The sequence below is a fragment of the Equus przewalskii genome, chromosome 9 (assembly GCF_037783145.1).
Source record: "Equus przewalskii isolate Varuska chromosome 9, EquPr2, whole genome shotgun sequence".
Classification (NCBI taxonomy): Eukaryota; Metazoa; Chordata; class Mammalia; order Perissodactyla; family Equidae; genus Equus; species Equus przewalskii.
Genome location: NC_091839.1, coordinates 72510102 through 72654280, shown reverse-complemented (window position 1 = coordinate 72654280; position 144179 = coordinate 72510102). Strand labels below are relative to the sequence as shown.

The 144179-nt window shown below is 39.4% G+C and overlaps 1 protein-coding gene and 1 long non-coding RNA gene across 8 annotated transcripts; both read right to left on the bottom strand.

The window, feature by feature from the left end:
- Positions 1 to 44699: 44699 nt before the first annotated feature.
- Positions 44700 to 49411, bottom strand: LOC139073649 (uncharacterized). Of its 2 annotated transcripts, none has more exons than XR_011522651.1 (3): positions 49162 to 49411; positions 48562 to 49005; positions 44700 to 45028 (listed from the first exon to the last, which is right to left on the bottom strand). It is a non-coding gene; the product is annotated as an uncharacterized lncRNA (long non-coding RNA). The 2 variants fall into 2 exon arrangements; XR_011522650.1 differs by having other exon boundaries at positions 48562 to 48749.
- A 33763-nt stretch (positions 49412 to 83174) lies between these two features.
- On the bottom strand, positions 83175 to 141358 carry TRMT11 (tRNA methyltransferase 11 homolog). 6 transcript variants are annotated; one of them, XM_070559350.1, is made up of 14 exons: positions 141215 to 141346; positions 133833 to 133898; positions 133465 to 133578; positions 131935 to 132008; positions 126706 to 126787; positions 126525 to 126617; positions 126153 to 126287; positions 125257 to 125413; positions 115891 to 115971; positions 112922 to 113086; positions 111209 to 111281; positions 110952 to 111083; positions 103809 to 103929; positions 83175 to 83728 (listed from the first exon to the last, which is right to left on the bottom strand). In XM_070559350.1, the coding sequence occupies exons 1-14, from the start codon at positions 141284 to 141286 to the stop codon at positions 83597 to 83599; spliced, it is 1497 nt and encodes a 498-aa protein (XP_070415451.1). In that variant the 5' UTR covers positions 141287 to 141346; the 3' UTR covers positions 83175 to 83596. The 6 variants fall into 6 exon arrangements, with proteins under 6 accessions (XP_070415451.1, XP_008542955.2, XP_070415452.1 ...); XM_008544733.2 differs by lacking the exon at positions 133465 to 133578 and having other exon boundaries at positions 141215 to 141350; XM_070559351.1 differs by lacking the exon at positions 103809 to 103929.
- Positions 141359 to 144179: the final 2821 nt, after the last annotated feature.

Here is a 144179-nt window from a genome sequence, read left to right as displayed (position 1 = left end):
ATCTGATCTCTTTTTGTATGAGTTTGTTTTCTGGCTTGGTTTTTCTTTTTTCAGATTCCACACATGAGAGCATACAGTACTTGTCTTTGCATGACTTATTTCACTTAGCGTAATGTCCTCCAGCTCCGTCTATGTTATTGCAAATGACACATTTCCTTCTTTTTTATGGCTGAATAATATACATACCACAATTTTTTTATCCATTCATCCATTGATTGAAAATAGACATGTTTCCATGTAATGGCTGTTATAAATAATGTTGCTATGAACATGGGGGTGTAGATATCTTTTGACATAATGTTTTCGTTTCCTTCAGATATATTCCCAGAAGTGGAATTGCTGAATCATATGGTAGTTCTATTTTTAATTTTTTGAGGCACCTCCATACTGTTTTCCATAGTGGCTGCACCAGTTCACAATCCTACCACCAGTGCCCCAGGGGGCCCTTTTTTCCACATCCTCGCCAGCACTTGCTATCTATTGTCCAAGCTGAGATTTTTAGCTTCACTTTATCACTACATCAAATCTACCTTCCTAAGACCATTATGGAGGACTTTCTTTTAAAAAAAGAATTGACAATCAATGTTTAAAAATTTATTACAAAAAGAGCTGTGATCTGAATCAATTTGCTAGAGAAACATCTAAAGAAACCCTCCAAATTGCTGTAAGCTATTAGGGCCCTAAAAGAAAAATCAAGAGCCTACAATCTATGTGGTAGTGGGGTCGGGGGAGGGGGTGAATGTGCTCTCAATGAAAACGATAGCTTCTCTAACACGTGACTCAAAAGGACTGACAGGGCAGTTGAAGAGGTAAACGGTGGCTTTGTCTCCAGGAGGGTCAGCCTGGCCTCATTCCCCTGCCCTAATTTCCTTTTAAAGGCGTGGTGTAACTGCAGCTTTATGTGTTGAGTTGAGGATTTACTTGAAATATACTTAGACATACTGCTTCTACACGAGGGAATTGATGCAAGTTCTTAAAATTCCTGCAGTTCCCTCCTCGGGGAGCAAACACTCTATAGCTAAATCCCATAATGCACCACCTTGCCAATACTGCTAAGCCCCAGATCAGTTATCTCCTCTGTGGACTGGAGTCTGTGGGGGTGGAAGTTTTAAACCTAAGAGTTATTCAGACTGTCACAGGGTCAAAATTTGCTGTAACAGCAATTCTCTTGTCCTGGATAAAATAATTCCCTTATATTTTATGCCTGTCTGTTGTCTTCAGACATGGAAGCTATTATTATGCTTTTTGTGGTAAATTTTATTTAAGTACACTCTGCTTTGTTTTTCCATAGACTTGAAGTACTTTTCATAAATGCGCTTGTCCACGTCTGCCGAAGGAAATAAATACAAATATCTATAAATATCCATGTAAATAGACTTGGCTCCAAGAAAGAACATTTCCCACTGCGTGCTAAGTAATTACAGCTAATAGATAATGATCAAAATTGTGCAGATGATGTCTTTCAAACTTATTCATGGAATGTTCTGATGGTGGCTTCCTCTCACGGAGGAAAGAAGGTTCAAATTTACCTCAGATTCAAGCATTTGTTCAGAATAATTTGTCACTGCTAATGTTTTCCCATGGAACTGGATGGCATGTGGGGAGAAAAATCCCTCTGTTCTCCTGGAGGAAAGCTTGAGAGTTGGCTGCTGTGTGGTTAGCAGGGAGGTTGTGGTAAATGTTGAAAACTATCATCTCACAATCATATGTTCGAAGCTTTAAATCATGACTCTGTCAAAAATTCATAGCTGGAAAATTGTGGACCGCTTTGGAGAATCAGAGATATACTGTACACTAACAATAAAACCAGCAAAACGTACAAGGAACCTCTGCATTTTACCCAAGGTTTCTTTGGCAGAAATGCCATTACCTTCTCCTCTCTGAAGACCTTTGAGAACACACCCCAGAGTCAGAAGACCCAGGTTCACAGCCTGGCCTGGCTACCTGCTGGCACATTATTGCACCTCTGTGAAACTCAGGTGGCCCCGCAATTTAAATATCAACTAATAGTGATAAAGGATTAAAGGGTATTACAAATATGAAAAGATTTTGTATGCAGTAAGTTTCTTTGTGTCAGCCCTCATCTTCTAAAGCTTACTGTTCTCAGAATACCTGGAATACAACATCAAATAAGAGTGCAAACTCCTTGAGACCAAAGACCCCAGTGTTGTTCTCTTCGTTTCTTCCTCTCTCCCACGTATACAAAACTAGAACAGAGCTTATCACAGATCAAATTCTCAATAGGTTTAATTAAGCCTCTAATATGTTGAACTGAAATGATTGACCTTCCAGTTATGTCAGTGTAACATCATGCCCCAAGCCAAAATAAAGTCTGGAAGATCGGGGCCTTCTCATGCTGAGCCTTGCATTAGACTACTAGACAGAGATGTCCCAAAGACACCATCTCTGTGTGCCAGTTGTCTCCATCCATGCCACTGATGAGTTCTGTGAATGTGGAAATGGCAAGGCCAAAGCTTCTCCATGGTCCCAGAACATAGGACAATGACCCAGAAGCCAAAGATTTGTTGTGTAAAAACAAACATCCTGAGTATCACAGAGTAGGAGGTAAAGATACGAAATTGGGGACCAGTCAGTGAGCAATCAACATAGTCTAAGAACAGATGGAAATAGAACTTCAGATAATGCTGCTTGAAAGAGGAACAATAGAAAGTAGGCTTAAAACTCATATTGGGTGTACTCCCTGTGCCAGGTGCCATGACAGAAATTAGTTTGAAATTTTAACAATTGGAGATGGACTAACATATTTTCAACAAAATAGCAAAATGAAAGAGTTAACATTTCATTAGTGCTTCTGCATCAGACACTGTTCCAACAATTCACTTGCATCAACTCATTTAATTCTAATCACGACACTGAGAAATAGGTATCCCCATTTTGTAAGTTAGGAAGCTGAGCCACACAGAGAATAAATAACTTATCTGAAGTTGCCACATTGTGAAGAGTGGAGAGAAAGGGGACAACGTCAGAGACAGGGAGAATCTCTCAACTTACTGTAAGGAATAGTAGAGCCAGCAGGGGCCGGGAATCCCGTGACTTTCAGCTCCCTCATTTCATAGATGAGGAAGCTGTGACCAGAAAGACTCTGTGCTTGGCCTGAGGCCACAGTGCTAATTGGTGGTAGAGTTGGAACTAGATCCCAGGCGGCCCCTGCTCTTTTACAACTCAGCATAAGTTCTGGAAACAGTGGTTCCAGACCACAGGAAAAGGCTGCCCCCACTTAAAAACCATGTTTAAAAAAAAAACAACGCTGTCAGATGCATTTTCTTTTGGGCCATCCTCCTGTATGTTCAGAGCCATCAGTTTTGTCAGCTTCTCACACGATGGTAGTGATCTCTAACCTCCAAAGCAAGTTCATCACCATCTCACGGGGGATGTTGAATGAGCGTTAACATAGTAACTGCTGGACCAAACTTGTGGTGAACAAACGGAAGGTGCTTATGACAGAAATCATTTAAAACCACAAATAGTTACTGAGGATCACTTCACTCAGGAGAGGGCAATAGGTGTTGTGGAGATTACAAAAACGTACAAGACAGATTCCTTTTCATCATCCACAGGGGGAAACAAACATGTTCACAAATGACCGCTCTATAGTCAAAACACAGGAAGTGATCCAGTGACATGGAAGAAAATAGAAAGAACTCAGATGGAGAAGATCAGGTAAGGCTATGGGGAGAAAAATTAATAAATCTGAGGTTCATCCCAAGTGAAAGAAATGAGACTGAATTATTCAATTATAGGTCCTCCTAACTGGGCTTTCCAGATTTACTATATTCTTAACCCTCAGTGATAATATGAAAAGGGTATTTATATCCTTTCTGTACTAATTTGGAAGGAGGAAAGGAAAAGGGAAAAGGAATAAATATTATTTTTAACCCAGAAACTGGGGCCAAAGCTGACATTTGTTATGTTTTTATCTTAACTGACCCCAAGTGAGTAATTTATGGAAAAAGCAGCCAAATTTATTTCAACGATATATAGTGACATTTGTTGATCAAAAAAAGAGGTCTAATTTGCTGCATGAGTAAGCAGAACATATCCTCACATTAATATTTCATTATTATCATTAAAATAGGCAGAAATAAATTAATTCCTAGGTGATCTAAACACATGCATAATACTGTGATTTTAATTCTTAAAATGTGCAGGAATCTACTGTCATGACAATTTCAAACACTGTAGGACCTCAGGATAAAAGGAAACTTTAAAGACCATCTGGTCCAATCATCCTATCAATGAGTCAATCCCTTCTACAACACCCCCACCAAGTGGTCATCCACTTTATGCTTGGCTGCCTAGTGGTCCAGAATATTCTCCCTGGGCAGCAAATTTCAGCTCTGAATTCTTCTTCTTTTTTTAAAAAAGAGCCCAAATATGTCTCCCTGTGGTTCCTACCCATTGAACCAACTCCAATCCCTTGGAGTCATCTGCTCTTTCTTCCACATGACAATTTGATGGTTCTGATGACAACTACACTCCTTGTCCTCTCTCAAACCACCCCAAAGTCTTCTCTTCTCCAAGCTTACTCTTCCCAGACTTCTCAACTTCTCCTTACATAACATGGCTGTGGTTCCCACAAGCCATCCTGAAGTTTCTCCTCTGGACAGCCTCTAGTTTATCTACGTGGCCCTCATTTGGTGGTGCGCAAGTTGAAACACAATGCTCAGAAGTGGACTGAACCCGGCAGGGAAGCGTGAGACCAGCTGTCAACCTTCTTCTTCTAGTATTGTCCTCCTACTACAACACTCTAGGATCATATCTGCTTATTAACCTCATGTTCCTTGAAGGAATCAGGCAAAATATAAGGTCACCGCATAGTATCTGAAGAACAAAGATTTTTTTTCCTAGGAAGATGAGGAAAATAAATCGTTGTTCATGGGTTTCCATAGGTGGAAACCAATTATGAAGTTCATTCCAAGTGTTTGAATCAATCTTAACATTTCAGGGGTGTTCTACTGAATTTGATAACTATCACGGGACCCTAACTAAGGTTTTATAGGATGTCTGAACCTCCTTTTTTGACCTTGGGAGGGGTGGGCCTCAGCAGTGCTGGACCAGACAAAGGCCTGCAGAATTGCAGGGCAGGGTAACAGTTCTATTGAACCACCAGGGTTAACGGGAGGCACTGAGGACTGGGAGAATGAGCCAGGCTGGGGTCTTTAAGGGATGTCCACAGCCCAAATATCACAGAGAGCAAATATGAAGACTGTTTCTGAAAGGGGAGCATAAGGTTGAATAAACAAAGCCATGAGTTCAGAACCGTGTGGAGCCTAAATCAAAGTGAAAACAGAGCAAAGGCGATTTGGAAAGGGCTATAGACTAGAGCAATTGGGTACAGTGACCTGACACAAAAATCAAGTAACAAAGTACCTAAGAAGGCCAAAAGACTGTTTAGAATCTTCAACCTAGGCATCAACAAATACTGGTGAAACAAATATTGAAATACATTTAAAAATACCAAATACATTTAAAAATACATACAAGTCAATACATTCATATTTAGGGATAGCTGATTAGTAATACAAAAAGAACATGATCTGGGGAAAGGAATACAATGTCTCATGTCTTTGAAAGTTACAGATTAACTAAATATTCCTTTAAGAATTTTTTTTCCCTGAGGAAGATTTGCCTTGAGCTAACATCTGTTGCCAACCAGCCTCTACTTTGTATGTGAGCTGCCATCACAGCATGGCCACTGATAGATGAGCAGTGTAGGTCCGTGCCCAAGAACTGAACGTGGGCTGCCAAAGTGGAGCATGCTGAGCTTAACAACTAGGACACCAGGGCTGGCTCCCTTTAAGAATATTTTTAAAGTCGCACTCAATTTCCTACTCTCAGAGCAGGTGGAAAACTCAAATGCCCACGGAGGCCCAAAAAATAGTGCAAATGTGTAAAACAGCCAGGTCTGCTACAATGGGAAAGGGTAGGGACCTTAGCAAATGGGGCAGACCATGCCCCATGTAAAGAGGTCAGCAGCCCTTACACAGTTCTGCCTAATGTTGCCAGGCAGGAAAGTGGCCCAATGTTGCAGTGTCTTTTGATTTTTCAGAAGAAGCTGGAAATCAGAATGTATGCATCTGTGTTCGTGTGTGTGCTCCTGCATGCATGTGTGCATGCATTAGAGAGAAAGAGGAAATGTCAATTTGTAAATGTTGACAAGAAATTCTAATTTATTTTTAGTACTTTGCACTGCACTGAAGATCCCAAGGCTTAGAGAGGTTAAGTTATTGCCCAATATTTAAGCTGACATCTATGTGACTCCACTCTTAAACTGGCTCACCACATGTGAACAATGGAGGAGGGAGCTGTTGGATGGCCCCAATGACGTGTACTAGGACAGTGCGGAGAGAAGTGCTTAAGGAAGACTGGTGGTAGATAGCTGTATCGTAGGTCCCTTGAGGAGAGGAACCATGTCTATTCTGTTCCCCACTGTTTTGCCAGTGCTGGCACAACACATGGCCCATAGCAGATCCTTGATAAATAGCCACTGAATGAATTAATATATGAGACTCAACACAAAAGAGAGAAAGCATTGATAGAGGAGTCAATTATCATTACATCATTAAATTATTCAGAGGGATGTTTATAATTATGTCATTTAATGCCTGGAAGTTAATCACACCTATCAGTTGAACATTCCCAAGAAAAGAAAAGACAGAGTTAGGGAGAAAAGACGAGTAACTGGCGATATTTCTGACTAAACAAGAAATATAGAAACACATGTATCCCCACTCCCTCTGAAAACCTCTCTCTATGACCGGAAAAGAATTCAAGGGCCCAAGCTCCCAAGGACAAGGTGAACTAGAGAGGATATGAGAGTAGAGAAGAGTGAGGAACAAAATCTCAGGCCCTGGAAAGTGGATGGGCAGGTGGCTTAGCCGACAGAAGGTCAAAACCTGGTGCCTATAGAGGGAGATGCAAAAACAAACAACCCCAGTTATGCCACAGAGCCCCGGAAAAGCTCAGAATGGTCACATCAGAGACCTCTGAGTGTGGGGCCCAGGGTATGACTCAAAACAGGATTGGTTGGAGATTAGTATGAGGTACAGTTAGTCACTCCAGTCCCTCTGCCACATAACTTGGTGACTTCTCCCTACTCCGGGCAGAAAACAAGAGTTTAATTTCTGAAGAAAATTAAAATTTCTATTTTAATTTCTACAGCCTTGAGGAGGAGGTGGAAACTCTGTAGTATTAGCTATCTGTTATGGCCATGACACTTTGTACCAAACAACCACAAAACCACAGTGGTCTTCAACAAGAAAGATTTATTGCTCATGAATACGGGTAGCTGGAGATCGGCTGGGAGGCTGATCTTGGCTGGATGTGCTCACGTGCTGGGAGATTGGTCGGCTGCTCTAGGCTCGCTTTGGCTAGGGTGACTAGGGTGCCTCCACTCAGCTCCACAAGCCTCTCATCTTCCACAAGATCTCAAAATGTCCTTGCGCTGATGACAGGCATGAGAGAACAAGCCAAAACGCTCAAGGCTTTAGAGTCCTAGGCTTCGAAGTGGCGTGTCAATTCTGCCACATTCTGTTGCAAAAAGTAAGTCACAAGCCAGCCAGATTCCAGGCATGGAGGAAGAGACCTCACCTCTGTAGTGAGAGGAAATGCAGAGCCACCCAGCAGAGGGTGTGAATACAGGAAGGTGTGAAGAATTGGTGCTGTTGTTGCAATCTATCCCACCTGTACTAAAGAAGAGGGTGATTACAGGAAAGGCTGCATGCACAGCCGTGAGACTTCCACATTCCCTCCACTTCCAGCTCTGAGAGCGCGCATATCCACCTCGTCCCTCCCAGACAGTGTCACTTCCTCTCCAAAGAGACTGATGGACCCAAGAGAGAAGAACTGAGATTCAGATGTTTTGGGGACCCGCTCCCATGAGAATTCTGACTCACTCCCTCATTAGCCTTCTGTGAAGGGTATTGCCAATACTTTTCAGTGCCTCCCTTATGATTATGAATGGACAGCCTAGATTCACCAGACATTTGAGGAAATATCCTAACATAAAATGCAGAAACCAAAACAAAACAATTAGAAAAACAAAGACAGAAGAGACTCAGAAGAAACAGTGCAAGGAACAGAGAAAAACTAAAAAATTAATCATCTGTTAAGTTATAAATTAAAAACTTTTATAGCAGAAATAGATATGCAATCAAAGGATTAGAAGATTAAATTTAAAAAAAAGAAGGACAAAAGATAAGAGATGGAACATCGGAGAGAAAGAAGAAAGAAGTCTAATAGATGGTTAGAGGAGATTCAATATCTGAAAGTAAAAAGCTAGGTATGAGAAGAAAGAAATGTCAGAACGACTTAGCCATAAAGTATAATATCAGATAATCTAGTTATTTGGTTAGCCACTCGGGCACACCACTTCATTTCTATTGTATTAACTAGAGGTATGGTGAATAAAGGTAGGAATTACATCAGAAAATAAAGACATTCCATTACCAAGAAGTTCCTGTGTTTATTTAAAAGGTCAGCAGCATCTGCAAAAAAAATCAGTGGTATCAAGGTTCAAGGACAAGCTTTCTTCAGTAGAGCCATCACTTCTCTTGTCTGTTCGCTGGGAGCGTTCAAGTCTGTCGCTGCTCACAGGACGCTCCTTATCTCATTTGGCGTCTGGCAGCTTTTTCAGTGCACTGTGTTTCTTGACTAGTGCTGTTAACAAATCCAAGCCACCATGAGGCACAAGTCCCCACAGTATATGCTCCCTTCCTCCCCCCAAAGATGGCACCAGAACTACTACAAAAGCTTCTTTCCGCTATTGTAATACTTGGCTCAACATGGCCCTTGGAGAGCTCCACTTTTTAAATCAATTTATTAGGAGGTGCTAGCTTTGGCTGACTGCTTACCACGTGCCAGGCACTGTTCTAAGCACCCAGCAGAACTAGCTCATTTTATCCTCAAAGCAGCTCTGTGTGTCAGGTATTATTATTATTATTATTCCATGTTACATGTAAGAAGCTCTCTTGGAAACAGACAGGTTAAGTAGAGTTGGAGAATTTTTAACCCAAGCGGTCTAGCTTTGAAGCCCACTAAACTCTCCTGCCTTGAGTATATAAAAGATTCATAGATTATATATTTATAGCCAAATAGGCTTTTACTACAGAAATTTATTCAATATTCCGGCTCAGTATTCCCTCAAAATTTCCAAAGGAGTCACCATTTGGGGGCATATGTTATGCAAATAGATTAGTGATTTCAGAGCAACAGACCAAGATATTAAGTAAATACTGCCCTGCAAAGTCTAGGGAGCTTAGTCCTGGCTTTCCAAGAGGGCATAAATTGTCTAGGACGTGACGGATTCTCTGTCCTCATGAGCACAGAGACTCAAATCTGTGTGCCAGACACTATGTTAAGTGCTTTCATCCATCGTTCCATATAATCCTCACAACAATGCTGGGAGAGAGAAATTAATTAATTCCACATGTTACAAATGAGGAAACTGAGGCTTGGAGAAGCTAAATCATTCACCCAGAATCCTACTTCTGATAAATGTCAATGTTAGGTTCAAACTCAGTTCCTCCTAACACTACAGCCTACATCGTTCTTCCATACTGCAAAAGCTAAATAAACCGTGGTGGAGAGCGCTGGTAACTTACATCATGAGTGCTTTGTAGCTCTGTGCTCCATGTTTTCCATAAATAGTTTACTCTAGCAAGATACCTCATAGAGAAGTTTTGAAAAATTCATTGCTACCCTTACTTGTAGCGATTTTTTTGAGCTGATCAATGGACGTCATATCTAAAGTGTATGAAGAGAGGGAGGTAGACCCTGGGCCAGCAAAATTAACACCTGATTCATTAAATGAACAAGTTCAATTCTGCCAAGATGGGTAAGGCGGGGGGATAAAAGACATAGCAGCTCTTGTGTTTAAGAAATTGACAATCTAATAGAAAGTTAATATAAAAACGCTATACATGTACCGTGGAGGTTCAAAGGAGGGGTGGTCACACTTCTTGGGGGCAGCAGTAGAGGCTTCAAGGAAGAGCTTTCACATAACGTGGGCCTAAAGAACATGAGAGAACGCTATTTCTTAGGCATTCCAGGTGGAGAAAAGACTACCAAATGGTACCGAGATACTGAGTCTAGATCCCCTCCTCAGGTACATCAAATATGTCTGAAACACGGAAAGCAAACCAAACTTAGGAAAAAGAGTTTGATGACCCAAGTCAATGTCTAGTAAATAGATGAAACTTTTATACGTGTGTTTGGGTTAAGAGGGACCTAATTCAAGGCTTCCTCTGCTTCTTGCATGTTTCTGCCATTGTCCATTTCTAAGAAAATGGCTTATGAACATCTCTCTGTGCTAAACTCCATCCGACTTGTTTTTATCTCAGAGTTGGCCACAGCAAGCTACAATACTATCCAAAGTTACACATCAGGTGCCAAATTTCATCCTATGTAGACATCTTTATGTAGAATGACAGCCTTTAAACATAAAGGACCCATACATAAGGGGAAGGCTGACAGAGCTTTAATTATCCACAGGGAGATTGCTATACAGCAATGGTCAGCCTCCTCAGAGGACACCCATATTTTAGGTTTACAACCTTGACACAAACATTTGCTCTTGGATGAATTTTTTAATAACGTTTTTTCTGCCTGTAAAGTAATAAATGACCATTGTGGAAGATTTGGAAAATACAAAAAGGGACAAAGAAAAATAACAACCATTCATGGACAACCACTAATTACAAGTCTATTCTTTTATCTACGCATATGTGTTTCATACACTTGAGATCATATTATTAGTATCTTTTGTATACTGCTTTAGTCACTTTTACTCCATAAATTCTTTCCCATAGTATTCATTCTCCTATTTCAAACATTTAACTTGTTGCATTATTTTTTCAATTGTAAATAATGTTCCAATAAACAACTTTGGGTCCAAATTTGCTCATTGCTGATTATTTTTTTGGGTAGAGTCCAGCAATTGAAATTATTGGTTCTATATACATGAATGTTCTTTATTCCCTTGATAAAGGTTTCCAACTTGTTTTTCCAGAAAGATATTCTTAATTTATACTCTACTGGATGCTCATGGGGCTATTCCAAAGGTTAACACAGTGCACAGTGCCTTGCATCCTCACTCATAAATTCAGGACATCTAATAGAGAATCAGGTTGACTCTTGCTGACACATGGGCACTTCATCTTCCATTCTGTGCATCATTTTTCTTCTTTCTACACCTTTTCCCTGCCAACCATCCAGTTTTCTTCTCCTACTCTATTTCTTTTGTCCAAGGAGAAAGGATCTTATAAAGTCTGCACACCAAGGTCTGAGGACCTTTCCCAGAGCTATTGCCATATTTTAAAGAAAATGGCCTGGAAAGGCCAGATTCAACCCACAGTAGTGATAATACTGTTAGTAAAAATGTAGGACTCAATAGGAAAAATATTTGGGACAAAAGATTCAAGATTTCTCAAACCACATCACATAGGCAGCCATGAGCTTTTGAGGAAAATTGGACCTGTTCTTATTGTGAAGGACAAGCCTCTATTTGGGGAGCTTTCACTTTACAAATGGTCCACGGTCACATGTTTATCTAGTGACTAATGGCCATGCTGAAAGTCTCATCAGAAATGACTCTTTAGGGCCAGGCTTCAGAGGGGTCACATGAACAAACGTAGGAAATGAGTGGCATATATTTTGACCTAGGGATCTGGATCCAGAGCTTTGTGGAAATAAAGCAAAACTCCATGTCTGTCAACTTGGCCCTTTGGGAAAGTGTATAAAAACCCTACCTACCAAAGGAAATGTTTATAAAAGAGATTTGGCAGCCTAAACAGTTATCATTCTGCTTATTAATGAATAGTGATACCAGCAATTTAGCTTTAGGAAAGAGGAAAAGAACTGTCTCCACGGTGAAGAGCTGTTGCAATATGATAAAGATATCTTCTCCTGAGCTTTGCCTTATAAACAAAGTACACTCTATAATTTTTCATTTGGTTATTTCTTAATAGTAGAAATTTCTATTACAGAGTGGATAAAGAAAATTTGTTTTCAAACTCCTTAAAGACTCAAAAGAAAATAGGAAACAAACTCAAAAAACAATCCATTAGAGCTGAATTCACTTCTTGAGTCATATATTTCAAAGCTAGCCATTTCATTAAGAAAGAAGAAAAGGAAGTAAATTCTGTCTCCCTAGGAATCAGTGCTCATATTCTAAATGGAATCACTTCATCAGCCCTTTCTCCCAAACCTGTAGATGCCAACATCATCACTGCTCCCTACTCCACTCAGACAGTCGACTTCGTCGTGACTGTGCAGCCCTGTTTGCTCAGTCTTGTTTCGTTGTCACGAGCAGGGAGTTTTTTTAAAATAAAGAATGTGCAATTTTTTCCTCCAGGAACTTTGAGGACTCTTAGAAGATAAGGAAGCATCCCTGGCTACTAGACCTTGCTAAGGACTGACAGCCACTTAGAGCGTTATCGTCTTCTGAGAGGGCCTGCTGCTGGTTTTGTGGGCACTGTCTCCACAGTAGCAGGCACTTAGTCATCCGATGTCATTTGAAGAGGTCGAAGAGGTGCTAGGGATGAACTTAACTGGGGCCTGAATCTCTTCAAGAGAGAGACTCTCAGGAAACATTTATGGTAAATCTACTGACAGCGGCAGAAGAGAAAGATAAGTCAATCATCAAATCCTCTGAGAACAAAGCTCTTTTCCAGAAAGTCTACCTGAACAGAAGAGTTGAGGAATTTCCAGGCTCTTAAGAGTTCATCGTCTGTGAGGTGGACAAAAGGCATATTATAACTCACACTTTGCATTATAAAAAAGGACACTAAGGTTCAGAGAGGTTAAATGGCATGCTCATGGTCACACAGCTAATAAGTGTTAGTGGTTTGACTAGAATCTACTTTTTCTGACTCTATTTTGCAGTGATCTTTCTACTATTCACTGCTTTCTGGTGACATATATTTTGAAGGGTTTTATTGTCATTGTTTGGTTTTTTATTTTGTTTTCCCTATCAGATGGCAGGGTTATAGTTAGCCACCCATATGCCTTTGAAGTTAATGAATGGATCTGGGGTCCTACTGAAAAATCACGGGTCGGAATGAAGGTTCAGTTGAAGGTCTGGATTACATAAACACGCGAAACTAACTATACAGTCAACATAAGAGTAAACTAGACAATATGAAGAATGTGGCTTCACCTGTCCCTTCCAGGTGAGAGGAAAAGGATGATTGTCCCCTGCTGATTATCATACAATAGGGAAGCCATTGTCAGATGACGAAGTCACGGGAAGTGACTCTCCCCATCAAAGAAGGTACAAAACATCCCTTCTAACACCATAGACAGAAAACGTTGATCCCACAGAGAAACAGACTCATCAGAGAAAAGGCAGATGGGGTTCATTGGGTTAGGAAAAGAAAGCTGCAGTATGACTCAGCCAATTCCACAGATACTAAAACTAAAATATTCTATGGTTAATAATAAGCATCAGAAGCAAGAAATCAAGATCTCACTGGAGACCAGGAGATGTAGTATTCAGAGTAGAGGATCCAGGCTGGACAAAATTTCCCCTAGATATACTGGCTAATAGTTATCTCATTTCTTTAGCAGGAACTTAAAAATCTAATGTATAATCATGACGGTTGGTGCACTTTTGGTAAAGCAACCGCCAGAATTGTTAGATTTAATAGGTGTAGTTCAGTTATTGCTAAGTAACCCCCAAAAGTCCACTTTTGTAACTATTTTGGTGTAATAATTTGAATCAAGGGTTGGGGTTGAACTCCTAGGCTGGTGGTGGATCCAAAGTTCTGCATCTTAGTGAGACTTAGTTTTTCTTTACATTGTTGCATATGCCAAACTTCTGAGGAGGTGAATAAAATTTTTTCATGTTTAGCACAAAACAACTCCCAAAAGAAAGTTAATAACAGCGAAGTGTCAGACAGTGAAATAGTGCAGGAATGTGGTGTGTGAATTTAACTCTCCCTCGTGAACACCCAAAGTCTACTCATTACAGTACGTGAGTCAACTCACTGCTTGCATGAAAATGGTTGTAAGGGCACAACAGGGACACTTGGACCAAATAAAACCTCCTTATTTTTAGAGTTAAGATACTGCTGACCCAAGTGGACAAATCTGAGAAAGCAGGACTTAAATGGTTGTCTTGAGGAGAATTCTATGCGCATGGATTTACTACATGCTATATGAGAACAGACGGGATGGTCTTAGACGTGCCACTCTTGGCAGTAGGAGTAGCGAATCCCACACCCAAGAGAAGATTAACAATTTGCATTACCCTATAATAAAGGACAAGACCACAAAAACAGAAAAAAGCTATAAACTGTGGGCTTGTGGGAAGGAAAGGGGATGAAGATCAGAAGGTTTATATTATTAACAAATGTTTCTGTGGATGACTGTAGATTCTTTCTTGCTTACCATCTATCTCTGATTCATACTCTCAGAGTTTCTCAGCTAAGAGAGAGCTAGCAAAATTATGAAGGTTTGTAATTCAGTGTCCTTTCCTCTCTCATGGCTGTCCACCTCTTCTTCATTCTAGCATCCTCGTCCCCACCCTTGGCCCCTAGGAAGATTTCCAGCAGGCTCCCATTGCCCCAAATGGAGACAGGCCACCTGAGCCTGCTTGTTCTCTGCCTTCCTAGAAAGCCCACCTCGTGGCAGAGGCCTAATGTTTAAACCAGATAATCTGAAGACTAATTTTTTTTTTTTAATAAAAGGAATAGTTGCACAATTTTTTTTCTTTTTTCTTAAAGATTGGCACCTGAACTAACACCTGTTGCCAATCGTCTTTTTTTCTTCTTCTTCTTCTCCCCAAAGCCCCCAGTACATAGTTGTATACTCTGGTTGTGAGTGCCTCTGGTTGTGCTATGTAGGATGCCACCTCAGCGTGGCCTGACAAGCGGTGCCATGTCTGTGCCCAGGATCCAAACCAGTGAAACCCTGGGCCGCAGAAGTGGAGAATGCAAACTTAGCCACTCAGCCATGGGGCCAGCCCCAAAGACTAATTTGAAGTAAGGCTTTGTAAGGGTCAGATCCAGTCAGAGAAGGAAAGAACAGATATTTCCACATAGTAATTTAATATAAGAAACTGGTTAAACAAATGTTAGGAGATGAAAAAAGAAAAGACACTAAGGTAACAGAAGCAATAAATAAGTAGAGGGCGTTATGGCACCCTCGGAGGAGTCTCGGAGGAGCGCCACAAGCTGGGACCTACACCAGACTGCTGCCAGTACCTCTTGGGGGGCAGTGGGACTGATGCTGGGAGAGCTCAAAGAAACCGGAAACTAGTGCCTCCTGCCACTCCAGGGTGAAAGGTCACTGCTGGGGTGATGCTGATGGGAACAGGAAGCAGACAGGGAGGGGCAAGTCCCTCCTCCCTCCTGCAGCCTTGAGGTCTTTCTCTGGTGCCCACAAGGAGCCAGACGGCTAAGAAGAATTGTCATTTGTAGAGTCCCAGCCCCAGCATCACAAAGTAGAATACAGAAATGACTCCGAGGCTGAGAAAATAGTAAATAACCAGCACAGGTGGTAAGTCAAGTAATGATTTAATGATTTTTTACCTCTTGGGTAACACACATTTCAACTGCTTTACCTCAAACAGCAATGTAAACATTGTCAGATTCGGGCAAGGCTAATATAGACTAGAAGAGATATGAATATATTTTGAGGGATGAAGAAAATTCTTAAACTTCAAATATCAAGTGGCTGCATTCTCTGCTTAAGCAATTGTTCTCAAGCTTCACCATCCATTGGAGTCACCTGAGAAGCTTAGAAACTACTGATGCCTGTGTCCCACCCCCAGAGATTCTGGCTTCACTGCTTTGGTGTGCAACCTGGGCATGGCCAATATTAAAATTCCCTCAGGTGATGATAACGGACAGCCACAGCTGAGAACTACAGGGAAGGTGAATAATACTGAGCACAGCTGCCCAGCAGCAGCAATCACTGAGGTGGGAGTGCGTTGGTGGTGGGGTTGGTGGGGAGAGGAAGCATTCTATCATGGCGATTCCCTGACTTCGGCGTGGATAGAAGTGACACCTGTATGAAGGATAGCGGCACAGTGGACATTTAGACCATATTATTTGAGCTCCTTAGGAATTAGGGAGCACAGTCTACGGAAGCAACACACACGAAGCAAGAAATGCTTGGAGGTGGGAGATATGGGTAGACATGCAAAATTTTAGGAGAAAAGCCAAAATTTGAGCATAAGGGAATTTAAAGTAAAATAATACAGCATAAAACTGAGTGCCAAGGCTGACTTGTTTCTACCCTATAGCTATAGAGATGTGACACCATTTAGGCCACAGGAGAGTTTGTTTTTCACAGGTTTGCTATTTATTAAGGCTGTTCACCTGTGTGCCTTCTAGAAATGTTACAGCACAGCTGACAGATAATCCTCTCTGCAGAGTAATAGAGAAAATATTTATTGAATGAATGAATTTACTGAATATCTACTATCTTCTAGGTGTTGAATGAGGCACTAGAAAAAAACAAGATAAGTAAGACGTGGTTCCTGGTAGTAGAGGCAGAAAAGACCAATGGTGTGTTGAGTAGTGTGAAAGAAATAAAGGTCATGGTACACTGTGGAAAGTCCTGCTGTGGGACCAGCACTGTTTTGGCCTCTAGGAGTAATACATGGGTCCTGCCTCCAAGGAGCTCACAGTCCAAAGTGTTGCATCAGGCAAACACCTACTATGTGCCATGACACGTGACTAAACATGGTATCTCGTGATCCAACCAGCACATAAATTGGCACCCCTGATAGAGCATGTCCATAGCACCAATGTTCTGCTTTTTCCTAGGAGTCCTCACTAGGATTCTGGATGGTTCTACATAACAGAATCTCTTTGGTGTGGGCTCTCCATTGTACCCTGTAGTCAGCTCTGAGGGCTTCACTGTGTGTGGAGCAATAGCTTTCAAACTGCTATTGGCTAAGGCTCATATAAAGAAATACACTTTCATCAGACTCAGTACATATTCCTGTGTGTGTGTGTATAAAAAACTGACACGTTTCATGAAACAATACTTATCATCATGGCATGAAATGCACTGTGATTTTTTTCTCTTCTATTTGATTCTATTTAAAAACAGTTTTCAAAGTGCTAGTCATGACCCACTATACTGATGTCATGACCCACTGCTGAATTGTAACCCAAAATTTGAAAAACGTTGGTCCAGTTCCTTACTACTCAAAGTGTGATCCTTGGACCAGCAGCCTGGGCATCACCTCAGAGCTTATTAGAAGTGAAGAATCTTTGGCCCTGCTCCAGACCAACTGAATCAGAATCTGCCCAGATCACCTGAGAATCTTTTGAAAATTCAGATTCTGCTTCAATAGGTCTGTGGTGGGCCTAAGACTCCGCATTTCAAGCTCACAGATGATGTCAATGCTGCTGATATCGGGACCATACTTCGGGTCGCAAGGATCTAGAGAGAAGACACGAAGCAGGTGGATAAAATTAAAATCACTTTTAGAGGTTCTTTTTTTTTTTTTTTTTCTTTTACTGCCAATCCTACTCTTTTTGCTGAGGAAGACTGGCCCTGAGCTAACATCCATTCCCATCTTCCTCTACTTTATATGTGGGACACCTTACCACAGCCTGGCTTTTGCCAAGCAGTGCCATATCCGCACCCCGGATCTGAACCGGCAAACCCCTGGCCGCCAAGAAGTGGAAAGCGCGAACTTAACCGCTGCACCACCAGGCCTGCCCCACTTTTAGAGGTTCTTACTCTTTAAGTTCCTTAGGGGCAGAGATATGTCTGCAGAACTCATCACCATCTTGTGTGCCTAGTAGATTGGCTGGCACATAGCACTCAGCAGGCATGGATTTTATCCATTCAGTGGATGGGGGACTGAATGAATGAATAAGTGAATTCTAGTTTTGCTATAAAATCAATACAATCTCTCATGTATATGCTAACTTGAACTCATATTCTTTAGCATCACTTCGAATGCAGATCTAAATTTCCCCATGACCAACATTTGCTTTCACCTTCACACTGAAGCTAAACTATGAGCAATAGCAGCAAGCAGTTCCCCCTGGCATCCTCTAGGCCAAGGCAGAGTGGCACAGGGCATTTAGAATACTTAAATCTGGGTTTGGATCCTCTCTTCAGACATTTAGTCAATTCGTTGGGGAGTGATTTTAAAACTCAAATTGGAAAGGAAAAAAAATGCTCTTAAAAACCCATACTATTGCTGAACCTATTTACTAAAAGACGCAAATGGGCTGGGGCGAAGGATTGTTACCCCACAGTCGCTGTGATCTGAAAAAGTAGAGGTATTGCTGCTGGTGAGGAAGGTGAACCGGGTCAGGAGCCAAGCCCACCGCCCCAGCCACTGACGCAAAGGCAGCAACTCAAAAACGCTTGTCCCCGAATTAAACCAGCCTCATGTATTGGTCCTTGATTTATAAATAGGAAGACCACGCAATTTATCATCCAAATAGAGACACCTAGACTGAAAGAGGGCCCTATTAATAAATTGGAACAGCCTGGGCAAACAGATAAATAGTAACTCTAGAAGAAGTTACAGTATTACAGCTTGCTTCAGATCCATGTGGAGGCAACGTCAAACACCAAAAGTCATCTTGTTTGTACTTTAGTAATAGCACTGAGCACATTGTATCATGGTTGTTTGTTTAGATGCCTACCCCCCCAACTGGAATGTCAGCTCCTCAAGAGCAGGAAGGAGGTTTCATCTCTGTGTATCCAGCTACCAGCCTACAGCCTGAGCAGTTCAGGCCCCAGGCTCAATAAGGGTATACTGAACTGGGTATATAGAAACACACAAGCAACCTCAGTAATAGGTTATCTATGCTGTAGCACACACAGAAAAGCAGAAGACGTGGGGACATACTGATTTAAGGAGGCTCAGTTTCTTTTCCTTACAACTGAGAAGGACATTAAATCTCTGGTTTAGTGAAAAATCACAGCAAAAGCCAGTGGCTGAAAGAAAGACAATAAAATAGAGGAAAGTAGGCAACTAAAGATCAGTAGAGGATTTGTGGTAGAAATGACAGATGAGAGAATGCCAAGAAATAGAGTCTAGACGGAGCTGCCAGCAGCCAAGCAGAAATGCTGGATTATTAATAAAGTTCACATTTTTAGACAACCAGTTATGTACCCAGGGATTGTTATTATTACTCCAACCAATGATCATCGCAACTAGCAAGGCCAAGCTATCTGTAACTTATCCCACAGCCAAAATCTCCTGGAGGAACTCTTGGCTGGCCTCTAGCCAAGCCGTGTCAGTTGAGGGAAGCTTCATATCTCCACTGTGTCAGAATGGAACTGGCTGTTTGAGGTGAAACAGCACTCAAGCAGAAAACCCTTGGAAAAAAGAAGAGACAGACAGAATTTATAGATCCAAAGCCTCAAGCAGTTGATGTAACCACAGCAATTATTTCACAGATCTAGAGATACTGAATCCAGCCATTCCTAGTAGACATCAATAAAGGGTTGCTGATGGACTTGGCAGTTTATTCAAGCTCAGTTCTGGGGTCCAGAGACGTGCATCACTGAACAAATAGCCCGGTTCTCCAATAAGCAGGTGGTGGCACCAGTTCTCTAACCAAGGAGAGATAGGAGGAAGGATTAACACTGGGAAAATAGTAGCCCCCGTAACACAGCAAATAACCTTGCAGCATATAGCCCAGTTTGAGCTTTTTATTCTGGATTTAGATCAAGGCTGGTATGTATGCCATCTTTTACACCTTCTCAGCTTAGTATTCAGGAGTTTCGAAGAGGATGAAATGGAGGGGAAAGAAACCAAGAACCATCATTCATTAACAATTTACTCATATCGCCTCATTTAAGACTCAGAGCCACACTAGAAATTAGGACACATTATCCCCAATTTATATAGAGAGATCAAAGAGGCAGAGAAGGTATTTGCCAAAGATTTCACGTACTCAGGAATTTGCTGAACTTGGTTTGTGTTGACATCAAAACTCCATTTGAAATTTCCCCACTTGTTATACAGACAGGTGATGGGGAAAGCCAATTCACTCCACTCTATCTCGGGCTGATGTGCCCTCAAACCCAGACGGTGAATTCCTCATGTGAGCCTCAGAAAGAACATGGGATTACTCTGGAAACCTGCAGCTGATTACTTCTGTCTTACTCTTAAAACACATGGTGGCCAAAGCAGTTGGAGACAAACGGGAGGTGATCTGGTCCTGGGAAAGTGAGCGACCATGTAATTAGCAAAGTTAGTATCGTGCAGTTTCCATAAATAACATGCAGCTTACTTTTGTTCTTAAGAGACATTTAATATTAACAAGTGTAGGGGGTGTCTGAGGTAGAAAGAAAGGAGATGGTCTGAGGCACATGTTAAGGGGGAAAAAAAGTTAGTCTAAGAAACTATATCTTTATTTTTGAATGCCCTTTATATCCTTAAAGAAAAAATCCGCTCAGGGTTTCCCTTGCAGCCCTCCTTGGGGATTTGATTATTTGTTGCATTGGTTATGCCAGGGGTAGAGTAAGACTTCCAGCAGACAATTTGCCTACAGAGAGGACAGCTTGTTATTATTATCCAAGACAGGGAGTCTCTTCGTGACGATTCCTCCCCATGGGGTCTGAGCTGTGGCAGAGGAGGACTGAGGTGTTAGATCATACAGACTCCACGGTCCCTCCTGGAGTTCTTGGAAAGGGCTGCAAACCATCCCTAAGCTAGCATTTAAGTCTTCTCACACTACTTTCATTCCTAACTGCCTGGGTCAAACTCATTTTCTCCTTACCTACCTTTTCTGGGAATGCATTATTCAATATTTCTCTTTCAGAATTACTATCTTTTTCCATGTTGTGGCTTTGCCATACAATTTCAAGCATAAATCCACTAAACAGAGTTGACATCTAATTCCAGGGTCTGTCCAGGGGCCTATAGACATGCAATAAATGTTAAATCATGATGACAACAACAATAGACACAAATAGCAATGTGATCACAATGAAACACTTCATTTTCCCAATTGCATGAGCTCTGCAAAGCTTCATAGACACATGCACGTGGAAGCACACAAACACACAGACACACACACATGGTTCTATAGTTTCTGTTACCATAGGCAAGGTTTCCATTCTGCCCACTTCAATGCTGTGATCACTAGGAACATTGCTTACATTAAACAAATAGGCAATGTCATGGGAGAAGAAAGAGATTAAAATAAAGGAAGCTGAAAGGAAATAGAATTACAGAGGTTAAGGATGGGAGGGCTTTTTTTCTTTTTTTGGTGTGTAAGATTGTCACTGAGCTCACATCTGTTGCTAATCCTCCTCTTTTTGCTTGAGGAAGATTGTCACTGAGCTAACATCTGTGCCCATCTTCCTCGATTTTATATGTGGGACACCACCACAGCATGGCTTGATGAGCAGTGTGTAAGTCTGCACCTGGGATCCGAACCTGTGAACCCCAGGCCACCAAAGCAGAGCACACGAGCTTAACCACTACGCCACCAGCCAGCCCTTGGAGATGATTTTTAAAAGCAATTATTTTTGGAAATAATTTTATTCTGACACAGTTCTTTAAGCTTACATATTTCATTGAGCATTCTGATTCTCTCCTTCCACTTTTGCCCAATCAGAGGGATGAAAAGGAGACCAGATTTCTCAGTCTTAAGGTGTCACTTGGAAGGGTATGGAGCCCAGACAGAATCAGCCCCAACAGCAGTGCACAAGTGATATATGACTGAAGAACAACCTTACGAGAGAGAAAATTTCATAAAATGCCAAAAAAATAATAAGGATTCAACGCTAAGGGGAACGTGGGTTGGATGAGGTGAGTACAACTGCTCAGGCTGATGGCGTGATTGCTGATTATGAGGCTCAGATCTTTAACATGATAAGCTGGTCACACTGTCAGGCTTGGTCCACAGATCCTGTGGAATTCTCCCCCGGCTGGAATTCTCTGATTCTCTTCCTCAGTCTCCAAGACCAGTCCAGATTTAGGCTAAAAGTTTCACTAGTCTTCTAGCCTCACTCACAGAAGCCTCCTTCAGATCACACTTGGTAGCAGCCCAGAGTTACTCTAGTACTCCAATTCTGCAATTTTCTGATTTATTCCCCTGGGCTGGAGTACCAGTCTGTGCATATGCTTAATAACCCAAGTCCTTTATGACTGGGTCCTCACCCGTCTTTCCTCTTCTAACTTTCCTCTCTAGCTGTTCCACCCCTACTTAGACACACTACCCATTTCCCCATGACACACACAAGCACACATACACACACACACACACACTGGTGGCTTGGTGAAGGATCCAAGTCCCTGCTCTCTGGACTCATGCTTCCTTCATCATTTAATGTGATCACCAAATGATCCCAAATAACACTATCCCTTATTGCCTCACCGTAGGAGAAAATGTATTAGCATTATCTCTTATTGCCTATCATATGAGATCATGTTCTGCCAAACTGAGCTTCCTTCACTCCAGGAGAAAGCTGCAGATTCAGATGCTAGCCATTCCCACTTGGCCCGAGTCTGCTGCAGTGAATTGGATAAGAGGACAAATATGAGGCCATCTACTTCCTTGTCCAACAACAGCAGAGAGCTAATTTGACCACACCCTCCATTCCCACCTTGAGAGCAATTGCTCTCGAAATGGCTCTGCTCACCCATAATCTGAATCTATGATAAAAATCATATTTTATTTTGACATAGAAATATTTTGATATTCCACTTATCTCATTAAAGTTTCACCAAAAATCAAGATACTTTCCTAGGCACAAACAGGATCACAACTTGGAGATTCTAGTGATGGGGATGGAACCTAGGTTAATTCTCCCTAAGGGAATATCTCAGCTGAATCACCGCTTTCCAGACTGGTCCTGAGACTCACAGATCAGGAAACCAGCCTTTTCACAATAGTCAAAGCTGCTTCGGTGATGAACCTGCTTTAAATGAAAGTCCCAGGAAACTGGCATCTAAATCAGATTTTGACTTTAGTGCATTGAAAAATTGTAACTTTACAGTAGAGAAAACTGTTAATATCAGCAGGAATGGGAGAAATTAGCATTATGTGCCTCCTGACATGAGGCACTGAGAAGAACATAACACAATTATTCCTGCCCAAAGTGTATAACTTCAATCCAATCATGAGGAAACATCAGACAAACTTAAATTGAAAGACTGTCTACAAAACAGCCAGGGGCTGGCCACGTGGCGTAGCAGTTAAGTTCACACGTTCCGCTTCGATCGCCCAAGGTTTACCGGTTTGGATCCTGGGCACGGACCTATGCACTGCTTATCAAGCCACGCTGTGGCAGGCATCCCACATATAAAGTAGAGGAAGATGGGCATGATGTTAGCTCAGGGCCAGTCTTCCTCAGCAAAAAGAGGAGGATTGGTGGCAGACATTAGCTCAGGGCTAATCTTCCTCAAAAAAAACCCAAACAAACAAACAAAAAATACAAAACAGTTGACCTGTAGTTTCAAAAAAAAATGTCAAAACAAAAAAAGACAAAGACAGAAGTTATTCCAGACTAAAAGACTAAAGAGACGTGACAACTAAATGCAACCGTGATCCTAGATTGGTCCCTGAATAGCTCCTCCCCAAATATTTTTATTGGGACAATCAGTGAAATATAAATAAAATCTATAGATTAGGTATTAGCATTGAATCAGTGTTAATTTCCTGAAGGTAATAATCATAATGTGGTATGTAAAAGAATTTACTTATTCTTTAAAAATGTACACCAAAGTATTTAGGAGTAAAGGGCCATTGTGTCTGCAACTTGTTCCAAAACTGGTTCATAAAGTAATAATAGAGTGAGAAAATGATTAAAACAAATATAAAAAGTGTTAATAATTGGAAGAGACAGGGTGAAAGGATATGAAAGTTCTTTGTGCTTTGATTGTAACTTTTTTGAGAGTCTAAAATTATTTCAAAATAAAAAATTATCAAAAAATACGTAATCCTCTATAGTGGAAGAGAGTCCATTTCTAGATATTCAAATGCCTGGATTGGGGTGCCGGCCCAGTGGCACAGCGGTTAAGTTCGCACCTTCCGCTTCTCGGCAGCTCTGGGTTCGCCAGTTCGGATCCCAGGTACGGACATGGCACCACTTGACAAGCCATGCTGTGGTAGGCGTCCCACATATAAAATAGATGAGGATGGGCACGGATGTTAGCTCAGGGCCAGTCTTCCTCAGCAAAAGGAGAAGGATTGGCAGTAGTTAGCTCAGGGTTAATCTTCCTCAAAAAAAAAAAAATGCTTGGATGGTCCACCCACATCCCCGCCCATTAACAAGGCACCTGAGAAGCTGATTCAATTCAATTCAACAAGAGCCAATTGTGTGACTAAGATTCCCTCAGTTCCACTGTTGGTAAAACTCGGTGTCATTCCTCTTTCTACATTTAACTTTGTTTCTTCCCATCCTCCTCCTCTCTTCTCTGTTACACTCTTGCTTTCTCAGGTGTCATGTCCAATGAACTGTAAATTACCTTTGGAGACAGGGCACACTGTAGTGGTGAAGAGCGAGTTGTCAGGGTGCAATTCCTGGCTCTTTTGTTGAGGAGCAAAGTGACCCAAGGCAACTATTTTTTTCATTTCTAAAATGAAGGTGTTAACAGTACTTTCCTCAAGAGGTTGCTATGATGATTCAAAAAAATAAAAATGTAAGGTGCCTGCCACATGGTAAGTACTCAATAAATGTCACCTATTTGTCTTATTAGGTCAAATATACTGAGAACCTTCAATAAATAAGGAAATTTAACTCTAATAAATGAATAAGTTGGCACTATCCATAATGTGTTCACATCATTAGGACACCAGGGGCTAGAATTCAAAGGAAATGTAAATTCAAGAAAGTGTAGGGCCGTGACTGGATTGAGAACTGTCCCAAATCCAAAATAATAGAAAACATGAGCATAAATAAGCAACTTAATTCCACATTAGGGCTATGACAAATCTAAAACAAAGTAGAAATTACAGGCAACAGCTTAAGGAAAAATGAAACCAAAAAACAGTACTTTGCCTCCCAGTGGGAGATTTTTAAAAGATAGGGAAGAATATTTGATTATGAGACAAAAACATGTGTAACTTTCTCATTTCCTGCTCACGAGATGCTCTGGCTGCCGTTATTTAAGCTGTGCGGAGGACATATAATGAGAAACTAAGCAGATAGAAACGTTCAGCAGGACGATTCTTTATGGCTCCTTGGCACCCCATGCCAGACATTAATAAGGTTTACGAGAAGCCAGTGAGCGCTATAAATTGCTCTCCTTCCAATCTGAATCATGCTGCAGACTTCATTTGTTTTCTGCGTGCTGATCTGACCGTAAGAGATAAATCTGATAAAGTTCTCTAACTTGGAAACAGATTTGTTTTCTGTCCGGGGAATCTATCTCTACGAGGAAAAGGTTATTGGGCCTGGAGCCATGGGCAATAACACGTGTACCTGAACCGCCCCTTTGATATTCGGAGTGTGGTCACACAGGATACTTTGCTTATTCAGCCTTTTTAAATGGTCCTGAAGGAATGTTTTTGTGCAACCCGCTCAGCCGCAAACTCGCCTGCAGTGGAGTGATTTAGGACTGAAATGTCATTAAGTGAGCCATATTTTACCAGCAGAGGGCTGGATGGCCGTCACTTTAGATCCTCTGTCACCGAAAACCCCACTACTTATTTACATTTTTAATATTTAGGGGGTAAATAGTTCCAAGACACATATTCCAGTTCATACCTTGTCACGGTATCCTGCAAGCAGGTCAAAGCAAAGGGAATCAGCTTTACTTTGATTTTCAAGTATTTCAGACCGTTTTACAGTCTGACCCTGGTGATAGTCTTCATTAAATAGCAGTGTGTTATATCACAGTTGCATGTAGGCAAAGTCATAACTGATGACTCTCGAGCAGGAAATTTTTCATTTTGTGAGAAAAGAGACACCAGACACTTCTTATACAGCGCTATATTCTCATTCTTTCCTGTAAGCCTGGAATCCCAAAAATTATATTTCAGATTAACCAGAAATCCAGGAGACATTCTCCATCCAAAATGGTCAGGTTCTTTTAATAAGTATCTGTGATACTCTTTCCTTTTAATGCAAGGATCTCAAAATATGCCCAGAAAAGCTAAAGAAATGGTTAAGTTAAAACTGCAATAAATTTTATGTAATATAATAGTTACATTGCCACAACAGAATCTGAATTTTTTTTTAAAGATTTTATTTTTTTCCTTTTTCTCCCCAAAGCCCCCCAGTACATAGTTGTATATTCTTCGTTGTGGGTCCTTCTAGTTGTGGCATGTGGGACGCTGCCTCAGCGTGGTTTGATGAGCAGTGCCATGTCCGCGCCCAGGATTCGAACCAACGAAACACTGGGCCGCCTGCAGTGGAGCGCACGAACTTAACCACTCGGCCACGGGGCCAGCCCCCAGAATCTGAATTTTAACACAAAAGTAAAAACTGTAGCAATTACTGATGTATACACTAATACTATTAATAATAATTAAAAATAAGCCATAGCTGACATTTATTGAATCTTTACGGCAGCACTGGGCTAAGCACCTAACATGGATGACCTCTTGGAATCCTCGCTTCTACCCTAAGTGATAAGTACAATTATGACCCCCACACTCTACAGATAAAGAGAGTGGAGCTTTTGAGGGGGAGGCGAGGGGGAAATATTCCACCCAAGGTCTCAGTGCTGTTAAGATGCAGAGCCCAGGTCTTGCTCCAGAGCTGTCTCAGCCACTTTGCTGTACCACCCCTTTCTTCTAACTCTAGCCTATTTCTCCAGCAGGAAAACTCTTTCCAAAACTGTGAGGCTAGGTGATGCCATAAAGCTAGCAATTTCTTAGAACACTCATCTGGAGTTCTAGTGAAGAAAAACACTAGGATATAAAAATAAAGACGTCACCTGGACTGGGATTGGATGCAGGGAAGTTCCGACATCCCAATGATGGCGTTAGCCTAGTCGTCGGAAATTTAACAAATATGTATTAAGCACCTACCATGTGTCTGGCACTGTTCCGGACACTTGAATTTATGGGGGCAACACACCTTTGATTCTCTGTGGTCACTCAATGTTTTTTATCAGAAACCGGGCTTTGGGTTCTGTACTAGGAGTGAGGCGTTTCAAGTTAAATAAGACACAACCACTGGCTTCCAAAGCCTCACAATCCAGCACAAACCTGGCGGGTGAGAATCAGGCTGCTTTGTTCTTTACCACCTTTGTGCTTCCTCTCCTTTCCCCCGAAAAACCAGAGTTAACAATCCACATCCAAAATAGCACAGCAAAGCTTTGAGATACAGCCTGTTGGTTGTCCCAATTATCCTTTAAAAGAAGCAACATGCCAAGGACCATGTTCAATCCACAGAATCAGAACAGGTGAGAGCTGAAAGGAACCTTAAAGATTGCCCTCAAGAACCCACAGGTGAAGAAACCGAGGCCTCGGCCTCACAAGAAACTACTGGCAGATCCCATGTCATCTGGATCCAGAGACTCTGTTCTTCCCCAGTGCATGTGCTGAGCTACCTCCTGTGTGATCGACCCATGTCCCCTCTGCCTGCCAGAAGAAAATGAAAAGTTTTATTGTTCATAATTTTGGATAAATTGCAATATTGTGGATTCATATAAATTCGCTCACAAATTATACTCAACAAACCCCAGTGAGCAATTGAAAGGCATGATACCACCCCCACTCTTGCTGGGAGGGCAAGGTGATGATGGAGGCAGGAGGAGAATGGGGGAAGCTCATAAATTATGAGGAGCAAAGGAGTGATTTCATCAAAGTGCCAAGCTCAGTCCATGGAATGTTTCAATTGTGTAAAATTTATAGTTTTCTGAGGGGGATGATTTACGGGCCCTAATTTTCCACAATAAAAAGCTCAGTGGGGATTCTGTGAATGAAATATCTTTTGAAAAATAAATAAAAAATGTAATTCAAAATGAGGGTCAATGGTGCCACGTCTGGAGAATAACTCCTTCTCGGATCAGCTCCAAAAATGAGTCACGGGAGAAAGATCCCATAAAACATGTGTTATTTTAAAAGGCGTAGGAAGTCGTATAATAAACAAGCAATATGCAGAAAAGTGTATCTGATCCAGTTTGTTCAACTGATAGGATTATATCTCTATCATTAGATTTCAATGAAAAAAGAACAACTGGATAGAAATCTAAGGATTTTAATGAAAGCTAAAGTGTCCAAAGAATAGGGGAAGAAGAGAAAAGATGATGGAAAAAGAGAAATCTTATTAAAAATAACTAAGAAAATGTGCCTCAGGGAAAAGCAAAATGTAAATATGAACTTCCATCCCACAAATTTGATCAATACGGAACCAGAGCCTAGATTTCTTGAGATGATTCTCAGTCTCTTTCTTCAGTGCGGGCTTCCACAGGCAGTACATTAGGATCCTTTCCTCTCTCCACAGATGCAGCCAAATGCTAGTCCTGTGAGCAAGGGCTGGGCCCACTGAGTCAGTTTGACCGCAATTCCACCTGCATGTTAGTCTATTCTTCACAGCTGTGGCTCCACCTCAGCTTCCTACTAGCAGCTGAATCCCCGCTAGGCTATATCCCTGTCCTTCCAGTCTGAGGTCCTGACAGACTACCTGGATCTTTCCAACTTTTTTCTCCAAGAGACTCAATGAACCCCAATCCTAACACACCCAGGTCTTTGCCGCTCACTCCTGGAGAGATGACCTTGCATCTCAGTTCCACCAAGAGTCAGGTTTGAGTTGATCCCACCACTTTGGCCAGTGACTATTCATAGCAAGTTATCTCCCTCAATACACACTCCTTGTCAATTCGTTCCTGGACTCCATCTCCACCAGCCAGAACTTCTGTGTAGCCAAGGGCATCTCGCTATGGGTGGTGATGATTTAGTAGTTAGAACAAGATCAGAATCAGATTCCTGAATTCTATTTCAGGTGCTGTTATTGATTTGCTAAATGAATTTGATAAAGTCTTAAATATTCTCACATTTCCTGCTTTTTTGCCTTTTGTGGTGGACAGACTCTAAGGTGGTCCTCTCGTGATCCCCAACTCTTCTTGTTCAAACCCTTGTATAATTCTATCCCCTTGAGAGTGGCCAGGATGTGTGACTCCCTTCTAACTAATAAAATATGGCAAAGGTGATAGGATGTCACTGTCACAATCATGTTACACTACGTATGACTCCATCTTACTAACAGATTCACTCTAGAGACTCTCAGTTTCTGGCTTTTAAAAAAGTATGTGTAATTTTGGAAGAGGGCCATGGGAGAGAACCATGTAGCATGGAACTGACGGCAGCCTCTGGGAAATGAGAGTGGCCTCCATCTGACAGACAACAAGAAGCTGGAGCCCTCAGTCTTCCAGCCATAAGGAAATGACTTCTGCCAACAACCTGAGTGAGCTTAGAACCACACGCATTACCACTCAAGCCTCCAGATGAGAACTGAACCCAGACTCACACCTCAATTGCAACTTTGCAGAGGACCCAGTTAAGACATGCCTAACTCCTGACCAACAGAAATTGTAAGATACTACTTATGTGCTGTTTTAAGCCACAGTGTTTGTGGTAACTTGTTAAGCAGAAATAGATAACCAATGCAACTTTAATTCAGATAAGTACAAAAAAATTGATCACAATATGCATGGCAGTAGATGCTATAGAAGACTTATTTTTAATCCCTAAGACAAGGCCCCCAACACGAAGGAGTCTACAACCTGGATGGAAAGATTAAACAAAGCTAAATGATACTGTATGATAAGTGAGAGTTAGCACAGGGCAGTTCACGATCAATTGCCAGACAAATGAGGCATGCATAAGTGCTCCAGATGCGCTTTGAGAAGAGAGGTCGCTGGGTCTCAGAGTTTATGACGGGAATAGAGCCAGTCCCACAGTTCTTGCAGGATGAGTAGGGTTTGCTTTGGCAGAGATAAGGAGATAAGATAAGGACACGATTGTGACTCGGAGCACACCTCCTTCAGAAAAGGTTAACATCCACTGATCTCTGTAGAATGAAAATGCAACTTTGTATGGGATCAACAATCTTATGACTCAACAATTATATGAGCTTGGCAAGTTATTTTATCTTCTGAACCTCAATACCCTGAACTGTAATACAGGAATGGTAATAGTATCTTCCACATTAGGCTGTTTTAAAAGTCAAATGAGAAAAAGAATTAAAGTGCTTAGCACATGTAGCACCTAATAAATGTTTGCTGTTATTATTACCAATAGGACTCTTAATACTTGCTAGAAAAAGAGAGTACAGTTCAGTAAGAGAGCCCCCTTTTTACCAGATCCTTTCCCCAGCTCAGAGGCAAGCTAAGAGGCTCAGCCTCTCTCAATTCTGGACCATTCCAAAGAAGTGTTGCCTTTTGCTCCTGCTTCCTGGCTTGTATTCTGTCACTTTGATGACAATGGAGATTCCCTGTACTAAACCATGAGTGACTTGAGAACCAAGCCCTGTCTGTTTCATCTCATTAACTCCCACCAGGTCCAAAACAAAGCTTTGTGTGTAGTAAATGCTCCTGAAGTGATTTTGCTTTGTGCTTTTGCTTTTTAATGATGATTAGACCAGGATCTCTAGAGGATGCAGGGGCCGAGAGGGCAGCAGAGGAGACATTTCTCAAAATTCTAGCCTGTATCGTGTGTCCTTTGAAATGTTTTGCTTAAAGTCCCAGAATTTAATGCCACTCTGTCCAGCTTCAGGGGAATTTTCCTGGTTCATGTAGTATAGATAGTATAATCCTTTATTTTTTTAATGTATCTTTTGCCTAACGCTTACACATTCTTCTCTTCTTTTCTTTTAGGATTCTTCTTGAGAAATGTTCCTTGCTTGCAAGTTTCTATACAATAGCCAATTGCTATGATTAGTAATGACAACAATAACCTGAGGAGGTCCCATCGATTTGTACATTTGCAAGCTGCTGTGCTCCATGGAGATAGCATGCAACAACTCTATCATACTAAAAAGTTAAATTTAGAATGCATTACGTCTATTGGATATTTATAAATATGAGGCATATGCATCTCTTCTGGTTGGATTCTGATGGAATTTACAGTCTTTCTGTTGTTTAGTGTTGACACTGGAACATAAGTCCCCAGGAGTTTACTGGAATATTCACATATGGTCAAATATTACACATACATTTGGCATCTTGGTATATTTTAGAAGTAGTGTGTCTTCACACAGACAGTTAGCATCTGGCTTGAATGTTGAAAAGCATGGAGCAAAACAGAGATGCCAATAGGAAATCAAAAGAAAAGGGGAGCATGGAGAATAGCCCTTCTCCCAAATAAAAGAGAAATGGAAACACTACAGCTCCATCAGAGGATCATCTGTCCAAGTCTGAAAATTCAGTGTGCCTTCAGGGTACTTTTACTCAAAATTAATCCAGAATGTTGTTTCCTTCAAATAGACAAAAAAGACCTGAACAACAGAGGTGATTTATTTTAAGAATTGAAGACTCTAGGAGGAGGAGGTGGTGCAAAAGACTTGAGTTCCATCTCTATAACTTACCAGCTGTGAGTCCCTGGACAAATCATGTAACTTCTCTTACGTTGGTTTCCTCATCTATAAAATGGGAACAGACACACCTGGTGCTTTACTGCATCAAGCAGTCGTGTAAGTAAGTAGGGAATATATTATAATCAATTTCAAAATCACTAGTATTAACTGTAGTAAACAGTTTTTGTCTGCCAAAGAGCATACCTTCTTCTGGGAACTGTCACCTCAGCTCCCCAGTCTCACTCGCCCAGGCCAGACTTCATCAATAGTGCGGGAGCCACCATGTTAGTATAGCTTGAGTCCAGCCTGGCCGCGGATGGTTGGGACAATGTTCCTGAGGCTTAGCCACACTCCTGCCCTCGAAGTGTGTGAAGTAACCCCACATCCATATAGCAAATTCTATATAGGAAATTTTTTTGCTCAAGCTTGTTAAAGTTGGGTTTCTGTCTTCCACAACAAGAAGGATTTCTAAAGCCATCTGAGAGACAATAATAAGTTAAGGGAACAGAGAAACAGGGAAGAAAACATTATCAAAGGAAGGAAAAGTAATAAATAAAAAATGAGACCTAAGATATCCAGTTACAGCTGTTGAAATCTCAGTATTGTAGTTACTAGTCAACGAGCAAATCACAATCTTAATCCTAATCTATAAAATGGAATTGGTTTGAAATGCTCATAAGACGTGGGGTACAAATGTGATCCTGTCTCTTATTTTACCAAATTTAATTAAAACTCTCTCAAGAATCTTATACTGGCTTGATCCTTCACTTCTTCCCCTGCATCATCTGAGAACCCCAAGAGGCTTAAATAAACCAAATAAGAGAGTCATCTAACTTCCAATCCAAAGCATGCAAATGTGCCATAGGTTGGCATAGCCCCTGGAAAGAGGGAAAAACTTCCAGCAGCACTATTTCCTTAGCACCACACTCCAGCCAGGCTGCACAGGGCTGCCAGGCACATGCTCAGCCAGTCCCTTCTCAAGTCCCTACTGCCTCCCAGGCTCCATGCCCAGTCTGGTGCAGACGCCCATTTCTTCCAGACCCGCAAACACATCTTTCCAATCCCAAAGATCACCTCAGAAGTCTGATTGCTTTCCTTTTCAACCTCTAGGATTAAAAGAAAAAAGGCTTATTACACTTCTTTCCTTGATTCTGGAACTATCCATGTACCACCCTCTCTCATCCTACCTCTTTCCCCGAGTAGCTACCTGGTCTGTCTTCGTTGAAATGCCTCCAATTTAAGCCTTAAGCCTAATTCTCCTCCCCATCCCCTTCTAGGGCAGGAACTGGAAACTCCTCTCATAGCTCAGTCCTTGACGCTTCTTCCTCTTGCAAGATACTGCACATAAACCCAGCTCTGTTGACTTCAATAAATTCTAATTGCCATCATTATCAGGCAAGTACGGGATCCAACTTGCCATCCATGAAGTTGATCAGAATTATTTGGAATATCTCAGCATTGTCTCAATTAGCAATAGACAGAAAGCCAATTATCTGTAGTCAATTGGTTCTCATATCGATTCACATGCATGTAGACAAATTTCGAGTAAAGAATAAAATGCATTTTCATTCCAGCAGAGGACATGTAGAATAAGACTTCCAGGCAGGGAATTGTGCTGAACAGATGTTGTGATTGGACAGAGAGAATGTACGAGTGAAAGCTATTAGATGTAGTATTAACACTACACCGAAGAGTACGGCTTTACTGAAATCTAGGGAAATTTTCCCTCCTGAATTCAAAATATGACACATTTGAAGCAGTACATACAAATGCAATATATTCCTGAAGGGCAACCAAGTGACAGGAGCTAACTATGAATAATTTAAAGATGCCACCAAGTTACTAACAATAAGAAGTAACTCCCAAGAGAGGGAGGGTGAGAAGCTACTCCTTGGTAGATCTCATGGTAAGCGAGCAGCTGCCTAATTTATTTATCTGCCAAGTGCATCTGGCACATAGCTGGTACTCAATACATATTTGTGGAATTAATGAATGTCAAATGCCTACACTTTCTAAATTAATTAGTAGTTTAAATCCATAATTTCTTACCCATTCCTTTTGCTAAAAATCCCCTTTTGGGAAATTTCTTAGGCTACTGACACATGAAACAGCAAAAAGGGTGTAGGCATCCAAAACCATAACATAGCATAGGCCATGTGACAAATAGGGAAACTGATCCTTAAGTGATCACTAAAGAGAGGGACTGGCACATAGGTGTTAATATTCCTTATTGGCTTCTATTAACTGTACTGCTCTCCAACTTGTCATGGCTCTTGCCCCCTCAGCCTTGTTTCTCAGCTCTCTAATAAAAAGAATAAAGAAAGGCAGTGATAGCAACCACGTCAGGGGAAAGACAGAGAATTGCTCCTGAGGAGAGAAGCAGGTGGGGGCAGGTTGTGCAGTAGCTGTAGCCCACATGGAGGGATATGGGGCACACTTTTAAAAAGCTGAAACCTCTATGGAACCCGAAGTAACCATCATTTATTTCTTTGCATCACGATAATTCCTCTGAAGCATACCTGTAATTAAAACGCAAAACATTAGGAGGCATATGCACGATTTACACTGAATAAGTCTTCATAATTTAAACAGCACCTGAAACAAAGAGAAGACAAGTTGTAATGCAGGTGGGGAAGTTAGGGGCAGGCTGGAGTGAAGGAGGCGTTACAGCGAGAGCCTGCTGCAGCGCTGTAGGAACACCTGTCCGAGGGCTGTGCTGCACCTGACTGAGGAGAGGAGGGCAGCAGCAAAGCAGAGGTGGAGGGGGCAGAGATGGGAAGGGAGTGGATACCATCTACAACAAGTAATTCCCACAAATTACAGCTGAGAGAGCAGGGGAGGGCGCTCCTCTCGGGTGGCCTGCTGAGTCGAGAGGTGTGACCCGTCCAGAAAAACAGTGGGGAAACTACAGACTAGACCACACGCCCTTCCATTTAGCGTTCTGGAAGAAATTTTGAATAATCCTTCAGGTCATTAAAATCCAGGGAAAATTTCAGGGAAATTATCCTACCCAGCACTTTGTAAAACCACTTACCATAAGAATAAACAAAGAGAGTTTGGAGATGTTTCTTTAAAACAGTAAGAGGCCTTTTTAAGTGCTTTTCTCCACTTCCCCTCCTTATGGCCCACACCTCCCAGCCGTTGCTCCAAGAACACACACATATTGAAATGTAAAGGGAAGAGAGAGTTCAGAAGTAAAGAGCTTAAATGAATTTTAGCCTTCATAAGTCAACTAAATCTCTAGACGCAAAAGAAATAAAGACGAGATGAAGAAATTTTGGTTCAACTTCAGATTTTTTTTTACTTCCATTGATTAAAAATTTTGAGAACACCCAGGATATATATTCTTTTTAAAGAAAGATTCCTGAATCATGATTCAGAAGCCATTAAATATAAAGGAAAGTTTCACACTCAATATGCATGCAATAAAATAAAACTTACGTCATATTTCTCAGACAAGCACCATAATATACTATTGCCCTACCGAAAGGAAAGCCAAAATCATGTAAAATGTTTCTTTTATTCATCAGCTTGACACACTGAAATGTATTCTCTGGAAGTTTGCTTTCCCTTGAGTATTATTTAAAATAATTAGCATTTATTACTACATGGTCTTCTTGACATAGAATGCAGGTCCTGTGACATAAGCATTATTGATTGCTGCTTGTTAATAGCTAGTGGGACACCATCAGTCCTGACAAACAGAGAGGCTGAGGCAGAGAGATTCTCTCCGCAAGAGGGCAAGTCCTTCTCCACTCTAGGTAGTCCATCAGAACCCTGAAGTTAATAACTTTTTCCCCAACGATACTATCAGAACATTCCTCTATTTCATAGCCATTACCATCAAATCACACATTTGGGGGAAAATAGAAACCCATCCATTTCTGTATCTAGTCATCTTTGGTTTTGATACATTAACATCAAATAAAAGTTACGACTTTTGAGAGGAAGAAAAGTCTGCAAGTTGGAATAGTCTGATGAAACAAATAACATTCCCTGTAATTACAAATGATTCCAGCCATTGACTGTGGTTATAAACCCCAAGCTTATATCTGCAGCAGTGACTCACAGCCTTGAGTTCTGTTCTTCAAATTTTAGCCTTTCACAGCTCCGACATAACAAACCTCTTCTTAAGGAAATTCTCCAAGGAAGTTGGATCAACTTAAATCAATTGCAGATTAATAGATAACACAAAATGGCAAGAGACAGATTCCAGATGCAACCTAAAAATTATTTATAGGAGAAATATGATTGTGAAGTCATCATTCATTGAACAGTCACTGATCTACTGCACGCACAAGACCATTCTTGGCCTGATGGAGAAATACAAACATGAACAAAACCCATTCTGATTTACAGAGGTTTGAAGACAAGGCCACAAACAGCAATAATGCCTTTGCTCTCACTATCATCATGCTATTTAAAGTACTTGATTCTCACGAGAAAGAGACTGAAATCTAATTTATCCGGGCTTTTGAAATTAGACATAGCATGACCCCATGATATGAACAATCTGCTAGGACTGAGACGATCTGGAATCTAACCTCAGGCTGCTGCTGACGGAGAGTTGGAGCTAAGCTGATTTAGGGTGTAAGAAACATCACAAAGGGATCCACAGAAAGATATTCCATTGTGCAAATCCAGAAAATACAGTATTCTGGAATTACCCAGAACTGATCAGGCCCCAGAGGAGACTGAAACAAGACTTAAAATAGACTGAACGGTCACAACTTTACCAATTTGCACTGATAAATTAGGTTAATTGCCAATGAACCTGGAATTCTATGGGCCTGCTGGCCCAAAAGAAAAACTACACCAAAATCCTCTACTCTGCAGTCAAGAGTTAATTTCCACGAGAACCGGAATTCTGCTGCTGGTTAGACACAGCAAACACTGCTCCCTCTGCTGGCTCACCATTTTGTGCAGAAAAACTTTGGCCTGGCAATCAAGGTCACGCAATGTCTGATGTCTGCTTGACTCCAGTTTTATCTCTTCTTTCTCCCATGCCTGCCCATAATCCCCAAGAAATCAAGCTCTGCCACACCAAATCTGCCATTCTTTCCTCAACAATGCATGCTTTCTCATGCCTCCATGCCTTAACAAATGGCCAATCCCACTTCTCTCCTCATACTGCAAGATGGATTGTCACTTCCCACGTGAAGAATTTTCTGATTCCTTCCTCTCCTCCACTAAAACCTGGGCTGGAAGAGTTCCTGGCTCCCATCTGTTCATATCTCTGTTACAACAGGTATTCCACTCAAAAATAATTATTTTTTACATGTTTGGTTTCTCTCCCCCTTCCCCACCTCAAATAGACCAGGAAGCCCACAGGAACAAGGACAGAGACTACATTTCTCAACTCTGAGTAGATAGACCTAGCACTTGGCAGACTCGAAAATGCTTGCTGACTGAATAAAGTGAGTCCACACTGAAGGCCAAGTTGGTATCAGAAGGTTATATGGGAAACAAAGAAAAGAAGCAAGGGAATTAAATATTCCTAATGAACAACGTCATCCAGCAATTCCAGCATTATGCAGTCAACTTCATTCTAGAGAATTATCTCTCACAAGGACCCAGGTGGCCACAGCGTCCTCTCCCTTGGATTATGCTTAAAACCTAGACAGCTTCCTACAAGTAATTCAACTCTTCCCAGTCTTCAGTAGGCAACATAAGTGAGGAGACTATTTTCCAGGTCTCTACTCCTCAGTGAAGACTTGACGCTTAAATGATCACATAGGAGGGCCAGTCTCATCCATCACGTGTAAATTATTACCAGTATCCATTTCTAAACATTACCAGTATTTGACATTCCAAGCGTGTTGTCCCTAAATTCTACAGGTGAATGCTCTAAGCTTAGAGTCAACCCTAAGTACCTAGAAAAGTGTGATCTTGAAGAAATAACTTAACCTTTCTGTGTTTTATGAGTTTACCTTTATGTCAAGAAGAAATAATGAGAGTTTTAGAAGCATCTTATTATAAACATGACGACACTGAGGCCACAAAAGTAGTTACTAGAATCTAGATCTGATTCTCAACCCAAGCTTCTTTTACTCTTTCAAAAAGCACACCTCCGCCTGCCTTACAAAATCATTGTAAGGGTAACATAAGACAGAATGTGTTGGTGGAGCAGACACAAGTGAGAGTTCTTTGAAAAGCCTCTATATCATATACTAGTTATTAATTAAGTAGAAAATAGACCGCAGTTAATGTGACCTGCAGTTCTAGAACATTCAGCTCACATACAGTACTTAAAAGCTACAAAAGGGAACCATTGTCTTGTTTCTACATTCAAATCCAGGCCAGCCTAGATGAGATCCCTGGCATTCTCCATGCCCACCAGCCAGGGAATAACCTTGCCTCTGACATACCTATTGTGTCCCAAGGTTCGGGCAGAGAGCCCCTGGAAGACACAACAGACCAGAGGTTTTCTCTTTCTCTATGGCAAAATCACGAGTATCGAATCCAGGTAACCAGGGAAGTAATGTTAAAGCTCCTTGAGACTATGTCAATACTGACACATAAATTTGGCAGTATATTTATATAGAGATATATTTCCATAAAATATTGCAACAATTTTAAATGAGAAAATGTCCCTTCTAAATGAACAATCCCCCTCCATGAGAGTGGACATATGCTCTTCTTTGACACAGTTTCTACTTCCACACAGGATTTAAGGACACTATCACGCTTAAAAGGACACATGAGATTTTGTTACTTTGAGAAGCGCGAACAAAATTAAATGATTATGCATAGGAATACCACCCGCCTGCCCCCCTGCCCCCAGCACATTTCACCAAAAAAAAAGAGCAGTCAGAGCCAAGCCCGATAAGACAGCTCTATTAGTTTGGTTAGTGATGTCCCACGTACACAATCACTTTTTCCATTCCACCACTTGGCTTGACAACCATGAATCAAGGACCAACTGCTCAAGAACAGACCACCCTGACAGTCAGCTCGAGAACATAGTTCCAGAAAGCATTCGGTCCTCTTGCTGCTCACCTCATACTTTGGAAAAACTCTAGAGCTGAGTGAAGCATTCTGGATAAGTCTCCCACCTTAGAAAATTGGTAATTATTCATTACTAGTATTTAGAAATATAGTTTATTTTGCATATTGACTTTATGTCCTATGAACTGGTTAACATTATTTTAGGAGATATATATGTGATATATATGTCTTGCAGGCCTCAAGCTATTCAAGTGCCTGATTAAATGTACTCTACCACTAATATGTGTTAATTCTATAATTTAACTCTTGAAGAGACTTAATCTTATTTTCTGTTCTAAGTTCTTGAGCAAGTGCCAGCACCCAACTGATCTAGTATTAGGGAAAATATATGTGCACAAGGGTACCAAATGAAAGAGTTTTGGCCAGTGTACTGGGAACTGAAGAGGCATCGCTCCTGGTTTGTCTGGAATCCTATTATACTCATAAGAAGAAAGTAGTCACAAGTCCCTTCTACTGGTCTCATCCTACATGCCTATAATGGAATTATCTTCATAGTCAACTTATCTTAACAGTCCAAATACATAGCATATAGAGAGTGTGCAATGAGGAAAGCTATCTTGTAGCACAGAAATCAAGAGGAGCCAATAGTGTTTACTTTTGCCTCACAGGTGTCTGAAGTTCAAACTAAGCCATATGATGGAGTTAACACGTTGGGAGAAAGTCCTAATTTGTTATATGTTTTTATCTTACCCACATAACTTGGATTTATAACTGACTAAATGTGAAGATAACTTTTAAACTCTTAAAATTGTACTTGGACTTCTAAGGAAATAATTTAATACCTTCCTAGGAAAATATCTCCCTCTTTCCACCTCCATTAAATAAGCAATGTGGAAACTATTTCATAAGTAAGAAACAGTTCATGGGGCAGGTTAAAATATAAGATTCTTTTTCACACAAACTCCAGCACATAAGAGATTTGAGTGAGGGATCCAAAGTACATTGAGATAAAATTAGAAGTCTTCATCAGTTTCTAGAACTGCGTCATTTGGCTCCACCAAGACTGGCAAAGCTCACATACTCTCTGAGTCACAAATTAACAATGTGCCATTTTTACTTATTTGTGAGAATTCCAATATCCAATTGATCAGCTAGCAAATAAATCTTTGGGAGCAGAACCACCGGATTGGTCAAAGTTCCTGAAATTTCTAGAAATCATGAAGACAAATGCAGGAGTTCACAGTTGCTATGGACTCCAAAAACCCTGACAAAAATAAAGAAATAAACAAACATATGGAGCAACCACTAAGAAGAGCAAAAGGCCCCAGAATGTATTCAGTGTTCTCTAGTTCCTCCTAACAAAGTTAGAAAGCCAGGTGTGACACTTGAATTACAATTAAAACTAAATCTACACAGAGAACTCAATGACTATGAGCAAATAATTAGGATTAATCATACTAAATAATGTTTTTATAAGACTAAATCTGAATCATCTGAATAACTACCTTAACTGGCCATTTCATATTTCTTCGACAGCTTCTTAAATTTTGAAATCATATGACCATTTATAACTTCAATGTTTCTTAGGACTCATAAATGTAGGTGACGAGTTTTTTTCACTCCTCTCTTCTGGGTAATTTAAACACATGGGATATGTATTAACAAGTTAAGAAGCCAGAATTTGGGCAAACTGAAATGACCTGAAGAAATAGAATGAATTTCCATAAGGTCATTTTAAGACCAGGAAATATTGAAGGAAAGCAATCAGTGTGTCATCAAGATGCACAGCTTTCTTTAGCCAGAGAGACAACTGTTTGACTTTCACCATTTCAACACAAAAGAAGGTAGGCTTCTATGTAAACAATCAAGATGCCACACGGGATCACCATGCCCTTCATGGTTGAGGATCCACACAGTGCCAGGCAGATGGGGCCTGACCCAGTACACCCAAGAGACATTGCCCCAAATGTCTTTCCTCAGTATGAGAAAGCACATCTGTTTCAAAAATAAAAAGCTTTGAAGAAAGGCTGGATTCAGAAGTTGTTTCCCATTTAACAAACTAATACCCACACCCCACTCGTTCGGATTAATTCTCTCCCAAAGTGACTATTTTAGTTACAGAAATCCCATAGATGAACGTCAGGAGGAACCAGTCTTGTGTACTAGAGCAAGTAATGAAATAAGGATATCTTAGTGTGTTAAATTTTAGTATTACATAGAATATCAACATTTCAAGAGAGAAACTGACTACACAAGATGAAGTACATTCGTATACATCCACATACATAAATACTGCTACCAATGGCAATGCAAAACAACTAATTGCTTTCAGAGAAGGCTTTATACTCGTTCAACAGTAAATGTGTTTATTTGTGTATGTATTCCTATACTTCCCTTAAAATTTTTGGGAGGTGACAGGTTTTCAAATGGAATAGAAATCTAATCAGATCAGGATGAAAGCTTTGCTGAACTTTCACAGCATAGCCTGTTTAGTAAATTCTAGTTTGTCTAAATCATAATTCTTTCAAAAATTTAACCATCTGTCTACTGACCACATACTATGTGCTAGGCACTGGGGATACAGGATCAGAAACAGTCTTGCCCCAAAGAAGCTTCCCCTGAAGTGAGAAAGGATTGTCATGAGTATTGTAGAAACTGTAACAGAGCAAGCCATAGGTTTGCCCTGATGTAGAGAGACCAAGGAAAATGGTTATTTAGGCTCCCTGAGGGGATGGGGTTGGTGAAAAGAGTTCAACAAGGAGAAAGATGTTTGAGCATCTTGAAGGACTGGCTAGAATTTGACAAGTAGACATGACCAAGGGGAGGGAGGGCATATGGCCAGGGAGAGCAGACAGCATGTGCACATTCACAAAGGCGTGGAATAGCACAGCATGTTCAAGAATGAGCAGTTGAACTGTCGTTGGATTTAAACATAGAACATTTGTGTTAATATATTCTGTAATTTCCTTATAAATACACTATGCATTAAAACCACATTGCTGCTCTTCCTCATCTTTTAACACTGGGGAAAAAAATCCCATGAATTTTCTTTGGAAATTTTACAAGATCATCCAAAACACATTCTAGTGGAAAATTACAAACTCAATTACAGTAGACATAAATTCATAAATAACTTACAGTTGAACTTAAATGAAGAGGAAACCCCCTACAATTTATATCTTTTCCATCACCCTTGGATTTCAGGTAAAGCATTGCATTCTGTACTTCACTCAGAGGCACCTGGTGGTAGAAGTTATTCCTGGAGCACAGAGCAGAGGTTAAGAGCTTTGGACCTGCACAGACCTGGGTTTGAATCTTGCCTTTGTGTCTCACTAACTATTGACCATGGGTCATTTTCTCAGCTTCTCGATCCTCAGTTTCCTTGTGTATAAAACAGGCATTATACCAGCACATGCCTCAGCTGGTTAGTCTGATAATTAAAGGAAATTATATGTAAAGAGCTTTTCAGAGAGTCTGGCATATACTAAGAGCTTAATAAATAATTTTAAAATAAGAACAAACATGACAATAGAATATTGGTCTGTAAATGCAAGCAAAATTTGGATTTTATGCAATTATCCAAATAGTCAAGAACTAATTTTCATTCCTCAAAAATAACTAGCTATTTTATATATAAAAATAGTGGGTTTCAGATGAAAATGGTATGGGGTTTGATTTTTCCAGCAGAGTAGGTCAATTGTCTTTTTTCCTGTAAGTGTATAGAATTGACCTAAACTTCTATTGTCACTAAACTCCCTAAATCTCTTAGATTTTGGTTGCCCCATTTTACTCCCTTGTTAAAAGTTGCTCATATTGTTTATTATAAATAGATGAGTAAAAGAAAAATACCTACACACCAAGGAAGAGGATATTGGGATATTTGAGAAGCCTAAAACTCATGAACAGCATGGCACACTTAAAATAGGGAGCTAGCAGGAGCCCAAAGGAGCAGCTTCCATGGACGTCTTGGCAGATTAGCACTGTCAACTGACTGACTCAACAGTTGACGGACTAGCACAGTGCTTATCTCCCTAGTGCATATTATAATCACCTGGGCATCCTTTGCCTCTCCCTAGTATCTTCTGGTTGAATTGGTCTAGGTAGTGAACTTGGCATCTGTATTTTTAAAATTCCCCACGTGTTTCACATGTGTATCCTGGATTGAAAACCAGTGGTTTGGCATAATGCCCACTTATAAGTTGGAAAACAAGAGAAAAGAAAACACTTGGTAGCTACGGGGATGCTTAATTCTGATTTTTGTTTCCATTAATAATTTTGTAAGGGGAAAATAATCTCTGTCATAAAATGTCTTTTGTTTCATTTAATTCAGTTTAACTGTAATGTTTACTGAGTGCTTGCTATGTACACTGTACATTGTGCTAATAACTGTCAGGAATATTTTTTTGAAAGTCAGTGACACAGTTCTTGGCAGAGGGAATAATCTGATTAGGGAGACAGTATTTACATGCAAAAACATAATTAGCGATAACTATAATATAATAACATGAACAATTGAATAGTCTGATTCTAAAGCTCTCAAGAAAGTCAGGAAAAATGGCCAAAGTGGCCAAATCTCTGAGGTTGCTTCGAAGAAGCTGGGGGAAACTGAGACAGGTCTTAAAGTGGGAAGATTTGTAAAAGCAGAGAGGAAAGGGGAAGGAATTTCAGCATTTCCCTTTGGGGATGTACACTGGGAAGAATCCAGTTTACAAGTCATCTTTCTAGCTGGGCCTATTGATCAGTATCTAGTTCAAAAGTGTGCCCAGCCTGCTCCGGCCTCCCACGAGGCTCTCCTTTCTTCATACTTCGGTGCCTGTGTAGGACGTGAACAAACACACACCATGAAAAAATGACAGCCAAAGCCTCTTTCTGCAGAGGAAAAGTTTCTAAGCTCAGCTTATAGGGAAAAACAACACCAAAAACAATGGAACAACCTTGTAGAAATCAGGCATTTTTAAAACTCTTGAATTTATTTCATTTTCACTCGTTGGCCAAGTGGGCTGCCTCGCATTTTATTTTGTCGGCTAATGTTCTTTAGTTTACCATTTGTCTTCATTCTACAGTCTTGTCCCTGAATGTGGTCATGTCCTCCCTTTAAAATGTTGGCAGCATTTACTTTAAAGTAAGTTTTAATATTGGTTGAGGATTTTTCTTCTTTAATCTGCAATTTGTGGTTGGGAAACGATCTGCTTTTTATTTCAGGTTGTTTAATGTTTTCCAATATAATATCCCTTCTTGCACTCCAGTGGGTTCATTTACAAAACATTTAATGTCATTTGTGTCTTTGAAGAACAGTGTATTCAGTTAGAACAAAAGTGAGTTCCTGCATAGAGCCTGTGATGGTTTGTAATTGGTAAACTGCTAACTTGACTAGGTTTGTGAACTAATAAAGAGTAGGGAACTTTTGGATGTTTACTCTTTTCCTTTTTTTCATTAATTTTTTGATTCAACAAAGACTCATTGAAACACTATCTCTGTGTCAGGCACCATGCTAGGCACAAGTAAGGCTCAGCTCTTGCCTCCAAATAACTTACAGTTCTTTGGGGGGTGAGGAGGAGACAGACAAAGAGAGAGCTACAACACCACGTGAATAATGCCGTGACGAAGGTAAGCACAGGGAGCTATGGGGAGTCTGGAGGCAGGGTTAGCCCATCCCTAAGTGGTGCCTCAACTATAGTAAAATCAAAGGGTTTTAGTTGCACCAAAGAGAGAGAAAAGGTGGGCTGGCGCAGAGGAATCATTTTGTACAAAGGCCTAAAGTCACAAGATATCATGACGCTTTGAGTGTGGAAAAAGCGATTCAAGATAAGACTGAAAAAATGAACCAGAACCAGGGATGGAGGATGTAGAGTGTGGAGCAAAAAAGCAAGAACTTAACTCCATAGACAATGTGGAATCCTTGAAGTATTTAAAGTAAGAAGATGCATGATGTGGCTTGACTTGGCTGGTATTGGCAAACAGACTGAGGACAGGGGGAACAGATGAAGCAGACGCAGTAATCTGAGTGAAAAATTATGAGATTATGAAGCACAGTAGTAGAAACCCATTATGTAGAAAAAGGGATGAATTTGAGAGGCAGTAGGAGGTAGAATTAACAAAATACACAGAATGTTTTGATGCAGATAGATATGGGAACGGAGAAAAGGCAGTCAAGAATGACGTCTAGGTTTCTAGCTTGAGCAACTGCATGGATGTGACGCCACTAACTAAATGGACCTCTTTTACACTCATTGTGGCTTAAGTAAATTTTGCCAAGAACTAAGCTAAACAAATGTGTTAAAGTAATAATGGAAGCTTAAGTAATTCATTCATGATTCAGTGAATAAAGTGGGCAAAATTTCATTTGTGGTTATATTTGGATGATATGTGAATTGAATAGTTCTTCATTTGAATTGATTACTTTTAAATAAATCAGCACAGGAATAAGAGGCTAGAAAAAGGTGCTCTTTTGATGTGAGTAATCTAAGGACATTTTCCTCCAACTTTTAAAACCATAGACCTCTGATACGACTTCTCATCCATTTGTTTAACCTCTGCAGCTAGAAAAGAGACAACAGGCAGTCATCACCTTGAACACAGCCGGGATGTCAACAGATTGAAAAACTCCATTGTGTCCAGGATGGGCCTATGGTAGCTCACTGATGCTGTGGACCTTCAAAGAAAACATAGAAGACATTAAGGCGCATTCAGGTGGCAGGGAATAGCCTTCTCATATTAAATATGTTATGCTCCCTCACATAGCAAACATTGTGATACGTTTAGAAGGTAAAGGAATTTGAAATGGCAAGAGACCAAAGGAAAATGGTAAAAGGGACGAGCTTTCGCATGAAATAAGAATGGGTAACTATCCATTTCATGAATAACTAATGAGCCTACAGCACTTCCTGGCATATGTTAACTGGTACCTATGTCAGGAACCAAGTCAGATTCCTGCCCTAGTGGAATGTGCAGACTAGTGAAAAAGACAGATATTTAACCAATGATGAAAGTTTGCTAAAAATTCAGAAAAGGGAGGTACAGGGTACATGGAAGTAAACAGCAGAGGGCTTCCCTTAAGGGACCAAATCTAGTGCAAAGGGTCATAGAAATCTCCCAGAGCAAAAGATGTTTATGCTTAGACTTAGGTGAACTGGGGTCGGGGAAAAGGGAGAGAGCTCCAGAAGAAGGAAGAGTTAGAAACTACTGTTGGTAAGCTCAATAATGGTGCCTCAGTCACCTCAGAGAGAGAAACAATGGTGGGATATTGGTTTGCCAAGGACTGAAAGTATATCAGAAAAGGGAAGCTCTCCAAATAAGCTGAGGCTTCCAAAAAGAATGCTCTGTAAAAATCATGGTTAAAAACAAGAAACAGTTAGAGGAAAAGTGAGGTCAATGGATTAGGGTGAATCTTTGCCCTTGCTTCTCTGTTATCTGTTGAAAACAGTGATCTTTGAAACAAAAACTAGAGAATAATTTAAATAAGAGGATATGAAATTCCAAAATTGTAAAAAATAAAATGAAATAAGAGTATCCTGGCTCATTTCCAGAACACTGAAAAACCTGATTGAAAGTAGATCAAAACTGATAATAGTTAAAGAATTTTAAAGAATGGAGACCTACCTAAAGACTAATTTTCAAAATAAAAAGCTAATTTTAAAAAGAGAACATGATAATAATTTGGGTCGAGATTCTACAGGGTGGCAACCAAGTCTTCAAAGAAAACGCATAGTGACTGGTTAATTGATATTACATTATTACATGTATATTATACTACAAATTTGATATTACAATGCACAAAATTGAAATTACAATAAAATACACCAAAATATATTGATAATATATTACATCACAACAGTATTGTCTATTGTATTATCCAGGGTTCAGAGAAACAGAAACAGCAGGGTATATATATCAACGTCACCCCTAAGTAGGGCTGCAATTATACAGAGGTCCACTTTTGGTGGTACTGGCATAACACACAGAACCATCTATAAACTACACTCAAGATTTTTCTTCCTCATTCGGTTGGTTGTAGGAAACTCCTCTAGGGATCATAGGCATGAATTGAGGGTGAGGAGGCAATGCAACAGGAATCAGTTTTGAAAGAGTCTGAACCACCTACTAGAGTAGTTTATAGACCCTTCTAGACCTCCCCAAGCTCAGTCTCTTGTCCACCTACAAAAACAGAAACCAGTTGAAGAGGCACAGTGTCTATCTGGAATCAAGGAACTGCAATTCAGGGAGCACTGATTCAGGTACAAACCCAAACAGTGTTCTGATTACAGGAGAGGGGCTCAGGGTTTTTATGAAAAAAAAAAGGAGAGAGATGAGGTAAGTTGTATTAAGAAGAGTTCATTGGGCTAGATGAGGTAAGACTGGTTTGTACTTCATTGATTGGCTTGAGATTTGATCATCAGGCAAAAGGCTAGACTTGTACTTCATTGATTTGTTAGCGATTCGGTCCTCAGCAAAGTCCAGTTTCATCAGTTCTTACAAACAGGATATTCTTGTCCTTACTGACTTCTTGGAACATTGGCAGTTTGGTCCAGTTTGGAAGATAAAGAAAACAAAATGTGCAAGGCAATTCCTCTGAAATGGCTGCTCTGCTCTATTTTAATATGGCTCCACTCAGGTCATCTTCCATACTCATGAATCATTTCCACTTGACGACAAATTGTGCTGTACATACCTAACCTTGTGGCTAGGTGGTCAGACAACATCCAATTCATGATGGGAAGTTCAAGCCACACAGTCACTTAGTGACCCATGGTTAGGCATTCAGTCTCTACATGGTGCAGTAGCAAGCCAGAAGCTGTTTTCAAAAGAATAATTACTTGTAGAGGAAAGCATAGATTTGCTCCAAAAGCCTAGAAATCTACTTTGCAGAAACTCTGTACAGCATCCCTATTTGCTATGCACACACTGTCACTGGATCTGATGGATCACAAGACCCAGGTGGTGGAGCAGCAGGCACTGAAGCCAGGGTTGCTGCAGAGCTTTCTCTTGCTCTGGTTCACATTCCAAACTGGCAGCGTTATGGAGTAACTCCGCACATGGTTAGGAGCATCATACTCAGATGTGGTATACGTGACCTCAAAAATTTTTTTAAAACCGCATACCTCTTTGTATTGCATTGTACCTCTTCTTTCCTGGTAGATGGTGCAAGGTGCAGCAACTTCTCTTTCACCTTACTCCAGACCACTGAACCCCCAGAAATTTCATTGAGGTGGTGGGCCCTGAATTTTTGTGGGATTTATGTCCCACTCTCTTGTTTACGTATTTATTACTAAGGCATCTGATTTGCTACTTTCTGCTTGTCAGATCCAATCGTCTCAATGCTCTGTAGTGAACCGGTGTGAAGTTTTGTGCCACGTCATGACAATTTCTCTGTGCACCATATTATGGCAGACAGCAGAACTGATGCGGCCCTGACTCAAGAGTGTGACGGTCTGCTGCTGGCTCTGCCAGACATAAGCGAACTGTTTCTGGTGGGCCTCGCCACTGGTTTGCAGGAAAAGGTACTGTGCAGGTCAATAGCTACATTCCAAGTTCCAGGACCCGTGTATATTTGCTCCGGTAAAGATACCATACCAGCAACTGCCACTGGAGTTACCACCTGATTTAGCTTGTGGTTCACAGTCCTTCTCCAAGATCCAGTCTATGTCTGCACAGACCAAACAGGGGAGTTAAACGAGCACAGGGTAGGTATCATTCTGCACCTTTCAAGCCTGTGACAGGGGCACTAATCTCTGCAATTTCCCCCAGGGATATGACATTGCTTCCAGTTTACTATATTTGTAGGGATGGGATGTTCCAGGGGCTTCTACTTCACCCCTCCTACCATAATGGCCCTTATTCCATGAGTCAGAGCGTCGCTGTGGGGATTCTGACTATTGCCAATTATACATTCCAGTTATACATATACGGGAACCGAGGAAATAACCACAAGATGGGCCAGTTGACAAACTGGGCTCACTGTGAGTTAAATCTGGGCTCAGACTTCATCTGTCTCCTGACCACTGAAAACTCTCATTGTAACTGGTAGACTACAGTGGGTAGTTTAGGTTATAAGAATTAACCTAGTTAAGAGCCAGTATCTAGTAATTCCTGAACGATCTGGGTATTTTCTTCTCCACAGCACACAGTCTATCAAATGGCAGCAGGTTCTTTTGACAAAAGACTTGCAGGAAGATTTCTCGTACTTACTTGAAACCGTAATGAAGAGTCCTTGCTCAAGAGGCTCTGAGTCTGTGAATTGGCTTAGGCCAGAAAACCTGGTGAGTGGTCCTTCTCTCCATCGTGGCAACTTAAATCAGGGTTTGGCCACCGGAACTAGAGTTTTTCGATGTTGCAGATCAAGCAATACTCCAGCAGACTGCCCGGCTGTTTCATTCCTAGGGACACCATGATCAATTAGCCACCACCAAAAATCTCTGAGAAACCCCATACCGCGGAGAGGAAAAACAAGGAGCTGACCTCTCTTGTCCTGAGATTTTCATGGTAGAAAGGATTTTCTCTGGAGAAATTTATAGCATCGGCCTACCTCATGCAGGCTTGAGGTTCTGATTTATTCTACCTTTACGGTCCAGGGCCTCCCCAGTTGAGAACTTAACAAGCAACTACACCTTTCCAAGGTCATAGTTTGCTCATCTGAAAGATGTAAATAACAGGATTTACCTCCCTCAAAGGGTTTTTCTGAATATTAAATGTGACAAAGCATAAAAGCAAATTGTATAACACAGAGCATGTGGAACATTCTTGCTAAATACTAGCTGTGACTATTATTTCATGAGAGAAGACTATTACCCATCAGTTCCACAGGCAAAAGTGCACCTCGGCCACCACACGCTGTCCAGAGCAGTAGGACAAGAGTTCACAAACTTCAAAACGTCCCAGGGTCAGTTTTTGCCATTTGACTTTTCCGAAGCAGCTGTTCTCCATCAAGCTGACTGAAGCTGTGTACCTTCAGGGCTACGTGCATACCCTCGGCGCTGGCTGAGTTTGTCCTCAAAGCAGCTTGACTCTCTAACCTTAAGTAAACTCAGCGATCCGGGGCCTAGGACAAATGCACAGTAAGGACAATGTTACGACAGAGGAGCTGCTTGATTTATTGTGCCTGGTGAAATAGGAACCTCCTCACATCATGGGAATTAGTGATGGAATTTTAAAAAGAATAACAAAATGGAGTCAGGAACGGAAGAAAAAAATGCCCGGGTCCAACTCAAAAAAAACCGTTCAAATAAAAAATGCAAACCAGATGCAGTTAGAGATGACTGATAATTAAGGATGATAAATGACTAATGTTTTCTATTGAATTATCCAGTGCACACTATTGTTTCTTCATGAGGGAACGATTTATGAATGGCTGTTGGGCTATCTCTTTGCCTAAATTTGATTTTACAGGCAATTCTCCCAGTTCCAAAGTGCCTTCTCCATCACTGAGTCCTGTCCTTCCCTCGGGAAGGTGACTATCTTACCTTTCAGAGACCTCTTCTATGAGAATAAGAAAGGACGGGATGGATTATGGATAAATATTCTCTCCAATGATTTTAACATTTGTGCAACAAAGCCACACTAAGCAAGCTACAAATGCTCTTTCCTCAGTGGGGATGATGCATTAGCACAGAGCTACCCATATTCCCAAACGAGTCTATCTTGTGACTAAGTGTGTGTACATCTCAGGCACATATAGTGGGTGAGGTCCATGGTCGGTGATTAAAACTTTCTTAAATCCCAGAACAATCTCTCACTCATGCTATTATTTATCATGACTGCAGCCTGTTTTCTGAGCTCCTAAAGAGTTTTAGTCTATACCACATAACATAGCATTAATGGTATGCTGCCTTTTACGAGTGGACATTGTTTAATCTGTGTTAGTATTATCTCACCAACTAGGACTTGATCCGCTGCCCTCATTCACTTAATACCACACAAGCATAAAGAGTATCCTCAACAAATACTCAATAGTTAGTTGACAAAGGATGTTTGCTCCATCGTTAGGATTATGCTAATATAATCCTAGCTTCAACCCAGACTTTGTATATGTTACTTCAGGATTTTTTAGACATGAGGTGATCATGTTAACCACATAAGAAGGAGAGTTTTTGTTTTTTTGGTTTTTTTTACATTTTTGTTAGTCATGTTGTGGGTACACCACTTCCCCCTCTGTGCCCTCCCCCCACCCCCCCTTTTCCCTGGTAACCACCGATCAGATCTCCTTATCAATATACTAATTTCCACCTATGAGTGGAGTCATATAGAGTTCGTCTTTCTCTGACTGGCTTATTTCGCTTAACATAATACCCTCGAGGTCCATCCACGTTGTTGTGAATGGGCCAATTTTGTCTTTTTTTATGGCTGAGTAGTATTCCATTGTGTATATATACCACATCTTCTTTATCCAATCATCAGTTTCTGGGCATGTAGGCTGGTTCCACGTCTTGGCTATTGTAAATAATGCTGCGATGAACATAGGGGTGCAACAGACTCTTGAGATTTCTGATATCAGGTTCTTAGGATAGATACCCAGTAATGGGATGGCTGGGTCATAGGGTATTTCTATTTTTAACTTTTTGAGAAGTCTAAGAAGGAGAGTTTTAATGAAGAACAGGCTAATAGTCAAATGATCAGCCTCTTTTTATCCCTAGAGAACCCTACTGAAAGCTTAACACTAGCTTTTCCCAGCCAAAGTTGCTGTGTATCAATTATTGTCGTTTGAAATTATCGACTGAGTTGTTAGGTCTTCACTCTAACACAGGGAAGAAAACAATGTCTACCTTATATATGTCGAAGGAAAAACAGGCGCAATCTGGGAAGAAAGGAAATGTCTTCTGAGGAGAAACTTGATTCCTCTCAGCCACTCCTCTAGGGCCAGTAAGAGGACTTTGGTTTAATTCACCTTATTATTACCTGAGGACATTGCATGGGGAGGATTTAAGAGACTTTTCATGTGGATTCTTATTCAGGTCATTTACTTATCTTGGACAATAAAACTTTCTTTACATTTGCTGCCTTGCTTATCAAAGAGGAGAAATTCTGCTTTCCAGATAGAGGTTTCCAGCAAACTTTGACAGAAGCAGATGAAAGACACTACATAAGAAAGGAAAGCGATCTGTCGGAGCCTCTTATCTCATTTTGGATGTCCACATGTCTTGTTTGATTTCCTAACCACACTCCTCAAGGCCCAGATGTTGCACATCTGGAACAGAGTAGGTTGGACACTGTGGTGATGACAATGTTAAAGAAAAGTCACTCTTCAGTTCCACCTCAGACAGCCAAATTGCTCCATTGGTTTTAAATCTAAAAATTGGCCCCAGCTGCTCCAACTTCTTTTGGCTCCTGATTTAGGACACTAAATAAAGACAAATAATTAATCAGCCTATTGGAAAGAAAGTAAGCAAATGTCGTGTGATTTAGAGACTGAGGTTACCATAGTTTGGGTCACCAGAAAGTTATTGCGTATCTTCTTTCAGACTTTTCTCTAGAAGCGTTGGGTCAAATAGCACAACTGGGCCAAATCCCTTAACACTATCTGCAAAGCTTGGGTCTGGCTGTGGATCTACACCCTTGTGGTGCCAAGGCTGGAGAAAACGTTACACAGATTCACTTTAGATATTTGCAAAACATTCTGCTGACTAATAGTCTGATTTCTGTGGAAGTGACAGGAATGGAGGGAAGTTTCTCCCTCAATATTCTTAAAGCTGATTAAATAGTTGACTTCTCACAAGTGGAAATGATTAACTGACAAAATTAAATCCATTTTGATTCAGATATAATCAGCCAACTGGTGATTATCAAAACTACTAATAGTTGAAGTAGGATTAGAAGAAACACATAGAGGGCAATTAATCACTCCTCATTTATATGGTATCTATATTACAAAAGCAAAAATTCTGTGATATAAATGTATAGGTTCTAATTATCAGTACTTTCTTAGGCAACTGCTAATTATTTGGGCTTAAAGACAAAGGGGTGTAAGGATGTTGTTTTGAAGTTTTGTAGAGTGATAACTTCTAGGTCTTCTCTTTTATTTGTGAGTTATAGAAACCAAACTCATCCCAGCTCAAACTAAGGTGCTACATGGTTTACACAACTGGGGAAGTCAAGGCACACACTGGCACTGCTTATTCCAAGGGTTCTATCAATGTCATCCAAAGTCTGTCTTTTTCCTTTTGGCTCTGTGGTCTCTTTGCTTGGCTTCATTTTCAAGCAGATACATCCAGTGGTGGCACTATATTGGCACAGCTATTGGAATTGCAGGCATATGTAACCCTTAGAGCTAGGGAGACCTGACGGAAGGGCTTTCCTGTCTCATGGCTATCTCTGCTTGGGCAGGTGTAGGGCACATACCCAGCCCTAGAGGAAAAGGAAAGCTCAAGCCAGAACTACATGAACTGAAATTGGGAGATAGATGGTTCTCATAAGGAAATGTGGATTCTGCTACCAGAGGAGAAAGTAGATATCTACTACATATGTCTTCTTGTCCTCAGTTTCTCCCCTCCTCCTACGCCCTACCCCATGAATTTTGGTAGCACACTAAGCAGGCAGAAAAAGGGGATGAGTGAGATCCAATTGCCAAGGATATTGTGGCAGAAGCAGTTAATGCTCTGCAATCATCCACGTGCTCATATCCATGTCTCAGGCTCCTCTGCAGTTATCTGGGGCCCGGTGATGAGACATAGTAGACTCTGAACCTGATTCTGGCCCAATAGACTCTGAACCACAGTGATACATGTCACTTCTAAGCCAAAACGATCACAGACCATGTGCCTTCTCCATCTTCCTCCTCCTTTGCAACAGAGACTTTGAGACTCTGTGGTCCAGGTGGGATGGTTACCAGATGGAGGAGGACTCCCCAACCCAAACTGGACTCCATGTGAGCAGGAAACAAACTTCACTACATTAAGTTACTGAGACGTGTGGATTTGCCTGTTGCAGTAGCTAGAGATAATTACCTAACTAATACATTACTATTTCCCAGCAGCCCCTGTGGAAAGAGGAGAAGTGGTGGTTAAATAAAGCCTTACTTACGGACCTCAGAGAGTCATTTACTCTCTGACTTCTTTAACATGGAAATTTGAAAGTTTCCTTTAATAAGAGAGTGAAAAGCAGCTGTTTTGAGGTGTCCTGCATGTCTCCATGATTGATTTGTTGACCATAAGTGTTGTTTTTTTTTTTTCACAAAGCTTTTAATTGGCATTTAGGACTTAACTTTGAAAACTTAATTCCCTCAGTAGGACATTGTTTACATTGAAATGAATTTTTGAGTTTTTATTGAGAAGCTTTCTAAAATGCATTATTCCTATCAGCCCAAAATTTTTGATGATGGAACATCACTGTGAATATTGATTATTTTTATATGCTTCAATAAATGAAGAAACAGATTAAACAAGTACTGATCTTTGGACTTTTCTGGTGGCCAGTCTTGAAAATGATTCTTTAATTACTTGCCCTTTGTATTTGCTTTTATCCATAAAATCTGGTTCAGGTGGGGTAATAGAATAAACAGGATAAAACAGGATAAATCCTATTTATCTAATTTTCATTGAAATATGAAATGGAGAAGTTGTCATTTTGGATACATCTTCTCTATGATTGAAGAAAAGAGCGTGTAAAAATAATTAATTTTAGGCTAGCCCCAATGACCTAGTGGTTAAATTTCCACACGCTCTGCTTTGGCAGCCCGGGTTTGGTTCCTGGATGCAGGACACAAGACTTGTCTGTCAGTGGCTATGCTGTGGTGGCAGCTCACATAAAAAAAAAAAAACCCAGGAAGATTGGCAACAGATATTAGCTCAGAGTGAATCTTCCTCAGAAAAAAAAAAAAGGAGGAGCTTCATTAAAGAAAAAAGTTAATTTTTAAGAAAAAAAAATCAATGAAAGACATTTTACACTAACAGTAGAAAAACAGACATGGCCTCAGGGGCCTAATAGCAAAAAACACAGTTAAGTGATAACCCCTTGGTCCTAAAGTCTTTCCTCTCCATTGTAATGGCCTTCCTGATAATTATTTTTAGGTATAGGTAGTATTCAAAATATTTTAGCTTATGTATCTCTGTCCACACCCCAAAAACTCAACTTTGATGAGAGAAATCTAGCTATCATTTATTCATTCAAGAAATAGTGTGCTTCTATAGTAAGCAATGAAATCCAAGCCCTGTGTTTAAGGAGTTTGCAGCCCAGTGGAGCACGTGACGGCGAGCAATTATGCTGTGATAAGTACTAAGTTCTACATGAGCCTCAGGCACAGGGGCACACGCGGCAGGAGCTGCATGTAGATAAGGCTTCTGGGAGGAAGAGGTGCTTCAGCTTTGTCCTCAAGGCTAACAGCCTGGGTAAAAATGCAAAGTGAGGGCACTCTGGGCCTAAAGCACAGGCCCAGAGGTAAAGAGAGCAAGGAGGATTGCTGGTTTAGTTCCTTAATGTAATCAGCCATGGAATATTCAAGAATCTATTTGAAGTCATGGGCATCTTTTCAAAAGATGTGATTTAACAACCAGGTAAGTCGTGCCTTATCTGTCAGAAGGCCAGTTCACAGGGTGCTGTATGAATCCTTGGTTGAAGAACTCTCGTTGCCCACAAATTCATCCCAGGAAGCTGAGGTATGGCATTTCACATTGTTACCCCTGCAAGAGCTGTCAGGGAGCCCAAGAGAGCCAGCCAGAGGCAGGTGGTGACCCACAGCTCAGGCTGATTGGCTCAGCAGGTTACCCTGCAACTAATAAGAACAAAACAGGGCCTCAACGCTGTAGGGTTCAGTGGGCTTCCTGCTGATCCCCAAGTGCAGAGTGAACCCTTAGCCCAGCTGTGTCCAAACCTAAGTGTGGCACAGATCTGTCACCCTCATCAAAACACCACTCAGACTAAGACTGTATTTTCTCAAGGATAAGTCAGCAATCCATGTTGACATGAAGGATGGCATATTTCGATATGAAGGATATGTACTTTACTCATCTCTCCATTGCAAACATCATTGCTTAGGGACACTGCCGGGAATTTTGTTATATCTTTCACCTTTCATTTAATCACATTATTCCTCTATCATCTGAATCAAGTCACCAGATACAGGTTTGTTTTTTTAAGTTTGATTATTCACATAAAGCTTCCCCTGTTCTTAAAGGATTTTAGGTAGTCTACAAAGATATATAAAACACAGAAGGATAGCATAAATTAAGAGGAGATGATAAGAGAGTCATGCCATTTAAAAAAAAATGTGGGTTACAATGGAGTTACATCCTATTATGTCAATTTATTTAAATAGAGATCTACATATACATAGAAAAAGACTGCAAAAATATTCTCGGTTTGTTGTTTTTTCTTTTCCACATTTTCCAAATATTCTAAGATAAACGTGAATTATTTTACAATGATAAAGTCTTTTTTTATAAAGTAGATAAGAAAGGAATAGGATACACACACACACAAAAGGCAAAAGCACGTGTCTCATAAAATTAAATGCACTTTTGATGGACAAGTCACATATGGGCCCCAAGTTGTCTAACAGCTACTCTGAGAAAGGAAACTTGATTAGCTACACATTTCACATTGTTTAAAATTAAAAGAAACCATTTGTTCAAGAGAAACACTTATATTCCTGATATCCATATCCGAGAAAACATCTCCCAGAGACCTCTATAAGACATTGAAAAAGAATATAACACACTCATAAGAAATATAAAAGTATCTTGGTTCATTATCTAACCAGCCAACCTTTTGAGGCTCACTGACTGTAAATGCGGTTATAAAACAGGAACCATTTTATATTCATGTCACATGAATTGCTTGAGTCCTAGGCAAGTAACTATTTCCAAAGTGGTTTTATATTGTGACTTTGCGATTCACGTACCACCTTTGAAAATGGATAACAAGAACGGGTCACTCATAACGTCCCATTAGAGGACTTCATTTATTAACTAAAGAAATAAAGGAACTTGTCCTGACATTTAAAAATGGAAAGTGGTACGATCAATACGTATTTGGCGTGCTGAGTCCAGTGATTCAGACTGTATTATACGAGAGAGTAGTTTGATGATCTCTCGTGGTCGTCTTCATGAGGAGAGTAGAGACTCGGGGAGAGCGCTCTTTCTCCTGGGTTAAGGGTGGGCGAAGCTCTCTCTGAGGTGGTACCCAGCTGGGGTTCATGGCATTTTTGCTATGATACAAAATTGCATTTTCAACTATGTTCAGAACCCAGCCATCAATGGCTATAAGGGAAAAGCCTTCCAAAGGGGCACAGAGCCAGAAAGTTACTCCTAGAAAGCCGGGTCAGGGGACCACTAACACTCCTCTTCTAGGATCATTCAGGATCAGAGCCCCAAATGCTCAATCATTACAGTCAACTTTTATAAGGATTGAGGAAGACAGATAATTTGTTCTCTCAATTCTGTATAAATTCTAAGTCACATATAAAGTGTATAAAATTCGGATTATTTCCACCTACTCAAAGGATACTATTTTACAGATGAGCTCTTGGCACCAGGTTTACATTTAAAATTCAATGTTTCAGCTCAACAAGCATTTATTGAAGACCTGCGAAACTCAAGAGATTCCATTAGGTGCTGTGAAGTACTCAAAGACAAGAACACAAGTACGTGACTTTCAAAAACAACTGTGTTTTCACTTCAAAACATAAGTGCTGAAAGTAATTATCAGGCTTCGTTACTAGGTTCAACGTTGCAGCTTCTATAGTCATATGAGGATCCAACTCAGAGGCATGCACCGCATGACCTGATGCTGAAGAACAGCATTAGTTCATCTTCAGAGATCCCCAGAAATAGAAAATCCCCATCAAAGTTTCAAGCAAAGCAGATCCCACCAAACTGGAAGGAAGAATGAAATAAATATTTTTATCAGCTGGGATCCCAGCAGATGCTATTAGATACATCACAGTGGTTCTTAAAGCGGTTCCTGAACTTGCTCTGGAGTAGGTGCGGTTGAGTCAAAGAAAGACACTGAGAAGGGCTCAGGTCACACAACTGGATAGCATTGAGCTGGGATTGGAAGTTAGACTGTCAAAATTTGGTACCTGCCCCAGCAGCATCAGCATAACCCGAGAACTTGTAAGCAGTGCAGATCTCAGGTCCTATCCAAGACCTACTGAGGCAGAAACTGCAGCCCAGGACCCAGCAATCTGTGTTGAAACAAACCCTCCAAATGATTCTGCTACATGCTGAAGTTTGAGAACCGCTGATACCCAATGACATAGAGAAAACTTCAGCTGAGTCTTGATTTTTCCAGCTGTGGCCATTCTGTTCTGAACCTGTTCTGATGCTACGTCTTAACACTAAAGATAGTGTGACTTCTAATCCCGCACTCTTCCCAAGTCTTGGAAGAGTTCACTGTAGCTTTTGAGAAAAAACAATTCTCCCTCACTGATCAGTATGCCAGCTTTTATTCTTAGAACCAGGCCTGCGTTGAATTATCTGCAAAGATCTTTAATATCCCACCAACACATGGGAAAATAAACCACTGACAATGTGTCAATGCGTTTTTTTGTTTTTGCTTTTCTCTTCTGTGATTGAGTTACTGAAAACAATTCATAGCTTTTGCAATCCTGAGCTCTGAGACTTGCAGGAGATCTACTAAAAATGTCATAAACTCAAAGCAATTTGGAAAAGGAAAATAAGAATTCAAGCTATCACATGAATGCCAATCCTCTGTTTGGCTTACGATTAAAACGTGACGTCTACTTTTCATGATTTTTACAGCTAATTAGGAAGATTTATCGACATCTGAAAGAAGACCCCCAGAGGAAACAGGGCTGCTTGTAGTGATTAATGATAACCAGTTTCCACTGAGAGTGGAAAACTACTACACTCCAAACACTCACGTATGGTGATGAGAATGACTATTGCTTCTGCAGGCAAAGAACTGATCAGGGTTGAGGTCATAATAAGGCCATCAGTGACACCCACTTGCCCACTTCTTCCATACATCCTTCACTGACTCAAGTCCCATCACCTCCACAAAGTTTCCTTCACTGGGGTTTTATTTCCTGCTCCTACAACCAGAATGACTGTGCCCTGTGAGGCACAGCATAGGGCTGAATGAGCCCAGTGGCTGGAAGCCAGACCAGCCTGGCTCTTCCACTTAGTAGGTGTGTGGTGTTGGGCAAGCTCTTAATCTCTCTAAGCCTCTGCTTCCCCATCTGTACAAATGTGGTCAATAATACTACCCACATCACAGAACTGTTTTAAGGATTAAATGTGATAGATATAAGAAGCTTAAAACATTGTTTAAGTAAATGCTGAATAAATGGTGCTGTTATATTGTCATTATTGCTCAAGTTTGGCTTATGTGTGTTGGTGTCACCAAGTAGAATGTAAGCTCCTGGAAGACAGGCACTTGGTCTCTGACTTCCATAGGAAGGGAGGAGGAAGGGAGAAGGGAACGAAGGAGAGAAAACCACTCAAACTCTCCCACCAATTGGCTAATTCCTGGAATTCTACCTTCAGGGTTTCATTCCTTTATTTTATGTTTCTCATCTCGTGAATCCATCTGGTGTGGCAAACATCTCTCTCTTAGGATGAATGCAAGATCTCAAAGTCACTTTTTATTCACATTTTGGAGAAAGAGAACACATGAAAGTACCAGACACATGAGAGAGGGCAAAAAGAGAGAAAACCAGAGAAGGGAGGTCTGTGCAGCAAGGCCAGCCTTGCACACTTCCAGAGTTCTCTGGACTCCAACCACCAGCAACAACTGGAAATCCTACAGAAACCAGCATGTCCTTTGATTCTGAGAAGAGAATCTCAGAAAGAAAGGGCAAGTCCCTTCATTCTCTGGCAGGAAGCACACCTCAGTCACTGTCTTCTTATTTTAGCTTCCATCCAGAGAACTCAGAAAAGGAAAGGGAGCCCATGGCTACTACTTAATGCACCATCGGTATGTTTGGTTTTCTTTTGATTCATGTGATTCCGCTTTTGTAGAACTCTCTAATGACCCCAAAGTCTCCCGGAGGGACCAGTTGGAAAGTAGCCATATCTTAATTCCTCTGTTGGACTCTTCAGAAATAAAGGTAATTTCAAGAGGACATTTCAGACAGATCCTTTTTTGTTTCAGTGAACCTGGGAAGAAGCCTGCTTCATCTACAGAAACCAAAAATATCATTGTAGTCAATCTCTCCCCTCATGTCCACAATCACAGCCTTCCAAAACAAAAGGAAAACTGTTCCCTGGAAGTCTCCAATAACCAGAGAAGACGATGCCCATGAATGCTGGCAGGTCCTCGATGACAAGTTCCGGAAACAGGGACACCCTGCTGGCAGCAGCAGATGGAGAGTTCCCAGCAGGAAGCTGTGAACAAAGAGGAGTTAGAATAACACCCAGCTTCACAGCTTGATGGCGGTCTCCAACCTCAGGGCTCGGACAATGATCCAAAGCAACGAAACCAGCAAGAACTCAACCCAAGCATAATTCAATGTTGGAGTTTTGTTTTATTTGAGAAGTTTGCTTCATTAAGAAAACGAAAATGAGGTAGAAACCAGAGAAACCCAAATGATTCTTGCTTTGGGGATGTTTTCAGAATTCTCACAGAAACAGAAAGGTAAAGCAAGGCACAGTCAATACAAGTGGCATTTTCATGGTGGCTCACAGCTTTGTCTCTTTGGTGTCAGAGACAACATATTGGCTCAAAAGAAATTCCCTGTCTCTAATCACAAACTACCAAGCCATTGGTCTACTGCTGCCTTAGCATGGTGCCTCACGTTTATAGCCTAGTCCCCCTGGGTGCTTGGTCAAGCACAGTCTTACAGGTAGTCAGGGCGAAGCAAGGGAAGGGAGGAAGGTGGCTCATGAGCATCTTCTGTGACTTGGCATTGGTAGGGGCTCACAGAAATCCTTCACTCTTTCAGTCATCGTGGAACTAGAATGATTGGATTTCACCAGCTTCCGGGTACACACCTTGATACCTTAATTTACAATGACTCCAAGTTCTCCTTCCCCAAATATGCAGACTCTTGTCTTTTCCTAGAATCCTCTCCTTATGTGTACAAGAATCCCCAGATACGCTGACTCATCTCCTAAATTAGTCCTGGCCCTTCCCATAGGTCAGGAACCCAGATAGTCCTCCACCCTGGACGACTCCACAACTGCTGGTCTGGAGATTGTTTCCTACAGAAGCCAATGCCAGACTGCTGTCATGGCCGTCATAGCTATAATGCACTTGAACTTAGTAGACCTGGAATATTGTCACTCAAAAAGTAGGAAGAAATAATCTTCTGGGATTCACTTAGTAGAAATGGAAAAAAAAAAAAAAGAGGGAATAAAGAAAGTCTTCCAGCCAAAGTTCTAACAGATTTTTTTTGTGGGACTTGACAAGGTGATTTAAAAATTTATAGAGAAAAGCAAAGAGTTAAAAATAGTCAAGATGCTTTTGAATAATTTAAGAAAGCAAAGAGAAGAAAAGACAGGATGACTTGCTTTCCCAGATATTAAATATCAAATCACATTCTAAAGTTACAGTGATTAGGACAGTGTGTTTTTGGCTCAAACATATACAATTATAACAATGGAATAGAAAAGAAAGCCCTAAAACAGATCCATGTATTCATGAATACTTGATTTATGCCAAAGACGGCACTGCAGAGCAGCAGGAAATGGAAGATGCTTTGAATAAATACAGCTAGGAAAAGTAGGTATCCTAAAGGAATAAAAATAAAATTTGACCTCCCTAACTCACACCATACACTAAAATCACTTCCAAGTGGATCATAGGTCTAAATGTGAAAAGCAAGATAACAGAAATTCTAGAAGATAATATAGGAGACTAACTTCACAACCTGAGTCAGCAATATAGTGTTCCTTAAACAGGACACATAAAGTTCTCACCATAAAGAAAAAAATTGTGTAAATTACAACAAAAGTGAAAGCTTCTGTTCATCAGACTGTAACATTAAACAACTAAAAAGCCACAAATTTAAGAAAGGTTCATATGTAAAATATTTTTTAAGAACTCTAATGAAACAATAAGAAAAAAAGATGGACAACCCCCAAAAAAAATGAGACAGAGAATTAAAAAGACACGTCACAAAAGAAGAAATCCAAATGATCTATCAACATATGAGGAGGTGCTCATCTATTAGGAATCAGAAAAATAAAAATTACAAACAATAAGTGATGGTTATACAATTCTTTGAACACACTAAAAACCATTGAATTGTGCATTCTAAATGAGGGAAGTATATGGTATGTGAATTATATATCAATAGAATTTATTAACTTTTTTTAAATTAGTGCACATCTATCAAAATGACTTAAACTTAAAAAGATTGATTTTATTGGTGATAATGTGGAGCAATTAAAATTCTTAATCACTCCTGATGGGAATGTAAATTGGTACAACCACTTTGGAAAATAATCTGGCATAATCTGTTAAAGTTGAAAATGTGCACGCCTTATGATCTGGTAAGTAAACTCCAAGGTATAAACCCAACCAAAGGCATGTATATTTTCACCAGGAGACAGGTGAAAGAACGTTCACAGAAGCATTAGTCTTGAACACCAAAACCGTAAATAACCCAAATGTCCATCATCACTAGAACGGATAAATACTGTACAGTGAGTATATTCACACAGCAAAGAACATGAACAAACCTCATGTAGATGCAACAATATAGACGAATCCTACAAAACTATCGAGCAAAAGAAGCTACTAAACTGTGATGTGCAAAGATGCGCTCAGGTGGTACACCATAAGGTAAGCAATGAAGTGGTTACCTGAAAGTCAGGATATTGTTGGATGTCGTTCCATTTAGCGGGTACCAAGGCAACTGTGTTGGGGAAGCAGCAGACGGATGGCTCCCTGTTTGGGCAATATTCTATTTCTTGATTTAAATGATGGTTGCATGAGTGTTTACTTTGTGATAATTTATTGAGCTATATACTTATGTTTTATGCCTTTTACTGTATATGATATATCTTCACAAAACAGCAATTGTTTTTTCATTTTAAAAATAAAGTTGTGCAGGTTGTTGATCAGGCCCCCAAACATTCTAGCTATGGAGCAATGCACCCTTGTTTTCACCGTGGGTGGTGGAGCCAATGTCTGGCTCTCTGGGTGGAGGGCACTTCACCAAGCTCGGTGGCACCATACACCTTGCCCTCTGCTCTGCTCTCAGGGTAGTTCTAAAAATTCACCTAGGGCTTCCAGTGTCTCAGCAAGAGAATGGAGTATCCTGACTGAGGATTATACTCAATCCACAAAGCGTCATGCAATAGCAGCCTGAACTTGTGATCCTCTCACAGCAAGGCCAGGAGGATGAGTTCTGGCCCCAGAGCATCCCTGCCTCACCCTGGCCCAGGGGCAGAGGCTCGCCGTGGTCCTGGCCCGCAAAGCGCCTTTCTTCCGGAGGACTTCCTTGCTCTGCTGCTTTCACAATCTGGCCTTGATTGTGGCTCCCTGGAGCCATCAAACAGGGAAGTGGTCTGAATCCTAGCCCACTTCCCTAAGGAGTCTCGGCTTCCATGTAAAGGTGAATGACTGCAGGCACAGGGGATCTCCCCAACTCTGCCCAACAGCATCTGAACTCCACCTGTCCATAGTTGGAGCATCTCTCTCAGCATCTATCCCTTTATACCCATTATAAGTTCATAAAATAGGCCCTTTATACCTATAATAAGTTCATAAAATAGGTGCTGTTATCCTCATTGTACAGCTAAGGAACAATTTCAGAGAAACAGTGCAATTTGCCCATGACTGCATAGCTAAACAATAAGAATAATATAATGTCGATTATTACGTATCATCTATTGAGAACTTACTATGTGTCAGGCACTGTTCTAAGCACACTACATGTGTTAATTTCATAATCCTCACAACAACTCTCATAGAGTGCTCATAGGTACTTTTTTTTTTATTTCCATTTCACAGTTAAGAACATTGAGGCACAGAGAGGACTAAGTAATTTGCTCAAGGTGTTATAATTAGTGAATGGAGGCATCAGAAATTGAACCAACCTGGCCTAACCACAGTTTAGCCAGCAGTTGCCCAGAATTAAAGGGCAAGTTATTTGGTGTTCACATCTGGAATCTTCATATGTACCAAGAAAAGGTCACTATCAGTGGGTGAAGCACAAGGGGAGCATCCTTTATGTCACCTCACGGCAGGGCTCCACGTGGGCACCTCTCAGCTCTGCTCCTGCCTTCCCTCCATCTCATGGGAGCTGTGTAGCTTCTCCAGGCCCGGGCTCAGTGGATACCATGACAGAACAAGATGACTTGACCAATTATCTTCTCTCTTTTACACTAGTCTAGCTAACAGATTCCTTTTATATCAAGTGGTCTTATTGAGCTGTTTATTTAAAATTGTAAAAAGAAGCTTCAGATTCAGTTATTAGTTCTTTAGAGCTCTTTTCATAGGCAAATTATTCACAGTTTCATGAGTGGAATATTGTCAGTGATTTCTAGTTTTGAGAACTTCCTTTCCTTTCCTCTTGCTTTCTCCTTTTGCATCATCTTTGTCCCCTAGTGTAAGTAGAGACTGCCCATCTCTGCTGAGGAGGGTCTCAGCATGACTCTGGATGCTCCTAGACTCAAGGCAGGGGCCTAACCAGCCTGGGGATCAGCCTTCACTTCTAGAGTAAAAGCAGGTTCTGTTCTCCTATCAAGTAATTGCAGCTAATGATCCTCTTGAACTGTCCTTGCTCTTCACCAACAGTACTAAACAAATGTAAAACAAGGCCGTTAAACAAATGACTAAGAGATGCAACAGAAACCATTGGGCCTCCTAACTCAGGTGATTTTCTGGCCTGCAGAAACCATGTTTCTGGCCTGGTGTTTGCTCTCAAAATTGAATTTGCACTTTATGGTTTATTGAGTATTATTATCTTGTCAGAAATTGCCACAGTTTATGAAATACACAGTTTCAAAAGATTGTCTCTAATGTTTAATTGTGAGTTTTATTGTATCTTGGAGGCAAATTAATTTTTTCTTATGAGACAGCCTTTTCAGCTTCAGAATGCAGATCAATCGGGAAATGCCATCTAATGCTTCCTGCAGCGATTTCCCCTACACAACCTCAATCCAGGAGCCCAGGGCTTTTGGATACTCTGGCTACAATATATTAAAGGTGTTCTAACTCCCATTTTGAGAAGAGAAAGTACTAACCCTTCTAGAATTGTTCACCTGTTCTAAAAAGGGGTCCACAGAGCTCTGGTGTAATCTAGGGTGTCAGTTGGCACCGAGGCAAAATTTTCAGAGATGCCCTGGGCTGCCCCCAGACACACCAGAGGTCAAGGCTCCCACACTGCTGCATGGTCACTTTCTCCTCCCACCGCAGGCCCACTTTTGCTCAGGAGTCAGCACCAACATTCAGACCTCATCACTACCTTCTCCCTCCGCTCCCTCCATGCTCGCAAGCCTCCACGTCTCCCAAAGTATCCTCTCCAGAGGTTGCCAACATCTATCTCTTTGTAATCCACTGGGTGAAGGAGACCAGCAGTGGCATCATCAAGAACGTCATCTCAAATAATGTTGTAAGAAACAGCCATGTCTCTGGGATGGGCTCCCTTTCCCGTTGGTCCCTCCTCCACCCAACTCCACAGGTTCTGATCCAACATCACCTCCCTCACTCCTGCTCCTAGATCTCTGACCTCAATTCCACTCTGATGAAACATTCAAGTCCCACACCCAGAAGGCTCAAAACCTACCAGCTTTCTGCCATGGGCTATAAAAGTTTTTGCTCACTGATTGTTTATTTTTCTTTGCCTCAGAGTGATTCCCAACTTCACTAAGAATGGAACTTCTGCCTAGCCACATTTGCCACTCAAGGCATGGTCCACGGACCAGCAGCATCCAGTTCCACCTGGAAGCATGATGGAAATACAGAATCTCTGGCCTCATCCCACACCCATCTGCATTTTCACAAGATCTCCAGGGGATTCATCTGCACATTAAGATTTGAGAAGCTCTGGTCTAGAAAACAGAAATGTCTACTATAAAACAAGTTTAATTTATTCTTTTTTTTAATACCCAACTGCAGGACATTTATACAAAATCAAACAGAACTGTGACAGAAGTATTTTTTTAATTTAAGCTCCATTGAATTTGGTTAATTAAAAATAAAAGCTACTAAGACTTTCCCAAATTCTCAGGCAAATTTAGTATTTCTCTACAATTTCTCCATGGTATAACAAGGTTTAGTCTAGATGTCTAAACCTTGACATATCTTCCCATATTAATTTACACACAAAGTCCAGAGTCTCTAATTTATTTTTAACTAGAAATAGCCTTTTCCTTTTTTCATGTTAGAAAAGCAAAACATGTTTTAATAGAAAAATAAGAAAATAAGCATAGTTGGAATGAAAATAAAACAAATCAACAAAATAAAATAAACTACCAGAGATATCCACTGTAAGACACTGGAATACTTCCATGTACATGTAACATTAATATAAATAACAAATTATAAAATGCAGTCAGATGGCACATATGCCTTTTTCATTTATCCAGTATAAACATATGTCCAATAAATATTAATCTACAATATTTTTTAATGGCTAAAGAGCACTGACTATTTATTTAGGATATTAAATCAACCAATGTTTCACCAGGATCCATTTGTATTTTTTCCAAAGGCATTTTAAATATAGGAGCTATGTGTTAGTTATCCTCAAAGCTCGATTCAATTGATTCTTTATATGGCAGTATTATTTATTTGATTAATCTGTATCACCTTCAGGCCTTTGTGTTCACTAATAAAATAAAGAAATACATTTGTGGGGAAGGTGTGTGAATTTTTATGTAGCTCTATGAATAGATAAAACTAAAATCTGTCAACCAAGTAATATCTTTGATGGCCATTAAGTGGACTGGCCTGTACTGACATTATTGTTTTCCATATGATAGATTGATAAATTACACATGTGTTCTTTCTTCTCCTGGGGCTCATTTTTTAACTCACTAAGGAGGTACCAAGAGCACCTGAACACCAAAGTCATAAGTTTAAAAATTAAGAACCCACTGAGGTGAAGGTTGAAATTGCCACAAAAGTATCGACTACCCATATCCTGGTGATTATTAATCAATACTAGTCTTTTCACAGATATACACACATATAATAAATTACAGCAAGGTAAGGGGGCAAAATTATAAATAACATTGAGCAACCTTAAAATCGTGTATACCTGGCTACAGAACACAACCCAACCAATGAAACAAAATGGAAAGTTGTAGTGTTCGTAAATGTCTTCCCTCCTCATTAAAAACAAAATTGGTTGTCCACAACAGGCACCATATTTAGATTCCTTCGCTCAGCTGGGGTTCTTTGGTTAGAATCAACAGAAAGGAATTCTGGCTCCCTTAGACAAACAAAAATGCACTGTATTGTAAGAACATGGAATAGGAACAAAGAAAAAGCTGAACAGCCAGGCCTTGGGCAGGATGGCAATCCAGAAGCTCTGGGATCTAGGCTGCAATGGTTCTTTCAGCTGTTAGGATAAAATGAATGAGCTTTGTTCTCACAATCAGAGAGTGTCCAGTTGGCCTCACTGTGGTCACACGCCAACTCTTGGCCATTGGAGGAGAGAGGACCTTGAGTGACAGCCCCACTAACCCTCAGGCCTCTGACAAGGAAGGTGATACAAAACGAAGGGGAAATAGGTGCCTGGACAGGCAAAACCAAAAGCTGTCCACAACAGCCACTATCTTCTAACAGTCTTGCGGCCTACACACTGGCTACTGGGGGCAAAGAAGGACACCAACATATTCATATGTCAGCTTGAACTGGCTACAGGCATCACTGGCTAAAAGAATTGACTGATCCTTAGTTCATTCTGAGAACTGTGAAGCATATAGAAAAAAAAAGAAGCCTGTGATTTACTGATACACAATAAATGGTTCCAGAGAAAGCAGGCCATTTTAGTTTAAATAAACAAATGATTAACCTTGATAACAAAAGTTTAAGAACTATGTTAATGACTTCGGTCATCTTTCTTCTCTGCTAACAGACAATAGTTGTAACATATGTGGTATTAATGGAAACTTGTTTTGAGTTTGGAGCAGTGCTGACCAAATTTTAATGTCCATATAAATCACTTGGGGATCTTAGTAAGATGCAGATTCTGATTTGGCAGGTCTGGCATGGGGCCTGCGATTCAGCATTTCTAACAAGCCTGGGTAATGCTGATGGATAGCAAAGGACCAGGCGACTGAGCCTGCCCCTACCTTGTAGATCACCCGTGGCCAGTGATTCTCCTCTCACATCATACGGTTCCTCATTCAGCCACTGCACTTCTCACCAGCACTTCCAGCATCAAGAGGCTACTTACCTTTTGGCAGCTCCTAGAGAGATTGGAGGGGAAGGAGATTGAAACTGCCCACTAAAATGAGTCTTGTGGATTTCATTTATACAAGTACAATGGACAGAATGTTTGTGTTCCCTTAAAACTCATGTGTTGAAATCCTAGCCCCCAGTGGGATGGTATCAGGAGGTGGGGCCTTTGAGAGGTACTCAGGTCCTGAGAGTGGAACCTCAGGAATGGGATTACTGATCTTATAAAAGAGGCCCCAGAGAGCTTCTTCAGCTCTTCCATGGTATGAGGACATAGTGAGAAGACAACCAACCACCTCTGAGGCAGGAAGTGCTCTCTCACCAGGCAGTAATCTGCCAGGGCCTTGATCCTGGACTGCCCAGCCTCCAGAACCATGAGAGATACAATTCCGTTGTGTATAAGCCAGCCAATCTATGATATTCTGCTATGCGAGCCTAAACGGACTAAGAAATCAAGGGATCCCATTTCCCTGAGCACAGGAACTACACAAACAATGCATTTGTCCACTGAGCTGAAAGCAGACAACAACTTGTCTATATTACATTCTCAAAATGCTGCTTGACTCTGAAATCTAATATACTGACTTAGCCCCAGCCCTTAAAATGGGACATTGTCTCTCATCAGAGTTGGGGGATTCATTTCTCTATCAAAAGAAAAAAAGGAAACTTTGAAATGAATCTATTGTGTGCCTGCTGGACAAAGCCCAGGCCTTGTCCTCACCTCTGGCAGTGACTGGCCACATCCTGTGAGCAGGGCCAACCCAGACTCTCTGGGTGCTATGAGGTTCTTTATCTGCACCTTGTCACAGATGCACTGAGTGACAGGGCAGCCCCTGAATGGCCTATTCTCTCTGTAGAAACAGCAGAGTCAACAGTGTTCTTGTAAAGCACTTGGCCTTACTTGCCTGAAGCAGAGGTGGGGGCACCTCGCATACCCTCTCTGGCATTTTGCTTCCCTTGGTGGACAGCTGGAGCTGGAGAGCCAGTGATAAGATAAAAGAAAAACAGACACAGCAGCAGATGTCAGGTTCTGAGGCAAAGCATTATTTTTAGAGCCTGTAGGTAACAGAGTAGCTAACCTTTAGGAGAAAACAATTCCTCAATTCTTAAATTTGAGTTCTTGACCTAAGCTTCTGAATTTAAGAAGTGTAATAAAAACCCTGCAACCAGGTCTAGGTTGGTCTATGACATGAAGAAAGGAAGAAGAAAACAGAACCTGCTCATGAAGAGCAAAAGTTGAAAAGCCCTTGAAACAGATGCATAGGGTCTATATAATCTCTCTCTGGTTCTGGATGGTCCTTGTCCATTCATTCTCCCTAGAATGCTGGTGAGTGGAAGGCTCGTGAAAACATCATGGTCAGCAGTAGGAGGCGAGAGCTAATAGCTATTGGTAGTAGAGTGTAATGGTCAGAAGTACAGATCTCGGGGCTGGCCCCGTGGCTGAGTGGTTAAGTTCACGCGCTCCGCTGCAGGCGGCCCAGTGTTTCGTTGGTTCGAATCCTGGACGCAGACATGGCACTGCTCATCAAACCACGCTGAGGCAGCGTCCCACATGCCACAACTAGAAGGACCCACAATGAAGAACATACAACTATGTACTGGGGGGCTTTGGGGAGAAAAAGGAAAAAAATAAAATCTTTAAAAAAAAAAAAGTAGTACAGACCTCATCAGTCAGATGTAGGTTCAAATCCCACCTCTAATGTTACTCATCATTAAACCATTCACTTTGCTTAATCTCTGTGAATTTCAGGTTCCACATCTGTAAAATGTATATAATTCCTAGGGCATAGAATGGTTATGAAGATTACATATTACATAAAAAGTACTTATCACAATGTCAGCCTATTAAATATTTAGAATATGCTGGTAATTATTATCATCAGTATTGTAGCTCATGAATCCCTGACTCCCAGCTTCTGCCTTCCATCCACTAACTGCTTTTCCTACTGTTCATGTTTTTGTTCTGTTTATAAGAGCTGTCATGGATACTCATTTTAGCCACATGGCGCCTGGTCCAAAATATATTGAGAGTAAGGAGTACCCTGAATAGAGAGAGAAGCTCTTGGCTCACACCACCTCTGGGATCTTTCTGGGTCAAAAATCTTAGAAGTGAACAGAAACTTAGAAATCTAGTAACTAACCCAGTTTATGGTAGAGCTGTTTGTTATCTGGCCCACCTTTGGCCATCAACAGGGAGACAGAGTGATGCTGACAGAGAGCAGAGGTGCAAGGAGCCAAAATATCCAGAGGAGTACAGGGGAATTACCTCAAGACCCAAGGCAGATTCCTTGGCCTGTCTGAGATGCAGTAACAAAACCCAGCCAGCTTAGTCATCTGCTTGCCCTATCCTTTTGAAACCCCACTCGGGAGATAGAGCTGCCCAGCTAAGCCTCTCAAGCCTTACTTGCCCTTCAGCAAAGATGCTCTGGTAGAAAGGCTTTGAAGACAACCAAGGCAATAAGGAGTTGGTCTATTAGGCTGCTAGGTCTTGACCAAGGTTCCTCGAGTTCCATTGCTGTCGAAATCTAAAACCATCTCACATGCAGATTGTGGCTTTCACAGACGGAAGGCAATAGTGTAAATGATACATTTTCTGGGTTTTTTTTGAAGACTAATTGCTGCCTGGGCAGAAACATTTTAACTATTTTAATAATTACCTTAATTAACCAAGCCTGGTTCATTGGTTATTATGCCTTCTCCTAGAGTCACAGGGTGCAGAGTTCTGATTTGTCATGCAACACAGACCAAAAGCTACCAATCGCTTCCCATCAGTGGGGGACTCCCAACTTCTCCAGAGTTCCCTTAACAGAGCAACTAATAGAATCAGTGTCTCCCCAGACATCCTAATATAATTCACCAAAACACACTCTTTGAAAAGTATCTGATTTTCCCCTAATCCATGAAAGGTAAGTAACTTCAAACTAAGACATAAGACTTCAATTCCCCGTACAGAAAGTCAAGACGACCATAGGCATCATCAGGCTGTTACCTGTGGAGTAACCTTCACTTCTGGCCACAGAGGAATAGAGAGGAAAGTGGCAGAGAGGAGGCCGCAACGGCTTGCCAACCGTGGACACAGTGCCAGGCATCCTGCGGCTTTACTCAGGCTGCTTTGTCAAAGAACAATAATGCTCAAAACAAGTTTATCATTTATCGTCTCTGCAAATTAATAATTGTCTCTTAAAAAAGAAAGAAGCCTACAAAGGGCATAAGCTTAGGGTTCCTTTGATAAAACTGCACCAGCGTTCACTAACTGGAAGACAATGGCCTTCCATATTACTTCAGGGTTTTGTATTTGGCACCACACAAGACTCGGCGGGCAGACCCAGAGCTCCTATCTGCACTAGACACAGCCTTTCCGGGGCCAGGTGCAGGCACAGACAAGTGAAAGCCTGCCTTATCTCCGCTCCTTGCTTCCTATCTTCTCTGGATAAACAAGGGCTCCAGCCTGGGCTATCAGGCCAGTTCCCCTTCACACATGCACATTTAACTGCACGTGGAGTCTGCATTCCTTCCCCAAGTACAATTTCCTCTGAAGTCACTGACAAGCTTTGCCTCAAGGAGGATGGTGACATCAGTCCTGAAGTAAAAGCCCTAAAGCAGTCTGTATTTTCTCCCAACTCACACATTTTTCAAAGTGGCCTTGACCGTCTCTTTCCTTGATTGGAAACCATTCCATGAGCCGGAAAGGAATCAAGCAGCCCAGGAAATAAGCCTCAGCTGACCCCAAAGGTGGCAGATCAGCAGCTACAAAAGGAGTTGCATTCGTTGTCTAGTTACTCATGTAAGAGAGGCCATAGCTTCTCCTGGGTGATGGGAGAACTGAAGACAGAAACTGAAAACTGACAGGAAATAAATCCACCTCGTCTCCTTCCCTATAGGACCCAATAGCCTCTCCACATCTCTTCACCAGAAGCTTCAAAATAAAGTAAAAGTTTTCTCGGGCAGCATCCTGGACCATTCCACTCCTAACCATGACAAACGTGCGTGATGGGTTTAGCTTTAGGCTCCGGGTTTTCTCTTCTCTTACGGAACAATTTTTAAAAATGTTTTCATACACATCATCTCAATGGATTCTCATTCCAAGGAAGATAATTAAGGAAACATTATTATTACTTTTATGTTAATGGTGAGAAATAGACACAGATGAAGTCAGCGCTGTCCTGATAGGACTGGGACGGATCCTCTAATTCCTGATCCTTTGGTCTTGCCGTTGTTCCACATGGGGTTGCAATTATAGCTTCAGATTTGGACTATCCTATGTGGTTTGACATGGAGCTAAGAGTCTGTGAGAGTGGTTGTCCCCAGGGCAGAGAGCTGGGCATCTGAGGGACTCCCTGGGAGGGGCAGAGAGAGAGAGGAAAATTTTTGACTGGTAATACCCTTTTGAACTGCTTTCAATTTCAAACCATGTAAATTTATTGCCTATTGCCAAAATTTAAAATTTATAAAAAGGACTTCAGAGCTTTATGGAACACTGAGGAAGCATGAAAAAGATGGCTGTAGAACTTTATAGGAGGAAACAGGAACATTTAAAGAAAATGGTTAAGGCATGAAAAGAAATAATATACACTAAAGGAGAAAAATTTTCAATTCTTTTAAGACTGAATATATCCCCCCCACTTTACCTCCCTACCATCCCCAGCCTCACTAGTACCTCACCCAGAGAACAGTCTATTAAAATTGGTATAATCTTGTTTTTTGTTTGACATTTTTGCTTTCTTTTCTTAAGTACCAGAGTTTGGAACTCAGTAAATAGGATTTTTTAATAATTTAACCAAACACTACATAAAACTTGGTCCAAGGTGGTTGGTATATATAAGGCATGTAGCAGACAGTGAAGGAGAAGCAAGCAGGGAATGACAGAGGGAGGGGCCAGGAGGAAAGAAGGACGACAAACAAGTCCTCCCTCCCATCCCCATTATCGATGCATTCTTGAAAGGTCATCCGAATATGGTGACTCAAAAAAAGTGGGATGCTCTTGGCAGACTACTTCAAGGAGATGGGAAAGAGAAGTTCTAGGGGTTCTGAACCATTTTCCTTCAGGGAACACTCTGTGTCTTAGAAGACAGTACAATGGGCCCCAAGACAAAGTTCTGAAATAAGCAGCAGCCTTTGACTGAGGACAAACCATTATTTACGACAGATTCCTTGAGGTTGATGAGTAAAATATCTTTATGCATATTGCTAGGATTTCAAAATCATGACACTTCAGCAGCTCGTTCGTCTTGGAGTAGAGAAGCAGCTCCCGGAGACGGGGTTTGGGTTTGTCCTTACAAATAAGGACAAACCCGAGCTGGCAACCCACCATCTTTATTTTCGTCAGCTTGCCCTTCTGCAGGCCTGCACAGTCAGAACTGTGTGAAGAGCGAAATCAATAAAAATCATCTCCCTCATCGCAGGAGGCCAACTCGAGGCCGTTTCTTGGCTCTGGAGCAAGTATCTGTCAGTCAGGGTCAGGGAGGTTTCTGCAGCACTTATCTGGGAAATCTCATACACAGTGTAATTGGGAACCTAAAAAGGCTTTAAGATGAAGAAATTGAGGCTCCGAGGTGATAACACTTTGCTTCAGGCAGCCTTAAAGTATGTGGCTTGCCCAACTCAGAGGTCATTAACTGGAACCCAGAACCAAGAGGGAAACAGTCCCTGGAGCAGTGAGTGGCAAAGCCACAAAACCCATCGCTACAGGACCCTTTCTCAAGGAAGTCAAGCACCTCAGCCACAGGGCACCATTTTGTAAGAAGCTAAAACTTCCTGAAGAGCATTGACATCGTATTAAGGGAAGAATATCATAGGGAGGGAGCTTCTCCCAGGATGAAGTCCAGACTCTGTAGCAAGGCAGATAAATCCTTTCCGATCAGGCCCTCATTTCCTCTCCCGCTTCATTTCTTCTCTTTATCCAACATGTTTAGTTCAGCTCCAGGCAGACTAACTGCTTGAATTGTTATCCAAATGTGCTTTTCCAGATGCTGATGCCTCTGCCTAGAATCCTCCTCCTGCCCTCACCACCTAATGTCATCTGGCAACTTCCGCTCCTTCTTCCGGAGTCTACTTAAATGGCATCCTGTCTCAGAAGTCTTTCTTGACCCAATCCTCTCTCACCCCTAAGTTTTAAAATGTAGCTTTTATGATTATTCAGGTCTGGTGAAACCAACAGAGCAGAAGACAATTGCCTTTGAAAAGACAGTTTGTTCCTTGATGCTCCCCAAAGAGGGGTATGCCTTGCCATGCAGGGTCACACATGGTTGGTGAGGAGGCAGAGGGGAGCCTGGGTAAAATGTGGGCAAGAGTCTTCATTGGGGTTCCCACAGGAAGGAATGGGAGAGGCAGGGTAAGCAGGCTTGGGATTGGCTAGTTTGAATAGTTTCAGTGAGCTCTAGGGTGTAAGGTCTGTCCCTAGTTGCCTGGTACCTGGCCCTGGAGTGATTAGGACAGGGGAACAGTGGCCCAGAGGGTAACAGGGAGAAAGGCAGTGGTGGAGAATGTGAGCTTTGGACTGCTTAGCTTGCATGTGAAAGACACACTTGCGGGCAAGCCCCTTACTACCTTCAGGAATTGGCTGACCCTGGGAGGAGCAGTCTCTCCAGGGTCACCAAGCTGTCAAGTCTCAAAATATCAGAAAGGCAGGGTTAATATACCCTACCACAGTTAGAAGTGGTTAAGTGCTCCTCTTACGCTCACCCTGGGCTTACTTTCTGGAAAGATGGACCACTATATTAACAGACTACTTACCTTTTTGTTTACCACCATCGCTAGCCCTGGGACTATAAGCTCATTGAAGACAGGGGCTGTGTCTTTCTCATTGTTGAGGATGCCAACGAAGTACACAGAGGTCAACTTGACAGGCTTCAAGGTCTAGCCCTGGGTTCTGACACACGAGGTGGCATCACCTGCTGCAGGACTGAGTCTTCTGGACCACTTCACAGCTAGTAGAAACGTGTCATGTCTTCCCCCAGACGCTTTACTAACTACACAGCACCACTCTTGTTCTTTTTTCCTTAGGAATCCACTTAGCATCCTGAAAGTTCCTCTCTTTGGGTTCAGAAAGGAGGCAAAAACAAAGTTCTATTGTTTTCAGGTTCTTGATCTGTTTCTCCAAAACTACGAAAGAAAACAAGCTCACAAAAGCAAAATCAAAACAAATTTTTATTCGTTTATTTTGCTCCAAAAGATAAGATTGTTTGTAGAATTAAATGTCAAAGGACCTTATGACATTTCTTGGCAGAATTTCTGTGTGAAGCTTTCAACCAGTCAGTTTAACCCAAATTAGTAGGAGCTTCAGAAAAGGCTTTTGGCTGGTCCACAGCTGGGAAGAGATTTTGTCATAAACTCTGCCAAATGCATAGGGATACATAAAAAGGGGGTAGGGGAAATTGGGATTTTTTGGTCCAACATTTTTTAATAAATGAAAAAACAGGAGCCGGCCCGGTGGTATAGTGGTTGGGTTTGCGTGCTCCGCTTCAGTGGCCTGGGGTTCACGGGTTCGGAGGCCCAGTATGGACTTACACATCGCTCATCAAGCCGTGCTGTAGCGGCATCCCACATACAAAGTAGAGGAAGATTGGCACAGATGTTAGCTCAGGGCCAATCTTCCTCAAGCAAAAAAGAGGAAGATTGGCAAAAGATGTTAGCTCAGGGCCAATCTTCCTCACCAAAAAATAAATAGATAAAAAATTAAAAAATAAATGAAAAAACAAATGAAGCCCCCAGTTTAGTTAAAATTTTCCCCATATTCTGGCCTACTTTGTAATTTTTATACTGCTGCCTAAAAGCTATTATGTAGTTACTTAAATAAGAGAAAGGGAGGGGAAGTATTTTTAATTTTAAAGGATGAGTTCAGAGTGGTGGCCTGTGTGTTTCTTTAGCAGGTTTTTCTTAGAGGCAACTAACAAAAACTTGTCAGTTTCTTTACGTCCTAACTCTATGATGTAGCACTAACTTATACAACAAATGGAGTACATCCACCCATCCAGTTCAGGCAGAAGCACAGCACCCCAAAGCCAGTGTCGTCCTCCGCAACTTCAAGGAGTGCAATGGAATAATTTCATCTTATTAGTAATTCAGTATAAATTTCTTGTAATAAACTTGGAATTCCCATTGCGTTGTGTCAATTTGCTTTGCTAAACACATATGGAAAAATACGACATGACGAATCTTTGAGCTGTACAGTGTATCTTAACTCAGTGGTTATTTGTCCCACTCAGGGACCTTCTGCTCCTCACATATGCAATCTTTGTCCAGCTTTGGTTTTGCATACTCAACAGTCTGCTGTGCAGTTCTCCATGCCTGTGCCATAGGCTCCTCATGTTCAGGATGTCCAAACCTAAACACATCCTCTTTCCACCATTTTCTATTCCCATTTGTGTCATGCTGTCCACCCAGTCACTCAATCGGAACCCTGGACATCATCCCTTACTCCTCGTTCTGTATCCAATTAATTACCAGGACCTGCTCATTCAATCTTCTAAATATTCTCCAATCAACCCTACCACCACTGCTTTAGTTGTGATCCTTACATCTCTAACCTGGATGACTGCATCAACCTTCTGACAAGATTCCAGCTTCCAGTCTCTCTCCCTCCATTCCAAACCACTATCACCAGAGTAACAGTCAGACCCAGTCTGATAATATCACCTTCCCACTGAAAATCCTAAGGTAGCTCCCTTCCTCCCTCAGGGCGGGGGGAGGGGGTAGAAAGCTGTCCGGCCTGCCACACTCTCTAGCCTTACTTTATTGATCCCCAGTTTACACTTCACACTTCAGTGATTCTGAACTGCATGCAGTTCCCTACACATCACGCTCTTTCTATGCCTTTGCATCAACCAATCACCAGCAGGCAAGCCTTAGAACGTGTGTAACAAGAAAAGTAGAGCAGCATAACTTCTAAAGGGAACAGCAGTTACCACCAAAATAAAACAGAAAGTGTGGTTTTATTTTAACATTTTTGGGGATCTAGAGGAAAATGTAAACAGAAGAAGAAAATTAAAGACAATAAATCAGCTGGAATATTGATTTTCCTGCTCCAACCTCAATAATAAAGCATACCACCTAGGGGAGTCCTTTTGGACCGGATTGTCATAGCTCCCTCTTTGCTGCTGGTTTTGGAAAATCTTCCCAGCCTGAGACTCACGATATTCATCACCAATTGTCTCTGAGTTGAAACCCAACCATCAAAAGACTTAGGTGTGTGACAAAGGACAAAACAGTATACTATTCAGAGCTAACTTTGAAGCAATGACCTGAGCCTTTCTGAGAAGGCTTGGTAAAGGACTGCCAGAGAAAACATGGAGTAAATGTAGAGAAAATTTCCAAAGCTCAAAAATTCCAGTTGCCTGTGGATGGTAGGGAGCATGGAAAGTCTATCAAATACCTTGACTATCAGCCCACGGTTGAGTGGCTTTTGCAATAAAGGTTATAATATCATTGTTATACCATTGTTATACCAAATGGTCCAGAAAGCCAAACACGTGGCACAGATTAGTTTCATGGGCCAAAGTGGTGTGGCTGGAGTCAACTGATCGGATTGGAACAGCAACACTGTAACCTGAGAAAGTGTCAACAGCAGTGACGCACAACCAATAGCTCTGAGAGTGGGTGCAAAGATCTGAAGTAATCAATCTGCCAGAAGCAGGCGGGACAACACTCCATGCAATGTGGTCTCCTTCACCACAAGGCAACCAGGTCAATTTTTGGCAGAAATCACAAGTCTAGCATCAAATGGCGGCTCTGCATCAGAAATATGGTGCTTTACTTTGTGTCCTACCTATAATGGTGGATGTGCGGCCATGTCTGGGACAATGATGGATCAAGGCAACAATGATGGCAATCTGGGTGGTGCCAGCCCAACCAACAGCTTTACTCTATCTAGGTGGTCTCATCTGAGAAAGACCCACACAGTTCAGTCAGCAGTCACAACCTGCTTCCACTGTTTGCAGCCCCTAAGGAAGGGTGTCTTTAATCTGCCAGTCTGTAGTTTTCCAAGTGACAGACCAAACCATAGGTCATAGCAACAGCATAAGACTCAGTAAAAATATAACAAGGCTCAGCAAGGAGGGTACTGGCTGGAACTATGAGAATGGCTTTGAGTGCTGCCCATTGACCAGGCCAACCACATCCATTTTCGGTTCTGCATATCTGGCGCTGAGATGGAGCGGCCATAGCAGCCCACTGAACACCGCTGGGCTTCAGTTTAGCCAATCCATCAATGAAAGAGGCAGCAGGTATTTAGAGGAATCTCCTAAATGGCAACCTAAATGTATTTTTAAACCCCCTAAATGTAGCCTTTATGAATCAAGAATGCTATTGAGTCACTGCCTTTGTTTCAGGTAGTGGAATGGGGGGTAAAGTTTTCCCCAAATGGATAGCTACCACTTTTTCATGGCACTACTGGGGCTAAGCCAGCTGCATTCTTGAATACACCAATTCCATCTGACACGTGAGGCTTGTTGGGCCCTTCTCATCTTGGAGGTCACAAGTCTGTTTGATCCACTCCACAATAGAAGTAGCAGGTTGGATAGCTCAGGTGTTCAGTTTTGACAAGATCCCAGCAGTTTGCTAATAACTGCTTTTCAGAAGGGGTAGGGGACAAGGATGGTGGAGATACTCTATCTTTCAAAGGTGCTAACACATCCCCAAAAAAGACAGTCTAGGATGCAGAGGGTCCACGTCTCCTTAGAACAATACACAGAAATGCAAGACATTTATGGAGAATTATCTCCCAACAGATATAAAGTATAGAAAAATGAAACAATGTAGGAAAAAAAAGTTTTATTGTTTGTGCTGGAAACACTCAGACTTCTGATGAGATACTCGAGTCCATGATTATAAACAATAAACAAATACAAAGGAGCTTTTCCAGATTTCCAAAGCTCACCAATACCACTCTGACCATCTTGATCCACTTCACAAACCTACAACACATTAGATAAAATACTTGGGCAAGCCATCAAAGTCCAACTCAAGTACCATTTACATTTTCAATTTTAATTTTCTCAACCTTTTTTTTTTTTTTTAATTTGACTAACTTCACACATAAGCCCAGCTAATCTTCACTGCTGGATGTTAGACAAACAGAGTTCTTCTGATAAGCCCTCAGGAGAGAGTCAGGAAGCCTTGATTAAAGGAGAGATTTTAAAGTCACAGAGGTCAAAGCAGATTCCTTTTTAGACAGTTCAGTTTGGCATCACTGCAGTATGATTATCCTAGAAAGAACATTCAAATTCCAGAACAAAATATACTAAGCACATCCTACTATCCCATGAAATAGGGCTAGCAGTTACACAAAGTGAAGCTGGCTTATGCTAACATTCATCTATTAAGCCCCATTTTGTTCCAGGACCCAGGCTTCTTAAGAGATTGCCATGACAATTTAGCCTCCAACCCCCTAGGAGCCTGTCTACAACAGCTTAGGAAGGAAGGGATAAGAGCCAAATTCCAGGTTGGCCTCAAGTTATGTCTAAATGTCAATTTGCTTATCCCGAACAATGAAAATTCTGAGCATCCTGAGGCAGACCTCTGTTAAGAGAATAGGGTCAAGTTCTCTAGTAAGCTTTTCACCCCAAAGGATAGACAGGAATGTGCTGTCTCTATGACTCTATGGCTAGATAGAATCACAGATATGTTTATCATTCCATTACAACTCTTTACACTCTAGACCTTATGTTCTCCAACCACTCTGTTTTAGAGAAGATCTCAATGTTTTCATAAAGTACAAACACCATCAGTCTAGTGTTATTGTGGCCATGTGTATGTTCTGGATTGAGGCACTTTTTTTTTGTTTGGATTACAAACCACATTACTTGATAAATATCTGACAAAAATGGGAGTGAGTTGGAAATGAAAGTAGACTTCGCTTAATCTATGAATACAATCCTTCTAAGAAAAAAAATTCTTACAAGTGTTTAGTTTTCTAAATAACTTCATAACGGAACAAAACCATACTCTTCCAAAGGGAGCCAAGGTCCTTATTCTGGTAAAATTTATTCCCTTTTGGTCAAACAGGAAAATCAACAAAGTTTTTTTAAAGATTGGACCTGAGTTAATATCTGTTGCCAATCTTTTTCTTTTCTTCTTCTTCTCCCCAAAGCCCCCCAGTAGACAGTTGTATATCCTAGTTGTGAGTGTCTCTGGTCGTGCTATGTGGGATGTCACCTCAGCACAGCCTGATGAGTGGTGCCATGTCTGCGCCCAAGATCGGAACTAGCGAAACCCTGGGCAGCCGAAGCGGAGGGCACAAACTTAACCACTCAGCCACGGAGCCGGCCTCAACAATAAATTCTTCAATTTTCTCAGCAACGCTCACCTCCATTTCCACCCCTACGCTCCATTAATGAATTTATTTATTTATGCTCTGCTTTATCTACACAGGATTTTTTTTTTCTGTTAGAACCATTAACATCAGCTTAGTTGCACTGTGCTTTTTCAAGGGAGATTTATTAAAATATACAAAGAAGATCATTTCCCCAAAAGACGTCACCTTCAATTTTCGACACATAAACATTATGTTTTATTCCATATCTCTTTGGATTAGCAACACTTGACAATACTTTGAGAACAGTATGTCAGCAGTTCTTCTACCCCAAAACAACTAAGGCCTTTGAGTCAAGAGCCAGATTTGCTTATACTGGCATCTAGATAACATGATCTTAACATCTACTTGCCTGATGATAAAAAAATCAAATCTCTACTTCTTTAATTCTAAGAGTAATAAAAGATATTACCTCAAAAGCTGTTTCTATGTCTCAAACTTTTTAAAAGCATATTTTTCTTCCAATAATATAAACACATTCACTACAATAGATCCAATATATTAACTCTTACTCTACTTTTCCTTACCAAACTTGAAATAAGGTTCTTTTCAGTTGTTGTAATCACCACTCTTCTTAAATATATAGGGAATCTCAAATTTTAAGTGAGTTTCCTCCACAAGGAAACAGTGGTAACACAGACCTACCTCCCAGAGTTTAAACGGTTTGAAAATGTTCTATTACTCAATCTTTGTATTTAAAGAATTAGTCATAAGGAAGTTAGTGGTGAGCTGGCCCAAACCTGGGTCACCCTGGGCAGGAAGTGGCTGAGAAATTTGTAGCAGATTTTAAGCTTTTTTAAATCTGCTGGCCACTTTGGCTAAACACACCAAAGACCACCTACTCCACGATTCCCTCCCAGCTATCGCAGCAAAACATGCCCACCCGGACGGATAGGTAGGAGGGTACTTCTGATGAAACACCAGGAAGGTAACCGTCTGGATTTTATGGGTATTTAATATATGCCAGAAACAAAATTATAGATTTCGTCATATTATAAACATTTAATAGGCCAGCCCACAGACCACCTAGGGTTCACTCACAGATTATACTGTAAATTCATACTCCAGGACTATCCAAAAGGCATGCATTTTGCTGGGTGATATTCCTGCTGATAAGCGCAGGAGGAATACATATAAAACTGAAGCACTCCTGGAAATGATCTGCTGTAACTTGGAAGAAAGGAATAAGATCCTGATGCCAGAAAATAAAGTCTCTCTTTGTAGAATAAGAGGACTTGAAACCTCCATTCTAAAATCAAAATTGTTTGAAAGTTGGGCAGGGGACATGAACAGACATTTCTCCAAAGAAGATATATGGATGGCCAATAGGCACATGAAAAGATGCTCATCATCACTAATCATTAGGGAAATGCAAATCAAAACTATACTAAGATATCCCCTTACACCTGTTAGAAAGGCAAAAATAACCAAAACAAAAAGTGACAAATGTTGGAGAGAAAAAGGAACCCTCATACACTGTTGGTGGGAATGCAAACCAGTGCAGCCACTATGGAAAACAGTATGGAGATTTCTCAAAAAATTAAAAATAGAAATACCATACGACCCAGCCATCCTACTACTGAGTATCTATCCAAAGAACTTGAAATCAGCAATTCCAAAAGTCCCATGCACCCCTATGTTCATTGCAGCATTATTTACAATAGCCAAGACGTGGAAGCAACCTAAGTGCCCATCAACCGATGATTGGATAAAGATATGGTATATATATCCAATGGAATACTACTCAGCCATAAAAAAGGATAAAATCGTCCCATTCACAACAACACGGATGGACCTTGAGGGTACTATGTTAAGCGAAATAAGCCAGATAGAGAACGACAAACTCTGTATGACTCCACTCATGGGTGGAAGTTAAACATATAGACAAAGAGAACTGATTGGTGGTTACCAGGAGAAAGGCGGGGTGGAAGGAGGGCAGAAAGGGTGAAGTGGTGCACCTACAACATGACTAACAATAATGTACAACTGAAATTTCACAAGGTTGTAAACTATCATAATCTTAATAAAAAGTTTAAAAAAAAATTGGTTGAAAGTGACCAGGTTTCTTTTTCACTTCTGAGTATCAACTTTATAATAACTACATGACTTCATTCTGAGCCAAGAGACATTTCAAGAATGGGAGACTGAACTTACTGATACATATGAAAATAAGCCTCACAATAATGAAGAAGAATTAATGACCAGAAGACCTCAATTAGTGGTAATAAGAAATAATCTGAAATATCTGTTTAAATGTTGGATAATTTTTAAGGACAAAGTGACTAAAATTAATGTTGCAATGTTTCCAGAACTATTTGGACTAATTTTGGTGACAACCAAAAAATGGGGCAAGGCTAAAATCTCATATTCCAAATTTAGTCAGCTACAAAGTTTCAAACTCACCCCCCATATAAGCTCAAAATATTTTAAATAAGATGGTTTATAACAGAAATATTGAAAATAAATCACCCTTGAAGACTTTTAGATTTTCCCCAGTGTACCACAAATCACATTCAGAAACCCAAATAAAACAATCACTAAAATGTCTGAGATCCACTGCTGAAACTCAGAGCTGCAGGACAGGAGAGAACTAAGTGGACGGCCTGCTCTCTCTCTCTGCTTGGGCAGCACTGTTTTTTTGGAGGTCGTAGGCCATGCACGTTCAAACTGTCAGTCCATAAAAGCCAGCAGTAACATTACAATAATAATAACATAAATAAAAATAAGCTCTGGTTAAAGGGAGAGGATTCATTTACTGCCACCCTGCTGAGGTACATTTGACCACTGAAAGCAAGAAAGCTATTAGCATCCTGAATTAATGGGTATAGTGGTTTTCAAACAAGATATTTTCATGATGGACACAATGTGGACTCAGCAAAGTTTCTCCTTCAAGAAAAATACAGCTTCTATTTCAAAGAGCTCTGATTAGGCTTAATACCATTAGCGAACCATCAAGGATTTGTGTTGTTGTTACTGCTGTTAACTATCAGTTACTTTCTAACCCAAAAATTGTGGGTAGTTAACTGGACCGACAGTCAAGGTTTAGGAATGCAGGAGCCAATCCAAGGTACAGACGAGCTTCAGATGTGGGCAGGCCTCAAGAAGCTTGGAATCTTTCAAGGTTGTCAGGTCTTAGCCTTTCTCATCATTACCATTATCACTGTTATTACTTTCTTGTCCGGATTTTATAAATAAAAATTCATTTCCTTCATCACATCCCCCCTGGAAAGCACTGAACACCACACAATTTTAGGAATCCTCAGTAAGCTTTATTAAATCAATTACAATCAAAAACCAAATTAAATCTATCCAGTGAATAAATTCTCAATCACTACTGACTGCCTATAAGATGCCCAGCAGATACCTGTTTAAAAAGTCATTATTAGTTCCCTTTGTAAATTAGTTACCAAAAATATAACTGTTTTCAATTGCCATAATACTTAAAAGTACAAATATAAATTAAATAAGGTTCAAAAGACCACATACAACAAAATAGTGTATAAAAAAAGCTAATGTTACAAGAATTATTCAATTTACTTTGTAGCATTTATTTTGTTACATAAAATCACTTAAAACAGTACATGTTTTCCGGATCATACTTAAAAGTTCACATCCAGATGTCTTTTCTATCAAATCTTTATTCTTTCTCCATTGTCAAAATCTTAATTTTCACTCCTGGCTAGATTTTTCTTCCTTGGCAATTCTTTTGGTCACCCCACTGAAATATTTCTCCCGGAAGGAGTTATGGCCTTGGTATAGCAGAGAGTGATCGTTTGGCAGATGTGAAGACTGGTCCCGGTTCTGGTTGGTTGGAAAATACAGAAAATAACGACATTTGAGTTATTTCTTCAGCTAGCTTGCAACCAAAGTGGTCATTTACTTGAAGCAAAATCTCACTCTGGTGCATGTGTGTTTTTCTTTTTCACCTGAATTAGAAATGTACCACCACTTTATGTCTGTATCATGCTTGGGTATCCACCTACTTCATCTCCTTTGATCCTTTCTGCACAGAGAGGACAATACTTTTACTGGGAAAACAGAGAGTCAGAGATGACAAAGAGAATCATCCCAGGCAAGACAAGCGGAGACAAGCACAGGCACCTTCTGACTCCCAGTTCAGCACGAACCACAATCATCTGTGACTATAAGAACTATCAAACAAGGGAAGCTTCTACTCCAAGGTGTGTAACAACAAATTATTGCATTTGTATGATGTCATACAGATAAATAAAACTGTTTAGGTGTATACCTCCCTTCAGTTAATGAAATAAATGATTCCTGGCAACTTTAAGTAAAAGTAACCACAATAGATGAAGATATGGGCTAAACAAGTGATTTCCACATGTTTAGATTCCAGTGCCAGGTAAGGACTAGAGCTCAGACTGACATATGCACACTGGAAATATCCATCTCAGTTAGAATGTCCTATTTCAGCTTAGACAACTGAGGGATAAGAAGACTAACAGAAAACACCACAATATCAGCTTCTCACCCAATTTCACTAGCCATCTCAAACCGTGGAAAAAAATCTAATTAGAAATAAATCTCGGGGCCAGCCCCGTGGCCGAGTGGTTAAGTTGGTGTGCTCTGCTTTGGTGGCCCAAGGTTTTGCTGATTCGGATCCTGGGTGCAGACATGGCACCACTCATCAGGCCACGCTGAGGCGGGGTCACACATGCCACAACTAGAAGGACCCACAACTAAAATATACAACTATGTACTGGGGGAACTTGGGGAGAAAAAGCAGGGAAAAAAAAAAGACTGGCAACAGTTGTTAGCTCAGGTGCCAATCTGTGAAAAAAAAGAAGGAAATATCATTTCCCATGTACTTCTGCAAATTCATATTCAATTGCACGCAGATTAATGTGATTTTGAGAATAGGTATAGAAACACAATTAGAAAATATGAAACCTAATTTTTAATCCTGGTTTCAGTATCAAAATGATATCTACAAATACATCTGGAATATAACAATCCTCAAGATATTTTTATATTTTTTCCTTATTTCTGTACGAGATGACTATCTTCATCCTTTCTCTCGTATCTAACATTAATAAAAGCCCAGGTTTAGCCAAAATAAAATTATATTGGGTGATTTGTTTATTCAGAAACGATTTTGTCACAGAATCTTAAAAAAAAAATTACACAAAAAATAAATTATTAAACATATCCAGATTTCCTGATTCATCAAAAAAAAAGGTGGCTACTTAAGTTTTATGGCACTAACTATGTTACAGCTCCAAATTCCTGCAAGCACATGAAAACATGCCAATGGTTACTAACTTCAGGCCATGGAATCCCCGAAAGATAAAAGATAAATTTTATCTAGTCAACCTGTAGGTATACAATTAAAGAATACCAAATGAAAGATAATATTTACTAGGTATTTATTATGGGCCCAAAACTACACTAAATGCCTTATATGCTCTATCTAATATAAACTCAGCTCTAAGAGAAAAGTACACTATTATCCCCATTCACAGATGAGTTAAGAGCTCAGACCCAAGATAATACTGCTAAGTGACAGAGCCAGGAATTGAACACACGTCTATCGACCCCAGAGACTATAACCTACAAGAGAATGAGGTTTCCTCCAAAAGAGCTAACTTTTTCCCCAACTCAAGAAGCAGAACCTCTGAATAAACAGGTGATGGACGAAGGCTTTGATAGCTGCACTGCCTACCCAGAAAGGAAGAGACTGGATCAGCAGTACTACTAGCTTAGTTCTAGGAACTAAGAGGATTATTTCAACAACACAAAATTTTCATACCGGGAGGAGACTGAAGGAGCCACGGGGATGCCTGAGGGATTTTATAACCCTAGGAGCACAGTCGACCTGAGGAAGTCTCCAGTCTGGTCCACAGCTCAGGACTGTACCTGAGACAGCAGCAACACAGAGCAATGTTCCAGCATTTAACCTTAGCTTGTGCATTTCAACTATCAAAAGTCTGACTGAAGAGTCATACAAAAGGAAGGGACATGCCACCATCTACTCCTCCAAGGGCCCTAAATTCTGCCCTTATATCAAATAAGATCACTAGAAAACATCTCCACTTTCTGAACTATACTAGCTTCATCCTCACAGAAATGCCTTGTCTTGGCTATACTGTAAAGCTTGTCCAGATGCTGACGTCTCTCCTGCCACTTTACTTCTCCTCACAGCTCTTTGCATCATTCTCCACCCAGTCATCAAAATCAGCAATCTTGGTCAAAGACCGCTCCCTTTTCATCTCACATTTAGTCAGTCCTAAAATCTTAGATTCTGCATCCTAAATATCTCAAATCCATTTTTCCTCTTCACCTGTAACTCCGGTACTATAACTTATACCTTCCTTATCTCGCCTTGTTTTTTTCTACATGGCCAGTTGCCCTGCCTTCAATGGCTCCCTCTCCAGTCTGTTCTCCATAATGAGACCCAACTCAACTTATTCAAATGCAAACCTAATATGCCAACGTTCCTGGCTAAAGTCCAAATGGGTTCAAACTTCCCCCAATTCTGAGGCTTTTCTCTTCGTGTGTGGGAGTTGGATTCAGTTTGCTGAATGTCCTCTCACTTTCCTCTCTTGTACAAGAGGGATCAGAACACTGTCAGGCAACAAGGTCCTTTCCAGCTCTGCCCTCTGTCCTCTCTTCTCCCTGGGAGTCCTCTAGGCCATGCAAGATCACCCCTACGTTGAATGCACTGTGGACTACTTCACGGAATATTCTAGAGCTGCAGTGGTGAGGAGGGTAAGACAGGACAGAAATGTGCTTCCAGAAGGCAGAGGCATTGTGGGACAGCGAGGGCGCTGAGACGGACTGGGGCGCAGTTGTGCCCAGCCCACCTAAGCTGCTGATCATGTGGCTCCCCAGAGGAAGCAGCAGACAAAGGCCAAAGCACAAGGGAAGACAGCCTTCTTCACAGATCAGACAGAGCTTAGCAAAATCGCTTGTCTTTGACCTGAATGATATAAATAGGGCAAATTGGTGATAAAGAACAGAGAATATAAAGATCAGAGTCAGAGATGGAATGAACAGCAGAAGCCTGGAAAACTCAAAAGTAATGATTAAAACCTATGCTAATGCACGGTTATCAAGAAACTATGTACTACCTATGACATCCTCTATCTGAATAGTTCAGACCTCAAGATTCCCTCAGAATAAAGTAAAAGCAAAATAAGCCCTAACAGACCACATGTTCAGTGCTACAGGGACCCAGCCGCAGAGAAATATGTGCTACTGGAAAAGCTGGGAAAGACTATTACCCTTAGAAATGCAATCTCTGGGGAAAAGAGAAAACTCCTATGTTCTTTATCTCCCAGGGAGTAGAGAAGAATCAATGTGTGGTATGTGTTTGGATCCTATGATGGAATGGCTCCTTCTACAAGACTGATTGCCCCCTGATTGTGAAATAAAGACACTCATAACAAAAACTCTTCGAGAACCCAAAAGCTCCAAATCCCCTGTGTACTAGGGATCCGGCAAGGGCCTTTCCATGACCTAGCAGCCTAAGTCCTTCTCCAGGGAAAGCCAGACACTCCAGGGACCGTGGCTACCATTTCATCTAACTGAAAAAGCCATGGTTCATAAAATGTTCCACATAAGACATTCAGTATATCTATGGTCTACCACATATCATCACATGTATATCATACATGTAAATATCATCTCCTATGAACAACACACATTTAAAATACACCCTAGTCCATATGAAATATACTATTTGCAGCATTCCGAATTTATGTTACCTCGATGCTGAAGAATAACGCAAACTCGCTGTTTTTTTCTTTTCTTTCTTTCATACTATCTTTAGTTTAGTTTATCAAGGCTTACACTTGAGATGATGATATGCAACCCTACATATTTTTCATCACCTTTTCATGACTCTTCTGTTCACATTCCCTGCCCATCTTAACCAAGAATATCTGCAGATTTTTTTTCAACTCAGTATCTCAAAGGCCAAAGTGTTTACTTAAAAGGAGAAGAGTATCCTCGAGCAACACAATCCTAGATGTCCCTCATTAACTCAGACTTGCTCCAGTGTTTGAGCGCTCGTGTCTCTAACACTTCCAAATCTATCACTATCAGTCATGACATCATCTATGTATCATAAAACCTGAGTTCTGTCAATCTTCAGTAAGCAAGAAATACTTCATGGAAAATAAAAACACACAAAGAATGAGGAAGTGTCAAGAGAGAAAACTATGGCAATGAAAGATTACAGAACACCTTTCCCAAATTTCATAACTACTGGTTAAATTTTGGAGCATGGTAGTAGTTAAGGAGATCTGAAAAAGTATGAAGATTGATGATTACACTGTCTACTGTTTATTACCATTTTTTATAACCAGAAATTAAGAGTTTCTGTAGGAAAATTTATGCTAGCTACAGATGGTCACATAATGGAAATATACAGCTTTCAGATCTATCACGTAACCTTGTAAGACAAACAGTGTGTAACTATGACAAGAAATACACAAGTTCTGATTCAAGAAAGCACTAAGATATATCAACAACTATGTGTTTTACATAAGCCAAGTATTTAATTTTCTGCATCTTTTCACAGCAGATTATTATCTAAATTTGCAGATAAGGAAAAGGAGACTGAGCAAGTTTAAATAATCTGCCACAGGTCACACAGCTAATAAGTAGCATTGCCAGAAGTGTAGCCTAGATCGGATTTCAAAGCTCATGCTTTTAACATCACACTTTTTCTTTAGTAGAAATTACATCAAAACATTGGTTAAAGAGTTAACTTCCCACACAGTAGATAGTGGGTCGTTCAAAATGGAGTTTGACATTTAGAGGACATTCCTCACTAAAAAGCCACGCTATGGTAGCACATATTTCAGATCTGAACTTTTAGACAGAATCCCTTTAACCACTGTCCCACCCAGCCAATTTCCTGTCCTATCAGTACTGCTAATTCTAAACATAAACCACTCGAGGAATTTTAACACACTTGCCAAAGAAACCAAAGGAAGCCTTACAAGTGGAGGTGTACTTTTATGTGTACACTGCCCTCTGCTGGCTGAAGCAGATAAATCCTTCTTGATAGAGACAGTTTTAAAACAGAGCTGACCAGACATCTGACAGTCAGCAACGCTGTTTCCCTCACTGTTTGTGAGTCCCGACTGTTGTAAACGTCTAGAGTCACAGAGCATCAACATGACCAGGACGGCCACTTTCCTTCAGGGAAGACTAGCATTTATTCACACTATTTCATGTTTTAAAGAACGATGTGGAAATATACAAATACATATTCACCTTGGTGATTCTCAAGTGTATCACTGTCAACAATGTCCAAACTAAAATTGCAAATTATTCTCTAGAAAAAGTACATAAACTAGACCTTATTCAAGTTAATCCTTAATTATTTTTACAACTCTGGATCAAACATAGAGCATCAAAAAGAATAAAAAAGACATTAAAAGGAAAGTACTTCAGCCACTTATAATTTTTAATAAATATTAATCTAAAGGGGAACAAACTCTCAAGAAAAGAAACAAAACTGTGCATTCTGTAGTAAGATTTGAAACACTCTAAATGGAACGAATGACACTGGATTGCACCGTCACAATACGTATATGTAACAGTGTTTCTCAAACTGAGTGTCATGAACTGCTCAGACTTTAAAGGAACTAAAGATTTGTCATCGAGAACTCCACTTGGGTAAAACTATCCTTCCAATTTCTTCCTTCTCTCAGAAATTTGCCATTCTTTGTTATCATCTCCTCAAATAGAGGGAGGGTGTTATGATTTTCCAGAGTAAGGCGATTCAACTGCTTTTTTGGTTTGCTTCTCATGAGAAAAGAGGCTTAGGCATCATGAGATTAAAATGTTTTGGTAACACTGATTTTTGAAGAGTGATGCCAGGGTAATGATGAAATTCAGTGCATTTTCAAAAAGAAAATTTTCAGCTAGCCATATCTAACTGTTCCTATTCTTCCTTCAAAGGGATGATTTAAATACTGTTGAATTTGATTGTTTTATTCTAGAAAGGTCCAAAATATTCACTGAACAGTTATTATCCATTCCGTAAATATTTATCGAGTGGTGAGCCAAACAGTCAAGGTCTGTGAATTCAGAGTTTATATCCTAGTGGCAGAAAGACATTATACAATCTACACCCAAATATATACTTACAAACTGTGACACAACACTGAGAAGAAAAGGATTCCCTAAGATTGGAAGGAGACATCCAGATGGGGTGAAGAGAATGGATGAGAAAGGCTTCCCTTGAGAAGTGACACTTATGTGAGACCTCAAGGATGAATTAAACTTACTCAGACAAAGAGAGGAGAAGAAACATTCTAGGGAACACATGAGAGAAGAAACACATTGTGAGAGACTCTGAGACTAGAAAGAGGTAAGTACATTCTGGGAATTGAAAGCAGGCAAGAGTGGCTAAGGCTTGGTAAACAAAAGGGAATGTGGCACAAAATGAAATCGGAGAGAAAACACAGTAGATCAGGCTGGGCTTAAAGCTTATGTGAAGGATTTTGAATTTCACTCTAAATTACACAGAAAGTCACTGATGACTTTTAAGGAGGGGAGTTTCATTATCTCTTTACATTCTGAAAGATACTCTGGCTACTGTAAACGAAATGTAATGGCAGGAGAAATTGCAGAAGCAGGGAAATCTGTTCAGAGACTACTGCAGTAGCCCAGAAAGCAACACCACGCCATGTCCTTCAAGGGGCGAGGGGAAGGAAAAAATACATGCAAGAAAACTACCATCCACTCAGTTACCCCAAGCCAGATTTCTGAAAGCTAACCTTAACTCCTGTCTCCCTCACCCCAGCTGTCCAATCAGTCATCGAGTCCTGCCCTGTCTACCTCCACCAAAACTCTCAATTCCATTATCTCCTCTACAACTTCCAACTCTACCTTTATGAGTTTACGGCCTCATCATCCTCACATGACCACGCCAGGAGCCTCCACATTGGTGTCACAGGGATCTTTCCACAACTCAAACTCGCCTGCATATTCAAGCTCAGATGACCTTCCGAAAACCTGAACTTCTGCCACTCTCCTAACATCCCTCATGGATTTGCCATCACCAATAGGATGAACGTGAAACTCTTTGGGATGTAAAGAGCCTCACCACTAGGCCTCCCTGTGGTTTTCCACTTCCCCACCCAAATACTTGGTATTCAGTCATGTCTAGGGTTCCCTGAATGCACCACACCCCCTCTCATGATTCTGTACCTTTGCTTACAATGTTGGCTTCCTCTCGACTCAAGCACCACCTCCTCAGGTAGGTGCTCTCTGCTCTTCATGTAGCACCTTGCAGGGATCACTACATGACCAAACGCATCATGCGGGATGGGCTGGGTGACTATTTCTCTTACTGTGCAAGTTCTCTAAGGATAAGGACTATGCCTTATTAGTCCGTGTAGCCTCCACACCTTACACAAATGGTCCCATAAACACAGCCTGAGAGAATGAAAGCCATGGCTTTCCCCTCAGGGAACACGTAATCAAGTCAGAGAAAGAAAACATATAAGAAGATGAAAAATACATGAATGTAAGAAAACATTAAAAGACATAGTTTTCTTTCTCATTTCTCATAGCACCTTTTCCAAAATTTCACCTGTCCTCCAAACCTTACATAATCTTTGTTTATTCACTCTCATCAAAAACTTACATCCTGGGGGCCGGCCCAGTGGTACAGCGGTTAAGTCCACACATTCCGCCTCGGCGGCCCACGGTTCACTGGTTCGATGCCGGGTGCGGACACGGCACCGCTTGGCAAGCCACGTGTGGTAGGCATCCCACATATAAAGTAGAGGAAGATGGGCACAGATGTTAGCTCAGGGCCAGTCTTCCTCAGCAAAAAGAGGAGGACTGGCGGCAGATGTTAGCTCAGGGCTAATCTTCCTCAAAAAAAACAAAACAAAAAACTTACATCCTTCTTTACAGAGAAAAAAATGAGGTGATCAGGAATGAATTTCCTCAACTTCCTTGCCCTCAACCCATCCTCTACTACAAACTGGACCCCCCAGTGCTTAATCCTACAGCCTCATCTCTCACACCATTCCCCATCCACATTCTGACTAAAGCCAAAATTCTCTCATAGTGTCTCTTTACTGCCAAATGAGCAACTTTTATATAATCCTGCAAACTTCGATGAAAATACCTAAGGATAATGATCAATTTATAAAATTACTGTTTAAAAACAAGAGATTTCCCCCTAGAAAGGTGTCACTTTGGAGATGAAGTTGAAAACCATTCATAAGAAAACCAAATGGCTCCTATCTTAATTATAGGTCAGGTTTAAGTTGTCTTTTTACTTACTGACAGTTCCTGATAATGAGATAATGATTTCTCCTACCTCACTAGTATTAATCTTAAGTCACTGATATTCTCAAAGTGACAGCAGTGTATACAAAACAGTAGTTTCATTGCAAACACTTGAATACAAATGGCTTATGAAACTTGTTCTATGATAAGTGAAAACCAATGATGCTGTCATCAGAGTGAAAGCCACCAAACTGGCAATGCCCATCTGATTCTGTCAGGAAAGACTTCTGGATCCATGGAACAGATTAAAGCTGACATACTCTAAAGTAAGGTGAGAGGAAGAAGGCAAAGAGATGGAAGAGGAAAACAGTGGGCAGCTTTTCTTTCTCGTAATCAGCAGAGAGTGAAATGAAATGTAAATGACAGTGCTGAATATAATGGGCCGCAGTTCAGCTTCAGGGTAATTACCCATGTCCAGCTTTTGTTTAAAAATCCTGCTCCCCTTATCAAAGCTCCCCACTGTTCTCCATCTGGTACTGGACAGCAGCTATAGAAACCACTTGTGCTAAAGTTACACAACTATAAACAGCACTAGGCCATCTCCAAACCAAGGACAAGCAGGTCAAACGTTTGGCATCCAGTACTCTTAAAAGAAACTTCTAGCATTATTCTTAATGGGAATAAGGTGAGGTTGGAAATCTTCATCCCTAAATTAGCTATTTACATACAATCTGTACTTTTTAAAAATTTCATTACTCTGCAAGATATTAAGTTACCTAAAGTCTATTAAAACATTTTAATATATATTAAAACCTTCATATCTAGACTTTTGAAAGTGAGTGACATTTAACAACTGAACTTAGTCATCTGGCACTTAACACATAATTTCTTTGTAATTGTAAAAAGACCATCATGGATATTCGTGCTATCATGATGATACAGAACTATAAGTACGTAATACATGCTCTCCACTAAAATCTGTAACTTGATAAAATTCAAAACTTTACTTCAAATATTGAAAAAACACAGGGGAAACACACCAGACAAAAATGTAATGACCACTTATTAGTTACTATTTCTGATATTTAAATAAAATTAAGAAGACTCTTACCCTAAGCAGCACAGGGTGAAAAACAGACCAAAACATGCACAGGCACATGTTTACATACTCTCTCACTTTAACTTGGAAACTAATCATCTTCTAGATGACTTTTTAAACTGTCATAATCCATTAAAAGAAAAATTTAGTAAAGAGACACATGCATTTATAAACAGATCAAGAACGAGCAAAATTACTTTCCTGAAGGATGAATTCAATAGTGATAATATTACAAAGGAAAGTAAGGAAGCGATGACCATAAAAGTCAGACTAGCGGCCACCTGCAGGGGGAGGTGTTTACAATCATAAACAGCCCAGCAGGGGGTGTTTCTGGGGTGCAGCATTACGCTCTAATATTGACGTTGGCAGCGGTTACACAGATGTTCACTTGGTAATTATTCATTAAATTGTACACTTATGTTTTGGGCAAAAAAATACATGTTAAAATCTCAGGGTTGGATTCTTAGTGGGTCATGGAGTGGGAAGAAGATACAAATTCATATTTGAATTTGAAAAAACCCTGGAAAGATAATTCTAAGTTAAATGACCATATGATAAAGAAAAATACAAAGTAGAAAATTTGTCATTCAAGAATTATAAAAGAAGCTCCAGAGGATTATGCTGACTCCCCACATAAAGTTCCCATTTCTCTAAACCATTCTTACCTTGGACTTCTAAATCATACTTTATATTTTGCAACTGCCCTCTGCCTAAGATTCTATATCATCAGTATATTAAAGACTGTTTTACTGTCATAGCTTGAAAAATATGAGCATTAGAGTTGGAGCATAAAGACAGATGCTCTTTCTGCCTTGAGAGAACTGCTTTTTCCTGCAAATAAGAGTCATATCCAAATAATACCATAAGTAAAAGGATCTAGGTATCTTAAAATGCTTGCCTTCCTGGAGCTGGTAGGGAACAGACTTTTGCTTTTTCTTGGTTTACCAGAAAAAAATAATTTAAAACTATTTTGACATCATTAACTTAATAAAAAACCCAGTTTGGGGGCTGGCCCCATGGCCGAGTGGTTAAGTTTGTGCAATCCACCTCTGCGGCCCAGAGTTTCACCGGTTCAGATCCTGGACATGGACCTAGCACTGCTCATCAAGCCATGCTGAGGTGGTGTCCCAGAGAGCAGAACTAGAAGGACCTACAACTAGAATACACAACTATGTACTGGGGGGCTTTGTGGAGAAGACGAAAAGAAAATCCAGTTTGTTTGGCAAAATCATTTAGTTTAGTAGAAGTATAAAAGAAAAAGTCAAATGGAAACCCTCTAAGACATAAATTCAAGGAAAAGTACCACTAATAGCAAAAGCAATTCATTCAGAACTAAGGAGACAATGTGATCCTTGAAACTGAATTCATGCAGCACCACCAGGCTTCTATCTGCTTTATAAGCCTTTTTCAAACTGAATCTCAAGTTAAAACATAATTTATAGACAATGCAATTTCCTTCTTTGCTATGCAAAATAGTTGTTAAAAATGTTCTCTCTCGTTTCTGTCTCTCTCACACAGACAAACATTTTGAAGGTAACGCATATTGTACTATTAAGACCTAGACTAAGTTCATATCCAATTACCACATTCTTACTTAGTGTCACCCTGCCTTATTTTTCTCACTGATAAATGAAGTAGAATCTACTTCCCACCAGGCATGTTATATGATTGAAATACTTCATACCTAATCTCTAATATTTCAGAGCTCTAATCAAAAGGAAAATATCCACCGTCCTGGCAAGAGATAGACAAAAAACAAAATATTTCAGAAAGAAAGGTCAACCAGAAGGAACCACCTTTAATTCAAATAGCTGCCAAAGAAAAGACAACATTAATCCTGAGAAAGGATAATGCATAACAGAATCAGGCACAGCATTATCTCGGCAAAACACCACAGTTCATGATGAGTCACTCTGCTTTACTATCATTCTAACATGTAACCTACTCATCACAAAGACTAACTCTTGCACTTCAGGTCATCCAGGAGTCATCTTCTCAAACAAGTGACCTCAGTGTCTCTTCTCTCTCTTCCTCATTTAAAACACGTTGTTATAATGTTAATGGTTCTTTCTCCCTCTATAGCTGCAAAATTTTTCCGTCCTTTAGTCAAACCCCTCAATTTTGGCCACCTTCCATTCTGACTCATGAAACATTCAACAGCTTCATGTTACTGGACTCTTTCAATCAGTCCAAAATAAAACATTATATTAACTTTCATCACCTGAGACTATGACCTCCCAATACTCCCTATTTTAAATCATCTGAACTATACTGGCCAGCTATAAAAACTAATGACAACTGATTTACACAATATTTTAACTTTAGTCTAAATTAATGTCCATATAGTATCTAGAATTACACTTACCTATACTTCAGGGCTTAACCTAGCAGGTCAAGTAAACAAGCCACAAAACAAATAGGCCAGATGATGGCCCATTTAGTGCAATTGTTTATATTTAAACAAGTACTACAGAGTATAAAAGTTGCATGAATGTTTAAAAAAGATTTCAAGGAAGTCTTGAAAATGGCTACTTCGGGTACTCTTTTGTCTATCCAAGAATTCTGGTAGAAAAGGTTGAGAGAGTATTGTTTTAGGTAACTTTCACTGAAAACATAACTATTACATTTGTACTCTGATCTGCTCTGGACAACTCTGGAGATTATCATTTTTTTCCTATGAATTTTATATGACAAAAATGTTTTATTAGAATAACCGCCGTGACCACAACTATACACAGCAGCATCAACTAGATGTTGTATCAACAGGAAAAATGTATCCAGTAAAACAAATCACATTCTACCATGGACCCATGAGCGATAAGGAAAGCCTATCTTTGAATGAAACTAATAATATGCCACTCAAGCATATTTGCCCTTTAATCTCAGCATACAGGTAGAAATGTGTTTTTTGGTAAAGACATAATATAATGTAGAAAAAGGATACAGAATTTCAAGTACAAAGAAGAGTTTTGGTCCCAACTTGGCCACTTCCCATTGAAGTGAACTGAACAAGGTCTAGGCTACTTCCTTATCTCTAAAACGGGCAAAGTAATACGGTCAAATGGACATGAAAGCTTTGTAAAGAATAAAGCTTTAGAAAAGTGTTAAGTATCACTCCTCAGCTTTCAGACTATATTAAGAGGGAATAATGACAAACAACTGGTTCTTCTTATCAGGCAGCTTCATAATTTTCACATGGTTAGCAAGAATTTTCTTCTTTACTACTAATGCTCAACAAGCCTAAAAACTATAACCAATAATGTAAAAATACAAAATTTTATGAAACATCCATATTCTTTAGACAATTTTTTGCATTTATAACTTATGTTTATATTTTAAAAGGGGAAAGAGGGAGAACACTTTGTAACAATGTATCAAGTGGGCCAAAAGTTATACTAAAGTTAAACCTCACAAGTGACAAATCAAAAATGAAGAGACACAGAATACAAAAGTGTAAAAATCTAAAATTAATCGTCTTCCATTGCCAAAATCAACAACACTGAACAAGCCTGAGAATAATTTGTTAGACGCGTACGAGAACTGTTTGACAATTTCATGTCATCACTTGCATTATAAAGGACTAGGATCTTGCTGCAATTATATACATTCCTCTCCATACAGACAGAAGGTAGAAATGAAGTAATTAATTAAAAACCAAACATGATTAATTTAATAAGACAAAGTATTTTCAGTTACAGTAAACTCCATATTAGTTAAAACTCACTGATTAAATGTGATTTTATAAAGTGAAGACTGTTTCAAAAAATTACTTGATATTAGGCTTTTCCCTTATTTTTTAAAATCAATTTGAAAGGACACAACTAAAATGATAAAAGGCAACCAAACAAAGATTAGCACTGCATTTACAGGTTTAAAAATATCTAAAGTGAGTGACCTTATTTATCATTTTTATGCAGAAGAAAAATTCTCAGAAGCATCCTCAGATCATTCTATATTGTTTGTTCTTAGTATCAAATAAATTTGCTTAGAGAAAACTATAAGTCTGGAAAAAAATACCAGACTTTCTTAAATTAAACTCGGGGAAAGCAAATGTGAAATTGTCCACAGTGGGTCTTAATTTTGACATCAAAATAGAAATGACTATTTTATTATGTGGTTCCATTAATTATTAGTCTTTTCTCTATAAATTCCTCTTTCCAATTCTTTTGAACAGTGTTTCAAACCATCATAACCATTATACGGTGCAAGTACTGCTTAAGGAGCCCACAAAATAAAGAACACTGATGTCATTCACTTTACTTTCTAATATCAAGACTTAAAACTAAAAAATCTGTAGGTAATATTTGTTTTTTACATGTATTAAAATAAATACATGTATTAACAAGTGTTTAATACACGTTTTTATTTGAGATCAAATAAACAACCTAAATATACACCTCAAGGAACTAGAAAAAGAAGAACAGCTGAAGCCCAGAGTTAGTAGCAGGTAGGGAATAAAGATGAGAGCAGAAATAAATGAAACAGAGACTAAAAATACAATAGAAAAGACCAGTGAAACTAAGAGCTGGTTCTTTCAAAAGATAAAGTTGACAAACCTTTAGCTAGACTAAGAAAACAAGTGAGGGCTTAAATAAATAAAATCAGAACGAAAAAGGAGACATTACAACTGAGGAGACATTACAACTGATACCCCAGAAATACAAAGGGTCATAAAAGAATACTATAAACAATTATATGTCAACAAATTGGATAACCTAGAAGAAACAGATAACTTAGAAGCATACAACCTTCCAAGACTGAGCTATGAAGAAACCTGAACAGACCAATTACCAGTAAAGAAACTGAATAATTAAAAACCCCCCAAAAACCAAAAGTCCAGGACCATATGCTTCACTAGTGAATTCTACCAAACACTCGAAGAAGAATTAATAACAATCGTTCTCGAACTCTTCTGAAAAACAGAGGACAAGGAGAACGCTTTACTAGCATTACCCTGATACCAAAACCAGACAACGACACTACAAGAAAAGAAAATTACAGGTCAATATCTCCGATGAACACAGATCTAAAAATCCTCAATAAAATAATGGTAAACTTAATTCAACAATACATTAAAAGATCATACACCATGATGAAATGAGATTTATCTCAAGGATGCAAGGATGGTTCAATACCCACAAATCAATCAAAGTGACACACCACATTAACAAAATAAAGGATAAAAATCATGATCATCTCAATAGATGCAGAAAGGAATTTGACAAACTTCAACATCCATGTATGATAAAAACTCTCAACAAAGTCAGAATAGGGGAAAGTACCTCAACGTAATAAAAGCCATATGTGAAAAGCCCACAGCTAACACACTCAATGGTGAAAGCTGAAAGCTTTTCCTATAAGATCAGGAAGAAGGCATGCCCACTCTCACTTTTTATTCAACATAGTATTGGAAGTCCTAGCTGGAGCAATTAGGCACGAAGAAGAAACAAAAGGCATTCAAATTGGAAAGGAAGAAGTAAAACTGTCACTATTTGCAGATGATATGATACTTAGAAAACCCTAACGACTTCACCAAACAACTGTTAGAATAAACGAACTCAGTAAAGTTGCAGGTTACAAAATCAATATACAAAAGTCAGTTGCATTTCTACATACTAAGAATAAACTACCAGAAAGAGAAATTAATAAAACAATCCCATTTACAATTGCATCAAAAAGAATACAATATCTAGGAATAAATTTAACTAAGGAGGTGAAAGATTGTACACTGAAAACTATACAACACTGATGAAAGAAATTTGAAGACAAAAATAAATGGAAAGATTCCCTGCTCATGGATTGGAAGAATTAATACTGTTAAAATGTCCAAAGTAGTTTCAATGCAATTGCTATCAAAATTCCAATGGCAATTTTCACAGAAATAGAACATACAATCCTAAAATTTGTATGGAACCACAAAAGACTCCAAATAGCAAAACCAATCTTGAGAAAGAAGATCAAAGTTAGAGGCATCACAATCCCTCATTCCAAACTATATTAAAAAGCTACAGTAATCAAAACAGTACGGTATTGGCATAAAACAGACACATAGATCAATGGAGAGCGCAAAAATAAACCCATCCATATGTGGTCAATTAATTTATGACAAAGGAGACAAGAATATACAAACAAGGAAAGGACAGTCTCTTCAACAAATGGTGATAGGAAAACTGGACAGCCACATGCAAAAGAATGAAACTTACACTATCTTACACCATATGCAAAAAGTAACTCAAAACGGATTAAAGACTTGAATGTAAGACCTGAAACCATAAAAGTCCTAGAAGAAAACACACGCAGTAAGCCCCTTGACATCAGTCCTAGCAATGATTTTTTGGATCTGACAGCAAAAACCAAGGCAACAAAAGCAAAAATAAACAAGTGTGACTACATCAAACTAAAAAGCTTCTACATGGTAAAGGAAATCATCAACAAAATGAAAAGGCAACCTACTGACTGGGAAAAAATATCTGCAAATCATATCTGATAAGGGGCTCCAAAATATATAAAGAACTCAACTCAACAGCAAAAAAAAAAAAACACTCTGATTTTAAAACAGGCAGAGGATCTGAATAAATATTTTTCCAAAGAAGACATACAGATGCCCAACAGGCACATGAAGAGTCTGAACCTCATTAATCATCAGGGAAATGCAAATGAAAATTACAACGACGTATCTCCCCACACCTGTTAGAATGGCTATTATCAAAATACAAGAGATACCAAGCGTTGGTGAGGATGTGCCTTGTGCACTGTTGGTGGGAATGTAAACCAGTACAGCCACTACGGGAAACAATATGGAGATTCCTCAAAAAATTAAAAATATAACTATCATATGACCCAGCAATTCTACTTCTGGGTATTTATCAGAAGAAAACAAAAACACTAATTTGAAAAGATACATGCACTCCTATGTTCATTGCAGCATTATTGACAATAGCCAAGATATGGAAGCAACCTAAGTGTCCATCAATGGATGAATGGATAAAGAAAATGTGGGGTGTATATATATACATATACATACACATAACCATACACACACACACACACACACTGGAATGCTATTCAGCCATAAAAAAAGAATGAAATCTTATCATTTGTAACATGAATGGACCTCAAGGGCATTATGCTAATTGAAATAAGACAGAGAAAGATAAATACCGTATGATCTCACTTATGTGTAGAATCTACAAAAACAAAACAAAACAAAAAAACCAAGCTCATAGATATAGAGCATAGATGGGTGATTGCTCAGGGTGGGGGCAGGGGGTGAGCCAAAGTGGGTGATGGTGGTCAAAAGGTACAAACTTCCAGTTATAAAATAAATAAATCATGAGGATGTAACGTACAGCATGGTAACTATAGTTAATAATACTGTATTTATTGCATATTTGAAAGTTGCTAAGAGTAGATTTTAAAAATCCTCATCACAAGAAAAAATACTTTGTAACTATGTGTGGTGACAACTGTTAAGTAGCCTTATTGTGGTGATCATTTTGCAATGTACACAAATATTGACTCACTGTGTTGTACACCTAAAACTAACATAATATGTCAATTATACCTCAACAAAGAAAAAGAATGCTGATGCCCTTCACTTTATTTTCTAATATCAAGACTTAAAACTACAAAATCTATAGGTAATATTTGTTTTTTACGCATATTACTCATGTGCCTGGCACATAAATGTTAGTTACTATTACTATTATTAACTCAAATAATTACATTAAGTGCTGTGATTTCTAAGAGCTACAATGTTACTATTTGAATTATCAAATGCCTTACTTCCCTCAAAATACTAAAAGATAAACATATACATGAGAAGTAACTAACTAGGAGAATATGAAAACAGTATACTTTAACATATAACAGAAGCCTCTCATTCAATGTACTATAGACTTGTAATCACTAGTGTTATGGACCAAACTGTGTCCCCTCAAAATTCCTATGTTGAAACCCTAACCCCGAATATGACTGTACCTGGAGACAGGACCTTAAAGAAGGTGATTAAAGTTAAACAAGGTCATAATTGTGGGGCCATAACCCAATAGACTGGTGACCTTATAAGAATGGGAAAAGACACCAGCGTGTGTGCACAGAGGACACAGCAACAGATGGCTGTCTGCAAGCCAAGAAGAAAAGTCCTATCAGAAACCAAACCTGCCGGTACCTTGACCTTAGACTTCTGGCCTCCAGAACTGTGAGATAATAAATTTCTGTTAAGCGACTCAGTCTGTGGTATTCTGTTATGGCAGCCCTAACTACAGTTGGTTAATTGAAAAAGTCAGTAAAAGCAGGAAAAATTAAAATGCTTTGTAAATACAGTAAACATCTTATTTTAACTTAAAAAATTGTATATTCATTTGTCAATCTTTTGATATAGAATTAAGACTTAAAAAGATTTCCAGTTTTGGTCTTCTGCAAAATGATGCAGGAACTTAAAGACTCTTACAAAACAGTCTGGGTACAGAAACCTAGACTGTGATAACTTTTCTCCAAACTTTTATAGTTTATCTCACCCATTCCCAATCCAAGATTCTTTTTTAGCAATTCACTTTATCCTATCTTTCTACAGCATTTGACTTAGTTTTCACAGAAATGACAACTTTATTCTCACATTCATATTTCACTGGTCTAACTAGTATTTAAGTTACATAATTACCACAACAAATATAACTGGCATAAACAGCTCATAGAACAAACACAACCAACTCATGGTAAACAGACAATGCAGCTAGTAGGTACAGAAGTGTACAGATATAGTAAAGATCAAGCAACTCACCAGCTGAAAGTATCTCACATATTACAGGCATTAGGCATTGTGTTTTAGAGCAGGAATAGCCAGGACTGGTTAATCAACTAAGTTTGAAATGGAGGTTAGTTGAGACGGTTTCTACTGTATATCCAAATAAATGGTAGTCATTCAAAATTGTCACTTTGGAAGGTTATCACTATGTTAAACAATTTGGAACCCCTCTTCTGGGATTTCTGAATCTGCTTATTGTTTTAAATGTTTAATGGTAATTATCATCCTTGGAACAGGATTTGATTTCCAAAACACAACAATTAAGTAACCTGTCTGGTATACGAAATGTGAGCAGCAAAGACCAGTAAATACAATTTGAAGAAAAGCAAGGTGGTGTTATAAAGCAAAATAACTGTTTAATATGAATATATTTCTTTAAATATTAATCTAAAAGTTTCAAGAACATGTTGAATAATTATGACATAAATGTAATGAATACAAGATGCCACCCAAAGGATATATGTCATTTGAATATAAACTTCTAGTATTTGTTTTAAAATTGACTACCAGATACTCTCATTTTAATTACATCACATATACCTTGCATATATATGTATGTGAGTATACAAATACATACACACACCAAGTAGACACCAATCAACTACTTATATATGTATACAGCTTAGCTTTCTGAAATACCCTGATAGTGGAGCCTAATTATTGAGGAAAGTTTATGTCACACTGAAAATTCTGAACCTTTTTCAGTAATAAAAATGAGTCACTAAAATTTCTGCATAAAGAAGTGACATAATGAATGTGGTGTTTTAGGAAGATTCGTTTAACAAGAAAGAACTAGAGGTGTGAAAAATGGAACAAGCGAGATAATTTAGGAGACTATCAGCATAAACCAGGTATATGGTAATAAAGATCTAAATTAGAGACAGAGAGCAAATGGAGACGAAAGCAAATACATAAAACAATATATAGAAAAGCACTCTACAAATATTAGGTTTCATTACTGTGAAAGAATCCATAAGCTATGAATTAGATGAAAAAAATCAAATGCAGAGCAGAGATGGGTATGAGAAAATCTTCAGGCAGTAACACCCTATTCTTTTCTACCTGCCCTACAGATCCAAAGCAAAGATGGGGCTCGCCCAAGTTTCTGGAGAATTTGGGAGAGCTCTGGTTGTCAATATAGATAAGCAGAGCCCAAGGAGCCTTCTGTAGATTTTATTAAGCTCCATTATGAGGCATTATTCATATCAATTCTGATCTGGACATGAAATAACAGATGTTTTGTTCTTTCTTCTCAAGCTTAAATTAATTATGCATACGTGTGTGTATGTGTGTGTGTGAGACAAGGAAAGAGAACAAGTCTTGGGCCCTAACAGATGGGGGAAAATTACTTTCTCCTTATATAAAGTGACATGTTCTCTTCAGCATAGTCTGCAATCAAGTAGATTCAGCTTTTGGATAAAATAGTAACTAGCAGATTGCTAATTAGAAAATAGTTGTTTAACTAAGAGTTCTCTGCTTTATAATTGAGTTAGTGACAAGGATGTCAAATAAATCCTGGGAAGTTAAAGTCAACTTTTATTTCTATTCTTCTCTTCAACTTCTATATCTTACTCCTACCCTCTAAATCCCACCAAATGCCAAAAACCTCTTCATATCTGCCTCTTCCTGAATTCAGAAATAATTATTAAAAAATCAAGGACTAACAGTCCCAAACTCCATTAGAGGAAAACTAGAAAAAATCTACTTCGGGTTCTTTCATAATTTATCCAAAAACTACTAGGATAATTTACCTCGAACTTCTTCACCTTTTCCATTGTTATCAAGCGCCTTGATGTGTGACTGGAAAGCTTCTGCTCACAGTTGCTAATGAGTTTCAGGCAAGGGTGCGAGGGAACCATCTCTTCAATGTATCTGAAGAAAGAACAGCTGACTGTTAAGAACACTCATGTGTACACCACACACAGGATGGTCATGGGGTTTATCCAGTGTGGTATGGGACATCCTCCCATTACATGCTGTACTATTTTAATTCACAAATGCTAACCCATATAACCCGTAAGTCATAAACAAGCCATATTTTTAAAAAGTGAAGTATTTTAATATTACTACATCCAGAAAAAGCAGTTTTAACTTTTTACCTGTAAGAGAGAGAGGATACAAGTATGTTTTGTTGTAGAGCACCAAGCATTTAAACCACAAAAATACAAGACAATGATTCCATCCTAAAGATCCCACGAGACCATGTAACATGGGCAGAAATACATTGTACAGCAACCCCTTGACATCGTCATCTGGAGATTTTTATAAATTCCCACAGTATAAAGTCCACTATAGAACACATTTTTCCCTATAAAATGAAGTGCCCCTGCAAAATTTTAATGGCATCTTGAGACCTCCATTAACTTTACAAATACAGAACAAAAGTTCAAATAATCTACTACTAAAATAAACACTACAGATGACATCAGTTCTCTGGTCACCTTAACCACGAAATAAAACCAATGCCATGATGATGGCAGTGGTGACTGCTGCTGTGTAGCACATGTCCTGTGTGAATGGAGATGATGACACCGAGAAAGCAGGACAGTCAGGCTAGTCATTCAGAACCTGACACCTGACAGGTTGCTGGCATCAATCTGGGCAGAAGAAAGAGGAGAAAGACGTGTGGAAAACGGCTATAGAGAGCAGAATTCGGCAGAAGAGCAGGGGAGGGGCTCACTAGGTATGGGTATGATTAAGAATACCGATTGCCAGTTTTTATTTTTCCTTTGAAAATCTTCTTACCTTTCTAGATAGCTTCTGCAAGCATTTATTATGTGGGAAATTGTAAAGCTCTGATCCAAAATGCAAAAGGTGCTGATTAGCACTTCATGTAAAAGACCACCATTATCGCAGCTTCCAGTTCTAATGCATCAACATTGTCCTCACCACACTCTTTTACTTACTTCTCTAGGTCTCTCTGACCTTCAACAAGCTCTCCCTCATTACCTCAACCACCTGCTCAAAACCTTCATCACCCACTTGCCAAGCAACATTCATAATGCACTTCACTTTATTATCAGTGGAAGGAATTCTCTTGAAGTCACTCTCTGCCTCCTTCCTTAGGGCTTTCCAACAAGCAATGACCATTTGAGATTTCACTCTACCTAATAATTCTCTAATGTTCACTATATAGTTGGAAATGTTGTACTTCTATTACATTAGTTGACATCAAATTTGGAGTCTTCATAGAAAGCATTTATGATATGAAGGAATACATTCTACACCATGGTTGACAGACTAAAATAAAAAGTGTTAACAGAGAGGAGACATAGCCTTTTCCTTAAACTTGCAAACAACAGGGTTTATAGATGTCTGAAACTGTTTGTCAAACTTAGTAATGTACCCTTTTGTAAAGGAAAAATAACCCTTTATTTCCTGGTGGAGCTACAAAGTGTTTTTATTAAAATGATACTTAAATATATACAAAAATAAAATAGATATAAATTTCTTATACTTATTTCCCTTATATAACTATAAAACCAAAAACAAATTTATAAATCAAATATAAAAGTACAAAACCAATATAATTTTAATTAATATTTATGACATGAATGATGCTAAACTGGTGAAATTAAGTCACCAGCATTCAGCTAACAGCAAAAAAACATATTTACAAGTTTTAGATTACCTTTTTGACTTGATCTGCAAGTTCAAGCATTGAAGGAACATCATTTTGGGTTATCATTATCATTAACAAACTTGTTTTTAACCACTACTCTATGATATTAATGAACCAATCAGTTTAATAGTATACTCCCACAATACCCTGCTAAAAAATAAAAAATAGCAGTTAACAAGATATTCTTTACTAATACATTTATTAATATATTTCATACGAATGAGCTGTTTGCAAAGTGCTGAGCAGAAGCTATCAATCTGTACTATGCCCGGACTGGTATGATAGTATAGCATCCTATCTCAATTCCCTGGCTTTATTACTACTCCCTACAATCTAAACATCTACGTAAAATCTCAATCGGCTAGAATAGGCAAATCCACAGAGATGGATTAAGTGGCACATAGGGACAGCAGCAGTAGTGATTGCTTAAGTATACAGGGTTTCTTTTTGCGGTGATAAAAAATGTTCTAGAATTAGATAGTGGTGAGAGTCACATAACTTTGTGGATATACTAAAAATCATGGAGTCGTACACTTTAAAAGGGTCACTTTCATGGTATACAAATTATATTTCAACTTTTTTAACAAAGCAAAAAAGAACTGTGTGTATAGGCCCCTAGCTCTTCCATGAATCAATTTTGACAGTTGCTTATTTTCCTGTGAATCTTCATGCCTCAAGCTAACTATTTCCAAATGTCACGAGAATTTCACCTCCCATCTGAGAAACAGATTTTGTGTTGATTGGAGCCCTTACTGAAAACAGTTTAAGGAATCACTTTTTCCTCTTTCCTAAATGAGAGATGAAAACCATGTTCTCCTGACTGCTCTGAGCCACCACAAAATTCATTTTATTACAAATAAAATTTATCCCCAAATTCTACTTCAAGGCACTTTATTAGTCTTCTTCACTTTGTCATTATTTTTATCATGAACGTTAGCAGATAGATTTCTATTAAAGGACATCTTTCACAAAGAAACACAGTTTCTAATCATTTCAGAGTCACCTGTGTGTAACAATATTTAGAAAACAACACGATATGGATAGTGGAACCTGGGCAACAGCTACACTCACTCAGTAGCTTAGCAACTCCTGTAACATCAGACACATGAGTTGAATTTATGCCTTGTCCAAATGAACACTACACAGATCTTCAGGGTCATCTGTAAGTACAGTAGTTGAAATTGTGAATAATAAACCCACAAACACCAACAGTCTACAGTAATTTTACACGCTAAGTTTCTATGAGTGATAAGAATAAACTGCTCTGAGAGTGCAGATGAAAGATGGATTAATTCCACTGGGAAGGGTTGGGAAAGTGTCAAAGAGGTGGTGACAATTAAGCCAGGTCTTGAAAGATGACTAGAATTTTACCAGCTGAAGAAAGAAGGAAGAGTATATCAAGCAATGGAAACAGAATAAACAAAGGTGAAAAGATACAACATGGACAGAGTATCCTGATGCTGGCAAAAAACCCACACGCTGGAGTGGGGAGAAGGCAGCTGAGAGGAAGAACAGCAGCAGGAGCGTGTTGAGCAGCAGTTTCTGCACTGCAATTTAAACTGCCAAACAGTGAGAAAATCCTTTTCAATCATCCACTCTGACCATTCTTCACAAATAACTAAGCTTTTAGATAGTATTTTGTTTTTATTATGTTTTATACTTTACAAAATGTCCTGGGTTTAGAAAATAATACCTGAACTTGATTATAATATGTAATCTTATTTTTAAACTTCAATCATATAACAGGATTTGGCTGAGTAAACTGATTCAATAGTAGGACTAAAAGCCTATATTCACTATATCAAAAACACAAATGTTTTAAAATTAACTTGTGCTAAGGTATACTTTTTAAGTGAATTCTTTATTCTGCTCGAATAAAAAAATTATATTTTCAATACAACAAAATCAAACTAATTCTAAATTGTTTAATTCAGAAGCTAGAACATTATTTCAAACTTTTGCAGGTGACTTTAGTCTTAAATTCATCATTAACATGTTATTTTAAAAACAGCAAAGATTTTGGATGATGTATGCAGCAAAAATGAAAAGAGTTCATTTCCTAACACAAACTTAAGACAAACTAAGTTCATTAATAAGTTAACAGTTAGTAATAAAAATTAATTCATTAATAAGATCACCTTAGGCTGAAGGGGAGGAGAAGACACAACAGAAGTCTAGTAATGAACATCAGAGGACCTGGAAATAACTCTCCAGGGACGACTAAGTCAAGGAAGTAAATGCCATAGTGGTCTTCCTGTCTATGTGCTAGCCATATACCTAGATGAAATCTGTCACTTGATAAAACATATAAGGTTAAAAAAGAAAGAAAGAAAGAAGTGATAAAAATACATCTCCCTTTTATACTTCTGAAATATCCTTTTGGTTACACGCATTTGGAAATTTCCCCTTGTTGAAAATTATTAAAATTGAGAAGCCACCAAAGAAATATCCATTTGTTAAGGTCTTCAAGAGTATTAAAAATAGTTAAAATTATCTCAAATTTAACTTTTTATAAAGAGAAATGAATAAATTTTAAAAAGATATATATATTTTTTTGGTGAGGAAGATTCGCCCTGAGGTAACATCTGTTGTCAATCTTCCTCAAATTTTTTTTTTTTTTAAATGTGAGCCACCACCACAGCAGGGCCACTGACAGACAAGCAGTGTGGGTCAGCATCTGGGAACTGAACCTGAGCCACCGAAGCAGAGTGCGCCAAACTTAATCACTAGGCCACTGGGGCTGGCCCAACAAAAGATATTCTTAATTATGTTTAATTTCAATTATAATTAAATAATTAACTCAAAGTAGTGGTCAGAAATGCCAGAAAGTAAGAAGTACACAAAAACAAAGGGGGATATTTCCAAAGGACAGACGAGCCACCTCAAAGAGACTCCCACTGATCAAATCTGAGACAATTAAAGCAACAAAATAATGATACTAATAAATTATAACCCAATGAATAATATAGGAATCTATGACTCCACATCAACATAAATCAATAAATTAATGGGAGGAAGAGAGAAAACTCTTCCTTACAGTAGAATGCCAACTTACAAATGCAAAAGGAATGATGAAAGAGAAAAATCATCATTATGGTGGTTGTCCAGAATGGAGCTGTCAATCTGAGTAGTGGTTTGATGAAGAGCAAGATACTGGTATAATCTTGGGATATCTCCCCCATGAAATACTAACTAAAGGAGAAAATGATGACTCAAAGTGGAGAAACCTGACAGAGAACAACACGACCAGATTATCAAGTTGAAGATCTCTAGTAGGGGTTGACTTTGTGCACCCCAAGATGCAATGCATGAAGAACACAGTATCATTTTTGGGGTATTCCTACTAAGAGCACTACCTAAGTCTGGTCATAGAAGAAACATGAGATGGATCCTGGCTAAGGGTCAACCTTCAGAATATAAACCACATATTCTATAAAATGGTCAAGGACACAAAAGATGAGGAAATATTCCACACTGGAGGAGAATGACATGATGGGTCAATGCAGTCCATTTTCTTGGATGGACTGCAACTGGTGAAATTTGAATGGGGTACATGAACTAGACAGCAGTGTTATCAATGCTGATTTCCAAACTTCAGGGGTTGATGGTGATTTGACAAGCAGGTTCTTGTATCCGAGAAATACCATGAAGTATATAGGGGTGATGGGACATCATATCCAAAACTTCTCAAAGAGTTCCAAAAAAGATTAATGATAATGGGAATGTGATTAATATAATGGGTGAGGCAAGGGGAGGTGGAGTAGGTATATGTTAAACACATATTTGGAAAATCTGGATGAGGGGAGACATACAAGTTTTTTGTACTGTATTTGAAACTTTTCTGTAAGTCTGAAATTATTTCAAAATAAATTTTGAAAAACTTTAGCCCTAAAACTTGAATTAAAGCAAAAAGACAAGTATGCTTGTTGCTGGAATTCAGCTTCTCTAAGACAGGAAACACTTTTGCATAGAAATTAACAACTATGCTCTTCTCTGAAAATATTAATAAAATCCCATCTATCTCATCATATACCAGATACCTGAGATCTGGTAGGATGTTGAATTGAGTGAACAACGCACTGGGAATAAGGAAACCAATTAGCTAGCTAGCTTTTAACTTCAGACAAGTCACTTCACTCGTTGGAATTAATTTTCCTTATTCCTAAAATGAAGAGGTTAAATGGAATTAGGTTCATGCCATCCCTGGCAACAGAACCTAAGCCTAGTTTTAAGGGTCTGGGCATTAATGTGCACAGTCTTAACAGCTGATAACAAACATATGACTAAAGATAGACCATCGTAACTTCCAATACAACATTTACGAAACAACCAACAAAAAACAGCAAAGCTTCCAACTGCTGGGGGACCAACCAGCATCATGAAAAGACAGACAAGTTAAGGCTATTCTAAAACGCTTCTGTACAATTATGTATAGCAAATACAGGAATTAAAATAATTTTTTAAAATAGATTTCTATGGCAGATTGAAGAAACAGCCACATTTTGAGCCTGACACTATCTTTCAAATCTAAAGATCCTGTCTTGTTCAAGACATCTTGTCTGTCATTGTTGATGTACATCACTGTTTATAATTAATAATTAGTGAATAATAAACCCAAACCAATAATGTGGAACACAATGAGGGCTTTAAATATACATACAGCTCTTATTTTAGTCTTAGCTTTTAAAAAAGATTTACTGCATTTAAGGTGATCATAATAGCCAATATATATGAAAGCCAACTAGTAACAGATGAATTGTTCAGCTAAGTCGTTAAAAATTACCCACGTTTGTGGCCTGGCAAAACAGCTACTGAACAGCTATGACATATCAGGCACTGAGCTAAGTGTGGTACACAATAGAGGTTGGTAAACTTCCTCCTACGGGCCAGATAGTGAATATTTTAGCCTTTGTGGGCCACATATGTTGCTGTCACATATTCTTATTATTTTTTTTTTCTTTTTAACAACCCTTTAAAAATGTAAAGGCCAATCTTAACTCAAGTGCCTTACAAAAACAGGCTAAGGATCATATTTGGCCCACAGGCTATAGTTTGCCAATCCCTGATATAAAATAAAAAGGTCAGGGCGACTCAATCATTAAGAGAAAGGGGCCTGTTTTATAAACATATGTGAGTAAATAAAGGCTATCATACACATTAAATACAAAGACATTTACCCTGAATATAATTAGAGATAGGGAAAAAATTACACTAGATATATAAATACCATAAGAAAATGAAATTAAAAATAAAATTATTTAATATTACATACTCTGGTGTATACACAGGTAACCAATAGACTAGTCTTCCACCTAATACGAGGGTCTCAGCTGCAAAGTTTAACAGGTCAAAAAACATATCACTCAGATGATAACTCAAGGAAACAGGAACATGGCTTTCTGGACTAGACAAAGAAAAGAAAATTTCAAAATCAGTGAAAAACTTTAAGACTGTTCAACTAAGTTAATTAAGAAGAAGCAACATGCTTCTTCTCAGAGTAGTAATATATCACATTTAACTCTCACTTACCATTTTTCCATCCCCTTCGGTATTTCCTTCTGTGAACCTGTTCTTCTTGTAGATTCTCTGATTCCATATGGAGCTAGATAAAAAACATTGGGAACACGGATAATCAAAAGTCACCTATGACCAATGAGGGGCAGATGGGCATCACGTGCCTCCAGGTGTCACACCCTGAGAAGAACGCAACATCATCACTATGCAATATTCTAGCTGAGAATGCATAGCATAAAGAACATTCTATTTAAAACACTGAGAGGGCAGGCAGGTGACCGGGTTCTTCAAAAACGTCAACGTCATAAAAGACAAGGAAAGGCCATGAAAGTGTTACAAATTAAGAGAGGCCCAAAAGATACGATTACAAAACGCAATACCTGACACTAGACCGGATACTGCACCAGGGGGAAAAATATTGCTACAAAGAACATGACTTTATTAAAGAATTGATTAAAGCACTGTATCAATTTACTAAACTGATAACTGTACTTTGGCTATCTAAGATTCTATCCCTATTCTTAGGAAATATATACTGAAGTATAAGGGTAAGGAGCCACAATGTATATATACAACTTACCCTCAATTGACTAAGAAAACAAGTATGTATTTTTATAAATATACACACAGAGTGACACCAAATACTAAAGTAGATGGTTAATAAAAAGTCACCCTGCAGAAGATGAAACAACAACAACACCCCCCCCACACTCATAGATACAGAGAACAGACTGGTGGTTACCAGAGGGGAAGGGGGGTGGGGAGAGGGCGAAAGGGATAAAACGGGATGTTTGTACAGCGATGGATAGAAACTAGATTTTTGGTGGTGAACACAATGTAGTACACACAGAAGTCAAAATATAATGATGTACACCTGAAATGTATATAATGTTATAAACCAATGTTACCTAAATTAAAAATATATATACAGCTCAAAGGAAAAAAAGAGTCATCCAATTTTCAGGAATTACATTCACACTGACATTGTAATACCTTGAAAAGTTTTCTTTTCTTAGATTTGAAACCATCTAAGTTACCAAAGAACTGAAGAGCGCTGAGATGGAACAGTTGAGATACATTTTGCCACTATTTACAAATTTACTGCCAAACGCTATAGGAAAGGCAGATCTCTTCTTAGATAAAGAGGCCCGAAGAGCTCAAGAACTCAAGAGCAGGAGAAAACAAGTTCTCATGCACAGCCCTGAAGCTCAGTGGGTTCACAAGCCCAGTGGTTCGCAGAACCCCAAATTTCAAGTCGCTCTAGAAAGGAGACGCCAGTGAAAACACGCACTACAAAAAAAAAACACAAGAGTTGCCACGTGGGGAAATGTGTGATAGCTGAAACTCTCTTCTTCAAAATCTGACACCATAATGGCAAATAACATTTTGGCTCCAATTGGTATACCAGTAAACAATTACAGTCCAATATAAAACAAGCATAAAAAACAAACATATGCCTCAAAAAATAAGCTAAAGAGAAAAAAAGGATGACAAGTTAATCTATGTAGTTTAAAGAAACAAAATAGTAAGCTTTTAACTACTTAGTTATATTGGTATCCTGCCCTAAACTCATAATTTTTTCCTCCTCACTATGCCAAGAAGTCAGGGAAGGGGGGATACTAGCACAAGTTGGCGTTTCTGTGTGTGTGTTGATAAATTTTGTACTTTAAATGTAAATGACTTTAGGAAACTAATCCTACTCCTACTTTCATATAAAAATAAACTTACGATCAGTGATGATTGCATCAAAATACGTGCCCTTCCTCCAGGAAGGCTTAGATGCATCTGAAACCAGGACATCAAGGTAATACTTCTCTAAACCATACTGACGAAGATTTGCCCTAATGTTTTCATCTGGTCCTCTCCATTTCTGGTTTTTCCTACTAGCCTTTCCTGAAGGGAAAGAAAGAGAAAGTACCAAATCAAATAGAGCCTTCTTACTTCTTGTCATTTAGCTAAAAGTAATGTTTAACTCATCTAAACCTACATCTACTCAAATAAGACTTGCTTTCATTTAAAATCTTAATCTTATTTCTACAAATAAACAATTATTTTTATTTCAACTTACTATAAAAATACATTTTGAGCAGTAAAATATACTGATGTCTAACTTATTTTGTCCAGTCACCTTTCAAGTAAAACTGCCTAAAAACACTCATTCAATACTTAACTGAGTTCAAAGCATATACCAGTAAACAGAGTTGAACAGAACATGGTCCCTTTCCTCAGGCAAAACAGTCCCATGCAGAATATGACTCCTATGAATCAGATAAAACCAAGAGAAGTGACAAGAGCTAACTTGGGAAATGCAGGAGCTGTGACCACGGAGAGAGGCAAAATGGAGGCATTACACACAAAAAGTTAAAGAGGAGGTCCAAGGAAGAAGTTCAAAAGTTCTAGTCTAGGAGACACCAGTGGACACCGTTAATTAAGACTGGAGAAATCAAGAAGAAAAACAAGCTTAGCGAAAAAGATGAGACTCACTTGAGATCTATCAATCGTACTATACCTTGAGGTTCCTACAGAACATTCAGAAAAGAGATTCAGCAGGCAGCTGGAGGCCAGAATAGATACACTTGGGAGATAGTATATAAACTTAAGTTAAATCCATAAGAATGAATGACATTTTTTATTAACTGTGCTGGCAGTTACATAAGTGTCTGTTCTACAATTATTCTTCTATTTTTATAAACTCTTTTGTATTACGATCTACCTCACAATAAAAACAAAAGTTAAAAATCAAAAGGAGAAGAATGACATGACTCTGTACAACATGTAGTGCGATAGGAGATGGAGTCAAAGAGAGCTGCCCAGAGAAAAGCAACATGCAAACAGACATCAAAGAAAACTGCACAGACTTAAGGAGACTGAGACAGACAGTAAAAGAAATAAAAGTACCATCCGATGAGAGCAGTGTCTAGGAAACCAAGGGAGGCTTTACGGAGGTTGACACTGCCAAATGCTGTAAATCTGGGGGTTAGTAAGAGTTTTCAGCAGACACGGAAGCTAGAAAATAACAGGCAGCAGAGAGAGAGACGAAGAAAAAGAAATGGCAAATAAATACTAGTTTTTAAAGAAGCACTTTGGCAAAAGGAAGAGGGAAACAAAGTGGTAGCTACAGGACCCCTGCACGATTGATAGAAAAGGTTTCAAAACAGGAGAAACTTGAGACTACTTGAGAGTACAGAAAGAGTGAGAAGCACAGGAAACAGCAGGCACGTCTAACAGCATCTTGGATCGGCTCTAAGGAAACTCAACCTCAATCAGAACTCTATCCAAGTAGACTACAGGTTATAACATAACTTTTAAACAGAAACTTCATAAATAAAAATTCAAATAAATTATATAGGACTATTTTCTTAAAGCAAACATACTGCTTCTACTAAAAGCAAACTGGAATTATTCTTCTGAGCACCCTGTCTACTCTAATATACTGCAGACAGAGCATATCGTCTTCTGGTTAGCCCATTTAGGTGAACTTGATAAAACATAACTCACTTTCCTTATGATAAATATTACTGAATTCCTTATAGTCAAGGTAGGAAAAAAGATAGGCCATCAAGTACAATATATCAAATTGCTTCAGCAAAAGAAAAGGTATAAGAAATTCTCACCTATATAATAACTTCACTGGGTGAGAAAAAAGAAAAGAGTGTTTTAAGGGTTGATTTTAGTTACAACAATGGAATACCAACATAAACACAAACAATTTCAAAATCAATGAAATATGACATTTTTAATACCATTCAGCTATAAAGAAATACTTGTTCAGTTTGATTCAATTCCATTCAATTAAACATTATTACCTAAGCTTCTAGAGTTTAAAATATTTTCCAAAATTGCCTCAAAAGCAAGCAGATGCTTGTCCTAAGTTACCCTGAGTCTAATGCAGCATCTTTAAAGTTATTGTCACCTTATCTGTTTCAAAGATGTTTCGGTCAGTTATGAAATTAAAAATGTATATGGTACTCAAGGACTAGAAATTAATCCAGCATACACTCAATGTATGATTACTGAATAAAAGAATGGTCGTAATCTGTAGAAACTGTGTATTTTATTAACATGGACATCTTGACTAAAAATGGCTAGTCCCTTCTCTCCTACTTCTTTCCCAGCAAGTTCACAACCTTATAGTTTGCCTATTTTTAAAAAAATCTCTCGGGGCTGGCCCAGTGGCGTGGTGGTTAAGTTCAAGTGCTCCATTTCAATTGCTCAGGGTTCATGGGTTTGGATCCAGGCAGGGACCTACACACCACTCATCAAACCATGCTGTGGCAGTGTCCCACACACAAAGTACAGGAAGACTGGCACAGATGTTAGGTCAGCAACGCTCTCCCTTAGGGAAAAAGAGGAAGATTGGCAACAGAGGTTAGCTCAGGGCCAATCTTCCTCACCAAAAAAAAACCCAAAAAAATAGCTCTTACTAAGATTACAAATACCTGTGAGGGGAGGGCTTTTTCTTATCCATCTTTGTGTTTCCCCCAAGAGATCACTTTGCACATACTGGATACTTCATAAAAAGCAAATACCCAATGAAGTTTTATTGTTGTAAAAATAAGTGAAACTACATTATATCACAACTCTGCATTTTAACATTAGAAATAGATGTACAATGCCATATAAAACTATTTAATTATTTTAAAGGCTCATTTGGTACAAGAGCAAAGACTTTAATGCTAACTAAAACTTCTACTCACCCAAGCCATGAACTGTGTTGTAGTCTATGTCTGTCCCATACACATATGCACCAAAATGTGCAGATGCTATCAGAAGGCCACCTAAAAAAAATCACACAATTATGATCTGTTAACCAGAAAGTCCCAGACTCTTGTTTCTTCCCCTATTTAATCTGATCCAGATTCTTACAAACTAGCTGCAGGCACAGTACCCTAGAATGACACTGGTCCTGGCCATATTTAGCAGACCTCAGAACTGAAAAAACAAACCCCTAAACTGTGCTCACTACATTGGTCACAGAGCAAGGAATTAATGTATGCCCTGGCATCATTACTTTCACCAGCACTACTTAGAGAAAATTATCTTCTTTTGGTCAAAATAATGTATGTTTAGTGATTTTCACCTTATTTTCAGAGGTCTATACAAACCATCTTCCTCCTTTCTTAAAAATGAGGATACAAGGCTGCTATAAGCAAACAGCTGGTAATAAATTCTGATAATTGGGCTCAACTGCCACTGAAGTCACAGTTTCAAATAACTAAAGAGGGCACAATTGATATATAAGACATTAATCTTTGCAATTAAAACATTAGGAAGAATAGTTACTTCTATAAGCAGTGAAGCAATTATCTCTTAAACTGTAAATATGAATTTATGAATAACTATTATCAAACATACACAAAAATAATTAATACAATGACTTCTGTTTACTTAGTGCTGTGATCAAAGTGAAAACAAATGTCTCAAAACCATCTGATTGGATTAAGTAATTTGGTAGGTGGGACGAGCTCACACATGGAGAAAAATCTAATAAAGATTAAAACATTAATGAAATTCCTTTAAAATAAAAGGTGACAATATTTTTAAATTATTTAAGAAAAAATTTACAAAGTTAAATAATTTAATAATTGTACTTTTCATTCACCTCCACTTTTTGTAAATCATCCAAATTAACATGCTCTCAATGCTTGGGCAAGTCTTAATAGCTATACTGTAGAAAGGGCTGTCAGTCAGAGTGAAATCAGTAAGCATTCTTCGATTATGCACAAACTCACACAGGGGAAAATAGCTAGGGTTCTTTCCCTTATATTCTTTTAAAATGTAATCTCCTAAATTAAGATGGGTAGTGCCTCCAGAGGGTCAAGATCTATAAATTAATGGTGTTCCTTCCATAGCCATTTAAAACATAGTTTGGTAACATGTACTTAAAAATACTTTGCTCATGAAAAATACTGTAACTACTTTCTACTGGAGTCCATGAAGAGGAGAAATGGAGGACCAAAGAACAGCAGAAACCAAAACCTAGGTTCCTTTACACTACCTAAAAAAGCACCTGTGCGAGAGGTACGGTGAGGAGGACCACACAATTCTTACTCTGTAAATGGACCAGTCCATCTTCAGGAAACGTACTATATGTGATGATTTGGAATACTCATAAAATCACTTCACCCAAATTACGAGGAATTACTACAATTCTGCCAATTAAGGCAGATACTCACCTAGAAGAACTAGTTGTCAAGGGAAACAGAAAAGCTTTCCTGTGCTTCCTTAAACAGAACCTTATCCATTTGGTTAGAGTGAGTTTTGAGAAGACCCAATTTAGAGTACACTGCTGGAAGGAGATGAATAATCTGTTAGACTGCATCTGTTAGTTAACTCAGTGCCCTTAAGCTTTTCAACTTTTAAGTAAAATCATTATAAATTAGCTTCTCTGAACTAGTCACTGGGTAATCACTGTTAATCATCTAGTTGTTTTTTCAATTAAATTGAAAATTCTTTTTGCCTTTAGTTATACCTCAGTTGCAGTTTCTTTGGAAGCTTTCTGGTGGAAGAAGGGGTGATAAAAAAAACAAGGGATAAAGTGTTGAGAGGGCAGGTGAGGAGACTCACTCAATGTCTTATTATGCTATCAAGTGTAAGAATACCACGTATGTGATCTAGACTAGCAATTCAGTGTTCTAAATTCTCATTACTTAAATGGTAACCACTTTAAGGTTAGGGTAATATCTTACAGGTGAAAGGATATAATAAATGGAATTTATTTAGGATATAGAAACTAATTTATGACTTTCATCTTTAGAGAGTTAAGTAGAAAGCTTTACAAAATTATGGAAATAAGAACTGGGCTTTGGTTTTGCTGAAAGAAAAGAAGAAAAGGAGGAAAAATGGTGATACTACTACATCTATTTTATCCTTTTTAAAAAAGAACTCAAATAAATTAAACTAGCAGCCTGAGCAAAAGGGTATTGCCAGAAAATGGAAATTCTACCAGACAAACTATGAGACTCAGGAAAAGGGGAGCACAAACAGCCATGGACAAAATGGGAAGCAGAGATTACTATATAGACCTACAGAGATCCACTCTCTCTCTCCTAACTTCTCTTTTCCTCTTCAGTCTCCTCCCAGAACTAGGACAGCTGGTTTCCCAAAACCTGGCTCCTGTGTCTATCATTCTGCAATGATAAAATTTCAAAAGGAGCCACATTCCTCTCCTTACACCCAGGAGCTATGTGAAGGTAGGAGAGGCCAAGGAGCGTACAATAGCCTCCTGGGTGTACTCTCAATTACGAAAGGAGCTGACTCACTTGAGAGAGGGGAAGGGGAAAAGGAATCAGAGCTATGGCTGCAGAGCTCCATCAAAAAATCATATCACAGCCAACTACAGCCATTGGCAGACACTGGGACAAATTATTTTTCACTATAAACAAAGAATCAGAAGTTTACAATTTTAACCCTCAAATTCCTTGCCTGCTGCCATAATTTGTCAACAGTTGCAAATTAAGAATATCTTGGAATACAGCCAAAGAAGGGTTTGAAAATGAGTTTATGGCAAGATTGTTCACCATCACCATTCAATATTAGCTATATCTAACATCTTTCATCACCAAAAAAGCATCTAAGTTCTTAACAAAATAATAATTCAAAAATAATGATAATCCATACAGTTCACTGAATAGCTACTATGCGTCAGCTAACTTGCTGAGAATTTCATATCCATGTATTACCTCACTTAATCCACACAATATATTACTTACTACCACTTTACAAATGATGGGACTGAGGCTTAGACAAGTTAAGAATCTTGCCCAAAGTCACACAGTAACTGATAGAGTAAGGATTGAAAACTCACTCTATTTGCTCTGTGATAGTCTCTACAATACCACTCCTTTGGGGTCAGCAGCAATTGAAATAAGTATACGTTAGCTTACCAATTAGATAAACATATTCAACAAATTGAATTAAATTAAGTAAGTAAAGCTGGACACTCAGTTAATAAGAGTTATAGACCATCCACAAGTCTTGTATCATATCGCAGGCAGGCCTGTGCCATCGTAAGTGTTCAACATATTCACGCCGATCACTCTGAGTGATGCTCAATCAGAGCGGCAGTTCAGACACTTCCTCACTACTGAGAGCTGACCCATGATATGTATCCTCTCCCTTGGGAAAACGGAGATACACAACTTTGAAAAAACAAACCTTACTAAAGTGAAAAACAACATATTTGCTAAAATGGAAAGAAAAGTGTGTTTCTGCAGCTCATAATGTCATCCTAGATAATGCAGCAGACTGTCTAAACGAAAAAGGAAAGGTGTTAAGGCAAGAGAAGATTTTCTCTCTCCTTCCAGTTTCCCAGAAGTTTGTCTATACCTTGAGATAGTCACAGGTCACCAACAGTCAGTAAGTAAAGCATTGGGGAAACTAATACATATCAGTTTTGTAATCTTTAAAACTGAAAATTTAACACTTGAATTAAAAAAATACAAAAAAAGAAACAGAAGGAAAAAATATCATAAAATACTTTGTGAAAAACTATGGCCATGGAGGAGGGCACTGGGCTACTCATTTCTCCAATCCTTCAGAAGGTACTACCCATCAACCAGACAAAAGGACCAAGAAAGAGGACAAACTGTGCTTAAGAACTGTGTCAATTCAGAATTGTTGGCTATTACCAGTTTCAAAACAAAAGCACCAAAAACTAGGTACAGTCCTAAAGTTACGTTTATACAAACTCAAATTACAAAATTTTAGCAGCATTTCTGCAGAGATCTACCTCTTGCAATTTTCTATTAACTGTCTTAAATATTGCAATTAATTTTCCATTAACTATCTTATACAAACTGCCCAATGACTAAGATATGCTAACCACTTTAAGGAGCTGCCCTAAAGCAAATCAGGGGCAGGTCTCCCCTCTCCTCACCACACTAGAGGTAGTCAATACCTTGATGGCTGTGGAAGTTAGCATTTCACAATATACCCAGCCTCATCTACATCGAGGGAAGGAAATTTTCCCCATAGTTCTAGGAACTCTGTTTTTAAACTTTACGGTATGGTCTACATGTTTGCGTGCATATTAAGCATTACGTACATGAATATAACTCAAAGAATTCCTCTCACTTCACAGAAAGAGTTTTTAGAAGTCCAAGAACAAGATTAAGGATTAATAAAGAGTTTAGCATTTAGAAAAAGATAAATTGGACCCATTCCTCACAAAATACAAGAAAATAAACTCCAAATGGACCAGAGGTCTAAAAGGAAAAATTAAAATTAAGAGAGTACTAGAAGAAAACATAGCTGAATTCCTCTATAATTTGGATGTAGGGAAAACTTGTGTGTGGCAAAAAGCAATTACATGCAGAGTCAAAAGATAAATGGCAAACTGAGAGAAAATATTTTATATATATTATTTTATATTTATATATATATAAAACATTTTAAAATGGGGGGTTAATGTCTCTAACATACAAAGAACTTTTAAAAATAAGGAGGAACAAAAAGACTACAGAAACATGAGCAAAAGACATGAAAGACAATTCCAAAAAAGTTATAAAAATGGCCCTTAAATATAAAATGTCATTAGACTTCATTCATAATAGGAAAAATAAAAATTAACACTTCATTGAGATAACATTTTCACCCAAGAGACTGGCAAAATTTCAAAAGCTTAACAATTTACCCTGATGGAGCAGCTGTGAGGGAAAAGGAACTCATCTATTGCTTGCAAGAATGCAAAATGGCATAATGGAGAGGAATTTGAAAACATTTAACAAAACTACATATGCATACACTCTTCAACCCAGAAATCCCACTTACAAGAATTTACCCCAGAGCTATATCTCCAACATTATGAAAGCATGTATGCACAAGATTATTCACTGCAAGAATTATTTGTAACTGCAAAATATTGAAAACTACCCGGTCCAAGTAGGAGATTGTTTGAAAAAATTTCAGTCCCTACGCCCGTGGAGTATAACTATAAAAAAAGAATGAAGACAACCTCTATGAACTAACAGGAAATGATATCTAGGAAATATTGTTAAGCGAAAAAAGCAAAGTTAAAAACAACATATAGGGGCTGGCCCGTGGTGCAGCGGTTAAGTTCGCATGTTCCACTTCTCAGGGGCCTGGGGTTCGCCTGTTCGGATCCTGGGTGTGGACATGGCACCACTTGGCAAGCCATGCTGTGGTAGGCATCCCACAGATGAACTGGAGGAAGATGGGCACGGATGTTAGCTCAGGGCCAGGCTTCCTCAGCAAAAACAGGACTGGCAGTAGTTAGCTCACGGCTAATCTTCCTCCAAAAAAAAAAAAAAAAACCATATATAGTATGCTATCTTTTGTGTAAGAAAGAAGTGGAAATAAGAAAATGTACATATATCTGCTTATCTTAAAAAAAAAAAAAAACAGGAAGAATGAACTAGAAAACAAAGAAGTTGGTCACCTACAGGATAAGGAAGCAGGATGGGAGGGATATGAAAGGAAGTGACATTTCTCTGAATCTACCTTCTTGTGTAGTTGTGACTTTTGGAAGCAAATTAATCTTCTACATATTTAAAAATAAAAGTAAGGGGCCAGCCTAGTGGCATAGTGGTTAAGTTTGTGCACTCTGCTTCCATGGCCCAGGGTTCACAGGTTTGGATCCTGGGCGCAGACGGAGCATCACCCATCAAGCCACACTGTGGCAGCATCCCACATAAAATAGAGGAAGACTGGCACAGGTGTTAGCTCAGTGACAATCTTCCTCAAGCAAAAAGAAGAAGACTGGCAACAATGTTAGCTCAGGGCCAATCTTCCTCACAAAAATAAATAAATAAATAAAGGTAAACCAACAAGGATGAGGGGGAGTAAAAATCTAAAACTGAGGGCAAACTGGAAAAAGTGAACTTAACTGAATTTTAAATGAAGGGGGAAAAGAAGAAAGCACAATATTTGACTTTATTGCCCCTTAGGCAGAGTAGGGAACTAAAAACATATCCTGAAAACATATCTTTTAATAGGATTTTTTTTTAGTGGTATAGGCAAAGCAATTTTGAAATTATTCTAAATTTATTATAGGAATGAGCAAAAGAGTAAATGTGTGTTGATGCTGATAGGAACCAGGGTTCTAACAGCGGAGGGAAGTACATGTAAATATGGAAGGGGGGTAGGCAAGAAAGAAATTTGTGGGGATAGACTGGAATTTGTAGTATATGTGAAAATCTCACAATTTCTAAAATATGTCAACATGCACAGATAGTATATGTGTAGGAATATGTGTCTGTGTATTTGCACAGGCATTTACATGCACATTGTGTACACACACACACATATATTTCCCAGCTTATCGGCTAAAGGGTCTAGAAATGAAGATACCTAGCATCCAGATCTTGGTCTCTAACATCATTCCCCACCAAAAGAAACAAGGGTTCCCTGGAGAAATGATTCATTCCAGGGTTTGGCAGGTAGAAGACGAGCCAGGGAGTGCTCAAAAAAACAAAAGAAGATAGGAACATGTCACAAAGACAGATCCAATGTGAAAGGGCTCTCACTAGGTAAATCTAGGAGAACTTGAGGAACAAAATAATTAAGAAAAGTAATGAATTATAGACCATTGGGGGGGGAAACGGGGGAATTTACTAATTCATATTAATAATAGATAAATACACAGGAAAGAAGAAAAGGCCCCTCCTTAGAACAGACTGAGTATCAACTGGTAAATGCGGCGCGAGTGCTGGAGTTGAAAAATCATCCCCTTGTAAGCATCAAAGTCAAGGCTACTTCAGGCAAGAATCATCAATGGATGCTAAACCTGACAACCTGACAGGACTGAGGGGGGATTTAGATATGAAAAAGAATATTTATATGGTCTTAATGTGTCTCCCCACAGACTGCCTGTTAACTGCAAAGGAAAAAAAGTAGTACAGTTATGTGTCACTTAACGATGAGGATATGTTCTGAGAAATGTCTCATTAGGCAATTTCGTCATTGTGCGAACACCATAGAGTATACTTTGGCAAACCTAGATGGCATAACCTACTACACACCTAGGCTATACGGTACTAATCTTACAGGATCATCATCATATATGCAGTCCGTCATTGACCGAACGTCATTATGCAGCACATGACTGTAATCACACTAGGGAAAAAAAAATCGAACACTGTCTGACCCAGCTGATCAAAATTAACATTATCAACAAGGGGCAGATAGACATCATCTGGATGCCCTGAGAAGGACACAAAATCACTGATGTAGAAGTCCAGCCAGGAACCTGAATCCAATCATGAGAAAACATCAAACGACCCAAAATGAGGAACACTATGGATAAAAAATAAAGGGTAGAGGGACAGTACTGTTTGCAAGTGCCAATTTCACAAAAGAAAGGATTTGGATATGTTCCATATCAAAGGGATCAAAGAAATGTTGACAACAAAATACAATACTTGATGGCAGACTGGAAAGAAAAAAAGATGGTATAAAGGACATTAGTGGGTCAATTAACAAAAATGAAATATAAACATTAATGTATTGTGTTAATAGTACATGTACGAACATTGAAAACTATACCGTGGTTATGTAAGAGAATATCCTTATTAAGAAACATATACTGAAGCACTTGAGGGGTAAAGGGACGTGATGAATGCAACTTATTTTCAAATGGTGCAGAAAAAAAATGTTATGTACATAAACAAAGAAAAAACAAATGATAAAGTAAATGAGGCTGTTAACAACAGTTTAATCTGGGTCAAGGATATGTAGGTGTTCTTTGTTCTATTTTTATTCTCATAACTTTTCTATAAATTTGGCATTATTTCCAGTAAAAGTTCAAGAAGTAGAAGGAAGCACTAAAGATAATGAGGTTAGGGAAGAAAGGAATAAGTAGTATGCAGGGGGCGGAATATATGGAGACAATGATGGACTGGGAGCAGAGAGACTCGCTAGTGGATTAATTCAACAACACACACAGAAAATCATTCCTTCAGAGATGATTTTCCACAGAAATCTCTCGACTTTAATACTATTTCTTCCTAGTCACATGTGGTCATATTCCTCAAGTTGGTTTATGCGGTACTAGCTGGCTGGCAGATCCTAATGCAGAGAGAGGCAGCTCTAGGACAGTAGTGCAGAGCAGAAATTCTGGAGTTAGACTGCTTGAGTGTGAATCTCGTGAAATTTACACACTGTATAACCCTGGCCAAATCACTTCACCTCTCTCTGTGCCATCATGTCCTCAGGAAGATTTTTTAAAGTTTCTCCATGTCAGTTGTAAGAATTAAATCAGATAGTAACGTTAGATTGCAGAGCGTAGTACCTGACACGTTCACTATTCAACCAGTGTTAGCTATTGCAGCATCTCTGCTTAGGGAGTTTCTGAGGGGGAAAGATGGCTACAGGGTGAAACTCTAAACACAGCCTAATTTGTTCCCACACAATCTGAATCACAATGAATTTAGCCAGACAAACCTAAACATGAGTACTCCCTAGGTATGGGCAAGATCGAGCAAAAATGGGTTGAAGCAGGAAAATGTCTGTGCAGAGTCAGATGAAATAACCTTGGAATTTGAGAACTTCTACACAAAGTTAATGACAAGGACATCCAATCAAGTATGTATAGAACCCAGGTCGTGGCCTCAGAAGCCAGGCTCTAGCCCAGTAATACTCAGTCACTTTTCTTATTTTCATACATATAAACCTCCACAAACCAAATCAAAGATAAGGCACATTAACCATTCTTCTCCATGTAAGTATATGGTTATCAATTTTAAAAGATGGATACTTTTTTTTTTATCTTATCACTCAAGTCTTTCTTCCCCTCAAGAGTTTTCCTATTTAAGTAACATACGTAGCTTTACATTTCGACAACGTATGCTGTTGCAATGTATGGTATACTCCTCCCTAGTGGTTTACTTGGGGGAAAAACCCCACAAAATTCTATCAGCATCATCTTTGAAGTCACAAAAGTGTTAAATATTAGCTATTACACAAACGTGGTTGTCTCTTAGCCACTATCTAATGATAATTAAAAGACTATTCTATCCATTTAATCTCTTAGCATTATTACTACGACTTTGACTAATAAAAACAAGGAATGTCTCTACACTAGCTTAACCATTAAATAAAAATACCTGTTCCAACAAATGGATCAAAGACAATATCATTTTCTTTCACTTTTCCATGGTTGGCCATGATAAATGATAAACCAGCATCCATGCTTGTATTTCCAATAAAATGTCTCTTTTTGACACTGTATGACTCGATAAGCTCCCTCTGTCCATCTGCAATCTAGATCAGAGATAATTTTCAAATTAGTATAACTGTACAGAAGAGATTCAAGATAATCACTCACAGTGAAACCACAGTATCTTGATGATAACTTCTTTCCGCTTACTTCTGCCCTAAATTTTAAAAATGTGATTAAGGTAGTTACAGAGAAATATCTTTTATTTCTTAGTGTGTCCCATTTAGTTTGACTTTTCAAATCAAATTTGGATTGAAGTTGATTGCAATTAACGCAGGGGTTGGTGGTGAGGAAGCTTTACCCACTTCTTTTTTCTCCTAAACAGCAATATTCTCGAACATAAGCCACAGCTTCCACTCGCACACTTACAGCCTCAGGGAAGCAGGCAGAACTGTCCTGCAGTATTTCATGTCTGTTCAGAATGGAAACCTAGACTGAAGAGCTCCCCAAATGAGACCCCTCAGCTATCACAGCACGCTGCCTTTTCTCTGCTTTATTAAAAAGCAGTTCAGACTTTCTGACAAGTCCTGTGTTCATGCTTCCAGGTCCACCACCTCCTAGCGAGGCCCTATATCTAACAAATCTCTTGCACTTCACAGGAATCTCTGGAAAAACAAACGGCACAAGACACACAACCACATACTTTTCACTGATTTTAATTCATACAGTAGTTCTGACTCTTCAGCTGCTTTTAAGTTCTACATATAAAGAGTCAAATACAAAGGCATAACATTGAGCTTTTAAAGAAACAAACTGAAATAGGTAAAAAGAATACTTGCTTACCCATCTACCAAAATAAACATTATGTGGATTCTCAGGGATGCAGTTTGGGTCCAAACCATAATCCTCCAAAAGAGAGAATATATGCTGTGGCTTCTTTAAATTCACTTTTCCTTCAAATGGCAGAAACTCAAGTGCCTAAAAAATAAAAGCAATCCTAATGTCTACAAAAATTTAAAAGGAAAAATAGTGCTTATATAAGCATGCCTATTTTATAAGTTTGGTAGCAATATTACATAAGACAAAACATGAAAAGTACTTAGCACACAATGTGCTACAAAATCAGCACTTACAGACACTGGGTATTATTATATATCAACAGTGGCTGGAGGACACTAATCTCATAGGTTTTTCGGTTTGTGCTAATTCACTTACATCTATTCGTTTGACTTTTTCTTCTTGTGTCAATGTTTTATTAAATGTATGAATCTTTATTTTATACGTTGAATCTGAATGCAGAAATGGAACCTAAAATAAAAGCAAATAAAATCTGTAAGCTTAGAAATTCTACAGTATCTGCAGATATGTCTATATGAAACCACTTTTCACTACGCACCATCTTCTCCACAGGGTAGCTCCTAAGAGAACGATACAGCTCCTCTGAAGATCTTCCATGACCCCACAGTTCAAATATGGACCTAGGAAATAAACGATTGGTACTAACCTCAGTAGAAATTAGTTCATGTAGTAGTAATAAGTAACAACTACTTCACTAGTTCCTTATGCTCACTCCACTAAAATAATTGCCTAAGTTTTCTAAGCTATAAATGTGAAATACACAGCCTGGAAACAAATAGAGCATTTGTCACAAGTCCAAATTATGCACAGGAGTTGAACTTTATACAGAAAGAGAAATTTAACATAAATGAAGATTTTTCCAAGTTTTCATCATAATATTTTTATACTAGAATACAAATGATGCAGTAAAATCACTTGTTATTTTAGTGAAATGAGTGAAAAGCTGCAGGAAATCCAATTTTTCCCAGTGTCCTCTCCATAAAACAAAAAGGAAAATGACCAGATAAAAATGTTACTATTAATATCTAGCTATTACTTAGTAACATTTAGGAACTATTAGTTACTTTTATTACTTAGAAAAACAAAATTCTTACTATAAAAAAATATTATCAGGGCTGGTGGCACAGCAGTTAAGTTCACACGTTTCAGCAGCCCGGGGTTTGCCGGTTCGGATCCCGGGTGCAGACATGGCACCACTTGGCAAGCCATGCTGTGGTAGGCATCCCACATATAAAGTAGAGGAAGATGGATGTGGATGTTAGCGCAGGGCCAGTCTTCCTCAGCAAAAAAAGAGGAGGACTGGCAGCAGATGTTAGCTCAGGGGTAATCTTCCTCAAAAAAAAAAAAAAAATCAAGTTTCCATCAATTTCAAGGAACATTTAAACAATTACAACCAAAAATTCATTACAATCAATTAAACAGTTTTTAGAATTAGTGATAATGGAACTTGGTCTATACATTAGCATAGTGTTACACATCTAAATTCAAACTACTTTATAATTGTAATCAATGCTGCCATTAGGATTGAGAACATTATCCTTTGAAAACAAATTCCTCCTTGACCCTTTCTTTAAATTTATAGAAAGAGGGCCTCTACAGCAATTTTCCTCTGACTTAACTATCACTTAAGCAGTGACCTCAGCTACACAAAACAGAGAATAAAAAGCAACACAATAAAAAAAATTACTCAAAAATATCCCAAAATTCCATGTATTCACCGTTTTTGTCTTCTTCTTAATGTTTAAAAATTATAAGCTTGGTCAACTCATTCTCTCAACAAACATGTATTAAGGATTACTACATGAGAGGAATTGTTCTAGGTACCACTGGGATACAGCAGAGAATAAAGCTCCATGCCTTCATGAAACTTAAGGGAGAAAAAACTGGGCAAATAAACTGAGAGAAAACATAGGCAACACAATCTATGGAAAGGGAAAACTCTGAAAACCAAAATAATAAAAAGCAGTAAGAGCTAACAGCTAATATAACACAAAGTACAAGGAACTGTCCTAAGGCCATTTAATATTAACCCACTTATTCCTCATAGGAACCCCATGATGGAGCTGCCAGTATCATCATCCATTTAACCAACAAGCAAACTGAGGCACAAAGAGATTAATCTCAGGTCATACAGCAATTGATAAAGCTAGGATTCAACCCCAATCCTTCTGACTCCAAACTCCATACTCTTTACCACTATGATACGTTGCTTCTCAGAAAGAAAAATGCAAAAAGACCAGGAATCCCAAGCCATTCAGGAAAGGCACACACAGTTCCACACATCGTAATTATCCCTAATGAACTATTCTACAGTATAACACAGAAATGAATGCTTGTAATAACCTAGAATCAATAAAATATGAATACTCCATAGCCTCCTTTCCAGAAAAAATTTACATATTAATATATTTAATATTAAAATGGTCAAAATAAACATTCGACATATAACATAAACTTGAGTTGTAACTGAAACATTAATTTATAGTAACACCTTTTATGATTTAGATTTTCAGCGTAAACAGTTTTCATATATATAATTGTACTATTATGATCCCTGTTTTAGAGATTATAAAGCTTATATGGATTGCCCCATTTCTCATGGGTGCTATACAAGTAAGCGTGAATGTCAACTAATTAATATAAGGTTAATAATGATCTAAAATATTTCACTGATTAAAGAAGTAATAATGAAAACTTTCTGACAAAAATCCTTTAAGGGAATATCCTTTGAGGAAAGAAGGGAAATGGAATCGGGAAAGGTGCACAGGGAGCATCAATGGTTTCTGTAAAACATTTTCTTTTTCTCAAAAAAAAAAACCTGTGGCACAGAACACAATTGAGAGCCCAGAAATAAAACCACACACCTATGGACAGCTGATTTTGACAAAGGAGCCAAGAACATACAATGGAGAAAGGAAAGTCTCTTCAATAAATGGTGTTGGGAAAACTAGACAGCCACATGCAAAAAACGAAAGTAGATCATTATTTTACATCACACACAAAAATTAACTCAAAATGGATTAAAGACTTGAATGTAAGACCTGAAACCACAAAACTCCTAAAAGAACATACAGGCAGTAAGCTCTTTGACATCAGTCTTAGCAGCATCTTTTAGAATACCATGTCTACTCAGGAAAGGGAAACAAAAGAGAAAATAAACAAATAGGACTACATCAGATTAAAAACCTTCTGCAAAGCAAAGGAAACCATCAACAAAATGAAAAGACAACCCACCAACTTGGAGAAAATACTTGCAAATCATATTTCCAACCAGGGGTTAATTTCCAAAATATATAAAGAACTCACACAACTCAGCAACAAAAAAATGAACAACTCAATCAAAAAATGGGCAAAGGATGTGAACAAACATTTTTCCAAAGAACATATACAGATGGCAAACAGGCAGATGAAAAGATGCTCAACATCACTATTAGGGAAATGAATCACTATTTAGGGAATTACTAAAACTACAATGAGACATCACCTCACACCAGTCAGAATGGCTATAAAAAACAAAACAAGAAATAACAAGTGTTGGAGAGGCTATAGAGAGAAGGAACCCTCACACACTGCTGGTGGGAATGCAAACCGGTATAGCCACAATAGAAAACACTATGGAGATTTCTCAAAAAACTAAAAATAGAAATACCATATAATCCAACTATTCCATTACTGGGTATTTATCCAAAGAATATGAAATCAACAATTCAAAAAGATTTATGCACCCCTATGTTCATCACAGCATTATTCACAATAGCCAAGACGTGGCAGCAACCCAAGTGTCCATTAACAGATGAATGGATAAAAGAGATGTGGTATATATACACAATGGAATACTACTCACCCATAAAAAAAGAAAAAAGCATGCCATTTGCAACAACATGGATGGACCTTTAGGGCATTATGCTAAGGCAAATAAGTCAGATAGAGAAAGACAAATACTGTATGCTTTCACTCATATGTGGAAGCTAAACAAATACATAGATAAGGAGAACAGATTAGTAGTTACCAGAGGAAAAGGGCAGTGGTGGGAGGGCAAAAAGGGAAAGGGGAGCATGTATATGGTGATGGACAGAAACTAGACTAGTGACGGTGAGCATGATACAACCTATGCAGAAACCGAAATAACGTACACCTAAAATTACACAATGCTAAAAGTCAATGCCAACACGACCTCAATAAAAAAATTAAAAATTAAGAAAGAAACACAAAAAATCTATAGCAAATATCTCAAAATGTTGACACCTAACAAGGTAAACATGGTTTGTTTTTCATTGTTTTTGTGGTATGCTCAAAATATTCCATATTAAAAATAAATCAACCAAACAAAATTAACTTTCAATCCCTATTCTACCACTGAAAAATCTGAGTTTAAGCTAGTTTTGAGCCTATGCTTATTATAGTCTATTTTAATTCTGGAACAAGTAACATTACAATTAGGATTGTGATTTTTATCCTTTGCAAATGAATTCCTCCTTTGCTTTCTATTAAGTTTACAGAGAGAAGACCTCTACAGTAATACTCCTTTTACCTAGTTAACCCTTAAGGTATAACCTCAGCTCTGCAAAATAGAGAATAAAAAGTGGCCAAGGCAATTATTACATAATATTATACAATCATTACACAATTACTACTTGTACTGCCATTAATAAAATATATGCACCAGAAGATATGAGATTTGAAGAAAGTGTACAAGTTCTTGGTCCTCAAATAGCTATTTTAAACATAGTAAGACTTAACGTCAGAAACCAAACACCTCTTAAAGCCATAAATTTTAAAACGCTAATCTAAAGTAATAATTACTCAAAGGATGTGTTTCTAGCTTATGTTTCCATTTTCTAGCCATTTTTATTGAATAAGATAGATCCACTGACAAGCTTCACTTTAGGAAATTAGATTTAGTACTGCGGCTAGTTTTCAATAGCATGAACTTAACTGAAGATGGGGCTGTAGTCTACTCAATACAGCAATTACATATCATGCTATAAACACTACTAATCATGTTAGTAAAACTAGATATATATAAATTCTTATTTGTACTGCATTATTAAATATTATAATTTCTAAGGAAAACATGGTTTTCAGCAATCTGCCAACATGTTAGGGAAAAAAAGCAAGTCAAGGATAAGTTGTTCAATTTTTAAGATGCTAGTTGAAAATACAGTTTAATTTTCAAACCCAAAGATATAAAATTTTCCAATAGTGTGGGGGGGGGGGAGGAAGAAAAAAAGAAACAGATGTCAACAATAAAACCTAGAAAACACTCAGGTAGGGTGAACGATAAATGACCTCATTACATTAATCCATACCAATGCACGATAATCAGAATTCCTCTAACAAATAAAACAGCAAAACATAATTCCTGGCAGGCCTCACTTTTTGTCATCTTCCACTTCAATCTGCTCATCCAAGTAAAAACCAATTATAAGAAACACATTTTTAGATTTTCAATACTTTGCTTATAATTAAATGTGGCATTTGTCCTATGTAATAACACAGCATTTTCATCTTACATTCCCTAAAACGGAAGTTTAAAACAATTATTCCAAAACAAGTGTTTCTGCATTTCACCACTGAGACTCTCATCTGGAGTTTCAGCAGACAACTCTTCTCTGTTCTCCCACCGCCATCCAGTGGCAAATGCAGGTAACTGCAAGCAACTCTGAGTTCCCCTCAACCACCACCACCTTCCACTTTCTGCCAGTAGAGCAAAGAGTAGGACAGAGTAGTTATGAGAAGTACAGTGTACATTATAGGTGTCTCTTACTTGGCACACACTGTCCGTTTCATTAAATTTCTGGCAATCTCTTCAGAGGGAATGCTAAGAATCCAAAAAGGAGACTGAAAGAAAGAACAATATACAACTTACTTCTAAGTGGTTTTATGGCCTCACTTGCTCTTATTCAGGAAGTCAATAAGGAGAGATTCCTATTTGTTACTCTCATGTAAGACATCTGCTCTGACTCTAACCAAAATAAAAATTTGCTCGAATAGTAAAAAAGTAAATTATCTTAGTAGGTAACCTGTTAGGATAATATCAATGTCAGAACACTTCTATAAATGACTCTAAATGAAAATATCAGCAAATTTAAGGTTATTTAAACTTAAGGTTAATCTTGTATTTGCTCTCTTATGTAGTCTGACCAAAAGAATGCATATTATAACCCAAAGTACAGTCTCAAATTTTTTATTGTTGCTAATCATTCCTTAAAATAAAGCTATTTTATTTTTAACTTCTAAGTAATGTATTTTTTTGAATGATCCCTCTTTTTCTAGGTAGTTGTAGCCACCTGACGGGAGGAGGCGGGGCTCTTTGAAATAACTATGATGGAAAATCATAGGGTATATTATTAAATTACCACTGATTTCTATTATTTTAGCTAAGGACAAAAGTTCCAGGTGCATCGGGGGGGGGGTTCCCAATGCCCTGTCAACACTCAAGATGAGAGGCACTTTTAAACTCCACCCAGAGAACCCCAGAGCACAGCAAAACGCAGCAGGACCCTGACCTCAGTTCATCACCCTCACCCAACTGTATCCAGGCTCCCTCTTCTCCTCCCTCGATAAGTGAAGGTCACTCAGCAGCACAAGTCCAACCCCAGGGACTTTCAACTTAAGTTCTCTCATCTTTTGCAAGAAACCCTCCCTACGCACCCAGTCTTTCTTCTTCCAATATTACACTACTCTACGGAAAAATTCAAAATAATACAAACAGGAAAAAAGACGGTCATCTTAGTATTATTTTTATTAGGAAAAGTTTAAAAGCAACCTGAATGAAATGAAATTGTTAGGTAAATTATGGTAGAGCTAATCAATGGAAAATATTTCACAGCTCTGTTAGTGATGAAGGCTATGTAGCAACGTGTACCTAAATTAACACTATGAAGTGGAAAAGAGACTGCAGAAGTTCCTAAGTAGCATTACAACTGAACGAAAAAAGTACATGAAAAAAGACTGGAAGGCAGAATTCCCAAATTATAAGTCATGTCAAGGAGGAAGAACTGTGAATGATTTTTTCTTTTTCTTTTTCTGTTTTCCAAGCTTCTCTAATACACTGATAAACTATCAAATACAAAATAAATTCACAATCTTACACACGCACAATTTCACATTTTAAAATGATTCCCAATATAAGTCTGAAATTCTGCTAAATTCTAAATTTGAATTCTAATCACACATCATCAATATTCTTTTTCAGTGAAGGGACAGATATGAATTATAGTACAATTGTTGAATTAAAAATTAAAAACTAGTAAACTGGGGCCGGCCCCGTGGCCAAGTGGTTAAGTTCGCTCACTCCGCTTTGGCGGTCCAGGGTTTCCCCAGTTCGGATCCTGGGCGCAGACATAACACCACTCGTCAGCCCACGCTGAGGCGGCGTCCCACATGCCACAACTAGAAGGATCCACAACTAAAATATACAAGTATGTACCAGGGGGTTTATAGGGAGAAAAAGAAAAAAAAAATCTTTAAAAACTAGTAAACTAACTGAATACTGGAAATAAACCTAAATTTTTTCCCAAAATATCCTTTTTATTCAATTGCCCCCAGAAATACAAGCAGCCATATAAATATAAATTTAAGATTTGCAGTTCTCCTCAAACCTACAGTTCTATTTATAAGTATATTACGTATGGTATAATGAAGACTATAAACTCAGCTTACCTTTCCATAAGTTCCTTGATTACTGATGAACTGACCTCCAAAAAGTGAAAGCAAAGACTTTATCTCCTATATTGAAAATATTACAGAGGACATACTTTAACACAGGGAACTCAAAGTCTATGAATAGATACAATATAATAAGATTTTAAAAAAACAATGGCTTGATGATCTACCTGAGGCATTTAAATTTCAACACTAGACAAATTACAACTCTGGGTTCTGAACAAATTTTACAGTCACAACCATAGTAAGTAATTTCTGAGAAATTTTAGACAACAGGAGAGCTGCCAAAAGACTTGGTTAGAAAATGCCCTGATTCTGAAAAGGAAAAAAACAGATGACAAAAACTACAGATTAGTAAATCTGACAACTGACGAATAAAAATAAAATAATTAAACAGATGATTACAGAATGTTTAGAAGAGAAATAATGATTAACTAGGGAGCATCACTGTGGGTTCATTAAACACAAGCCATATTGAGTTAACCTCTTCTTTCTGGATAAAGTTACAGAACTAGAAAGAGAACACAATAGCTACTTAAACTCATCAGGTATGCAAAGTTGTAACCTATTCAGATAGTATGTATATTCTATGAAGCAATCACTTTGTATGGATGAACGTAAGATGACTATACAAATTTTATGATTTGTACTACTAACAAATTTTGTTTCCTCAAATAACATAAAGCAGGTAGAATCCCTCTCCTCTGTGTAGGTCTTAGAGAGGAGGTAACCTAACATATATATATATATGTATATATATAATAGAGAGAGAAGTGCCCCCGTTGCCAGGTGCCTACAATCCTCTTTCCTCCCAGCTAGGAGAAGGAGCCTTTAACTCCAAGCCCATCATGAGCAACAGCCACCACGAGAGAAAGTATACCCAGACTGCGGACATCCTCCACCTCAGGATCAAAAAGAATGGGAGGTTTGAGCAACTAGTGCCTTTTCTGCTTTCCTTTTGTCTATGCAACAAATCGTTTTTTTTTTAATTCCTGGTATTCGAAGAGGCTAAATTCAGTTGAAGCACATGGACAGACCAAGAATTAGCATGGACTATCAGTAAATCACTGAAAGTAGCCCAAAAGCCATTTTGCAAGATGGCCTTCACAAATTTAACTAGCTGGCCTCACTGGACCTGGCAGGCAGACCACAATTTGATTTTCAGCTCTTCCAAATAGCAGCCGGTGGTTTTATACAGGACATCAGCTCTTTCAGCTCTCAGTTCCCTTGTCTACAAAAAAGGAATCACAGCTATCTCATGAGGTAAGCAGGTATGTAAAGAGGGGAGCACAGAACCTAGGCTGTTAGCAGGGAATCAAGATGACGATGACAACACTGCCCTTGAAGTCCAGCGGCTCAAGAAATCAGGGAAGATAGACAGAGTTTAAATACCGAAAAGAAAAAACAAAGTTATAGGTTAAGTTACTTGGTCTAGAATCATTACTGTTCATTCTCTATTAAAGCATATTGTGAAATCAGCTTTACATTGGAAACATCAAAGTTTGCTGCTCCTGGAATAAACCGTTAAGAATCAGCAACAGGCTAGAACACAAAGGCTCTATGAGCCTAAAGAAAAGTGAAGGCTTATGGGAAGTTGTATGGTATAGAGTTAGCCCCACTACCCAAAACTTACGCAATGACTTAAGACTGAGAGTAAATGCGATAACCTAAGCTCCAAATTTAAAAGCAAAACATTAAACTACTCCATCAATCTACTTTGAAAAAGTAAAACGAAATATTTACTCATCTTATGGTAAATTCACTTCCTAGTTGAGAATCTTTCTACATTAGGAACAAATGAATCTGTATTGGATATAAAACTATGGCATCATCTACAGCATGCCTGATGCATTAATTCACCTGAGTTTTCCAGTTCTTTCAGCCACTCACTTTTTCATCCGTTTAGTTTGCTTCAGAACCAGCAATAAAACCCAGGTGGCTGAACTTTACTTTCAGTACAATAAGGCGGCTGCCAACTAAAATTGGCCCTGATTAACTCTACAGAGGTAAAACCAGACCACACTTACCTTCCTAATCTCTTATTTTAATCATAAAGGCAGCTACTCATTACAACTTTCTGCCTAGCAGTTCTAATACAGTAGATGGGCCCAAAAGTGTAGCTGATCCTTTTGATTACCTTTCCCAAAGGGATCCTTTCACTCAAGTCAATATTTATTAAACAACTGATAAGTGCAAGGCACTGAGCTGTGTAAAGATAAATATATATTTATCCTCAGGGAGCTTAAGGTCCAGTAGAACTAACAAAACACTTAACCTAGTAACTGAAATGTGAGGTGTAAAACAGCGAGTGCTCTTAAAGAAGCAAAAAAGTATTCTAGTAGAGTACAGGGGAGGAAAAGGTTACTTCAACTGTAGAAGAAAAGTTTCAGCGGAAACTGACAAACCCTAAACACAGAATTTGTATAGATGAAAGAGGACTTCCACTTCCAGTACCAGCACACTAGGTAATTCAGATTATGCCTCCTGCTGAGAAGAAGTAGAAAATCCTGACATCTGCTTGAAGACATGGAGAGATCACAAGAATTACCAAACCAATATCCAGGAGAGGACAGAAATCCCAAGGTGGAGCCACTTGCTCCCTGGGACAGTTACCAATTCCAAAAGCAGCGGTGAGGGTGGACAGCCCTTTTGATAGCTCAGTAGAGAGAGGGCGATAAAAAGAGTATAGGACCATCCAAGGGGGGGAAAGGAGGCTTGATACACCACCCAGTTTAGACTGGGAATCCCAAAAAGCAACACACCCTAGGAGTATGTTTGAGTATGTGTGACTCAGAACAGAAACAGAACTTAATGCCTGAAAATGAGTTCAAGTGATCCTAGACCGTTAATGCTCCAATGTGCTCCTATCTTCTCAAGAGGATTTACATCATCCTAGGCTTCATATTATGTCTTCAAATAAATTTTCAAGTAATCTGGCACATATTTAAGAAATAACGCAGCACATAAATGAAAATGCACCAAGAGAAATAATATGCAAAAGAAACAGACCCACGGGACCTCTTTTATCATATTTAACATAAACTGTGCTTTCTATATGCCTGTATTTTATCATACTTAACATAATTATGCTTTTGATATTGAAAGGGATAAAAGACAATTAAGAATTGGCAGAGGATGAAAAACTATTAGAAAGAAATTGCAGATTTGAAAAGAATCAAGTGAGGGTTGGCCTGGTGGCACAGTGGTTAAGTTCGAGCACTCCACTTTGGTGGCCCAGGGTTCACAGGTTCAAACTCCAAGCATGGACCTAGCTCTGCTTGTCAAGCCACACTGTGGCAGCATCCCACATAAAACAGAGGAAGATTGGTACAGATGTTAGCTCAGGGCCAATCTTCCTCAAGCAAAAAGAGGAAGATTGGCAGCAGATGTTAGCTCAGAGCCAATCTTCCTCACCAAAAAAAAAGAAGAATCAAGTAAAAAATACAAACCTAAATAACTATGTGCATAAATCTAAATGAAATTGACCTTATAAAATTAACAGATTGAATACTGTGATAGGAAAGACCCAAACCAGAAAAAAGGGAGCACAGGGAGCAGAGGCCAAAGCAGGAAAACCATGGGGGGCTGGGGTCCCGTATCATTCAGGGAATGATGGGGAGTCCATGGTTTTGGCTGCAGTGAGGGCGAGGAGGGAGACAGAGGAGAGAACCATGCAGTGAGGGGCCCTGAATGCTAGACTAAGGAGTTTCAGCACTGGGACAACGAGGACGCAAAACAGAACTGAGCTTTTGGGAGATTAAACTGGCACCAAGGTAAGACACTGACTAAGAAGAACTTAAGGAAGAAGAAACAGGTAAAATCACCAGGTACCAGGGATGTTATTCTTAAGACTGCAGCCTAACTACTCCATTCTTATTGCATGCCTGACCATAGGCACTCACCCTCCTTGGCCTCTCCTGGTTTCACTCCAGTATCCTCTAAGTGGTATCCCTTCTCTGGTACTCCAGAATTATCTTTCTAAAATACAAATGATTACTAGTCATTTCCCGGTTTAAAAAGAAAAAACACTTGCAACTTCCTTGCTTAAAAAGGAATAAGGAGGGGCCGGCCCCATGGTCGAGTGGTTGAAGTTAATGTGCTCCACTTCAGCAGCCTGCAATTCACAGGTTCAGATGCTGGGCGTGGACCAACACACCGCTCATCAAGCCATGTTATGGTGGCATGCCACATAGGAGAACTAGAATGATTTACAACTAGGATATACAATTATGTACTGGGACTTTAGGCAGAGGAAAAAAAAAAGAGGAAGACTGGCAACAGATGTTAGTTCAGGGCCAATCTTCGTCACCAAAAAGCATACCAAAAAAAAAAAGGGAAAAAGAATCGATGGCTCCCTCCCCATTAAATCTAAAATAAAATCCAAATTCCTTGTGATAAACAAATGAAAAGGAATAGTATATATTGGAGTATATGAGGAAGTCATTTGATGTAAAACCAAATCTGCTTGACCTTGTTTTTTCCAAAAACGCCTGATGTGGCCCATTGATCATGCATTATACATCTGCTTTAAATATTTACTATGCCCCAAAGAAGGATGCCCCTAAAGACAGGGATGTAGCTTCCCCATATCAGTGTTTCTTTAAGGATGAGCATCTCTCCCTAAACTAAGGATTAATTACTGACCTGCTGTGCTCACCTTGTAACCACTCACCTTGTGACCACCAATATGGTGTGCCAGCAAAGCAATCTCATGACAATTGTAAAACGGACATTCCTATCATATGTGATGTATACTTTTTGTTCCAAGACAGTATATAACCACTCCACACACCCTACTTCTTCGGTGCACTTCCTTCCCTGGGGAAAGAAAGCCCTGGACTAGTCCTCAGATCTAGCTCATAATAAACTCACCCCAATTTTGATTTATAGATTAATTACAGATTTGATCGACACTTGCAATGGTTTCAAAACACTCCAAAATCTGGATCCTACCCACCTCTCTAGCCTCACTGTGCACTATTTCATCCTGCCTCCCCACACACCCCACACCACCACAATCAACCATCCTCTGTGCCTTTACACTTGCTCTTCTTTCTTTCTCACTGAAGTGGGCTTTCCAGTTCTCTTCACCACAGAACATCTCCTTTATCAATTAAGATCCAACTAAAATACTACTTCCTCCATGAAACTCTATGCCCTTGCACCCCTATTTTGCCAATGCACCTGCCCAACAAAACTAATCCTGAATCAACGCCACAATCTTCCTTCATAACTCCTAAGGCCAGTGAATTGAGTACAACTGAAGAAAATCACAGAATCTTGGCACAATCACAAAGACGTGATCTTCACCCTTAGCTGGGTTTCAGCATTTCTCTAACACCTGTGTTCCCAATTTAATTTGTCAGCTCCCTCTTTTGTTCTCAATGACCATTTCCAATTTTACTATTTTTCACATTTCTCCATTCAACTCCTTGATCCTCCATCTCCCAAGAAATAACCTTGACTCATTAATTACCTAGAAAACAGGCCCTCAGGCAGCTACCTCAAACCCATCCTAACTCTCCTTTGCCCATTCTCCCCTTCTATTGAAAGGCCAACACTTCCCATTGTGCCCTTATATCCATTCTCCTCTTCCCTTCAGCCCATAAACAGAAAACTGTCTTCAAGGGGGAAAGATCCCCTCCCTTGACCCTGGGTCCCCCCAAACTGTTAACCAACCTCTTACTTTCCCTTCTTAAGTTCTAGTCCAGTCTATCTCCCCTTCCTCATTTTCCACTGACCACTAAACCAAGCAATCTGGCTTGCCCCCTAAAACTACACAACAATTGTAGTACAATTCCTAAAACTTTACCTTCCTGATTTCTATGGCCTTACATCCTTCCTCACACCCTTCTGACACTCGCCTATCTTCTTCATGACCTCCTCTTTTCTCACTTCTCCTTAAAACCAATGCTTCCAAGCATGTATATTTGGCCCACCGCTCTTCGATGACATGCTTGCTCTGAATAATTTTATTTTCCCTCCTAGTGTTCATATGCAGAAGACTTCCAAACATTTACTACCAGCTCAGACCGCTCCATCACACTCTATGCATACTCATAAATTCAGTGCCTCCTGGTCATCTCCATTTGATGACACACAAGCACACCAAATTCAGCATAACCAAAATTTAAATCTTACTTACATCTGCCTGTGCTCCGTATTTTAAATGCAGACACCCTTATATCTACCCCAGGAGTCATCCTTGACTGGTCCCTCTTCCCCCCACATTCAATCAGTCATCAAGCCCTGACGATTTTACCACCTAAACATTTTCCCAGTCTATCCCATCTTTACCCCTTGCCCTAGTCCAGGCCTTCTTAATCTATTAAGAAGACTCTTCCAACAGACCCCCAACTGGTCTCTGACTCTAGTCTTATTCCTCTCAAATTCATCCTCCATATTGCCAAAGTGGTTTTTTCTCCTTAAATCTGATTCTGTCACTTTCTTACTTAGCTCTTCAATAAATTCCCCTTCCAAGCTCCAGGGTATTCCAGGCTTTGCATTTGCTGGCCCCTAGCCACCTCTCCTGCTCTCTTCTCGTCACTCTCCGTCACACACTTGGTAATCCGGTAATAATGAATTGCTTGTAATTCTAATTTACCCCTTTCCCTCTCCTCGGCCTGGCTAACTCCTACTCATCCTTTAGCTTACAGTTCAAGCGTTACCCTCACGCAAGCCATCTTAAGGCCAGCATCCCCGCCACCCCTCAGGTGGACTAGATTCTCCTCTATAGGCCCTGATACTTCCCTGCGCATCTATCACTGCACTTACTAACGTCATTTCATAACGCTGGTTTTTGCATCGGCTCACCCCTTAGCCTAAATGGTAAGCTCCTTGAAAACAGAAAATATCTTTGTCATCGTTATATCCCCAGAGTCTGGCACATTCGATCAGGTACTCTGAAAATGTTTCTTGAATGAATAAATAAAACGCTTATCCCAGCTTCTCCATCCTGTAACCCCTACCACCCACCACCACTCCGCCCCGCCCCCTCACGGAACCAGTCCCGCATATCTGACACTTGTAACCCTGCCTGAGCATCTCTGTCGGCTGTCCCTACTCTCCGCTACACGAAGGGCTCCTGGAGGGAGGGGACCGGTCACATGCACCCGCCTGCCTCAGTACCTGGCTCACGGTGAGGAATGAATGAAAAAGCTTAGCAAGGCCGAGCGAGGCCGTCTCCGACTGCTCTCTCACACACCGTCCGCCGAGCTCCCACCCGTCCCGGGGGCCGAGGACTGGGGACGCTTGACCTCCCGATATCACCCCCAGGAACCCTGCGTGCTCGGGCGGGGCGGAAGCCCCCACCACATACGAACCCCCCTCCCCGCACCGTTCTCCCTCGTCGGAGGCTGAGGAGGGCGCGGCGCGCTCACCGGCAGGCGGAACTCCAGGTGCTCTTGCGCCATGAGCAGCAGATACCTGTTCAGGGGGCCAGGCAGCGCCATAGCAGCCGCCCGCGGTGCGCCTGCGCGGCCCGCGCTGCGACCCGCCCCTTCTCCCCACGCAAAGCCGTTTCCGCTGAGGCGGAGCCTGAGGGCCGGAAGCGGAAGCGCGGCGAGGTGGGCGCTGTCCCGCGCTTCCTAGCGCGCGGACTTTGAACCCGGCCATTCTTGGAGGGGTTGGCTGGGCTGCGCGGCGCTTTCTGGTTGAGGTTCTGAAGTGCCAGTGGCTGGTGTGAGGGGCCGCGCTGTGGATAAGACAGGGCCTTTCCTAGTGGTCCTCCCACCTGGAACGTCCTCCCACCTTTCTCTACAACTCTTAAAATCCCACTTCTTCAGCACTGGACTGAAATTTCACCTTTTCTGGGCAGACTTCTCCGACCGCTCCAGACTTTGGGGACTGCCTTATCTGGGCCACTCATTTAACGTTTAGTATGCTTTTTGTATTTTTCCAATAACTTTTCAAGGATGCACGCCTTATGAGCCAATTAGGATAAGCTCTTGAGGACCGAGATCATCTCTCTTGATTCGTACTCTACCTCACAGAAAACAAAACCATGTGCTCCTCAAAGTACTCAATATCAGGTTGAGATGCTAGACTCACATGACCAATCCTCAGCCGAGTGTATACTAAAACAATGATGAAAGTTGCTTCTAACTATTAACCCTGGCACAGATTTCAGAGTGGCACATAAAATAAGTAGCGTATTCGTAAATTTTAATTAGCATATTCTGTGTATATGTATTGTTGCTTTGAGAGTACTGAATCGTTTGCATTATTGAAAGCTATTTCTTTTGCATTTCAGCGTAGTATTGATTCAAATTTCAGTTCCACTACTTACCACCTACATGCTCTTAAGCAATTTCTTAGCCTCCCTTAGCCTGTTTTATCTAAAATGGAATAATTCTGCCTCCCTCAAGGGAGGATACAATTACAACTGTTGCAATTACAATTAAGTGGTATAACGTACATAAAGTGTTTAATGTAACACCTAGCATATTGTGTGGGGCCAATAAATGGCATTTGAGACTTTTCTTCTCTTAAAACATATGAGAATTCCTCCTAGCAAGCAATCTGCCTTTCTTGGGAAAACGTCTTGATAATTCTACCTGCGGTAAATGAATCTGAGGTGCATAGATGTCTCTTGGCCCCAGGGCTTCAGAGAAGGGGAGAAAAGTACTCTGGCATATGAAAAGGAAATCGCTTCCTCCTTGAGCAGAGAGGCCCAGGTGGGACAGAGAACCAATGGAATGGTAGCGGAAGGATGTGCAGCACATGATATGCCCCATCCCCAAAACTTGTCAGAATTACCAAACACCTGAGATTTTGATCAGGCAACTTTTTAGGGGATATCAAAGGGGTGCTGATTTTCATGCTAGGGTTAATATGATGCTGTGCAGAGACAGCAAATGAGATTACAGGGCGTAGGAGAACCCAGATGAATTCAAGTTTCACTGATTTTTCACATGGGATCCTTTGAGCTAAGGTTCATGACTAAAGCCCCACTAATTCTCTGCTCCAGGAATGAGCAGGACAGCATCTATGTCATGAATCTCAAACTGGGGGATACATGGTCCGGGGAAGTAGAAAGTAACCCTGCATCGGCCATTAAGGTTAGTGTGGAACTACTCAGTTCAATTAAACCTTTGAGGGACTCACAGCCAGACCTGTTCAATGTTTTGAGCTTACAAGAGTAGTTAAGGAGCAGCAAGAGAGTACAGACTTTGGAAATTGGTGTTCAAATTAGCATCGAGAGACTTGCAATTTTTTTTTTTTAATTTGTACTGGAAGGGGCAAGGAGATTCACAGTCTGTCTTCTAGGAACTGACCCAAAGCTCCGTCTGTGCTTCATCCACCAGGGCAGGCATCTTAGAGACTCAGCTCCTCCTGTGAGATTACTATTGTGCAAGCATTGGAGCCTCTGGTATAGGCTGCTGATTATTAAAAAACCAGAAGCATTCCTGGGAAGTGAGGACCAGGAACTGGAGAGGAGAATTTTGAGTTCTGGTTATAATAGGCCACTACAGTGTTGAGACTAGTAGGACATAGAATCAGTGAAGAAAGGAAATGAGTAGAGAGTTAACAGGTCCCAGCAGCAGAGGGAATGTGTAATGTCAAAACTGCCATACATGTGTCTCAGGCTGAGCATCCAACACTTGAAAAGGGATTGAGTATCATCCAGAACCATAGAGATTTGTGTACCAATGAGAGGGAGAAAAGTTCTCTTCATATGTATTAAGACGATTTTTGCAATGAGTAAAGAACAAGGGGCTTTTGAACAGTTTGGAGAATAAAGTTTTATTGGGACAAGTTATATAAGAACTATGGAAACTTCACTATAGTGAAGCATTGCTGAGGGAGTTCTAATTCCATGAAATGCCAGAAGGGTCTCCAGTATCTTGAATCTTAATGAAGATAATTCAGGAAGCGAAGGGAGAAGTAACACAGGGTGCCCTCTGGAAACAAAACTGAACAAGTTGGGACTTTGAGGCACCAGCTCAAATTTAAGCAGCTGCAGTTAATTTAAGTATTACTCAATACCTCGAGGTCGAATTTTGAAAAAGCAAGGTCTCCCAAAGTGGAGAAAAGATCTTGTCCTCTGGTCAAAAGACTACCCAGAACGAACCTGAAGTCCTAGTTGCAAACTAGCACCACTAAGTTGCCACCTGTGAAGCAGGTTCTGTGCAAAGAAAAAATGTGAAGGAAAACAGGATGGAGATTCAGCCTTCTCTCCTGGTCATCCTTAAACTCTAATGATGCCACAATTCAAATAATCAAGGGCCATACATTTCCAGGCAGATGTAAGACAGTAGGCTGATTGAGCTAGGCTAGAGGAAAACAACTCTTCCCCATTTCTCAGCAACTGGCTGAAATAGAAACAGTTTCCAAAAGGAGCCT

What these genes read in the sequence shown, in the direction of transcription:
- TRMT11 (XM_070559350.1), bottom strand. Translation starts at nt 141,286, where the DNA reads ATGGCGCTGCCTGGCCCCCTGAACAGGTATCTGCTGCTCATGGCGCAA. An exon ending in ATCAAGGAACTTATGGAAAG is followed by an intron (nt 133,579 to 133,832) that starts GTAAGCTGAGTT and finishes TGTATATTTTAG; the next exon opens with TTGTGGATCCTTCTAGTTGT. An exon ending in AAACGGACAGTGTGTGCCAA is followed by an intron (nt 126,788 to 131,934) that starts GTAAGAGACACC and finishes TTTATTTCCTAG; the next exon opens with GTCCATATTTGAACTGTGGG.